The sequence below is a fragment of the Cajanus cajan genome, chromosome 6, assembly GCF_000230855.2.
Source record: "Cajanus cajan strain Asha chromosome 6, NIPB_CcT2T_4, whole genome shotgun sequence".
In the NCBI taxonomy this organism is placed as follows: Eukaryota; Viridiplantae; Streptophyta; class Magnoliopsida; order Fabales; family Fabaceae; genus Cajanus; species Cajanus cajan.
The window spans coordinates 46,330,251-46,448,099 of NC_138522.1; the positions used below are offsets into that span (position 1 = coordinate 46,330,251).

General features: G+C 30.4%; 7 protein-coding genes, 1 long non-coding RNA gene and 1 pseudogene across 11 annotated transcripts; 4 read left to right on the forward strand and 5 right to left on the reverse strand.

Annotated features, from left to right (window-relative positions):
* Positions 1–8,998: 8,998 nt before the first annotated feature.
* LOC109811452 (uncharacterized) lies at positions 8,999–16,258 on the reverse strand. Of its 2 annotated transcripts, XR_003805275.2 has the most exons (4): positions 16,134–16,258; positions 12,627–12,771; positions 11,669–11,813; positions 8,999–9,796 (listed from the first exon to the last, which is right to left on the reverse strand). It is a non-coding gene; the product is annotated as an uncharacterized LOC109811452 (long non-coding RNA). The 2 variants fall into 2 exon arrangements; XR_002240847.3 differs by lacking the exon at positions 11,669–11,813.
* Positions 16,259–16,405: 147 nt separating this feature from the next.
* Positions 16,406–18,686, forward strand: LOC109811451 (Mitochondrial glycoprotein family protein). The gene is given in 4 exon segments (XM_020375207.3): positions 16,406–16,600; positions 16,726–17,017; positions 17,020–17,056; positions 18,249–18,686. Coding segments are annotated over 4 exon segments (726 nt in total). The 3' UTR covers positions 18,451–18,686.
* Positions 18,687–34,939: 16,253 nt separating this feature from the next.
* Positions 34,940–50,742, forward strand: LOC109811438 (calcium-transporting ATPase 4, plasma membrane-type). Of its 3 annotated transcripts, XM_083077237.1 has the most exons (7): positions 34,940–35,316; positions 46,088–46,142; positions 46,242–48,187; positions 48,318–48,476; positions 48,756–48,927; positions 49,015–49,313; positions 49,484–50,742. In XM_083077237.1, exons 1-7 carry the CDS (start codon positions 35,143–35,145, stop codon positions 49,787–49,789), a joined length of 3,111 nt encoding a protein of 1,036 aa, XP_082933363.1. In that variant the 5' UTR covers positions 34,940–35,142; the 3' UTR covers positions 49,790–50,742. The 3 variants fall into 3 exon arrangements, with proteins under 3 accessions (XP_082933363.1, XP_082933364.1, XP_082933365.1); XM_083077238.1 differs by having other exon boundaries at positions 34,942–35,316; positions 46,088–48,187; XM_083077239.1 differs by lacking the exon at positions 46,088–46,142 and having other exon boundaries at positions 35,176–35,316.
* Positions 50,743–50,862: 120 nt separating this feature from the next.
* Positions 50,863–55,491, reverse strand: LOC109811429 (UDP-URONIC ACID TRANSPORTER 1). The gene is made up of 5 exons (XM_020375184.3): positions 55,081–55,491; positions 54,473–54,949; positions 53,541–53,644; positions 51,895–52,123; positions 50,863–51,177 (listed from the first exon to the last, which is right to left on the reverse strand). Exons 1-5 carry the CDS (start codon positions 55,159–55,161, stop codon positions 51,031–51,033), a joined length of 1,038 nt encoding a protein of 345 aa, XP_020230773.1. The 5' UTR covers positions 55,162–55,491; the 3' UTR covers positions 50,863–51,030.
* A 6,931-nt stretch (positions 55,492–62,422) lies between these two features.
* Positions 62,423–69,969, forward strand: LOC109811434 (uncharacterized). The gene is made up of 7 exons (XM_020375188.3): positions 62,423–62,664; positions 63,140–63,196; positions 63,826–63,891; positions 63,971–64,305; positions 66,221–66,418; positions 68,065–68,280; positions 68,400–69,969. The coding sequence occupies exons 2-7, from the start codon at positions 63,160–63,162 to the stop codon at positions 69,441–69,443; spliced, it is 1,896 nt and encodes a 631-aa protein (XP_020230777.1). The 5' UTR covers positions 62,423–62,664; positions 63,140–63,159; the 3' UTR covers positions 69,444–69,969.
* A 3,439-nt stretch (positions 69,970–73,408) lies between these two features.
* Positions 73,409–75,598, forward strand: LOC109811474 (uncharacterized; annotated as a pseudogene).
* A 2,184-nt stretch (positions 75,599–77,782) lies between these two features.
* On the reverse strand, positions 77,783–82,171 carry GPDHC1 (6-phosphogluconate dehydrogenase family protein). Its single transcript, XM_020375179.3, has 5 exons — positions 81,002–82,171; positions 79,859–80,080; positions 79,166–79,413; positions 78,323–78,462; positions 77,783–78,158 (listed from the first exon to the last, which is right to left on the reverse strand). Exons 1-5 carry the CDS (start codon positions 81,648–81,650, stop codon positions 78,035–78,037), a joined length of 1,383 nt encoding a protein of 460 aa, XP_020230768.1. The 5' UTR covers positions 81,651–82,171; the 3' UTR covers positions 77,783–78,034.
* Positions 82,172–94,818: 12,647 nt separating this feature from the next.
* Positions 94,819–97,749, reverse strand: LOC109811472 (putative disease resistance protein RGA1). The gene has a single exon (XM_020375232.3). It carries the CDS (start codon positions 97,626–97,628, stop codon positions 95,040–95,042), a length of 2,589 nt encoding a protein of 862 aa, XP_020230821.1. The 5' UTR covers positions 97,629–97,749; the 3' UTR covers positions 94,819–95,039.
* A 12,831-nt stretch (positions 97,750–110,580) lies between these two features.
* LOC109793972 (putative disease resistance protein RGA1) lies at positions 110,581–113,480 on the reverse strand. The gene has a single exon (XM_020353447.3). The coding sequence runs from the start codon at positions 113,356–113,358 to the stop codon at positions 110,716–110,718; it is 2,643 nt and encodes an 880-aa protein (XP_020209036.2). The 5' UTR covers positions 113,359–113,480; the 3' UTR covers positions 110,581–110,715.
* Between the last annotated feature and the right edge of the window lie 4,369 nt (positions 113,481–117,849).

Sequence of the window (117,849 nt, forward strand, 5' to 3'; positions counted from 1 at the left end):
AAATACCCACATGTAAACCACACAACATAACAACTCAACATGGCATTCAACAACCTTGAAAGGTAGACAACAATCTCAACTTACACCAGCAACCATGCCATTCAACAACAATCCACATAACATATGAATAACATCATAAATCAACACATAATATACATAACAACTCAACTATATGCATTGTCATGCAATCAATTACAAAGTTTTCTTACAACAAAAGTAAGCAGTCTAAGTGGCTTGATCCTACCAAACCAATGCGATCTTTTTACAATTACTAGATCAACAACCAATTGGGTTACCAATTCATAACAACATGATTTATCAAATTTTACTACTTAAACTAATAAATATAGTATTCTTGTCAAGGTAGGATGACTTGAGTGTGAGCCTACCATGTTATTAGCTTGCATAATTAAGCCTCTTACGTGATTAACTCACTGATTACCCTCCAAATACTACATTATTCCAACACTCAGTTAGAGATTTTGGCCTCTGACTGTGTACCTTACTCGATTGGTCACTTTATGTATGTATGTCTCGACCTTTCTCACATATGAATCAACATTGATCACTTATAATTAATATAGCTCAACCTGACCCTTATATTATGAACACTTATAGTCGATATGTCTCGACCTTGCCCACATACCGCATCAACTCAAGTTTGAAATGATATTCAATTATCCACTTCAAGAGTCAATTATTCAAGAAGAGTTTTCAATAATTAGTCTCGTAATGCATCACAATATAATACCCTCACAATGGGATATCCAAATTTCTAAAACACCATCTCCTTTAGTCATAAGTCAATCAACATAGCATGTTTTAATGCCTTAAGCATTCTCAACACCATCACCTTAATAGTTCAACAATTAATCACATATATACATTACCCCCTAATTAATGTATTATAGAACCAACAACATTCAACCATCGACAATTTAATCATCAATATACATTATTTCACATCAGTGCATAAAAAACTAACAACATATATTAACATACAACATGTAATAGATTCAACAAACCTATGCATATTCACCATTTTCTTAAGAAAACAACTCATTTTCATAAGGCAACCCACATCCAATACCATTCTCCATGTGCCTGATGTCATTAAGGCAAAGAGCCCTCGGGCTTTTCCATGCCTAATGTCACTCAATCTGCATTTGATGTGGATGAGACAGAAAACCCCTATTGGCATGACCAAACTCCACGCTTGACCTCATTTTAGGCAAATAACCTATACCTAACTCACATCTGACATCACTGAATTGGCGCCCGACATCGTTTAGGCAAGAGTCTCTATCTTGATCACGCTTAATGTCTCTCAACTAGGGTATGACTTCACCAAGTCAGAGATGTTTTTCTCTCATCGTTTCTAACACCATTCAATCTATGACCAATATGACCAAGTTAGAGACTTTTTCTCTCACTCACGCCCAACATTACCAACCTCACACCCAATGTTAACGTGGTAGAGAGCCTCTAATCCATGTCACACTCGATACCTTGAAGTTACACTCGGGGTGATGGTGAAATTTACGCTCAACAAATTCATGAATTGGCTTGAATTCACCTGAAACTAAAAAATTCCAAGCATACATTACAACAATTCATATATACTCATTATTAATAACTCATTTTACACCTAAAGAACAACATGCAACGTCAATTAGGATATAATCACCATATTTCACCTCTACATGCTCAACACACCAAAACTTAACAAGCAACAAAACCCACCTCAGATTCATTTATACAACCTTGACTTTAACGAAATCTAGGCACAATGACTCAACAAATCATCATGAATTATAATTCTAGCTTCCCTTACCTCAAGATCACTCTAGAAAAAAAAGGAAGAAAAAAGACAAGAAATCAACCTAGGTAACCTCACACCATGGTCTTTACAAATCAATTCTAGGTTCCAACACCTTGAATCCAAACACAACAAGTCAACCACATTGCAGGGAAGGATCTAATGCTCAAAGAGGTCAATAAGATGAAGAGAAATCTCACTAACTCTAGAGTGTTTCTCTCTAGACCATCTCTGAGATTTCTTAAGAAATTAACTTATAAAGCTCAAATTTTAAAAGAAACCTTATTTATATTTTCCTCACGGTCAAATGGACCTTTGTCCAAAGAAACCATTACTCTACTTAAAACTCCTCGGAAATTCCTAAATTCATAAAATTCCTCAACAATTAAACATCAAGATCACTACAACATAAAAATCAACCCAATTAACAATTATTAGTAAAAATATATAGTGTTACAAAACACTTTAGCCATAGTTGAGTGGCTAGTCTTTATGCCCTTATGGACATATCCAAAATTTTATTTTATTTTGAATGGACTTTGACTCATACGACCTTTTAGATTTTAAATAGTTACTCTTAATAGTTACTTTTGATTAGATTAGGAAATATGACAATTGGAGAGAGTGAAAACTTTTAGATTATTTTCTTCACTTCTACTTTCCGGTTTGTAGCTATACTTTTTTGGTTTTAATATTGTTTTCTGATTACCTGTGAGTAATTATCTTTAATTATAGGATTGGGGAAAATCCCGATGAGTTTTATTAGATTATGTTACCTTGTGTGATTCTTGTTTATTTTGATTTTTTTTTATTCTTATTGTTTTATCACTGTGTTAAATGAATTTGGCCTTCATTTGACATAATCATAGGGCTTTGAAAATGAACTGAAGGGTGAACCCATAACACCAAAACTATAAGAAAAAAAACATGTTTTAATTCACTACAGTAGAATTAATCTCAAGAGGGTAAAATAATCTAACAAATAGCCTAAATAGTTTAATTAAAAACAACTATCACAATAGTAGGGGCTAATTTGATTAGATATCGTTTTTTATTGAAAAGAAAAAAAATGATACATTAAATTAATTTGTTTTCAAAAGAAACTTGTGCAAGCACAGGATAAATGAAATTATTTTGTTGATGATTCGTAATGAGAAACTCGATTTTAAAGATATTTTAATTGATTGGATTTTGTTTGAATTGATTGCATATTCTTAATTTTAATTTCTCAAATTTATTCTCACCTCTAAGATTTCAATTACCAAATTTTAAATCATTTTTCTCCATTTTAATTTTTAGGAATGACCAATATCACAAAGTAAATAATATAGTTCCTATGAAGAAAATGATGATTTTATTACTTGACACTTGCAATTTTTGTGTATCAAAATTTTAGCATCGTTAGAGACTAACTATTGACTCGATGATTTTTTTTTAATAGAAATTAAACATTAAATTTTTCTTTATTTTTGTTTTTATCTCAATTATTTTTCTTTTCAAATTTCATGTATTTTTCTATCGTGTGAAATTCTTTTGTCTACACTCAAATCTCTATCTATAAAAACTAATTAAAAGAGATCCAGGCTAAATGAACCATTTAGAAAAGGTTAAAAACACATAAGCAAAAAGTTGTCACTTCTCAAAATTTTAAATTATGGATGGCTGAAGAAGATTTGAACAAACCCTTGAAAACTTATGCAACCTAAATCATTCATGGGTTGCCAGTTGGAGTTGTCCATATGACTGCAGGGATGTTGCCATTCGTCACCCATGCAACAAGAATTAATACATGCCACGTAGAGTTTTTTTTTTTTTTTTCTCCCGAATCTTGCCAAAAACAATTGGTGAGCTTTGGAGTGTTGTGTGTCACCCAAAGGGTGTTAATACAAGTTCAATCCAATGAATTGATTTCCATGACATCCTATGATCTTAACGGGTTAACTTTGGTTGCTTTTTTCAACTTTCTAACTCAAATAAACTAACTCCCACAATTTACTAATTCAAGAAGTTAAATTACATGCTGAGTTAATTTGTCCTATTAGGTTGACGCATTTTTTCCCCCTTAATTTTTAGCAGGTTACGATAATATTGTGAACTTAATTATTTTATTATTATCGAACAATTTATTTGTATTATTTTATAGAGTTAATATATTATGGTTGATAGAATTATTAGTGAACTTATAATAATGCTGGACATTTGTTGAATATATGTATTATGTGTTGGTTATTTCTTTAAAAATCACTACAACATAAATATTTTTTAGCAATATTTGAAAAATGTTACTCAATTATGTATAAATGTTATTAATTTATTTTAACAATATATTATCAAATATTGTACATAGTCCATGTTATTTGTATTATCCGTATCGTTATGCCGAGCTTGAGCTCGGCTTCTCACGCGCTGGGCGACCTCGGCCAAGACGAGGTACCACCCCCATCTTAGAGCATCAAACGTACCAGCGAAGGAGGCTCGCTGATATTACCCAGCGGATCATCTCTACAACAGATCTCTGGTAAGAACATTACTAGAGATTTTTAATAACATTTTTCAAATGTTATAACATTTTAATGATGTTGCCAATATTTTGTTAATTTTATAAAATGATAATTAATTTTAATTTATATATATTACTATCAATTATTATATTTTTATGTCTCTTGAACTCTTAGGAGTTCTTCGAGAAAAGATTAAAGACATTCTTAATTAGTTACTACTAATTATATATAAAATATCATATTTCATTTATCTTAAGTATAACTATATGGTTATATATACTCTTTATGAGTCATTAATCTATTTAATGTGAGATTTTAATTATGGGTAACAATTAGAGATAAGAGAAATATTTTTTTTTACTCAATATGAGACTTTGATTTTAGAAGTAATTATAGTAACATTTTTCAAAAAAAAATGTTGCAAAATAACATATGTGAAAATTTTTTACTCGATATGAGACTTTGATTTTGAAAAAAATTTTAAAAAAATAATATTATAATAAAAAACGTTACTTTATCTATAATAACATTTTTAAAAAATGTGTTGCAAAATAACCTATTTATTTAATATATAGTAACATTTTAACAAATGTAAAAAAGAAAATACTAAAGAATTAAAATCTAGTAGTGAATAGGAGTAGATGTGTCTTTCTTTTAAGAAAAATATTTTCATTTTGAAAAACATTTATATTTTTATGTGGAAGTTACTTTATAGATTTAGCTAGAACAAATTATCCCTATCAACAATATTTGAATATACCCAATATCTCTTTATGTAAGTATTTTAATGTTGAGTTTTGTGATGATCAAAAGTTATTTAAGGACTCTTCTTTAGAGTCATTAAATATGCCCTTATCTATAATATACAACACCATTGTGTATTAAGAATAAGGATTTGAATCTATTTTATAGGAATTTTGATACAAGATACAATTGAGTTCATAATAGATACAATGAGTAGAGGTTGATTTTTCATGATTCTTACTATTTTTGCTTTCACTTTATATGAATATATCATTTTTCGTTTTTAACATGTTTGGATCAAATATCAATAAAACTCCTAACGTATCAGAACCTCATAAAGTTTGTGACTTGCTTGTATTGATGTTCCGTCGTGGAGTTTTTCTTCCTTTTTCAATGAATGAACATTTAATTCTTGGTCTCAGTTAATCTAATAAAATTGAAATATTGAATGAAAAATCCTTTTCTACATTTTCTATGAATTACAGCGTGCATCTTGATGTTAAAAAAATGATTGAAAGTGTTGGATTTTGTTTTGGATTTGTGAGTTTCAATTATTACTAGATTTTAACTTTTTAACAATATTTTCTTGTTTACATTTATTAAAATGTTATTATATATTAAATAAATAAGTTATTTTACAATATTTTTTTTAAAAATATCATTATAGATAGAGTAATATTTTTTATTTCAATATTATTCTTTTTAATTATTTTCAAAATCAAAGTCTCATATCGAGTAAAAAAAATTTGCATAGGTTATTTTGCAATATTTTTTTTATAAAAATGTTATTACAATTGTTTTTAAAATCAAAGTCTTCTATCGAGTAAAAAAAAATATATTTCTCTTACTTCTAATTATTATCCATAATTAAAGACCCACATTAAATAGATTAATGACTCATAAAAAATATATATAACCATATAATTATACTTAAAAGATAAATAAAATTTTATATTTTATATATAATTAGTGGTAACTAATTAAGAATATCTTCCCCTAACAAATAATGAAGAATTCCTAAAAGTTTAAGAGGCATAAAAATATAATAATTGATAGTAATATATCTAAATTAAAATTAATTATTATTTTATAAAATTAACAAAATATTAGCAACATTATTAAAATATTATAAAAATACTACTTTGTTAATATTTGAAAAATATTATCTAATTATATAAAAATATTATTAAAAGTCTTTAATAACATCAACTATATATAATATTTTATAATATGTTGCTAAAACATATTAGTAATATTTATATATAATTAAATAACATTTTTTAAATATTATTAAAAGCTGTATTATTAATGAACACACCAATAGTTCCTTTATTATTAAATACGTTAAATAAATGCACATGGCTGTTGGTTGCATGACATGGTTTTACTCTTTGTATGCATTAGGGCATGGGTTCGTTTAAAATTATAAATTTCAATCTTCTTTTAATTTCTCATTTATATTTTCTCTAATTAATAGAGTCCCATCATTTAAAAGATCTCACACATATATGAAAAAACAATTTCACACTCAAAATTAGTTTTAAAATATATTTTTTAATCTTTTTCTAAGGACACCTGTTTGGTCAACAATAATATTGCAGTGCCTGCAATATATAGTCTGCTAAGATTTAAAAAAATATTAAATCATCAACAGTTCTGTAATTTATGGTCAGAATCGACTATATTTAATAATTTATTTTATTTGTTGGTGCAGGCGGAAAAATAGAAAAGACAATCTAAAATTCCATTTTATTAATTGATGTAAAAAGGAAAACAGAGAACTTGAAGTTTTTAAGTAATCAAATCTACCATTTTTACAACCCCAATATTAATTTATTATATTACAATTTTTTTTTTTTACTTTTTAATACCTTTACTATTAGGCCCACTTTAATTACGGTATAGTTTTATATTAGGAAACTTTAAACTATAGTTTGCGTAAAAAATTTAATAATCATATTTTTCGCTTATTTTTTTAAACACTTCTGACAACGTGAAAAGAAAATTAAAAAAAAAAAAAAGAAGAAGAAGAAGCGCGATATCATAAATAATATAATAGCAAGATAAAGATAGTAGGTATAAAATATTTTAAAAAATAATAAATATGGATACCATCGCTTTAAAAATTATAAGATTTAGAATTTCCCAAACAGTTTTTTTTATTAGTATTCTTTTCGTCACAAAAATCATCATATTAATTATTTTGTTTTTATTTCTTCTTATTGTTTAATTTCCCCATAATAGGCACCCATAGGAGAGTCAAAAAAGTATTTTCCATTATATTATTTATAGGATGGCTTCCATATTATGTGAAGAGCAGCCATAAGTCAAAGAAGTTAAGAAGGGCAATTCATTTTTGTTTTTATTTTAAGGCAGAATATGTCAAGAGTTTCAACTAACCCAATCAATGCTTACAAACCTTTCAAGTTTTAACCATTTTCGGCTTTTTCATGTTATTTGATGACATTTTTTTAAGAATAAATTCACCATTATCCACGCAAAATTGGCAAAAGAAGAAACCGGTAGCTAAAGCTATTATACAACCACAACAAACCAAGCCATATATGCTTTATCTTCTAAGACAACCTTTTGTTTCCAATAGTTTTTGTTTCGAGCATACATTCTACAACTCTTCAGTAGCATCAACAGCCATCTTCTAGTTCGGATATAGAACAAATCAGGAAACCAACAAGGGATCATGGAAGTGCTGGAACATTCCAATTTCAACATTTTGACAAAACAATGACGTTAGAACACATGCCCATGTTTAAACTTTGCATATCAATGAGAAGAGACAATCTTTTTAAGTTTATATATTACCATTCACCTTAAATTTGTTAAGGAGTTTGAGAAGGAAATATATAACATCACATGTTTTAGGTGTTTTAATTTTTTATATGATTAAATTGTTATTTTGTTGTTATTGTTAAGTTTTAAAATTCTCGGAGTCAAGAGATTCTTGATAATTAAGTAGTCTCCAGGTTAGTTTTGGTTAGAATTAATTAGGTCAACTATAGTAGGGATATATAAGATTTTTCTTAAGGCATGAACTTTAAGTTCATGTTTTAAGAAAAAATAAAGAAAAAGTCTCTGGAGCTAGAGAAATCCTTTCTTCTCCTCATTTTTGATTCATCCTAAACTCTTCCTATAGCTGATCAGAGTTGGTAGATTGGTGATTTAAAGCTTTTGAAACTGAGAATACCAAGTTAAAATCGTGCGTAGTTCACTTCTTCCTTCTTCTTTATCTCTTTTCAATTAGATATTCTCGAGGTAAGAGAAGTTTGTAATTAATAATTATTGTGTTGCAATTGTTGTTCTAGAGTTGGAATTCATTCATGTATGGTTGTTTTGATTGAATTAAGATGAATTAGTGGTTTGTTAATGAGTTTGTGATTTATTGGTGGTATGGAAGAAAATTTTGTGATTGTGGAATTGTGAAGGTTTCATGTTGTATGTTGTCTTGGAAATATGTTGTATTAGTTATGGATATGTGAAAAATATGATTGCATGTTGGCCATTTGCTGGGTTTCAAGTGGATTGAGCCAAAATGAGATTCTGCTAAGTGTGAAAATTCTCATCATATTAGTCATGTCTTCATAGCGCTAGATGTGGCTCCAGTTAGGAACTCACTATCCTAATCATGTCGAGTGTGGAATTGGTAGCGTCAGGTATGGCTCAATGAGGAGGTCTCTATCTTCGTCACACTGAACATGAAATGAGTGGTGTCAGACGTGAGAACTTGAGAAGTTCTTTGACTTAGTGACATTGAACATATCATGCCTAAATGCCTAAAGAATTCCTAGCACCACACCTCAACAATTCAATAATATTCAACAATTATAAGCATATATACATATTATCCGATATCAATATATATATATATATATATATATATATATATATATATATATATATATATAACTAATAACACTCATTAACATACAACATAAATAGATTCCTCTAACTTATTCATGTTCACCATTTCATCAATCAAACAACAAGAGTTTTCAAAGTAAATCGCATTCGATGCTACACACCCTACATCAAATGCCATCGAGGTAGAGGTCCTCTGCCTCATCCACGTTTGATACCATTCAACCTGCATCTAACGTGGATGAGGTAGAGAACCCTTGGATCCTTATGCCTAGTGTGATAAAGTCCACACTCGACCCTAAATCAGGCAAAGATGAGTCTCTCATCTCACATCTGATGTCACTCCATTGATGCCCAATGTCAGTTTAGACATAACTAATTCTCTCACCTCACGCCCAATTCCATTCAAATCATGCCTGACATAACCAAGTCGGAGGTTTTTCTTTCTCCTTAAGCCTGGAGCCATCAATCCTATGTCTGACGCAAGTAAGATAGAGACTTCCTAATTTGAGCTACGCCAATGCCTTGAAGGTATGTCTGGTGGGATAATGAGTTCTACACATAACAGTAGGGATGACAACAGAGCGGGTCGGATATGAGTTTCATGATACCCGTCCACGTCCCTGCGAGTCAAACCCATCCCCTGTAACGACCCGCCTAGCCATTACACAGCAAAACATCACCACATAGGAACAGAGTACGCATATAGAAGAATATATATATATACATAAGTCTAGCCTGTGGCTCAACAAGACAATATACAAAACTACAAAATAACTACATTAAGTAGCCATAAACAACAAAATCAACTCTAGTTGCCAACTGTAGTCTTGCTACTACTCTCCAGCCTATCCCTGCTCTGCTCCCATACACAGTATGATCATTGTAGTCCAACCCACATGGAAACAGACAAGGGTAAGCTAGTGAAAAGAATCAGCATATAAATGATTATAAACAGCTTCAACTTAACAACACATTATCAATTTTGACAAAGTTAACATACAACACATAACAGCATACATCTACATCTCAGCTTCACAACACACTGCACACATACAACTCATATCATTCAACAAAATCAACATCTAACAGCTTATGCATCGTCACGCAATTTTACTCGGAGATCTCCTACAACATGGGTGAGCAGTTTAAGTGGTTAGGTCCTACCGAACCGACAGCAAAGAACCTTTTTGGGTTGCTAGGTAAACAACAATTTGGATATCAATCACAACTTCACGATTTCTCAGACTTTGCCACTTAAACAAGGAAGTATGGTACTATGTCAAGATAGAACAGTTGGGTTTTAGGCCTACCACGATATTAGCTAGCTTAACTAAGCCACCTATAAAATTAGTCTACCGACTATCCTTCAAATACCACAACCTTCCGATACTCAGTTAGGAACTAAGTTCCCGACTTCGTACTTCACTCGATTGATCGCTTGTAATCAGTATAACTCGACCTAACCCCTATACCGTGGTCGCTTTGTACACGTGTGCATCGACATTGCCCACACACGGGACCAACTAAGTACTTAGAGGAGAACAAAACAATGACCACCCCAAAGGACAGCTTCCCAAGGAGGGTTTTCAACAAATTGGGCTCTAAGAGCACCACAGCTTCCTCAATCCACACAATGGGATGAGCATCTTCGAAAAACATCTCCTCTAGTCTTAGTAATCAACAACTCATCATTTCAGCTTAAACAACTCATACAACATACAACACAGCTCAGTTTAACAGCATTAACAACTCAAACAACATACAACACAACTCAACTTAACAACATTAACAGCTCAAACAACATACAACACAACTCAGCTTAACAACATTAACAGCTCAAACAACATACAACACAACTCAGCTATTCAAAACAACATATTCAACATTAATCAGCATAAACAACATTCAGCATTTTCATAGTTATAGAGAAAGACACATCCGCGCCCGACGCAATAGAATTTGCACCTGGCCTGGACCCAACCCGAGAGCTCTAAAGCTCTTACGCGCCTGACGCAATTCCAATTTCGCCCGGTGCAATAGAAGGCAAAGACTCCAAGGAGTCTCCCAAGCCTGACGTACCAAACTCACGCTCGACGCAAGTCAGGCAGAGACCTCACCAAGGTATCACGCCCGATGCGCTCATTCTGTGCCTATCGCCATAGAAGGCAGAGACCCCCATGGAGTCTCGACGCCCAGTGAGATCTAATCACGCCCAGTGAGATCTAATCACGCTCGGCGCCATACCAGTAACTCAACTCCTTGAGTCTCTATCTGATATCACGCCCAACGCGGTTCTCCCATGCCCGACGTGAGCCATCCAGGGACTTCCATTCTTAAGTTCGCCCGGCACAACCAATCTTGCGCCCGGCGTGCTTGAACAATGGAGTTCTCTGATGGATACACGCCCGGCGCCAAGAACTACGCCCGACACAATTTTAAATAGCAACCCTCATAACTTCAAAAATTTCACCCAAAACCTACAAAATCAGCCAGCTCAAACACATGCAATCCATCAAATGAACCACATTTTCAACATACAACTCAAAAATCAACTCTTTTTCAACATGCAACCATCAAACACATAGAAATCCCCATTTTTCATCATTTTCCCGAAAACTCTGAAAACGAGCAACTCTTCAAATTCGACCGTCAACCTTCTGAAATCAAGCCACATTTGAGTTCACACACTCATTTGCAACCAATCCACATAAAACCTAACTTCCCTTACCTCGGAGAAGAAGAATCCGAGCTCCCGGGGAAGAGAAAAGGAAGAAGAAGAAGAAGATTCGGCTCTCAACTAGTTCCGCACGTCCTTGAGTTTGCAAGAGATGGGGGAAGGGTTGATGGACCACCTTGGTGCTCACTACCTCAACCTTAGAGAAAAGAAATCAGAAACAAGGTTTTAGAGACTTTGAGAGAATATGGGAATGAAGGGAGAAAAGGAAAAAGAGAAAGAGAGTGTTTTGTGTTGCGGGTCTTACATCCCCGTTCCCGTACACGTACCTGTCGGGTATATGCTTTTCATCCCTATCCCCGTACCCGTACCCGTTAATTTTTTTATTTTTTGTAAAAAAAATGATATTTTTAAATTATTATTTTTATTATATTATAATTATAATTATGTTATTTTTCTATCTCATATTATAATAAATAATCACACATAAAAAAAATATTAAAATTCTTTAATATAATTAAATTGAAAGTGGGTATTAAATTAAAAATGGGAATGGGGACGGGTACGAGTACTGGTATGGGGCGGGTAAGTACATACCCATACCTGATTTAATATATCGAGTTTTACCCGTACCCGGTCAAACCGGGTATTCCCCGTCAAAGTCAAGACAGGTTCGGGTATTACTCGCAGGTACGAGTATATTTGTCATCCCTACATAACAAGCCACAAATTTTCTCTCATTTCACTTGAAAACCAAAAAATTGAAGCATGCAACAACACAATTCATACATACTCGTCATGAACAACTCATATCTATCCTCAAAATCCACATGCAACATATAACTTGATCACAACATCAAATTTTACCTCAAGAATAACAAAACACCATTATCACCTTATTTCTTAAAATCAGTCAATACAACCACCAAGATATGAAATTCAAGCACCCATCCAAGTGAAAATCAACATAGACCATACCCAAACAACAAGGGTTGAGACTAGCTTCCCTTACCTCATAGTTGAAGTGATCCAAGAAAGGAGAAGAAGAAAGGAGCGTCTTTAAGCTATCATCGAAGCTCGACACTAACACCAACTTGATTCTCAACTTCTAGCTTCGAATCAACTATCCAATGACAATCCTTATGTGCTTGAGGAACCTAGAAAGAAGAAGGAGAAAAATAAGCACTCCAGAACTTCTCTCTCTAGAATATCTCTAAAATTATCTGATAAATGAATTTATGAGGCTTAAGTCTCAAAAGAAAACTTATATACCCTTCCCTCATAGTCAAATTGGACCTATGTCCAAAGGAACTCTCTAAATGACCTAATCTTACGATAATAAACACCAAAAATACAATAACAAATAATTATTGATAAAATACAATAATTAGCAAAATGTTATAATGTTACAATACCAAAATTTTATTAACCCACATGAGACTATCCATATTTCTTGCTATTTTCTATTAGTGTTTTTAGACCATTGACATAAATAAATAATTAATTAATTATGAGTGCAAATGAACATCTTTTTACATTATAAATTTTTTATATATTTTTTATTATTAGTTAAAGTCATTAAAAAGTATACTTTTTTTTTTTTTTTTGTAAATCTCACTTTTTATTTAATATTTTCTCTCACAATTTTAAAATTTAGTAATTTTTAAAAACAATTAAAAATATATTTATACATAAAAAAATGTTCCTATCATTCTTGTTCATACCATTGCTCAAGATGAAGGGAATATGGACGTAGATTTTGGGCTGTGGAATTTGGTGATTCAATGTGTAGTGGTGTGACGACATGAGAGCAATGAGTGGATCTCTAATGTCAAGATTTGCATTCAAGAATATAATGACCATTCTTGCACAACACTTTAATAAAATAGACTTCTTGGTCTTTGTCAATCACAAAACAAATAATTTGGTATATAATAAAAATTAACAAGAACAAAAAGATAAATATATAAAAATTAACTATTTTAAACATTTTAAATTTAGATTTAATTATATTTTCAATCTTTTAAATTTGAATATATATATATATATATATATACATATTCTTTTAAATTTTAAATTTTTATTTTTAGCTCATATAATTTAAACAAAATATTATTTTAATTTCTTTAATTTATAATTTATCCTTTTAATATTTATAATTTAAAAATATTATTTTAGTTTTCCAAGATCACTAATATCAAAAGATATATAGAAGAGCTAAAATAATATTTTTTTTAAGATTTAAATATATTTTTAATCCTTTAAATTTAAAATTAGTCTTTTTAATCTCAATTATTTCAAAAAAAAATTATTTTAGTATTTATAGTCAAATTTTATTAGAAAATCTATCAAATACTATTATATAAAATTTAATTTTCTGTTAGTGAAAATATTACATTAAACTTGACAAGTATTATATAATTGTCTTAATATATTAGTTTCATATATATTATTAGTGATCTAAACTAAAAAATATTTTTAATTTAAACAATCAAAAATAAATTTATTTTAAATATGAGGATTAAAAATATATTTAAACTTTTTTAAATTAAAAGATAAATTTTATATTTAAGAGATTAAAATAGTAATTTTTAATATTCTAAAAATTAAAATACAAATTTTAAATTTAGAGAAAAAATTGTACACCCCATATCTAAAATACTAAAATCGTAATTAAATCTTAAATTTATAATGATTAAAGAAGACACTTAATAAGAAATAAAGATGTTCTAGTCTTTTCTGCCGGTGAAACTTAAGGACATTTTGAGAAACTATGGGTGTCTTATACTTCCTTTTTACTGAAATTGTTATTTTACTTTTAATTCGTTATTTTCAAATATTTATATAACAAACATTGAAAAAAAACTTTTTTTAAGGGTTTGTAATGTTTACTCTTTTTTTTTCATCTGTTTTTACTTTTAAACTTTCATTATATATATATATATATATATATATATATATATATATATATATATATATAGGGAGCATATCAAATGAGAAGAATTTATTATGAGAAGGTGAGAAGGTTAAAATATAACCCTTAGATTAATCAAGTGAGAGAAAATTTGAGATTCAATCAAGTGAGAGAAAATTAATCTAAGGGTTATATTTTAACCTTCTCACCTTCTCATTAATCTAAGAGCAACATAACTGTTCTACGAGTCTAGGCTCTTGGCCTTCAACTTTTATGGATCTTTTTGAATATAGGTATTTTAGACTTGATGGATCATCTACTATTCAGTGACGCAGAGACATGTGGTTGAGGAATGATTTGTTGCATAAGACCCTTGTGCATGCTTTTACTTCTATGATAATAGTTCTTTGGGTAGTTTCAATGCATGAAGTTTATCATTTAGTATTGTTACTCGCAGATTCTAAGAGTAAAGAAAGATTCTGTGTAACTGTGGTTAGTTGTTACTTCTATGATGTACAACAGCTCCGCAATTAATAAATCAAAATAGATGGGCTGGATTTTAGTCTGTAGGGACAAATGATAAAACATGGTTTTGGAGAATTGTGGGCTTGGGTATTAAGGGTTTTTTGTGTCAGAAATTTTCAAGAAAACATGTAAAGCTGATATTTATATATGGCATGTCGAAGAGTATTTCTCCCCTCCCTCACAATATTTTTTTATAAAACTCATCAATATTCCACAGGGCATTTCCAATTAAAGGATTAGGAAGTTCTAAATTCCCAAAATGAGTAATTTCTTAATTCTTTTAAGAAGCTCATCACTGTAAAGGAAAAATAGCTGTGAAAGGAAATTTAGTAGTTAAAGTGGGACATTTCAATGCTGGGATTTTGAGTCTCTTTGCACTCATAGTATTACAGATTTACAGTAAATCATTATTGACCTTTCTTTGTTGCTCTGCTTATAGCTATCTCATGGGAGTCATTGTTTCTGACAAACATAGAAACTAGAATACCTAGGTACATTTTTTTTTTGTCTTTGTTGAGTGAGTCCGATGTTTTGGAGGATATCTCATCCTTTACTGTGTGGTATCTTCCCTCTGTTCTTAGGAAATTTCTCCCCATTATAAAACAAGTCCTAAAACAAAGAAGATTCCAGCAATTCCCTTCTGCAAGAATCTAAAAGTTTAAGCAGTTAACGAAAACTGAAAGCTAAACTATGATGCATTCAACTAAACTTCATTACCGACCAACGAACCATAAGTTTTTAAATCACCATTAAGTAAGTGCTCTCTTCATCACCATTTTCTTCATTTATTTTTTCTTTTAATCCTACTAGTTTTATAAGCACGGATTCCACTACAATGCCTGCATCCCTAGGTCATTCATGAGTTGCAAGCAAATAAAACAAGCTCTAAACACAAGTTCCAAACAAAAAAAACACATAAAATTTCATATTACATTGAGGCAACAACAGTTAAACATGACAACAACAAAATACAACAGGCAACAATAAATCAACAACCTACAATTTAAATTTTATAATTTACAACATAAATAGCAGAATTATTAATTTAATTGGTAATTTATAATTGAATTAACCACTAACCCGTATGTGACGGTGGCGGAAGGGTGGAGCGGCGCGGCGGCGAATCGCGATGTGCGGACTCGAAGCTTCTTCGCTTCACTCTAGCGTCGTCCAAATTTATTTGTTTTCTAATTTTTTTTAAAACAAAACGGCGCCGTTTTTGGTTTTTAATAAAATCTCCGGTCCGGTCAGGGTTTAAAAACCGGTAACCGGCCGGTTCAGACCGGTTTACACAGGAGAAAAAAATCAAAAACATTTCAAACATCAATAGAGATAGGGAGACAGCGCCTCCGATGATCACAGTTGGTTTGGTTGGCAAAAGGATGAGTCTTAGGACTGAGTTGTTCGGAAAGGTTAGAGAGCTGAAGAAGCGTGTCACAAGTCTTCGACATTTCTGCCACTACCAACACAAACATCTTCAAGATCTCGAATTGCTCAAGTGCTTCAAATCCGAGATTCAATTTGAGCTTTCTTCTAATCACTTTCAGGTCCATTTCCTTCCGCAATTCACTTTTCATTTGCTAATTCTCGATACCTTCAATTGCCTTAGACATGATGACAGTTAAAAAAAAATGGGTCTTTTTGAGTTACACGTGCGTTTTCGTGGGTGCAGAATGCTCAAAGTGGTTCCTTAGGGGACTTTTTCGTGGACTCGGACTCACCCAATTCCAAAGATGTGGTTTTGCGGAGAAAATTCGATTCGGGCGAGGAAGTTGCAGTTTCTGCCATTCTGGGTCCTCCTAACTATGAGAAAGACCTTGTTTTCTCAAGAGATGCTTTTATGAAAGTATGTGTAAAGAAACCGGCATTGAGTTCTATCTTGCAATTTGACTGTGAAGTTCATGAAGAAACCGATAAGGGCTCTGATTTTGACATCTATAATGCTTATTATCTCAGATCACCTACTGTCTCAGCCCTTCCATTTACAGAGGGCCCTTATTCAGGTAAGCTGATTCACTGCCCCTCATTCCTTAAAATCTATGTTCTAGCATTTTTGGTTTTCTGGTTTGAGTGGAAGTTGATTTGTATTGTGTTTACGATGCTGTTGTTGATACATTTAGTGCTGGCTGGTCTGCTTCAATGAACAAAGATAGGATTGATGTTATTATAGATTATAGATGTATAACCTAATCCAAGTGCCTACACATTTTACTTGCTTGGCTTTGATCATTTGGAGTACTCAGAATAACCTCTCACTTCTTCCCTTTATTTGCAAGTCGAATCCCTTTGTAACATTTTTATAGTTCTTTTATGCTACTAGTGTTACTGTCATGTAATCACTGTACCCTTATTGTTGATAGTGTATTTGGAAATCCATTTGGTTGGCCTTAAAAGGAGGTTTTACACATTCCATTGCTCAAATGTGAAAACAATGAGTGTTAGATTGGCGTTGGTGTTACTGTTACATTACTCCTTTTAACCCACTCCAACGCACGAATGCAAAAGCAATGTGAGTGTTAGATTGATGTTACATTGAAAGCAAAGGATTTCTTAACAAGACCTCCCACAACTTCTGCCTAACTATCCTTATCTTTTTTATATACCATGGCTTCATAACCAAGAACTCTCCACCTAACTATCTATTTAAGCATCAATCCTTTATGGACCTTAAGTGTTGACATACTAGTTCCTATGGCTTTTATTTTTAGATGGCAATAGTCCTCTTGGATTAGATATTAGAAGCACATTTTTAACAGAATTTACTCAACTTGACTCTAGTTCTTGGCGTCTTGCTGGTAAACTAGAAACAACTAAGCAAGACATTCAATTGTTGTTTTTAATTGAAGCAGGATTATTTTACCTTTACCAAAAATGAAAAGATATAAATATTTTAAAGTCATTTATCTGTTACTCTATGCTTTTTGGTTACTCATCTGTTAGGCTTCTAGTTTGATAAAGTTAAGCCTGTTAGAATTTACACTATGTACTAAAATGAAAAACTTGTTCTTAGAAAGTTAGATGGGCTAGATCAGCTGACATGCATTTCCTCGTTACTTATGACTTCATCAAATCAACACCCATAAGCTGGTTTTTGTAGTATCATCATTTCAAATTGTGTAAACCAACCATTCATAAATTATTTGAGTCTTTGTAGTTTTTACTAATACTTGTTCATTGTCTATTCAACATGTGAAGAACATTGGATAATGAGTTGCAACATGCACTGAAGGAATACCTGGTAGCCAAGGGCATTGGGGTAAGCCTAACCAATTTCCTTCTCCGCTACCTACACAATAGAGAGCAAGAGCAGTACGTGAACTGGTTGAAGAAAGGTGAAGCAACATTTGCGGCAAAAGAAGGGTCATTGAGGCAATCTTCAGAGACACATTCTACTTAGGGTTGCAATATTGTCAATTTTTGCACTTGTCGTGGCTGAGGAAATTTTGGATCAATTTTAACTGACATTTTAGTCGATGTTTTTGAGAGTTCGGAAAATTAGGTTGTCAAATAATTAAACTGATTAGTACAGTGTAGAATTATGTTTCTTTTTGGTGTAAAAGTTGTACCTCAACTTTTAAAGAAGTTTGATAAGAGAATTTATATAAAAGTTAGGATAATAAGTTGATTTTAAAATTTGTCAACACTTCTTAAATATCCATCTTCGTTATTTTTCAACCGCTAAAAACAAGTTGTTATGACTCTTGCAAATAAATAAAGTTAAAAATATTCTTATCGAAGCTTTAAGTATTCTAATATTAAAAAGGTTAGAAATATTATAACCTTCTATAAGTTATAACAGTTTCAATTTTGTAACTTTTATAACTGTCCTTAATATTCTTGTAATTGTTCTTTGTTTTTGTCAGGAGATTCCGTTATCAAAGGTTTGTGATTTTAAAAAATATATTGGCCTCAACGAACTAAAAAAATTGAGTATTTACGCAACATACTTGTTGGGCTTAATTGGGCTTTAAGAGTGTGTAGGACTAATATCTTTTATAGCTCTTTTATTTATTATTATTCTGATCGTAAGTTTACTATCATCGTTAGGGTTACTGTATCTAAGATATTGTCTGCTTTTTTATAGCAATTTTATTTATTATTGTTCTAATCGTAAGTTTATTGTCATCGTTAGGGTCATCATATTTAAAGTATTGTCCGCTTTGGCAGTCATTGGGCCATCACACACACACACAACAATTCATCAACTTACAACTAATATTTTAGTGAAATCAAACGTCATACCACTCTACAATTCAACAATGATTCAAGCTGTAGTTTTTCTTACCTTTGAATCACCTAAAATCAAGATAGAAGAAGAAAATGAGATCCTCTATGGAACTCTGCACGATACTCTGAAGACTTTGATTTAAATCTCTCTAAGCTTGAATCTCTACAAAGCAGCTCAACTACTCCAAGAAAAATCCAAAAATACTTTCTAGTGGACTCATAGAAGAAAAAATAAATCCTAACTCAAGTTCTTCTCTTTAAACAACTAACCATAACAACAATCAAAATTTAATAAAATCAACAATAATTCACAAAATTCACAGTGTTATAATTTTACAATACTTTAATTATACTAAAATTATTTTAAAAATTTTAATAGAACTTCTTGATTATTATTTCTTTCTTGTTTATATTAAATATATAAAACATGTTAAAATTAGATAAAATATAATAAATTAAAAATTATAATTAATGATATATTTTAGGGTGAATTACATGAAAAAATAAAAATAAAGATAACAAGAAAATTTTATTTTTTAAAAGTGATGGGTAAAAAAATAAAGACATAGAACCCATTTATTTAGATTTAAAAAAAAAAATAATTCCAAATTTCTTTTCAATATATATATATATATATATATATATATATATATATATATATATATATATATATATATATATATATATTTTTACTTCTAATCAGAAAAAAACTACTTATACATCTTTAAAGTTTTAATAAATATTTATTTTACTAAAAATTCTTTTTTAGGAAAAAAAAATTAATCAAACGGGCTAAATATTATAAATAAGCTCTGACTAAATTTTAACCACCACATGGGCTATTTGACTTTTAGACGAATTAGATTTAATGTCCTCTGAGGCCCTGAGAACCCAAATTAGATCCTATCTTACCTCGGGTGTGCTTCTACCCTTCTCTGTGCAAATAGTAACTTTAGATATTTTAAACTCTGAAGATTGTCTTTTAAGTTTTACAGGTGTTTGATTGCGACAAAAATTTGAAAAAAAAAATTGAGAATAAAGTAGATTTTAGAAAATAAATTGGGAATAGAAAAGATTTTAGAATAATAAAAGATAGAGAAAAATGTTAATATTTTTTTCTGACTAGATAGTATTTTTAGGTGAAACATGAGACAATTTTTTCTGGAGTTAATATATATATATATATATATATATATATATATATATTAATTAGGTAGTAGGATGAAAAGAAATAAATATAAAAGAAAATAAATAAGTAAAAGAGCCGAGAAATAAAAAATAAAAATGCTCTTTAAAAATTAAAATTTAATTATATTTTATTTTAATCTATCAAATCAAAATATGTAATCAATTATAAAATGTTTTAACTGATTATGAAAAATAATAACGTGTTGAATCAAAACAACATTGAAGTCATTTGGTTGAGCATTAAAAATAAGTTCAATCAATCAAATTTGTTTTAAATCAATTAAATTTCATGTAGTTGTTTATTTAGCTATTTTGTAACACATATCATTATTTTTCTAATACATGTCTTTGAAAAAAAAAATATATATATATAAATAAGATGAAAGTTAAAAAGTAAAAACAGATGAAAAAAAAAAGAGTAAACATTACAGACCCTTAAAAAAGTTGTTTTCAATGTTTGTTATATAAATATTTAAAAATAATCAATTAAAAGTAAAATAACAATTTCAGTAAAAAGGAAGTATAAGACATCCATAATTTCTCAAAATGTCCTTAAGTTTCACCGACAGAAAAGACTGGAACATCTTTATTTTTTATTATGTGTCTTCTTTAATTATTATAAATTTAAAATTTAATTACGATTTTAGTATTTTAGATATGGGGTGTACAATTTTTTCTCTAAATTTAAAATACAAATTTTAATTTTTAGAATATTAAAAATTATTATTTTAATCTCTTAAAGATAAAATTTATCTTTTAATTTAAAAAAATTTAAATATATTTTTAATCCATTAAATTCAAGATAAATTTATTTTTGATTATTCAAATTTAAAAATATTATTTTAGTTTAGATCACTAATAACATATATGAAAATAATATATTAAGATAATTATATAATACTTGTCAAGTTTAATATCATATTTTCACTAACAGAAAAGTAAATTTTATATATAATATTTGATAGATTTTTTAATAAAATTTAAGTATTAAGATTAAGATAATTTTTTTTTAAAATAATTAAGACTAATTTTAAATTTGAAAGATTAAAAATAAATTTAAATCTTTAAAAAAAATATTATTTTAGCTCTTCTATATATCTTTTGATATTAGTGATCTTGAAAAACTAAAATAATATTTTTTAAATTATAAATATTAAAAAGATAAATTTTAAATTAAAGAAATTAAAATAATATTTTGTTTAAATTATATGAGCTAAAAATAAAAAATTAAAATTTAAAAGAATATATATATATATATATTCAAATTTAAAAAATTAAAAATATAATTAAATATAAATTTAAAATGTTTAAAATAGTTAAATTTTATATATTTATCTTTTTGTTCTTGTTAATTTTTATTATATACCAAATTATTTGTTTTGTGATTGATAAAGACCAAGAAGTCTATTTTATTAAAGTGTTGTGCAAGAATGGTCATTATATTCTTGAATGCAAATCTTGACATTAGAGATCCACTCATTGCTCTCATGTGGTCACACCACTATACATTGAATCACCAAATTCCACAGCCCAAAATCTACGTTCATATTCCCTTCCTCTTGAGCAATGGTATGAACAAGAATGATAGGAACATTTTTTTTATATATAAATATATTTTTAATTGTTTTTAAAAATTATTAAATTTTAAAATTGTGAGAGAAAATATTAAATAATATTAAATAAAAAGTGAGATTTACAAAAAAAAAAAAAAAAGAATATACTTTTTAATGACTTTAACTAATAATAAAAAATATTAAAAAAATTATAATGTAAAAAGATGTTCATTTGCACTCATAATTAATTAATTAATTATCTATGTCAATGGTCTAAAAGCACTAATAGAAAATAGCAAGAAATATGGATAGTCTCATGTGGGTCAATAAAATTTTGGTATTGTAACATTATAAGTTTTTGCTAATTATTGTATTTTATCAATAATTATGTGTTGTTGTATTTTTGTTGTTTATTGTCGTAAGATTAGGTCATTTAGAGAGTTTCTTTGGACATAGGTCCAATTTGACTGAGGGAAGGGTATATAAGTTTTCTTTTGAGACTTAAGCCTCATAAATTCATTTATCAGATAACTTTAGAGATATTCTAGAGAGAAAAGCTCTATAGTGCTTATTTTTCTCCTTCTTTCTAGGTTCTTCAAGTACATAAGGATTGTCATTGGATAGTTGATTCGAAGCTAGAAGTTGAGAATCAAGTTGGTGTTGGTGTAGAGCTTCGATGATAGCTTAAAGACGTTCCTTTCTTCTTCTCCTTTCTTGGATCACTTCAACTATGAGGTAAGGGAAGCTAGTCTCAACCCTTGTTGTTTGGGTATGGTCTATGTTGATTTTCACTTGGATGGGTGCTTGAATTTCATATCTTGGTGATTGTATTGACTGATTTTAAGAAATAAGGTGATAATGGTGTTTTGTTGTTCTTGAGGTAAAGTTTGATGTTGTGATCAAGTTGTATGTTGCATGTGGATTTTGAGGATAGATATAAGTTGTTCATGATGGGTATGTATGAATTGTGTTGTTGCATGCTTCAATTTTTTGGTTTTCAAGTGAAATGAGAGAAAATTTGTGGCCTGTTATGTGTAGAACTCATTATCCCACCAGGCATACCTTCAAGGCATTGGCGTAGCTCAAATTAGGAAGTCTCTATCTTACTTGCGTCAGACATAGGATTGATGGCTCCAAGCTTAAGGAGAAAGAAAAACCTCTGACTTGGTTATGTCAAGCATGATTTGAATGGAATTGGGCGTGAGGTGAGAAAATTAGTTATGTCTAAATTGACATTGGGTGCCAATGGAGTGACATCAGATGTGAGATGAAAGACTCGTCTTTGCCTGATTTGGGGTCGAGTGTTGATTTTGTCACACTAGACATAAGGGTCCAAGGGTTCTCTACCTCATCCACGTCGGATGCAGGTCGAATGGTGTTGAATGTGGACGAGGTAGAGGACCCCTACCTCGATGGCATTTGATGTAGGTGTGTAGCATCAAATGTGATTTACTTTGAAATCTCTTGTTGTTGATTGATGAAATGGTGAGCATGAATAAGTTAGAGGAATCTATTTATGTTGTATGTTAATGATTGTTATTAGTTATATATATATATATTTATATATATATTGATATGGGATAATATGTATATATGCTTATAATTGTTGAATATTATTGAATTGTTGAGGTGTGGTGCTAGGAATTCTTTAGGCATTTAGGCATGATATGTTCAAGCAAAGAACCTCTGCTTGAGTCACACCTGACATCACAATATTGTCATCCAATGTCATCTAGGTAGAGACTCTCTATTTTGATCATGTCTAACGCCACTCATCTTATGGTTCAATGTTACTAAGTCAGAGAACTTCTCGAGTTCTCACGTCCGACACCACTCATTTCATGTTTAGTGTGACGAAGATAGAGACCTCCTCATTGAGCCATACCTGACACTACCAATTCCACACTCGACATGATTAGGATAGAGAGTTCCTAACTGGAGCCACATCTAGCGCTATGAAGGCATGCCTAATATGATGAGAATTTTCATACTTAGCAGAATCTCATTTTGGCTCAATCTACTTGAAACCCAGCAAATGGACAACATGCAATCATATTTTTCACATATCCATAACTAATACAACACATTTCCAAGACAACATACAACATGAAACCTTCACAATTCCACAATCACTAAGTTTTCTTCCATACCACCAATAAACCACAAACTCATTTACAAACCACTAGTTCATCTTAATTCAATCAAAACAGAGCCATACATGAATGAATTCCAACTGTAGAACAACAATTACAACACAATAATTATCAATTACAAACTTCTCTTACCTCGAGAATATCTAATTGAAAAGAGATGAAGAAGAAGGAAGAAGTGAACTACGCACGGTTCTAATTTGGTATTCTCAGCTTCAAAAGCTTTAAATCACCAATCTACCAACTTTGATCAACTATAGGAAGAGTTTAGGATGAATAAAAAATGAGGAGAAGAAATGATTTCTCTGGCTCCAGGGACTTTTTCTTTATTTTTTCTTAAAACATGAACTTATAAGGTTCACGTCTTAAGAAAATTTTTATATATCCCTACTATAGTTGACCTAATTAATTCTAACCAAAACTAACCTGGAACCTACTTAATTATCAAGAATCTCTTGACTCCAAAAATTTTGAAACATAGCAATAACAACAAAATAAAAATTTAATCATATAAATAATTAAAACACCTAAAACATGTGATGTTATATATTTCCTTCTCAAACTCCTTAACAAATTTAAGGTGAATGGTAATATATAAACTTAAAAAGATTGTCTCTTCTCATTGATATGCAAAGTTTAAACATGGGCATGTGTTCTAACGTCATTGTTTTGTCAAAATGTTGAAATTGGAATGTTCCGGCACTTCCATGATCCCTTGTTGGTTTCCTGATTTGTTCTATATCCGAACTAGAAGATGGCTCTTGATGCTACTGAAGAGTTGTAGAATATATGCTCAAAACAAAAACTATTGAAAACAAAATGTTGTCTTAGAAGATAAAGCATATATGGCTTGGTTTGTTGTGGTTGTATAATAGCTTTAGCTACTAGTTTCTTCTTTTGCCAATTTTGCATGGATAATGGTGAATTTATTCTTAAAAAAATGTCATCAAATAACATGAAAAAAGCCGAAGATGGTAAAAACTTGAAAGGTTTGTAAGCATTGATTGGGTTAGTTCAAACTCTTGACATAGTCTGCCTTAAAATAAAAACAAAAATGAATTGCCCTTCTTGTTTGACTTATGGCTGCTCTTCACATAATATGGAAGCCTTCCTATAAATAATATAATGGAAAATACTTTTTTGACTCTCCTATGGGTGCCTATTACGGGGAAATTAAACAATAAGAAGAAATAAAAAACAAAATAATTAATATGATGATTTTTGTGACGTGTTTGGGAAATTCTAAATCTTATAATTTTTAAAGCGATGGTATCCATATTTATTATTTTTTAAAATATTTTATACCCACTATCTTTATCTTGCTATTATATTATTTATCATATCGCGCTTCTTCTTTTTTATTCTTTTTTTTTTAATTTTTTTTTCACGTTGTCAGAGGTGTTTAAAAAAATAAGCGAAAAATATGATTATTAAAATTTTTACCCAAACTATAGTTTAAGTTTCCTAATATAAAACTATACGTAATTAAAGTGGGCCTAATAGTAAAGGTATTAAAAAGTAAAAAAAATTGTAATATAATAAATTAATATTCGGGTTGCAAAAATCGTAGATTTGATTACTTCAAAACTTCAGGTTCTCTGTTTGCCTTTTTACATCAATTAATAAAATGGAATTTTAGATTGTCTTTTCTATTTTTCCGCCTGCACCAACAAATAAAATGAATTATTAAATATAGTCGATTCTGACCATAAATTACAGAATTGTTAATGATTTAATATTTTTTAAATCTTAGCAGACTATATATTGCAGGCACTGCAATATTATTGTTGACCAAACAGGTGTACTTAAAAAAAATTAAAAAAAATATATATTTTAAAAATAATTTTGAGTGTGAAATTGTTTTTTCATATATGTGTGAGATCTTTTAAATGACGGGACTCTCTATTAATTTGAAAAAATATAGATGAGAAATTAAAAGAAGATTGAAATTTATAATTTTAAACAAACCCATGCCCTAATGCATACAAAAGAGTAAAACCATGTCATGCAACCAACAGCCATATGCATTTATTTAACGCATTTAATAATAAAGGAATTATTGGCATGTTCATTAATAATACAGCATTTAGTAACATTTTTATATATAAATATTATTAATTTATTTTAGTAACATATTATAAAATATTGTATATAGTTTATGTTATTAAAGACTTTTAATAACATTTTTATATAATTAGGTAATATTTTTTAAATATTAGTAAAGTAGTATTTTTTATAATATTTTAATAATGTTGTTAATATTTTGTTAATTTTATAAAATAATAATTAATTTTAATTCATATATGTTACTATCAATTATTATATTTTTATGCCTCTTAAACTCCTAGGAATTCTTAATTATTTGTTAGGGGAAGACATTCTGAATTAGTTACTACTAATTATATATAAAATATCAAATTTCATTTATCTCTTAAGTATAACTATGTAGCTATAATCTATATATACTCTTTATGAGTCATTAATCTATTTAATGCGAGTCTTTAATTATAGGTAATAATTAGAGGTAAGAGAAATATATATTTTTTTTACTCGATAGGAGACTTTGATTTTAGAAACAATTGTAGTAACATTTTTTTAAAAAAATATTGCAAAATAACCTATACAATTTTTTTTTACTCGATATGAGACTTTGATTTTGAAAATAATTAGAAAGAATAATATTAAAATAAAAAATATTATACTATCTATAATGACATTTTTTAAAAAAGTGTTACAAAATAACCTATTTATTTAATATATAGTAACATTACTAAAAAATTAAAATCTATTAGTAATTGAGACTCACAAATCCAAAACAAAATCCAACACTTTCAATCATTTTTTTAACATCAAGATGCACGTTTTAATTCATAGAAAATGTAGAAAAGGATTTTTCATTCAATATTTCAATTTTATTAGATTAACTGAGACCAAGAATTAAATGTTCATTCATTGAAAAAGGAAGAAAAACTCCACGACGGAACATCAATACAAGCAAGTCACAAACTTTATGAGGTTTTGATACGTTAGGAGTTTTATTGATCCAAACATGTTAAAAACGAAAAATGATATATTCAGATAAAGTGAAAGCAAAAATAAGAATCATGAAAAATCAACCTCTACCCATTGTATCTATTATGAACTCAATTGTATCTTGTATCAAAATCCCTATAAAATAGATTCAAATCCTTATTCTTAATTCACAATGGTATTGTATATTATAGATAAGGGCATATTTAATGACTCTAAAAAAGAGCAACACAATCCTTAAATAACTTTTGATCATCACAAAACTCAACATTAAAATACTTACATAAAGAGATATTGGGTATATTCAAATATTGTTGATAGGGATAATTTGTTCTAGCTAAATCTATAAAGTAACTTCCACATAAAAATATAAATGTTTTTCAAAATGAAAATATTTTTCTTAAAAGAAAGACACATCTACTCCTATTCACTACTAGATTTTAATTCTTTAGTATTTTCTTTTTTATATTTGTTAAAATGTTACTATATATTAAATAAATATGTTATTTTACAACACTTTTTTAAAAAAAATGTCATTATAGATAGAGTAACGTTTTTTATTTTAATATTATTTTTTCTAATTTTTTTCAAAAGCAAAGTCTTATATCGAGTAAAAAAATTTCACATATATTATTTTGCAACATTTTTTTTGAAAAATATTACTATAATTGCTTCTAAAATCAAAGTCCCATATTGAGTAAAAAAATTATATTTCTCTTATCTCTAATTGTTATCCATAATTAAAGTCCCACATTAAATAGATTAATGACTCATAAAGAGTATATATAACCATATAGTTATACTTAAGATAAATGAAATATGATATTTTATATATAATTAGTGGTAACTAATTAAAAATGTCTTTAATCTTTTCTCGAAGAAGTCCTAAGAGTTTAAGAGACATAAAAATATAATAATTGATAGTAATATATCTAAATTAAAATTAATTATCATTTTATAAAATTAACAAAATATTGGCAACATCATTAAAATGTTATAAAAATACTACTTTGCTAATATTTGAAAAATGTTGCTTAATTATATAAAAATGTTATTAAAAATCTTTAGTAACATGAACTATATACAACATTTGATAATATATTGCTAAAACAAATTAATAACATTTATACATAATTGAGTAACATTTTTCAAATGTTGTTAAAAAATATTTATGTTGTAGTGATTTTTAAAGAAATAACCAACACATGAGACATATATTCAACAAATGTCCAGCATTATTATAAGTTCACTAATAATTCTATCAACCATAATATATTAACTCTATAAAATAATACAAATAAATTGTTCGATAATAATAAAATAATTAAGTTCACAATATTATCGTAACCTGCTAAAAGTTAAGGGGGAAAAAAATGCGTCAACCTAATAGGACAAATTAACTCAGCATGTAATTTAACTTCTTGAGTTAGTAAATTGTGGGAGGGAGTTAGTTTATTTGAGTTAGAAAGTTGAAAAAAGCAACCAAAGTTAACTCGTTAAGATGTCATGGAAATCAATTCATTGGATTGAACTTGTATTAACACCCTTTGGGTGACACACGACACGACAACACTCCAAAGCTCACCAATTTTTTGGCAAGATTCGGGAGATTAACCTGGCTGAGTGGCTAGTCTCTAAAGGATCTCTTTTAATTAGTTTTTATAGATAGAGATTTGAGTGTAGACAAAGGAATTTCACACGATAGAAAATTACATGAAGTTTGAAAAGAAAAACAATTGAGATAAAAACAAAAATAAAGATAAATTTAGTGTTTGATTCCTATTAAAAAAATAATAAGAATCATTGAGTCAAGAGTTAGTCTCTAACGACGCTAAAATTTTGATACACAAAAATTGCAAGCGTCAAGTAATAAAATCATCATTTTCTTCATAGAAACTATACTTTTTACTTTGTGATATTGCTCATTCCTAAAAATTAAAATGGACAAAAATGATTTAAAATTTGGTAATTGAAATCTTAGAGGTGAGAATAAATTTGAGAAATTAAAATTAAGAATATGCAATCAATTCAAACAAAATTCAATTAATTAAAATATCTTTAAGATCGAGTTTCTCATTACGAATGACCAACAAAATAATTTCATTTATCCCATGCTTGCACAAGTTTCTTTTTAAAACAAATTAATTTAATGTATCATTTTTTTTATTTTCAATAAAAAAAGGTATCTAATCAAATTAGTCCCTACTATTGTGATAGTTGTTTTTAATTAAATTATTTAGGCTATTTGTTAATTTATTTTACCCTTTTGAGATTAATTCTATTATAGTGAATTAAAACATGCTTTTTTCCCTATAGTTTTAGTGTTATGGTTCACCCTTCAGTTCATTTTCAAAGCCCTATGTCAAATGAAGGCCAAATTCATTTAACACAATGATAAAACAATAAGAATAAAAAAATCAAAATAAACAAGAATCACACGAGGTAACATAATCTAATAAAACTCAGGGATTTCCCCCAATCCTATAATTAAAGAGAATTACTCACAGGTAATCATAAAACAATATTAAAACCAAAAACGTATAGCTACAAACCATAAAGTAGAAGTGAAGAAAATAATCTAAGTTTTCACTCTCTCCAATTGTCATATTTCCTAATCTCATCAAAAGTCTCTAAAAAAACATTAAGAGAAACTATTTAAAACCTAAAAAGTCTTATGAGTCAAAGTGCATTCAAAATAAAATAAAATTTTGGATATGTCTACAACGGCATAAAGACTAGCCACTCAGCTATGGCTAAGGTGCTTTGTAACACTGTATATTTTTACTAATAATTGTTAATTGGGTTGATTTTTATGTTGTGGTGATCTTGAGATTTAATTGTTGATGAGCTCTATGAATTTAGGAATTCCCGAGGAGTTTTAGATGGAGTAAGGGTTTCTTTGGACAGAGGTCCATTTGACCTCGAGGAAAAGGTAAATAAGGTTTTTTTTTTAAATTTGAGTTTCATAAGTTAATTTCTTAAGAAATCTCAGAGATGGTCTAGAGAGAAACACTATAGAGTTAGTGAAATTTCTCTTCATCTTATTGACCTCTTTGAACATTAGATCCTTCCCTGCAATGTGGTTGACTTGCTGTGTTTGGATTTAAGGTGTTGGAACCTAGAATCGATTTGTAAAGTCCATGGTGCGAAGTTACCTAAGTTGATTTCTTGTCTTTTTTCTTCCTTTTTTTCCAGAGTGATCCTGAGGTAAGGGAAGCTAGAATTGTAATTCATGTTGATTTGTTGAGTCGTTGTGCCTAGATTTCGTTAAAGTCAAGGTTGTATAAATGAATCTGAGGTGAGTTTTGTTGCTTGTTAAGTTTTGGTGTGTTGAGCTTGTAGAGGTGAAATATGGTGATTATATCCTAATTGACGTTGCATGTTGTTCTTTGGGTGTAAAATGAGTTATTAATAATGAGTATATATGAATTGTTGTAATGTATGCTTGGAATTTTTTAATTTCAGGTGAATTCAAGTCAATTCACAAATTTGTTAAGTGTAAATTTCACCATCACCCCGGGTGTAACTTCAAGGTATCGGGTGTGACATGGGTTAGAGGCTCTCTACCACGTTGACATTGGGTGTGGGATTGGTAATGTTGGGCATGAGTGAGAGAAAAAGTCTCTAACTTGGTCATGTTGGACATAGATTGAATGGCGTTAGAAGTGATGAGAGAAAAACATCTCTGACTTGGTGAAGTCAGGCCCTAGTTGAGAGACGTTAAACGTGAGCAAGATAGAGACTCTTTGCCTAAACGATGTTGGGCGCCAATTCAGTGACTTCAGATGTGAGTCAGGTATAGGTTATTTGCCTAAAATGAGGTCGAGCGTGGAGTTTGGTCATGCCAATAGGGGTTTTCTGTCTCATCCACATCAAACGCAGGTTAAGTGACATTAGGCAAGGAAAAGCCCGAAGGCTCTTTGCCTTAATGACATCATGCACAAGGAGAATGGTATTGGATGTGGGTTGCCTTATGAAAGTGTGGTTTTCTTAAGAAAATGGTGAACATGCATAGGTTTGTTGAATCCATTACATGTTGTATGTTGGTATATGTTGTTAGTTTTTTTATGCGCTGATGTGAAATAATGTATATTGATGATTAAATTGTCGATGGTTGAATGTTGTTGGTTCTATAATACATTAATTTGGGGTAATGTATATATGTGATTAATTGTTGAACTATTGAGGTGATGGTGTTGAGAATGCTTAAGGCATTAAAACATGTTATGTTGGTTGACTTAGAACTAAAAGAGATGGTGTTTTAGAAATTTGGATATCCCATTGTGAGGGTATTATTGTGATGCTTTATGAGACCAGTTATTGAAGACTCTTTTTGAGTAATTGACTTTTGAAGTGGATAATTGAGTATCCTTTCAAACCTGAGTTGATGCGATATGTGGGCAAGGTCGAAACATATCGACTATAAGTGATCATAATATAAGGGTCAGGTCAAGCTATATTAATTATAAGTGATCAATGTTGATTCATATGTGAGAAAGGTCGAGACATACATACATAAAGTGACCAATCGAATAAGGTACACAGTTAGAGGCCAAAATCTCTAATTGAGTGTTGGAATAATGTAGTATTTAGAGGGTAATCAGTGAGTTAATCACGTAGGAGGCTTAATTATGCAAGCTATATCATGGTAAGCTCACACCCAAGTCATCCTACCCTGACAAGAATACTATATTTCTTAGTTTAAGTAGTAAAATTTGATAAATCATGTTGTTATGAATTGGCAACCAAATTGGTTGTTGATCTAGTAATTGTAAAAAGATCGCGTTGGTTTGATAGGATCAAGCCACTTAGACTGCTTACTTTTGTTGTAAGAAAACTTTGTAATTGAATGCATGACAATGCATATAGTCGAGGTGTTATGTATATTATGTGTTGATTTCTGATGTTGTTCATATGTTATGTGGATTGTTGTTGAATGGCATGGTTGCTAGTGTAAGTTGAGATTGTTGTCTACCTTTCAAGGTTGTTGAATGCCATGTTGAGTTGTTATGTTGTGTGGTTTACATGTGGGTATTTGGTAGTGTAGTTGTTTTTACTTCTATACTTTATATATGTGTATTATTTGAATACAAGTTTACCTTTATGTGTTTTCCTAGTGGTTGGACTGTGATGATTATATTTATATGGGAGTAGGACAAGGTTGACTAGAGACAGTGCTTTTCAGGCCATGTTTAGCAATGGATGTGGTGACCTTTTTAGGGTTACTTTGACATAATTGGTTTAGATGTGTTGTTTGACCAACAAGTTAAGATTTTTATTTTTAGCATTGGACTATTGTACATATTTATATACTTGGATAATGTTATGTTTTATTTTTGTTGTTAAAATTTTACATATATATATATATATATATATATATATATATATATCTTAGTTATTAGATGTTTTCCATTGCTAGTAGTTGAACTATTAAGTGTAAGGATCATGATGAATTGTTAAGTGCTTGGAATTTTTAGAAGTCAATGGCACCCACACCATTGTGACGCTCACTTTTAGAATGATTTAAAGTTGGCCTCACACTTATGCTATTATGAGAATCCTTCTCACTTTGTGTAGCCATCTTTTTCTTCTCAATTTCATCAAAAAGTCTTCACATATTGGTTTCAAAATAGCCTCCAAAGATCTGCATGTCACTCTTAAGATATCTAAGTCTTCAAATTCTTAGTCTTCTGATCAAAACCACATGTAGAAAAGTTATCTTAGCCACAAAAAACACATAAAAGTATAATAAAATCCAACAAGTAGAAAAACAAAAAAAAAATATTAATCTAATCCTAAATCAATAATAAATTAATATAAATTAAGTGTAAAATACATGCAAAATATGCTATGAAATAAATTTCATTAGATATGAAAAAGAGTTTATTAGACTTACGAGGGCACAAACCTAAAAACTTAAAAAAAAAAATTCTTATTTAGTAAATCCTTTTTACTTTTCTAAAGCCCTTTTCAATTATAAAATTCCATTCAAAACAACCCAATATTTTTCCAAAGCCTTTTAATTGATTAAACCTCTTATATTTTATTTTACTAAAATTGAAACTTTATATGGTATTAGTTGTTTGATGTCTTGTAGGAACAATGATTACTACAGTTTTCATTTCTTGAGATTTTATAAATCAAATGAAATTCAGAAGTGTTTCTAAAAATATTACAAACCAATAAAAATGAGTTGAATTTTTATGCATTATCCATGTATAATATTTTGTGTAATTAACCAGACAAAAAAAATCTAAAACATGTTTTATAAAATAATTATTATAAAATTAATAAATTTATTACCTATGACAATATATCCTTAGATAACAATTTAATGTTTTTATATTGTTAATATATTTTACTTAATTTTTTAATATATTTAAAATTCAATATTTTGATCACAAAAGTATAAAAATTTAATTTAGTTACAACGATGATGTATAAATATTTTGCAATAATATTATCGATTAATTTTATTATATATAATTTATAATAAATTATTAATTATATATAACAAAATTATCTCGATATTTATGTGGTGTTTGACGTGATAAAGTAATAACAAATGAAGAGAAGAAAATGTAATGAAGTTATATAATTTAAATTGTTTGATATAGTGCAAACCGAAAAGAGGAAGAAAGTACGATAAAAATTAAATAGAGTTCATCTATTTTTCTCTAGAATTCGAGAGGAATTGCATGGAAATTTCTTAATTAATTATGAGACAATTCCTCTTTCTCCTAATCAAATCAAATTAGTTGTTCTCCAACCACTATGATTAGGTGGGGAGGGATTGGAGTACTTAGTAACATGGAGACCTGGACTCAAATTTTATTGTGATGATCTTTGTAATCTTTCTTATCTTTACAAAAAAAAAATAGTTGTTCTCCACCGGTCTTATAATAATTAGAGTTCTCCATATATTTTGCATCTTTAATAATTATATAGAAATATAATAATAAAATATTGTGTATAGTTATTTTAGTAAAAAAGAATTTTTTTTATTATTTGAGGGATATAATGATCTACCCAAAATTAAACTGCTATATATTTATTCTTTTTATAATAGGTATAAATAATAATAATAAATATAAAAATAAAAAATAAAAAATAAAATATTTATTATTTTAAAACTAAATTATCTTCAAAATATATTATTTTTGTTTTCTCTAGTAAAAATTTTTTGACTAAAAAATCTTTATTTATTTATTTTTACTTTTTTATTTATTTTCTATAGAGTTTTTTTATTATTTATTTTCTTTGCATTTATTGAACACACTCTTATAAATTTCACTTCCTTGTTCTCTTAATAAAATTCAATTACCTTATTTATTAAGATATAAAAATGAACTAACTTAGGTAGTATGACTAAAATTTTCTTAATTGATGACATGATAAACTAATACTAATATGTGATCTAAAATTTGAAGTATTTTAATAATAGATAAAGGAAATAATTATTTCTGTAACGATTTTTCATCTCCATAATTATGGATGATTATAATCTTAAATTTTAAGAAAAATAAATAAATATTTTTAATAATAATTATTAATCGATCCTAAATAAATGTTTACACTATTATATATTTTATTTTTAAAAAAATATTTAGAGCTACATATAGCGTCTCTTTCTCTTATAAATTAAAAGTGATATTAATTTGTATTTGTGGTGATGGTAAAAAGTAAAACTTTGGTGTAGCAGGCGGTCTCCTTCTATCTATATAAACCAAATGGTGCATAGCAAATTCTCCGTACCATGGTGTTGTCAAGGCCACATCCTTCTTAATAAAAAACTCCCTTCCCTTCCCTTTTTATGTATGTATTGGGCCACTGCACCACCTTCTCAAACCCCGCGCCACGTCACTCCTCGCTTCCCTCGCTGGCCTCTCCAACACTCTCACAAACCAACACCTCTCTTCCTCTCTCCTCTTCTCTCTGAATATGGAGAGTCGCCTCCTCAAGGATTTCGAGCTCCACCACAAGAATCCCTCCCTCGAAGCTCTCCGCCGATGGCGTTCCGCCGTCGCGCTCGTCAAGAACCGCCGCCGCCGCTTCCGCATGGTCGCCGATCTTGACAAGCGCTCCGAAGCCGAGCAGATTAAGCAGGGAATCAAGGTACTTTTCCACTTTCCTCTGCCTCCTCTCTTTATTAGCTCTCTCTCTGTTTCAATGTTTATCGCTATGTATCCTTAACCACCATACCGATACAATCTTAGAAAAGCTGCTATGATATATATGTGAACATAAATAAAATCAAATTAAGCGAGAGAGGTTGAGGAAACTTCGATTACTTCCGAGTATTTGTTTATTTCTTGCTTCCATGAGAAAATTCATATGCGCGGTTGCACATGCTATTGGAGTTCTGATTGCTGACAGATATGGAAAAGTAATGGAGGAAGAATATTAAATTCATGTCCACATGTGGAAGTGGAATCGTATACGGAGATCAAACAAAGATAAGAAATGAAAAATTATGCTCCAGCGCCTGTGTGCGATAAAAAATATTTTACCTCATTTCTCTCTCTCTCTCTTTTTTTTAATTATAAAATTTAAATAACTTGTTCATTTTTTTTTTAAAATTTAGATCGTGTCTTAAATTTTTTAGTTCTCTCCAAAATTCTATTATGAAAATAGCGATATACTTAATACATGTTTTTAAAATTTTTGTATTCTAACAAAAAAAATGAGACTATTTATATTCCAAGACAAATTTAATGGATTTTACTTACTTTTGAACTCAAAGAATATGTTTAATAAAAATAATTTTGTAAAAAAAATTAATACTTGAAACATATTATATTGCATGTTTTAAAGAGGACTAAACTATTTTGTAAATTTGGAGAAGAGGTAGTAATTATTATTAAGATGTTTGATGTCATAAAAAAAAATGTTTAATATGTAGCATTTTGTACAGGGAATTTGAGTTGTTTTTACATTTTTTATTTTATTTTATAGATTTGACCTATTTGTCTCTGATAATTTTGTTTGGTAAGAAAGAAACTTGGGAGAAAATAAAAAGAGAAAAAGTTGAACAGAGAGAAAAGAAGTTAAATGTTGATAGAAACAAAAGACTGAAAAGAGACGAGAAACAGATAAAGTAATGAGATTCACGTAAAATAATTTATCTTCAAAATAAGCAGAAATGGATGAAAAGAAGAGATGTGAATTATTTTTATATATTATTCTTTTATTTTATTGCTATATATATATTTATATAAGGATAGTATGAACTTTTTATTTATGTACATATTACATTTTCTTATTTTTTTATTTATATATTTTTAAACAAAACACTCATTTATTTTCTTTCACTTGTTTTTAATTCTTTCTGTCCAACAAACTGTACCGAATGAGAGTCTTTTGTATATTATTTCTCATAATTTTTAAATATTTGTTTTTTTTTTTACTTTTCTTTTTGTCATGAAACTAGATTTTTGTTTTGTTTAATTTTATATGTCGATTCGATTTAGTGTGAAATGACCTGCCAATGGAGATTGTGATTGTGCACAGGCAAAAAGTTTTCGCCTTTTACAAAATGGTTTGGATCGTGTGTCAGAACATGGAAAAGTTAAACCAAAGGAGACTAAATTATTAGCAAAAAGGACACTTTTGCATTAATATAAAATATTAGTCACTAAATTTATGAAATTGTTTTTTTTTATTAAATGCTGTGGGCATTGCACGATAAGTCTTTTTGTTTTATGTTGATTAGTAGAATTTGATAGAATTACTATGGGACTCAAGACTGTCTTTGGCAACTCAAATGACAAATTTAGTAATACATTTTAATTATGTTCTTTTAAATATGTTTTTATTATTGATAATTCTATTAAAAATTGTAAAAAAGTTAATTATATTTTATACTTTAAGATATATATATATATATATATATATATTAATTTTATTATTTTTTTAATAATTTTAACTAATAATTAAGTGTATCTTAAGATGTATTTTTCACTGTATTACTTTTTCATATTTTGGAACGTTCTTTAATGACACTAAATAAAATAGAACAGTTTATTGTCTGTATTATATGTTTATAGTTCTCAAGCCAGTCAACCATTATTGTGAAATTTAGTAAGATTGTTTGATTGAAAAAAAAACATAAGAGGATGAGAAATTAAAAGATGATAGACTCCACATTCTTATTTATTTATTTCTCTCGCATTTCTCTTATATATATCTTATTTATCTAATATTTCTTATATGTTTTTCTTCAAATAAATAATTAAATTTATTTTATTTTTTAATCTATTTTTACTCACTTTTTTTTATATTTATTTTTTACTTTATTTCTCATTTATTTATTTCCTCTCTATCAAACACACACTAAAGAAAAAGAAACAAATGTAAAAGTTTATTTATGATATTATCATGTAACATTTTAATGTCAAAATTCATTGTCTTTTGGGGTTTTTCTTTTTTTAAAAAAGAATAATTTGGATGAACATAATTTTGACAAGTTCTTTTTTATTAATAAAGTGTGTTATAGTTGATAGGTAATTTTGTTTCTTAAATATATAGAGATTTGATTTTAATTTGTGTGTATAAAAAGTGCTTATTAAAAAAGTCATTTTCTTAAATTTTAGTACTTAAAAAATTAGTTCTTATCTTTTGACTAAAGCATATCTTAGTTTATAAATAAATAAATAAATAATTAAAGTATTTAGAAATAAAAAAAAAATGTTTTCTTTAAGAAGAGAAAAAATCATTTAAGTTTATTAGAAGAGTTTTTATTTCTTTATTTTAAAATCATGTTTGTCTCTACTTTTATTTATCTTCAATATCTTAAAGATGAAAGAAAAATAAGTGTACTTTTTTGGAATTTAAATAGAAAAGAGTGAAAATGAAAGGAGTGAAAAATATTAAGTAGAAAGTGAGATGATTTTTAGATTGTTTGGTAAAAGAAAAAAAAATAAAAAAAAAAAAATTTTTATTTTATTTTAATTCATGCGGCACTTGTTTCTCTCCAAATTTGAAGAATCACTATTTAATTTTAATATAAGATGAATGTTATTCCTTTACTCCTAGCCCCGTTTCATGGATCTCTTAGTCCTATTTTTCTTCATTGGAGAATCCTTCCTCTCCATTTCGGTCAAAACAACAATGCATCAAAGAAAACAAAATGTGTTTTATTAAGAAAAATTTAAGTTTCGTCAATCCTATATCATTAAAAATGGTCACTCACCATTTATTCACGTATCAAGCTAAATAGTGTTGGATGTGAAGGGGTGTATTGAGAAAAATTTAAGTTCCATATCGACTAGAGATAAGACAATTAAATAATATATAAATGGAGAACAATCCTTACCTTACAAGTCGATTTTGTAGGGTTGAGTTAGACTCAAATTTACTATTCTAAGATGATATTAGAGCTATCAAGATCTACTCTAAATGAGGTTACCCAGCATTGATACATGCACCCTGGGCGTGAGGGGATGTATTAAGAAAAACCCAAGGCCCGTCAATCTTAGATCATTAAAAAAGGTCAATAGTGCCGGGTGTGAGAGGGTGTATTGAAAAAAATTCAAGTCTCACATCGACTAAAGATAAAACAATTAAAGAGTAGTAATCCTTACCTTACAAATTGATTTTATATGATTGAATTAAACTCAAATCTACTATTCCAACATCTTTTACTTTCATTTCTCCCTTAATCTTCTTCACTCATACGCGTTGCGTTGGAATTGAATAATATGTGTATATGTTTCGAAAAATCTTCCTATTCATCTTTAAAATCGGTCAATCACTTTCATGTGTTAATAATTCAGATAAAATGTTTTTTTAATTTTAACATTTTGAAAGTTTAAACCTTTACTTGTGTTTAGATGAAGAATTTTATAGATTCAATGAATTTTAAATTTTTTATATTTGAATTACTTTGATTTCGATTTCTATTATTTTTAAAATATTTTGTTTGGATTTATCAATTTAAATTTATTAAATTTTAAATTATTAGGTTAAATATGATAATTTGATTCTACTATAATAAAATTAATTTTAAAAGATATTTATATGTTGAGATTTTTAAATTAAAATTTATAAAAATAAATATTAATTAATTTTTAAATATCTAATAATTTTAAAAATTAATATTAATTTTAAAAATATTTTTAAATATTTAATAATTAAAAATATGAAGAAATAAGAGATAAGATAAAATATTTAAGTGAAATAAGAAGAAAAAAAATATAAAAAATTTCAAATTCTTATTTTTTTTTAATTTAAAAATTTACTATTTTAAATTTTTTTATAAATATTTAAATTTTAAATTCTTTATAAATTATTCTATTTAAAATTTTCATCTAAATACACTATTAAAGAATTTTGCGACCATTAAAGAATCATTTCTCTTACCTAAATATTAATACCCCTGAAGGCTGAAGTAGACTAATAATACCGTGTTTAATTTTCAATTTAGATCTTTAAAATATTGTGGGTATAAAGTTATGAAAGAACTTTTTATCCCAATTATAATTGAAGACCTTAATAAAAAATCAAACAAGCACTGAATGAGAGAAATGGGATGGTATGAGACAGCACTGTTTTGTGCTATCTTTTCATTCTTTTGTCATGAATAATGATGTTTGTTGTCACTTGTCCAGATAAGACTTCTGACTCACAATAATATAAAAAAAAAAACTTGGTGCCGATACTTTACTTTGGATGGACGGCAAATAATGTTAACTTTCACGTTGAGCCGAGCCAATTATCATGCGGGATTTGAAATTTTCACTTGCTTCTATTTATTTATTTTCTAAATATTAGGAGTGCCATTAGTCTAAGGATTACAATTTGATAATAAAAATATTCTTAAAAATAAGATAAATTAAACACACGTTAGTTGAATATTGACAAGTTTTTAGATTTAGAAGAGTCACACGCAAAACAATTTCTAAAGTAATGCTTAAAAATAAAAAAATATTCTGTCGTGTCTCCCATCAATGCCTCACGTTTGTCAATCGATACTGAGACCTACAGCAATGTCCGTTACCTGTGAGTTTTACACCTTTTTATTTCTTTGTAAAAACACTGCAAAAATGAATAATATACATGATTTTAAACCTTGATAAGGTGATTGATAATCAATTGTTGTTTGTTTTTTATACGCGGAATTGTTTTAAGTTTTAAAAATAATCATTTTTTTTTTCTTCATAAATCAAACATTTCTGTTTTCATTTTATTTTACTCCTCAATTTTCATCCATCTATTACTCATACATTTTTTCTATCCTACCAAAGTTGTAAGATTTCTTTTGTTTCGGCCAATTCTGTCACACGTATTTTATATGATTTTGTAAGTGTTGCCCACTTTTCACCATGTTGACACTAATGAGCTTATTTTTTGTTTTGAAGTTTTGATACAATTTAACTTTTATCTTTGTACATTTAGGATAAAACCTCATTTCACTCCTTCAACCCAAACATTCACTACGATTATAATTCCTTTTCTAAACCCTCTTTGATTTTACTTAGTATACTATTTTTGGTTGTTTTCTAATAATAAACTAAATATTTTAATTAATTTACTATTTTTTTTTTATATTTTAATAATATATGATCGTTTAGTTCACATAATTTATTCATATATTCCTTCAAATATTCAATATTGACGTTTTATGGAATATCCAAAACCTAAGATATAACTTTACGAACAAAAGTTATTACTTGACCTAATTTTTTTTATCAGAAAATAAAAAATTATAATGTTAAAATATTGATTATTACAATTTAAAAGTATAAATACAAGTGAAGGAAAAATATAAATTATTTTAATTCTCCTTATATATATATAGGTATTTTTTTTCTTCATATTATACTTGTTACATTTATTTTAACATTTGATAAAATATTATATCTTTAAGAGAAAAATAATGAGTATACAATTATTTTTTTGAGAAAACTAAAATTATATTTTCTAAAAGGGTATTTTTATTTTTAAAAATAGAATTTCTATAAAATATTTATAAATATATCTTTTTCATTTCATTTTACATTTTAAAAATGGTTTAATAGCCTCCTTTATTAAATACTTCTACTTTAGGAAGGTAGCTTGTCAAATTTAAACTTCCAGTTCATAGTTTGTCAATTTTTTAGTTGTTCAACTTTTAATTAATTTATCAACTGGTTTTTCAAACGCTAAATGTGAAGTTGTACATTTTATCTCTCTCTCGCTCTCTCTGTTTCACTTATCTAGCTTTGCGGTCCCATATGCCTATCAATAATGTAAGTCTCTGTCCTTATAATGAGATTAACATCGAAATAGACTTTTGAACAAGGTCAAATCGAACTTAAAAAAAAGGCCTAAACTTTATGCCTTACATTTCCGAAACAATTTATGAATATTTTCATTGAAAATGTATCAAGAATTTCTATTTATTATGAGGAATGAGATGTATAAATAATTTATAATGATATATGAATTATTAAACATAAAGGATAAACAAATACATAAATATCCAAATTTTTAAATTTTGATAATTTCTACGTGATTTTATTTTTTACTAGATTATATCGTATTTATAGTAATCTAATCAAGTTGTTTTTTGTGTATTCCGTGTATTGACTTTTAACAACATCCAAGCTTGGATTTTTTTTTATACCATAGTCGTATTTATAGATTTGTATTATATAATTGTATTTTATACTAAATTATAACTTCTATTATCTTGTATTTAGTTCTTAATTCTTAATACGATTTTATCAACGCTTTCCTTAACTCAATAAGGGTTACAAATGTTTTAGCCATAGATAGTAAAATTGTTTGAAATATTTAATATGTAATTTGCATCGAAGGGATCTTGTAGACCACTTCTAGACTAATTGAGCTATAAAAACTTGAAATTTCAAGGTATCTTGGAGGTATTTTCTATGTATATAATTGACCTCCACCACACAAACAAGTTGTTTTAGTTTTTAAGTTTATTTCTCCTTGTGATACCGCAACCACCGAAACTCGAAACTTCCTTGAAATTTCCATAGCAAAAGCATAAATGCGAACGTAGCTGACAAAGACATTTATACTAATAATAGATTTGATACATATCAACAGCAATTAGACAATGAATAGGAAGACAGTTGGTATGTGTTGTCTACAAACCTTTGAAAGTAGCACTCGTGTCCTGTATCAGTGTGATGGTATGTTTGGTTTAATGACAAGAGTAAAAGAAGAAAAAAAAGTGAAAAATGATATAATTTTGTATATTATTTGCTAACAAAAAAAATTGAAAGGAAATATTTGTTTTTTTGGTTTGATTATGTAATGAATTAAAAAAGTATATACTTATTTAGTTTTGCTTTGTAATATCTATAATTATAATTATATAAATTTTCTAAAAAAAAAATCTTACACAAGGCAGGATTCAAACCCTGACTTGCTTAAGCGTGGATCAACTCCTACCGTTGAACCACACAGTTATTAGGAAATTAACATGAATCATTTTAATTAAAAAAATTTAAAGTAGAGAAACAAAAAATGGCCTCATAAAATGCCTTGAACAGTTGAACTGCACGAGAAAGTAACTACCCTTGACTTGTCCTTTGTTGTTGATTTGAAAATGACTTCAAACGCGGCTTTTACGCGTCCAGTTGAATGTTGGATCTGATCAAACTTCAAAAGACACAGCAGCATTTGGAATGGAAGCAGCCGTTGAATTGGCTTGTAAATTGGTGCCGAAAGTTCTGTTGCCGTATTGATGTCAACAATAGCGGATGTTGGAGGAAAGTAAATATTTACTGTAAAAGGGTTTCACACTACAGGAAAACGAGGGTTTAACCGGAATCCTAATCCTTGCCATTGATCAACAGTTAGCGAAGAATTTAATTAATCATTTCTTGATCTTAATAATTTATGGTAACAATCAACCCTACACAAATATCAAGCGATCAAAGTAAAATAGATAAAACATAAAAAGTCTAATAAAGAAAATTTTGTTTAATTTGATCAAATCACAGACCGATCGATAATGAAAATTGCATAGTCCCAGAAAATGACGCCAAAAACTTAATGTGATAAATGTTTTTTTTTTTGTAAGATTATGTTTTTTTGTTACCAAATTTTATTGAGTCAATAAGATAAAAAAAAAAAAAAAAAACTTCATTTGATTGTAAAAGATTAACGAAGGTTAAGATAAAAAGATAACCTCTAGGTTAACATTGAAGAATATATATAGAAAGAAGTTTTTGGGATTGAGATTCACTCAATGATGATTAATGGATTAACTTTTATTGTTTGCTTTGGTTGATTTCAATTTTGAATGTGTCCTGTACAAGTCTCCTATGGACTAATCATTTTAATACTGATCACCTCTAGGCCGATCACCTCTAAGTCAACCACCACCAAAACTGATCAATTTTGGACTAACCTCTCCAAGTCGAACCAACCTCCCTAGATGATCATTCCAAGCCCAACCACTTTTGGACCATTCTCTCCAAACCAATCACATCCAAGCCAAACATTGCAAGCCGATCATCTTCAGATTGACCACTTTCGTGCTAATGTCCTCAAGCTGATCACCTTTAGGCCAACTGACCCATCTTGGTGGGAGTCTGATTGACTGCTTCCCAAGTTAAGGAAGAGTAATTTAAAATGCCATGATTTTAGAGATTGTGCGTGTTTGCGAAAAGTGCTCAATATCAATCATAAATATCGATATTTGTAGGACTATTAATGGTAATAAGTATACAATATCATTTATGGGATCATAACACTAAAAAAGTGACTTGTGCTGGAGATACAACTATGGCATATATAGGAGCTTCTAGACCTTAGATAGGATAGTTGACATTTAATAAATATTTTGGGTTTGGATAGTAGTTAGAGTTCTCTGGTGGTTGTCTTCCATACCGAAACAAAATGTGAATTAACCAATGGTAATCTTTGTTGCCTCTTGAGAATAAAAATGTATCTAATTGAATTGACCCTACCTTCGTGGTAGTTACATTCGATAAAAACCCATTACGCTTTTTCTTAATTCATTGTTTTCTTGAATAATTAAACTTACATTTGTTGTTTAAAACCTAAGTCTTTTCCTCATGGTTCAAACGAATAGGCTTAACTCTCAGTTATTCCCCAAGTGTATAAGATTATATAAAAGGCAGTCAAATGCTTTGCATAATTAAGTTTAATATGAAAAGAATCAAAAAGAGGAAAACAAATTTCGTATTTAGAAGTAAAGATCACAAATCCATTTAAAACATCAAAGGGTTATTCCCAATCATAAAAGCAAAAGAAAGAACTCAATCATAATCAAAGAAAAACTACACAGATGAATCAAGATAATTCAAACTAGTAAGTAGATAAAACAACAATCTTTTGTATATGTGGCATCCAACTAATAGTAGAAGTTCGAACAATGCAAATGTTACAAATGGTATTTCTCTGATGATTGACTTTACCTACTTTGATGATCGACATCACCTACAGTGTTTGCATCCATGTAGCCTTGGAATTTTAATTCTCCTTTACCAAACCACAAAATACTTCTTTGTTGTGCTTTGTATCAAAATCCACTTGCCTGTTTCCCAATGAGATTTACTTAGATGAGAAATGCTAACAACGCATTCTTTTAAACATATTCTCTCTAATCGGTTGAAATTTATTGAAAAACACAAAATTTAGTGGGTCTTACACCTTATTTATTAATTCTCTCTTGATTTTTGTAGTTTTTAATAAATTATGATCGATGAGAGTAAGTGTGTTAGAGAATGGCTAATAATCCTCTACCTAGATTTGATATATATTTGTTAACATTTCCCATTGCATGGACAATATCTGGCCTCGTACAAACTATCATGTGCATCAAATTTTCAACGGCTAAAGCCTACGAAGCCTTAGCCATGAATTTTATTTCTTCCTTGGTTTGAGGGGATTGGTCCTTGGATAGGTAAAAATGATTGTCCGTAAGTGTGTTGACTAGCTTGTTAACACTATGTTAAATCTTTTCAAAACACAGTTGATGTAGTCTACCTAAAATCATTGCAAAATGTCTCTTTGCATTCCAAGGATCTTCTTTGCTGGAATCAAGCCCTTTATTTCAAATTCTTTTTGATAATTGCTACTTCAAGCTTCTAATTGTGTCCATATATAAACAAGATACTAGCATATCATCAAGTTTCTAATTGTGTCCATATCTAAACAAGATACTTGCATATCATCGATTTAAAGTAGCAAAATGGTATAACTGAACATAAAGAAGCAATAAAGATCTACATTGCATTTCTAGAATCCTTCTTGTGCATGAAGCCATCAAACGTCTTGTATTAGTGTCTTGGAACTTGTTTTAGACCATACAAATTCTTCTTCAATTTGCATCCCATACTTTCCTTCCTTTCTCTAAGAAAACTTCAGGTTGGTGCATGTATATCTCCTAATTTGAAGAAATGCAGTTTTCACATCCAATTGCTCAAGATAGAGTTTTTTTATTGAATTTGAAAACAATACTTACCATAGTCCTGTTGGTATTGAGCTTCAAATCTGAAGCAAAAAATTTAGTGTAACGACCCCTTCCTTTTGCTAGAATCCTTTGACAACCAATTGAGTTCTGTATCTCTTGAAGCCACCATGTTCTACCTTTATTTGAAACACCCATTTGTTGTGAAGTGCCTTCTTTCCCATGAGTAACTCAGCTAGTTCTCATGTTTAGTTGGAGTATTTCTTCTTTCATGGCAAGCTCCCACTAATATATTTTGTTCTTAAATTTTAACTGAGGTTTCTAGAAAGAATTCTCCTTAACAGTTTAAAAGTTTCATTATAGCATTGGTTTCATGTGACTAGATACGGGACAATTTTTTCTTATAAATGAGGATATTGCTACCTTTCATTGTGCATATTGTCAATTTGTCGTTTCCAGTTTTACTATACTACCTTCGGCTTATTCTGTCAGGAAAAAATTCGAATTGCTCTCTATGTTCAAAAGGCAGCATTACAATTTATTGATGGTATGGTGCTCCGATTTCAAACAAAGTTCTTATCATTTCTTTATAACCAAACACTTTCTCTTCTTTTATTTTCTAAGCTAATCTGGTTTTATTTTGCAGCTGGTAATCGAGTTGAATACAAAGTATCAAGTGAGGCAAGAGATGCTGGTTTTGGTATTCATCCAGATGAGATTGCTGCTATTGTTCGCGGCCATGATAATAAGACGTTAGATGATTTTGGTGGAGTTGAAGCCATTGTAAGGAAACTGTCAGTTTCTGTGGATGGAGGTGTCAGCGAAGAGAGCATAAATATCAGACAACAGATTTATGGATTCAATCGTTATACCGAAAAACCTTCTAGATCGTTCCTGATGTTTGTGTGGGATGCACTTCAGGACTTAACTCTGATCATTCTCATGGTTTGTGCTGTGGTTTCTATAGGTATAGGGATTGCCACTGAAGGATGGCCAAAGGGAACGTATGATGGTGTGGGAATCATACTCAGTGTATTCTTGGTAGTCATAGTTACAGCTGTCAGTGATTATAAGCAATCCCTGCAGTTCAGGGATTTGGACAAAGAGAAGAAAAAGATATTTGTTCAGGTCACTAGGGATGGGAAAAGACAGAAGATCTCAATTTATGATATAGTAGTTGGTGATGTTGTTCATTTGTCAACTGGGGATCAAGTTCCAGCTGATGGGCTTTTTTTATCAGGGTACTTTCTGCTTATTGATGAATCAAGTTTGTCAGGTGAGAGCGAACCTGTAAATGTAGATGAAGAAAAACCTTTTCTTCTTTCAGGAACCAAAGTGCAGGATGGTCAGGGGAAGATGTTAGTTACAACTGTTGGCATGAGGACTGAATGGGGAAAATTGATGGAGACTCTAAACGAGGGAGGAGAGGATGAGACTCCATTGCAGGTTAAATTAAATGGAGTTGCTACTATTATTGGTAAAATTGGTTTGACATTTGCCATTCTGACATTTGTGGTGTTGACAATAAGGTTTCTGGTTGAAAAAGCACTTCGTGGTGAGTTTGCCAGTTGGTCTTCGGATGATGCAATGAAGCTACTGGACTTCTTTGCTATTGCTGTAACCATAATTGTTGTCGCTGTTCCTGAAGGATTACCTCTGGCTGTCACACTCAGTCTTGCTTTTGCAATGAAAAAATTAATGAATGACAAGGCACTTGTAAGGCATCTTTCTGCATGCGAGACAATGGGTTCAGCTAGTTGCATTTGCACAGACAAGACAGGGACATTGACCACTAATAAAATGGTGGTTAATAAAATATGGATATGCGAAAACGTCATCCAGATTGAAGGTAATGAGAGTGCAGACAAACTGAAAACATGTACATCTGAAGGAGTTCTAAACATCCTTTTACAGGCTACATTTCAAAATACTTCTGCTGAAGTAGTTAAAGGTAAAGATGGAAAGGACACAATATTGGGAACCCCAACAGAATCAGCACTGTTGGAATTTGGCTGCCTTTTGGGCGATGATTTTGATGCTTATTCCAAGCGTAGAGAGTATAAGATACTCAAAGTTGAGCCATTCAATTCAGTCCGAAAGAAAATGTCTGTGCTTGTGGGTCTTCCTGATGGAGGGATCCGAGCTTTCTGCAAAGGTGCATCAGAAATAATATTAAAAATGTGTGACAAAATTATTGATTGCAATGGGGAAGTTGTTGATCTTCCCCAAGACCGGGCAAATAATGTCTCCGATGTTATAAATGGCTTTGCCTCTGAAGCTTTGAGAACTCTCTGTTTGGCCTTCAGAGACATAAATGAAACCCATGAGGAAACCAACATTCCAGATGGTGGCTATACTCTAATAGCCTTAGTAGGAATCAAGGATCCAGTACGCCCTGGGGTTAAGGAAGCTGTTCAAACTTGTATAGCTGCTGGAATAACTGTCCGAATGGTTACTGGTGATAACATAATTACAGCTAGAGCTATAGCTAAAGAATGTGGTTTACTTACCGAGGGTGGTGTAGCCATAGAAGGTCCAGATTTTCGTGATTTGTCTCCCGAGCAAATGAATCAAGTCATACCAAAAATTCAGGTTTTGATCTCATCGCAAATTCTGTCACTTTAGTTCTCAAGGACAGGGAAAGGGGATTGTATAGGTGTTTTGTATCCTCTCTCGAGAGTCGAGATGCTTGACTTTTCTTTTGTACTTGATATGGTTTCAGGTGATGGCACGATCCTTACCGCTTGACAAGCACAAGTTAGTAACGAATTTGAGGAATATGTTTGGTGAGGTTGTTGCTGTTACTGGAGATGGAACTAATGATGCTCCTGCTCTGTGTGAGGCTGACATTGGACTTGCAATGGGCATAGCGGGAACTGAGGTTTGTATCTCTTATTTGCAATGGTAATTCTGGCAGTTAAGTGCAGTCCTAGTTTTGTTAATTGTCCTGCATTGTTTAAGATACAAGGTTATCTTCTATTCTAGTTACATCATTTATTTACCGATTCTTTAATTTTTTTTCTTTGTTATCTTGTCTATCTTCCTCCCCTAGACTTGTACCATAGGTGGAGGTATCTTTTCTCTTTTTATGTTAACGACTCTTAGCTGCCATGGATATCTAATAACATTTTTTGTCCTTGAAAATTAATACCATTTACAGGTTGCCAAAGAAAATGCTGATGTAATTATAATGGATGATAACTTCACGACTATTGTCAATGTTGTCAAATGGGGACGTGCAGTATATATAAACATTCAAAAATTTGTGCAGTTTCAATTGACAGTTAATGTTGTTGCTCTGGTTATCAACTTCGTTTCTGCATGCATCACTGGTTTGTTGGTTAATAGAATTTGTTTTCCTTTTTAAATTCTGTTGAATTTGTTTCAAGGAACAATGGTAATAGTCTTCCTTCTTTCAGGATCTGCTCCACTCACAGCTGTTCAGTTGCTTTGGGTCAACTTGATCATGGACACTCTTGGTGCATTGGCCCTGGCTACTGAACCTCCTAACGATGGACTTTTGAAAAGACCCCCAGTTGCAAGGGGAGCAAACTTTATCACCAAACCAATGTGGAGGAATATCATTGGTCAAAGTATATATCAATTAATTATCCTTGCGATTCTAAATTTTGACGGGAAGAGGCTACTTGGAATTAGTGGTTCAGATGCAACAAAAGTGCTTAACACTTTGATATTCAACTCCTTTGTATTTTGCCAGGTACACTCTGCATGCATAATGTCCTAAATGTTGGTTATACTTAATAGACTACAAACATGATAAATTCTGAGGATGGATGCTAAAATAAAAGTTCAAACCTGTAAAAAAATGGTATAGTAAATTGTTTTCCATTTATTTAGCTTGTTTTCCCTTTGTCTCTATTTTCCCAGGTGTTTAATGAGATAAACAGTAGAGATATTGAAAAGATAAACATATTCAGAGGCATGTTTGACAGCTGGATATTTTTGTTGATAATTTTCGCCACCGTGGCATTCCAAGTGGTGATAGTTGAATTCCTTGGAACGTTAGCCAGCACTGTGCCTCTAAACTGGCAATTCTGGTTACTAAGTTTGTTAATCGGAGCAGTTAGCATGCCCATAGCTGCTATCCTCAAGTGCATCCCAGTAGAAAGAGATACTAGTAAGCAGCACCATGATGGTTATGAGGCACTGCCATCTGGTCCCGAGCTGGCATAAAATATTATAAGACTATGGTTTCGTTCTACTTTTCTTTGTTTTTGGGTCATGAACATTTATTTTCTTCTGTTTTTGTTTATTTTGGGGAACTAACATTACCAAAAACAACTGGATGAACATTGACAAGAATGCCTTACCAAGCTACATTTTTACACTAGGGCACTTCCTGGGTTGCTTTGCTGATTTCTCCTCCTATTGTGCTTTTAATTCTGTCATTAGTTACGGCTTTGGAAAGACTTGATACCATACGGAATTCCCAGGCATGACAAAACATACATGGGTGTTGGGAAAGAAATGATTGAAGGCAACACCATGAATGGGACTCTGGATAATTTTTCATGGAAGCACTTCTAGGAGAGAAAAATAAGAAGAAAAAATGAAATAAGTTTTTTTTGTAAGTTAAAGTTAACTTATATATTAACTATTTTTTATGGAGAAGTTTATGATGATTTTTCTTCTTATTTTTCTTTCTTTAAAGTGCTCCTGAAAAAGTTTATCCAATTATGTCAGATCCAGATGTTTAAGGAGCATTTTCATTTGAGAACAATTCCAAAATTTTGCAACTCTTAGTTGACATAAATGTTCTTGGAATTCATTTAAGAATCTTGTTGTGCAAAACTCCTAGAAACATTCGTGCGCCCTTGCTTTACCAGCATGACAAGGATGCTCATGCTATCTGATACCAAACAAGCAGATTTGGAGCCCCTCATATTATGCATCCCTGCATTTGAGCAAAGTTTGGACCGTTTGGCTTGCATCGAAGAGATCCCAGCACGTGCTACAACAAACTAGGTAGTCCTCGAAATTTATAGTTGACTAGTGCATTTTTGTAATGTATGATATACTTTTTTTCATGTTCATTATTAAATATGGTGTTATTGGTATAAAGGCAGATTGTGCCTACCTTTAGAATTTTACTTCAGAATATATATTAATTTGTAATATTGATATATTGAATATCGAACTCAACATGATCTTTAATTATATAGTTTTGAAATAATTGCTTCTGATGCGTTCCTAAGCACAATTTCTTGTGCTTCAACTCATCGCATAAACAAAATTGGCACGCTTACTGAGGACAAAATGTACGAGTGATGAATAAATATTTATGTGGTAGATACAACAGAATAACATAAAATCACTTCCCTCTACTCCTAGTCACGTTACAAAGAATCTTGTTCATATAAATAAACTACAATAAAATACACGAATAAGACAATCGGTGAATGTTAAGAGACTGTTCATCTAAACCTCCTTTTTGTTTCTCCATATGCAGCAACTCCCATTACAGTAATTGTATAGCCACCCATGCCAACAACAGTGACAGGATTTCTGAATAATAGTATTGAGATTACAACAGCTACCGCACCTTTCGCATTGCCTAATACCTGGTTAAATTTTAGAGGGAATTCAGTGTATGAGTTGCATGAAATAACAAAACAAGTTTGCAATAAGATAACCTTGACATGAATGGTTAATGTGATTTTGGGTCTGGTTCCCCAAGAAGTAACTTGCACAATCAAATAATTAAAAGGATTTGAGGGAATCTTGATCATGTCATCAGTAGAACGGTTCAGTAAAGTTCTTCAAAAGGAAACAAATAAAAGAGAAACAATGTATTTGGAGAAACTAAAAGAAGTTTCATCTACTGATCAATGTTTAAACATTTATGTGTTAGCATCAAGTGTTTTTTTGGCTCCTTCAAGAAACACTAGCATACAAACGTGTGCATTGCACAAAACTACAAAACTATTGCAGAAGAAAATTAGAATGAATAGAAGTTTCTATAAAACATTAAGCATAAAGTACTGTAAAATAATCAAAGAAAACATGTGCACAAAGATTTTATCAAAACATCCTATAGAGAGGAATGTGTCGGGCCTGTCGGCTAATCGTGACTAATGCAATTTGTTAATCTTCCAGAGTCCAAACATTTCTTTTCAAAGTTTAAGCATCTAATATCCTTGTGTAAAATATAGTTAGAAGTCTTTTTCAATTTTTCATTCATTGTTCTAATGATTAAAAGAACCTTAGTCTTAGTTCTTCTCTTATTAGCTCTTAGCCAAATATTTTTCATAATTTATAGCAGTGAAAAAGAGGCAAACCTGGAGTGTCAGAGCACTAGTATGTTTAGTCACCAGGAAGTTTGTTAAGTTTGCTGCATATGCTGTAATTGAGTTGAGCAAAAGAAGTAGCCCCATGGATTTATTGTCCTTTGCAAGCGTCAATGTGACATCTACGACATTTGGCTCCATGATTAGTGCTGCAGGCAACAAAACTAGGACCGCGATTGGAGACATATACAGGAGCAAATTCATTGAATTCAACTTCTCCCTGTTAAGTTGAAGTGGATGCAACACTATAAGCATTTTGTAACAGCTAAAAAAGGCTTATGCAATTTTGGTTTACCAAGAAATTATGGGGAGTAGGAACCTCAAGAATCCTGGTCATTGTCATGCTAATACTGATAATTTGGAGGAACATAAAAATTTCCAGTACTAATTGCAGAAGAAAATGAAAAATGTATCTTAAGTTGTGTTTTTTAATTCGAATAAAATAATTTAGCCAGAGTTTGAAAAGAGAAACAGGTAGTCTGATGTATGCGACCTAGTCACCCTGTTGTACTTGAATAAGTAAATACATAAGAATGTATGTTTACAATAAAGTTAGGGACTAATCCTTACATAATATAGAATCAATTCATTTGGACAACTCGTGAGAAATGTTATGAATCATGATATAGGTTTAAGGACTCTTGGGAAGTAGCAGTTTCACTATAGTGAAAGGCAAGAGCAGAAGTGCACTATGTCTAAGATTACAAATGAGAGTTTTAGTCACACCATAAGTTCTTTCACAACTACTCCTTTTGTATTTCAATGCAAATAGTATAGGAACTTTCATTGGTTAAGTAACTAAACCACCGAAAAGTAACATGATGTTAGCCCAAAACTTTTAGCAAAAATTAATTATTTGTTGGGTTGGAAAAGAGTGTCTTTTTCTAGCAAATGATTTTTGGTGAAAGAAGTGAATTCATAAAAGTTTTCCTTTTTCTCGCATACCATGAATGAGATTGAAGGAACGGGTTAGCTACTATCAAATGTTAAACTTGAGTAAGCAATATCAGCGACACAACTTTCAATTGGACAGTAATAAACCAACAATACCAATAAAGGGCTAAAGAATAAATTTGGCCATTAAAGCAATATCATATCATTCTAAAACATATGTTTTTGAATCCACAATTCACAATGACTTGATATCTTCAGCAAATATGATTTAGGTACCTAGGCACTCCACAACCTTGGCTACTTATCCATTACAGCAGACCTCTTGAAAAGTTCATTAGTTGCAAATACCTTGATTGAAGTATGTTTTTACCTATGACAACATTGATATCACTTTCCTGCTTTTTATTCAAAAAAGATATACTATTGGATGTTTTATGAGTCATCATGATATCATATCTTTCACACACAGTACAGTTAAACAACTTCCTGAAATATCCTTAAATGATTTTTTTCCTAAGAAAAGTAAGTTAAGACAGCCTTAATGCTCCTATTAATATATATAAAAAATTCCTGAAATATCCTGATTTTTTTCCTATTAATGAACAGGTTTTGGTTAGAAATACATAAGGTGAGGGGAACCATATTAGATTGCAGATTTCAGTAATCTTAGATAATTTTTTTAGCTGGATAGCCCTTGAAGTTAGATTAATAGAGAAATCCTAGAAAGTGTAAAATATCTTTACCCTTCAGAAGAAAGTAAAATGCTCTGAAGGACAGACTTGAAAGCTCTAGCGGCAGTGGCACTTAGGCACATAATGAATCCAAATAAGTGAAACCCTGGCTCGCCCTGCAATCACCAAGAAAATCTTGTAGCTCTACAGAACCAAAATGAGTAAACAGAAAGGAAATATGCACCACGCAGGTCCAAAGAAACTACTATTTCTAGTCAGTCATATAACAAATTAACAAATTATATCGTAGTGTGCAATACACAGAATGCCACAAAAGTTGATAATTAGATAACTATTAAGAGCCTAATTCTTGACAAGCCTTGGGGGAGGTATCATAATCATATATATATAGCATGATTAGATGAAATAAAATGACAAGTTACGTAACTTCAACGCTAGTTGATTTAAAAACAGCCAAAAATCTGGCTATCTGATATCAGCTAATAAATTAGAACTGTACAGATCCAAAAAAGAAGACGACAACAGAGAATAATGTCAAGAAGCATCATTCTCTTGAAAATTTTCCACATCTATTTCGTGTTGGAAAGAAAAAAGTGGGTTAAAAATTAAAAAACCTCTAACTGTTGCGGTTTTACAGTTCTTGAAAAGTTGAGATCTCATTAACCTCCAAGCAGGTTGCACTTCATCAAAGTCAAAATCCCTCGTAGTTTTCAAACAATCACAGATCAACTAAATCTCACAAACAACCACCACCTCATCTGTCCAACATCACTCCAGATCTGGAGTAACCATGATGCAGCATTGACATGTTAATCAAAACACTACGTGCCTCTACAGTCACACAAACACCCTTCACAGGTTACACATCAATATGAATGAATCAAGCCTAACACACACAAACACATCCATGACAATTCACAACATTCAAAATAAATCAATTGAAAGACAAGTTCTACGATTATAGGGAACAAAACAAAACATACCCCACTTGCAATGACAACCCCAGCAACAACAGGAACAAGGGCAGCATAGGTAACCCAAGCCTCTCTCTTAAGGGTGGCCAAATAGGCAAAGACAGCAGTGAAGAAAGGAGTGGTTGCCCCAACTGCTTGGTTGAATGACACAGCTAGGTACCTGAGGGAGACGTTGCCACCCACCACAGAGGCACAGAACACAAGGCTCAAAGTTGCAATCTTCATGAACTGAGACCTTGATTTTATCATCTGCTGAGGCACCACCTTGAAGAACACGATGGACACATAGCTGAGAACAGCACAGGCTGACATGTGGCACATTGTGAGGAAGATGGGGAACTTGAACCCATAGTTTGAAAGCAGATACTTGTTCAGAAGAATCACACCAATGTTTGATGAGTACCAAAGTGTAACCAGAAAACATATGAACAGATTCTCCTTGCTGTTGATGGACATGGTCTTTCCACTCTTGCCTCCACCCCCACCCTGGATTTCCATTTTTCACATCAGCCTCTAATCATTACACTCCCAAAATTAAAAATAAAATTAAAATTAAAAAATGTTTTTTCCCCCCCAACCTTTTTCTGTTTGTTTTATGCTTTGTTATATGCACTTACCCCACTTTCTTTCACTGTGGCCTTGGCTTCACTTTCAAAGGATGCTTTGGATCTCATGCCGTAAGAACCATGTGTGCTCATTGAAACTTTTTGTTGGTACGTTGGAGATGGGGCACACCCTGCTTTTGTTTGGGGACTATCTATATGTATACACAATGGGGTCTTAAATTTTTAATTGTTCTCTGTCATGGCATTCAGCATTGGTGATGGTGATGAACGTTGGTTGAAAGCTTGTGGAATGGATTTGAGTCAGGTTTTGTCGATGCTATTGCTAATCAAGTAGTACCGATTTAGAGGAAGGAATATTTATAGAAAGTTTTCTGTTGACATTTTCAAGGTAGCATCCATAAATGTTATGCTTCAAGGACTAACACCATTCTCTCTTAACCGATCATTGTGCTCACAATTTACTAACCGATCATCCAAAACCTTTTGAAATAAACACATTTTGTCTTTTTTTTTTATAATAAAATGATGTGTTAAAAAATATATCATCACTTTATCATAAATGATCATATGTATATAATCAAAAGGTTTCATATCAACGAACTGTGATATGATTACTGATTAGTAAATAATTTTAATTTTTTAAAATATTTAGTTAGATTAGTCATCAACTTTCGTATAGAAATATTGTAATTTACAAAAATAAATAAAGTTTCTGCCCAGTTGATTAACATTGCCTATTTTTATACTGATTGTCTTAAAAAAAATTATAAAAGAAAAACTTTTAATTGATTAATAATATAAAAACTTTTACAAATTGTTTTTGGTATACAAGTGTAGGAATTCTTTCACTCTCGGGCTAGATGGGGATGTTATTGTGAAGATTTTTTTTGGGTAATAGAATTGAATTCCAAATCATTTAAAACATAAAGCAAGTTAGTATCATTTTGAGAGAACCTATTTTTGATTGAAATTGAAAAGGGGTGTCCCACACATCATATCCGTGGTCCTTCCACCACCCAAAATTTTCCCTTAATGTTAGGATTGGAGTAAACTAATCCTGATTTTTGGGGTGTTTTTGTTTGTTGTGGGGCTAATAATGAGAGATTTAATAATTAGGCTAAATAAAAGGGTGAAATAATAAAGACTAAAGTTTATGGGAAATGAGATCCGTTTCGATGCAAATGATAAAAGCGGTGCAAGACGACACGTTGGAAACAAAACGACAAAGATCTGAACACTTGTCGTATAACCTCATCTTTCTTTGATTTGTGTTTCAAACGCCAACTCTTCCAAGCCAACTTTGATTTCTCACCACCGACACTCATGCTACGAGATTGGATCAACAAAGACCCTTTTTATTTTTCATATAAGAATTTTTTGTACCAAATATACATACAATATCTTTTAAAACAAGGTATAACTCCTATAAAGATAAATAAGAGACAAAATGATTCATATAAAAACAAATGACAAAAGATTATTTAAAAGGTTTGTTCGTATAATGGCATAGATATATGTTATTTTATATTGTTTATTTTAAATAATATTTTGTTGTTTCTTTTTATATGAATCATTTCGTCTCTTATTTATTTATTTTACAACTATGTAATTTTCTTTTAAGTGAAACTAAATGTATGTATTTTTTCTTCATTTTTTAGTTTTATTTTGGAACTATTCATGAGTAATTGCTCATAAAATAAAAATTATTTTCCCTTTTTGTAAGGTAATTACAAATTTAAAGAGATGTATTTGATTGAGATTTTATAAAATTATTTTAGTAAAAAAAATTGTAATTTTTTTAAAGATTTTGAAAGAATGCAATGACGTTTAATTATTATTTTTTAAATATAATAACTTTTAAGAAGTTTTTTTAAAAATAACTTTTATAATCAATATTTTGTATTGATTTATATAATAAGAATATATAAGATTTTAAGGAATTTGTAATATTTCAAAATACAGTATAAATTTTTAAAAAGCGATACAAGTAATAAAAAATAATATAATTGATAAGGTTTGAATAAAGAAAAATCAAATTAATACAATTTTTTAATCTTTAATAAATAATTGATTCTATTTTCATAGTAACATTCTTTTACATATAATATTCTTTTCTTATTCATGCTATTAAATTTAAATAATATGTTCAAATTTATAATATTTGTTAACTAATAAAAATTGTTAAATTTGACCAAATCTAATGGGTTGATCTAAATTTGTTTGTCTGCTAGGTCAAGCCAAATTTAATAATTGATAATATTTAATAATTTAATAATAATTTAAAAAAATTTAATATTAAAAATAAATATTAAGAGAGAGATAGGAGAGAGTGAAAGAAATAATAAAGGCAAGAGAGAAGCCTTTAGAGAGAGAAAAAAAAATTGAAGGAAAAAAGTCTTACAAAATTAAAAAAGATTGAGATTGTTGAATGAGTGAATTATATGTAAATTTTACTAAAAAATCTTACAAAATTCATCATTCAAAATAATTTATTAATTTTTTTTAATATTAACAGACTTTTTTAAAGTAAAAACACTTAATTAAATACTACTAAATTCCGATATATTTCTAAAAAATTTTAATTGTTTTAATTGAATATCACTAAATTCTAATATATTTTTTTAAAACAATTAGATTATCTTAATTGACTACCATATAAATTTTTTATATTAATTTTTTTTATTGAATGTCACTACTTTTTTTATAATTAAAAATATTTTAAAATTCTTTAAAATCTTAATCCAATATATTTATCAAAAAGTGTGAAAATCTTAGGTACATTAGCTTGTATTTTTATTTTCTGTTTTTATTTTTTAACTACAAAACTTTCATCTTATTTTCAAATTGTTTCTTGTATTTGTACCAGAGATATCATAACATTTTTTTTTTGTTTTAGTTTGATACGTTAGTAGGTCATGATAATTTTACGAATTTTTAATTACATTTCTAAAGTATACAAATTTTTAATTGAGTCATTCATTTTCTATAATATCTGTAAATGAGTTATTAAAATCGCCACAATTGCTATTTTCTAACAATTTAAGTTGACGTAAACTGTTTTCAGTAAATCAGTTATAAAATAGTAGAAAATCAAGGACTCAATTAATTTATGTCTACATAATTTTAAGTAAGATAGAATTACTTTCATAATTAAGCCCTTAAATTTTGACAATTTTGTAATCAAGTCAATTAATTTAAATATATATATTCTTTTATTAACTTATTACAATTTCACACACAACTCTTCTATAAGCATTAGTGCAAGCAAGATTAAGACCATGTGAATTGACTAGTAAATAGTAATTTTGCATTGATGTTAGTTGTGTAACCACAAGATCCCGAGACCACCAAAACTTGAAAGACCCAAATATAGTGTATGATCCAATGTGAAAAAATGTGGGCCTGTTTCAAGTTCAATAAATATTGTATCCATTAATTTGGATATAAAACGGATGTGGGCCAGCTGAGGTTGGACCAACTACCTAGACCTATAAAGTTGTTCCAATGTTATTCTAGCTAAGACCTCAATGGGAGATTTCACATTAATTTTGTTAGTGGCTTATCCTAGTAGTTTCAAATATACTACTTCTATTTAATGTATATTTCCTACCACATTATTTCTCAACTTTTCTTTTCCTATTCCTTCAAATTCATCCCCTATCCAAACAAAACAATAATAAATTATGGAAGTATTATTAATAACATTAAAGAGCTATTTAGTACACAAAAAATTTTAATTTCTCAAAAATCTAACATTAAGAATGTTAATTTTTTGCATTTAATTTATTATTTAAAAAATAAAATTTCTAAGAAACATTGTTTCTCAATAATGATTTTTGCATAGATTTTTACAAAAATAATTTCAAGGTGAAAAACTAAATTTCTTGAGGTAATTTTTTGTTGTTATTGTTATGATAATATTATTTTTATTTGTTTATTTAATATAGTAAAAATAATTGATTCCTTAGTAACATTTATACATATTCTCATAAATATTTATTACTAATCAAATAATATATTTTCCTCATTTTTAAGAATCATGATTTTTATGAAAAAAATCATCATATACTAAATATCCTCTAAATTTCATTAATATTAAAAATATGGAATCTTAATATAAACAATAAACAAGTAAAATTAAAGAGATCAAAATAATGCTTATGATCAATAAACCACAGGGATAAAAATATAATTGAGTGAAAAATTATAACGATAAATTAGATGTAAAACTAAGAACAGATAATTATTATGCTGATAACAAATTAATTCCAAGATAAAAAAATCTTAATAAAATATTATTTAAAACTTAAATTAACAATAAATAAAGAATAATTGTTATATATATATATATATTTTTTGTATTTAACCTTGAGTATCTAAACCTTAAGCAACCGTTTAATTGACCTAATGCCCTACACAACCTTGCATCATTCAAAGTTCAAACCACATGATGATAATAATGTATTCCACAACTTGTTGTAATTTCTCATCTCTTCAATGGTATGTTTCTATAAAAATGGAACGTGGTTAACTTTAATAGTAGAGTCAAAACAAAAATTGGAATTGGAAATTACCCGAATTGCAAGGAATGGAAAAATGGGTAACAGGATGGAATTGCCAAATTCAAGATAGGGTTCGAAATTGGAAGTGCATGTGTGTTGCAGTCGCAGAGAATCACCAAAAGAAGAGAAGAGGTGCATGTGACAAATTACAGAGTGCAGAGTGGTTGGGGTTCCTTGTCTTGTGGTTTAGTTTTTCAGAGTGACAACATTAAACATGTCTCGTACTTAAAATGATAGGGGAATCAAGACAAAGGATAATGGTGGGTGGGAACAACATTGGAAGATGAAATCATGAAAGGGAAAGTAAAATATCAGAAACTCCACAAATTTTAACTTATCTCTACTTTCTGCTGTTCTATTGTGTATCTTTAAATACTTTATGTGTTTTTGTTTTTTTCAGAAAAATTAATTACCATCACTGTGATAATGATATCTACTGTTCATTACTACTGTGTACTGTCTTTTGTTTTTTTCTATGGAAAATTCATTCCAGTTCACCACTATCTAAATACTAGAAAATAGTGAAAATTAAAAATTATGAGCATAATTATTGGAATATCTTAATTTCATGGTTCTTTAAAAGATTTTCAAAACAATTATTCCATTGCTCAAAGAAAACTGTATCAATTTCTTGTTTTACAACTATAAATTTTGTATATATTGCTCTTCCGATTATGAATATAACTAAAAATAATAATTCACGCTAATTGAAAAGTTTACATTACTTAATTTTGTCAATTTCATATAATTATTTTTCTAAATTATTTGTTCTTAGATTTATATATCAATAATAAAAAGAAACTTTGAAAATACAATTTTAACTAAATGAAAGATTATCTTGGAGGTAATAATATTAAATAGAGTGAAATTAATTAAGATTTGTTTATGTTTGAGACCAATAATCATGAAATTTGTATTTGCTTATGTTTAGAATAGGAGGGAGAATTTGTTTGGATTAATTTTTTTTTTGAAAGCATCTTTATGAAATAATAAATAAATAAATTTTTTAAGGAGGCATTTGGCACACTAACAATGTTAGTTTTTTTTTTTATTTTTTTATTTTGCGTTTGATTAATTAAAAATAAAATATCATCTTATCTTTATTTACTTGTTTAATGTAACAAAAAAAATTTGATTTCAATATAATATTTATAAATATTTTTAAAAATATTTATGATCAATTGAATCAATTTTAATAATTTATAAGAATCATGATTTCAACTATTTATAATTCCTAAATATTAGTTTTTTTCAAATAAAAAAAAAGTAATATAATTTTCAGGATTTATGATTTTCATAACTCATGATTATCATGTAAGAAAAAATTTTGTATACTAAACGTCTTCTAAAAGCATTAAAATTAATAACCAAAGATATTTATTCTATTCAATCATTTTTAAAAGACCTAAATTCAAAATTTATTTTTGTCCTTTTTATAAGAACTATTTTTTTAAATAATTTTATAAAAACTAATTTAAAATGTCCTTTTACAATTACTTTTTTATTTTTACAAGAAACACTTTTTAAAATCATGAATTCAATAAACTAAGTGTTTGATTAATGTTAGAATAGTTTTGAAAAAAGTACTACTACCTTATGTTCTTATTACAAGACTCAAATTTTAAATTGATTTGGTATTTTTCATAAGCCTTAATTTTTTATTTTAAAATATATTCTTATTAAATATATTTTTTGAGCTCAACAATTAAATAAAATTTATTGAATTCATCTATCTTAAAATATAAATAATTTTATTTTTATTTTTGTTTTTGGAATAAAATTTTTAGAAACTTAAATTAAGTGTATGATTAATTTAAAGGTTGTTTTGTAAAGAAATAAAATTTTAAGATATATTTATTTTTTTAATCCACAAAACTAATTTTTCTTAATCTTGATAAAAAACTTATTTTAATTTTATGATAAAAAACTAGAGTTCGTAATATACATTTATAATGCTATAATAAAATTAACCAATTTTTTATTCCCCATAAATTATGCAATTGAATCTTGAAGAATTTGTTTTCATTCATAAAAGAAAATGAAGAAATACAATAACTATTATAGGACTCCTCCTCACTCAACTATAAGAAATATTAATTAGTTCATGTACTTATTAATTAATAAATTTAATTAATATTATTTAATTTTATTAATCTTAAAAAAATTCTTTCCTAATTACCCTTCCAAATTATATTAAAAATAAAAAATAGTCATTAAAAAAATTTCAAATGACCAAAGAGCATTTTAGAGATGTTAACCTTAAATATAATAAAATTAATTAAATTTATTTATATTTAGATAAAATATGTATAAGATTTTTTTTTATATTTAAGTCCGAAGAGAATATAATGTAAAATATTGTGTTAGAATGCAATTTTTTTTGTAATAATATATTTATAGAAATTAAAAAGAGTTAATACAACAATAAATCGAGACAAAAAAATATTTAAAAAATGAAAATAAAATGAAGTAATAATTAATACTTTCCTAACATGTTAAAATAATAAACAACTTAAAATAGAAAATGTTCCATAGTTGGCATAGACAACGACATGATGGAGCAATTCTTCGAGTATCGGTCACGAGTAAAGCTCTATCCTTCCATAAATTCTTACAAATCTTCTCGACATTTTACGAAATAAAAGTACTACTACAAAATAAAAATAAATAAATGCATGTGTCACGAATTTTAAGAATATTAAATAGTTTCTTAATTTAATAAATAATAAAGGATGAACAGAAAAGTAGAGTAAACGTGTGGGTCCCATTGCGCCACCGATTGGCGTGGGCCGATAAAAATAGCACCTGAAAACAATCGACGGCCCATAACGAGCCCAGTCAAATGGGGCCCCACGTGGGCCCGGGCCCACATGGGTGAACGGAATTTACCACAGTGCCCTCGCGCTCGCCGCTTTCATTTTCACTTGCAGCCTTTTCGCTGCACAGAGAGAGAGACACACTCTCTTCTTCGCTTTCTTCTTTCTCTCTGGCTGCGAGGCTCTGAATTTCGCAACATCGCGAAACCCTAGGCACTCGCTCGCTCGCGTTTCGCGCGCCCATTTTTCATTTCAAGGTGAAGTCAAAACGCGCTTCCTCGTTTCGTTTTGGTTTTGCCCCTTTTTGGCATGCTTGTTTCTCTCAGCGCTTCATTTATGACTCTCCCTTAATTAATGGCTACGGTTGATGCGATTGCGAGTGAGAAAGTGTTTGTTTGTGATTGATGTGACCGTCATTCTTAATGCTTCCGTTTCATTAATTGTTAATTAATGCTATGAGGTTGGTGCGCACTAATTCCACCTTTTTAATCCCCTTTCTTCCTTCCTTTCTCTCTTCTCTTCTCTTCTCTTCTCACCTCCGTCGTTTCACACGCAATGCCCTGTCGTTTCGTCCCTCATTCGCACCCAACAACTTGTTCTTCTTCATCTTCATCTTCATCTTCATGTTCGTTCGTTTCAATTTCTTTGCTTGCATGTTATATTCGGAAGAGTCGCCTTTCATGGTTTCACTTTGCCACGCCATTTAAAAAAAAAAAATTATTTTCGTTTCAGGATATAGTTACTTGCAGTTCATGGCTTGGGATCTGTGGAGTTCGTCGTATGGGCAAGGTTTCTCCATTTCCACTGTACTAGTATTTGTCTTCTCGTTAATAATTTATACTTGTATCTGTGTGTGAAGTAATTTGTTAATCGTTTAGTCATTAGTGGGTTGCTTCGAATTCTTTTTTTATTTTTATCGCCACTTCTCCAAAAAGTTGAGATGAATAACTTAAAGTCGACTTGTGAAAAATGTTTAATTTATGTTCTGTGATGAGGGATCAAAGTACTCCTCGAGGATTTCAATAAATCTGTATAATTATTAAATTTTAGTAATCATGCACAGCAAATATAATATGTAAATCAGACATTTGTAGTTATCTAATCTTATTGACATTCACTTATATTTTTTAAAAGAAGTACATTATAATGTATTTATTTAATGAAACATTAAATGATTTCAAAATTTTATGAAAATTTGTAGACTTGATTTCTCAATTAAAAAGTTTTAATTCACTGGTTGAATTAATACAATTTAATATATATAAGAGAGTTATTGAAGAAAGTAATTTCACCCAGACTTATTTTTTGAGTATCTTGATTTTTTTTCTTATTATTTTCTTTTCTCTTAATTATAAAGAAGTTTAACCAAACAAGATATATTGAATTTGACATGGAATTTATTTATGTACTTGTCTCAGTTGCGAGTGGTAGTTATTACTCGTCACAGCATCCTGAATGTGACTTCTACTTTGGATGTGGCCGCGGTAATTATTGTTTCACTCTCTCACTCGCGCTGCATTTGTGTTATCCGTATGTTTTTACCCTGTCTTGTTAAATTTGTAGATGTGATAGAGGAGGATGCCTTGAACGAGGAATCCTGTGTTCAGGTTTTGAGAATTTTGATCACCAAAGCGGATACTGAGATTGAGGAACTTGAAAAGGATCTCTTGTTGCTTCAGAATGAATTGGCCTGCACTGAGCATGAAAAATGGCCTGATTTATGCTGTGGTGCTCTCACTGAGAGAATCAACCGGCTTGATGTGGCGGTTAGCACTTTGAAGAATGATCGTGCTGATGATGCAGAGATGCAGCAGCTACTGCAAAGTGAACCTGCTGAGACACTTCATGAAATAGTGAAGGCTTTACAGAGAGATTACTGTCGGGATGTACTTGTCCAGGTTTGGCTTTTGAAATCCCTTTTGAAATATATTTTTTGTTTCTGAAGATTGAAAAGAGGCTGCTACATTTACCCGTTTTACCATGCTAACTTTGTATTTGCCAGCCACTTTAGGCATTTTTGTCTTTGATATTATCCCTGCTAAACGATATGTTATCTATGATTCCTTGTTTCTTTTAATAGCTGAAAGCTTTATTGTGACTAGCAATTTAGTGCACGGAACTAGAAGGGATATTACTTATAAATAATAGGCTTAATGCACTGTAATCCTTATGGAATCTATATCTAGGTTGTTGTTCATCAGAGGAATTCAGTGCCAGAGTAATTTAGTCTCTATGATCAAGGTTTTCAAAATTGAGAGTTTACGTAAATTTGTTGAGGCCCCATATAATTGAATCGTAAACTCGTAAGAATTTACTTAATTTGAAAAACATATTAAAATACTTATAAATAACATAAAATAGCAAATCACAATAATAAGGAAACAATGTTTAATACCAAATCATGCACAATTTCATACAAGACAATAGTTCTTAAAATGACAACAAATAAAAAACTGGAAAAAAAAATCTGGGATTAAAAACTATTCAACTCGATCGAATAAAACCCTAAACCACATATATAACTCCCTGATTGGAAAAAAAACTACAAGACACAATATCTGGAACAGGACACAATGTCTGGATTGAATAAAAAAAGTTGGACATGAAGAAGAGAGAAAAATAAAGGGGAAAGAACCTTCACGAGGATCCGGGAACACGACTGCATGACAGGAACAACCTGAAACAGGGGTTGCTGATTGGAGAACAGAGATGCTTGCTAACAAACCAGCAACAAGCAAGCCACAAAGGACACGACCCTGACGCCGACCAGCAATGAGCAAGCCCCCAAATGAGCAGACGCTACCCCATTGAACAAATCGGTGACGCAACCCCAACGAACAAATAGCCATGAGCAAGCCATGACGAACAAAACCAGAGATGCAAGTTTTGAGTTCAGCAGTTGAGACTTGAGATTGTGAGAAACAGCTGAGCTGAATTGTGGGAAGAAAAGAAAACCTAATTTGAAACGGGGGTTATTGGTGTTGTTTTGGGGCTTTTCTAAGTGACTCATGTAGACACGCCCAATGATGGCAACCTTGCAATTTTGTCTGAGTTTGGGCGAGTTCTCTCGAGTCTGCACAAGTTTACTTGAAAATGATTTTGCATGCGAATTGAATAGGTTGGGGTGTACAGACTTGTAAAATCGGTAGTTTTTACAAGTTAAAACTCGTTTTTGACAACCATGCCTATGATAATTCAATAGGCCGAGAAGTTTAGTCTCTGTATATAATATTTGGTGTTTAATTGGTCTATTAGAGTCTAATAAAAAACACAAGCTTCAAAATAGTTATTAAAGTAGAGGAAATTTTGAAGTCTATGTGCCTTGTATCATCTAAGCAAATCCACTTCTTAACTTCTTTTAGGAGCTGTAAGTGAAGGTTGAAGAAAGATTAAAAAAAGTTGACTCTTTGGAAGCATGAGACACTGACATATATTCCTTAATTACTATAATTCAAATATTTATGCAGGGGGAAGTAACTTTTATGCTACTATTGATTATAGTTTATACTACTGCACTATAAAATAGTTTATGAATTGTACATCTATATTTTTATTTATTTATTTTTTTTAATTTAAGGGTTAACCTATGGACTTTCTCTGTTCTGCAAGTGCTAGATAATGACAAGTTGACAATAGTATATATTAAGCTATCCCTTGCTTTCCATTTAGCACATATATTTACTCCTATCTCCTTGGTTGCTCGAGTATCTTATGATGGTAGTATTAGTTAGATGTACAGTATTTAACTGTTGAAACTTGGTTTTGAATGTAATTAGTATGTTTTTCTTCCCCTACCTTTTCAATTTGAAGCAGTATCTAGATATGGATATCTCAAGTCCGATTGTGAATGTTACTGAACATGCACTAGACAAAGATTCTAGCACCATTGATTCTAATGTAATCATTAAGGAGGAAGAAAAAGAACTCCATGGAACCTCAGAAAGCTCTGAAAGCTTGGAACTTCTTTTGGAGCTTCATGAAAAGAGATCAGATAATCCTGAAAAGATTGAGGTAGAGAAAGCCCTGTTACTGTATTTTTTTATTTTAAAAAAGCACTTATTTTCTATTCCTGCATGTCTTAATGTACTACAAATTATAATGCTTGGGGTGAGCACATTTTTCAAAATAGTTTATTGCTACATCAATGTTTCTTTCCAAATTTTGTTAGCCTCTGGAATCTGTAATATTAAGACTCATTTAAAACTCATGCAGTCATGCTTACTTTATCTGTTTGTGTGATGATTGCTTGGCATGACTACTTGCTGCATATGCAATTGCTTTAAATCGTACAAGTTCAACATAAGTGTGCAGTAATTTTCTGTCTCTCTAGCCCATATAAAGCCATGATTCAGGCAATGGATATTATATTTGAAAACACAGCGGAGATTTGCCACTAGCTATTGTATTTAAGATTGAGGGTTGGCTATATCCAATTGACGATTTGGGAACAAGCCATTTACAAATAAGCCCACAATAGTGTGTTTGTTTTTACATTTGAAATGCTCAAACTCCAGTTTGACTCAAAGCAACAAGAACAAGCTTCTCCATTGAGGTGTCTTGAAAGTTGTGATGAGTACATACCAAATACAAAGTTAGATATGCACATGGGTCTGTGCTTGCCCAAATCTCCTACAGTCCTACCTGTTATTATTATTGTCAGTTTCAAGTCAATCGTCCTTAACTGATTTTTGGCCAATGTTGACCCTTGAGATTATTAATGACAGCAGACTTCAAACAAAATCAAACTTCCACCCCCAAATTTCCTGACCTTGTAACTGGGCCACCCACAGAAGAGAGAATATTGGTAGTCTTAATTCAGATGGATTTCGAGGAAGAAAGTAAAAAACAAGTCATATTTTTTTTAGATGCACCATGTTGTGCCTGTCAATTATACGGTACCAAATATCAGGATCAATTACCCATTTAAGTAATGTTTGGCCCAGTTTCTTTTTTGTTATTATTTTCTTAAATCTTCTCTTTAAAAGGTGAAGCTAGGCCAAACACATTTAGAGAAAAACTCTTGAAAACTCGAGGACTTTGATTTTTTATAAGAAAAAAAAGGGGATAAGTATCTCTAATAAATAGTTAACTGAAGTAGCTTCTAAATGTACGTTGCACACTTTAGCCTCCTCCTTCCTCTCATCTTATACTAATCAACATGGGACAAAGAAATAAAGTTTAGTTTTATAGGAGCTTTTAAGCTATAACTGTCGAACAGTTTTTTATTTTTAAAGCTCTTATATTGAGCTTGAACTTTGAATTAAAATTTAAGAAAGGATTCACATACTAGTTCCTGACAGAGCGAACCTTTGTTTGGCATTGAGACCTAAGTAAAAAGAGAGTTAGTCCCCGTAAAATTGAGCTTCCAATAACAATCTGTATTGTTTTATTTTACAGTTTTTTTTTCGTGGGTGTGTGAAGGTCTGACCTTGGCAACCATATATATATATATATATATATATGCATGATAAAAATTTGAAGCCAAGCCCAAGGGCGATATCTTTAGTAGGGAGGACTGGTTCATATCTACCTCGATTTCAATTATATTTCAGCCTTAATGTTGTACATAATAATGCCTCGAATCCCCGAATCCCCGGTGAAAATTGTCTCAGCCAACGGACCTGCTTAAAATCCTGATTAGATTCTTTTCTTTCAAGGAATTACCTGAAAAATCTCTTGCGAGAAGTCCCAATTTGGGGGATATCATCTGTGCAACTGATCACTCTGATGGGATGAAATTATCAGAAACATCTGATAATAAAGTTATTGGAAATGAAGAAGCCGGAAGAAGCCAACACATTAATACAGATAGAGGTCAAATCTTTGATTTGTTTTCCGCCAATGACAATGGAAATATTCCAAGTGAAGTCAAGGTGCAAGAAGATCTGTTGTTTCTCTTTTAATCAATTTAAACTTCTTGGATGTAGCAGTCACTATTTTACTTCAATTTTAAAAAGGTTTTTAGTGCATTATTTTTTCTTTAATTGTGCAGAAAGAAAATGAATTTGTCAAAGAAAAAGATGTTAGCTCAGGTGATTTTAGACCTGCAATTGGCGTCAAGGGGAGGAAAAAGTGTCTTCATTCCAGATTAGGTTCTTCACAGCAACGAAAAAGTGGAAAATCAGATCTAGACAAAGAGCTACGTGATATTGCCCCAAAAACTGCACGAAGAGCTTGCAGGAAAGAATCCAAGGTTTCTCCAGATGAAGATTCAAACTCTCTGAATTTACCTCTACAAGTTGTTTATCCTCAAATAAATGCTGACACCGAATTTTGCTCCTTTAAAGGAAGTAATGGTAATAATTCTGGACAAGTTGAAAACTCGACCGTCATTCATGCTGAAAATTCTGCATTGATTTCACTGCTAGGGATGCAAACCAAGAGTGCCCTGTATACTGGGTTACAGCTGATAGATGAAGAAAAACAAGCGCAAGACCTTAAATCCCAAATTGCTGCTAACCTCAGCAAGTCCAATATGAGTTTCCATTCAAAACTAAAAGCTCAGGAAAAGCAGAAACTGGAACTAGAGGCATTTTCTTCCAGAGAATCACATGACAGTTATACAGAAGTTATTCCAAGTACATCCATAATTGTATCAACTAAGAGGCAGCGAAAACGTAAACCCTGTACTGATGTTGCCATTTTAAATAAGTCCATGAACCGGAAGATTAATACTAGAAGGGCAGTACAACCTGACAAGGATGAAATTGAAGGTCGTGCTATTGTTTTATATGATAGCAAATTTTCTGAACTACAAAAGAAAAGAAAAGTTTCGAAGTTGCCGATCACTGTGGACATACAAAATTCAACCCATAACTTGGACATGGGAAGCCAGGTAGATCTTCACTCTAGCAAGTCACATTCCTTGGTGGATTCTCATAATGAGACCTCATCATTGCTGCCTAATACTAACTTGAAGAGCATGACATTGACTGATTTGAGGGCCCTGGCAAAAAAATACAATGTGACTAAGTACTATAAGCTTCGAAAAGAAGCTTTGGTCGGTCAATTATTTCAGCGACTCAGTAGATGCTGAACTTAATGGTGGTAACCCATTTCTGCCATGCTATTTTTGGGTTGGTTATCCTGGAATTTGGTATAGGATTCTGACGTAGTTATGAATGAGAGATACACAGGCAAACAAAAATGGATTTTGTGACAGGATATTGTACAGCCTATAGATAGAATTTTGTAAATGAAAGGAAGTATAGATTTCCTTCCTTGCAAGTGCAACTGGTTAGTCATTGTGACCTCATAGGAGACTACGAACTTTGCTGAGATTGATCAATCAATTTGTTAAATATGAAGCGCGGGTTACAACATTAACAAATTTGGTGGCGTTTTTGTGTGAATATTCAGTTTTATGCTGTCGTTCTCTCCAATTTACCCCTTTTTTAAGGGTATTAGTATTGCATGTTATAACATGTTTCAAGGTCTTCTGCATTATTGTTCAATAATCTGCACACCTATATTTATTTACTATTATTTAATGTCATTTATTTGTTTTAATATTGTAAGAACTTAGAATCAATAAATAATATTTGTAATTTTTATATTTGCCATTTTTTTTTCCATTTATTCAAATATTGTTTTCCTTCTCTTGAATTCATTAGGAAAATTAATAAATTTTCACAACTGATTTTTTTTAATAACTATTTTTAAAATTTTAAATATAAGTCATAATAGAATTCTTTAAAATTACTTTAACTTCTTATATCTCAATAAAATAATGTAGAATTATACGGTACTCGTACATGCATGGTAAAATTGTTTTTTTTTTAGTAGGAACATTTGCTAATCATTTACGTTCTCATTAGATTAGATTAAACTATTCAATCATAGTTCATCGAGTTTAGAAATATTACAATTAAACTATGCACCAATAAATGTTAATTGAACGTTTGCTTTTTATATGCTAGAATTCATATAAAATAAAAGACTCCAAATTATTAAGATAGTTGCTCAACATTTTTTTATTGATTCAAAAACATTAGCACACCATTATACCAGGAGGAAATTTTGGTTAAGTTTCAAAATTTTTATCTTTAGCAATTGACCTTTTGTATCCTTGCCAAACTCATAGTGATAGGTATGTGAATGCAGTGAATACAGATTTCATTATCCTCTCTTTGTTTTTGTATCTTATATCTATTCATGTTTTCATACTTCACATATATAAAATTTGTATTCTCATTTTCATCTCTATCAAGTATCAAATATACTCATTCATTCCATACCTATCCAAAAATTAATTAAATATTTTTATAAAATATAAAAAAAATTAAAATTTCAACATAGAGTAATTATAAAATTACATTAATTAAATTTCATTTGACATAAATTTAAAATAGAATAAGAATTACATAAATGTCAAGTAAATTCTTAAAAAATTAAAATAGGTTTATATAAATTGAAAATGGATACGAGTACAGGTATGAAATAAGTAGCTATATACTCGTCCTCACATATGATTTAATAAATCATGTATTACTCATACCTGATCAAGCTAGATATTTCTCGCAGAAGTCGGGATGGATTTGAATATTACTCATATATAAATTCATTTTTTATCCTTACATACTAGCTTATACTAATTTGTTGCGTCATTTTTTTTAATTTTTATATTTATAATTGTTGTTCTACTCATTAATTATAAACATCTATTTTTTTGGTAGATTATAAACATCCGTTTAAACTTGTTAACACATTCATTTTGTACATGTTCATAGGCATTTTATACAAATAGGAGAATATAGAAAGTATTATTAATATCTTTATTATAAACCGGTCTGTACTTTGAAAATAAACTGATTTATTCTTTGAATCAAAATCTGAGTTATCTTTAAAGGCCACATATCCTCAAAACATGAAACATAAATATCACGAAGATTATCTACAAAATTTTCAGAATCAGACAAAACACTACCATTTTCAGGTTACTCTACTATCCTACATATTCACTAAAATGGATAAAAATTATTGTAACAAATCAAACAAATTTATGAAGATGATTTTTTTTTTATTGAAGATGAAAAATATTTCACATATTAATTGTTATATCTTAAAAATAAATTACAAATGTCGAACAATAAACCAGTTATAGTGTCAATTACTAAAGAAGAAAATTTTGATTGTTTTTTACAATATTATTTAATCACACGCTTTGGTAAATTTATTGACTTTTATTATATATATTTTAATGACCACACTTAAAATAATTTTTATTGATTAATCATTATAAAATCTTTACTTTATAGTACATGAAAATTAATTGCATTTGTTATTTAATATATTTTTTTAAACTTTTTTGTAGTTATATTATATATACTATTTAGATATTATGATAAGGTAGGTCTCTTACTGATATAAGAAAATAGTATATGCACTAATAATATATAAGATTTTTACATTATCATCTCATCAAAAATTATAGTGTATGAGAAATTTGTTGATTTTGATAAAAAAAATTACATTAAAAATTGTATAAAAGATGATTTTTAATTGGTCAATGGTAGAACAAGTACCTAATAACTTTTTCTCTTCATCTTTTTATTTATTTATTTATTTATTATCTTTTAATTGTTTAATTATTCGGATATTCACACACATCAACTTGTCACCAAAACACATTAATAACTTCTACTTATGTCCTAATTCATCTAATCTAAGAGTTAGACTTGCTTCAAATTTTTGTCTTTACCTTTAGTCTTATTTAACTAGAAGCGAAAAAAAGGAGTTTTATAATAAGTTAAAAGGTGACAATGAGGGTGAAGGAAAAAGGCATTTAAGGATAAAAGAAAATACTTTAAAATTTTAAATTAAATGGAATGATAATGAGTATTGAAAATGTGACGATCGCTTGAGTAATTAAAAAAAGAAATGAAAAGATATTGACACAACCAACAAGAGGCACACATGTGTAAAAATGATACACAAAATAACCCTTCAAATGCTTGAAAATAAATTTTGATTTCTTAGCTCATAAGTTGACATTTCTATTGTGTAATACTTACTTGAGAGCAACTGTTTTGGAGGTTTTATCCAACTTTAAAACTCATAAGTCAATATTATTGTTTTTAAATAATTTCAACTTGGGATCAATTTTTCTGGATATGCCATCTTGATCTAAACAAGAATAAAAAAAAAACTTATGTTATAACTATCTTTACAACAACAAATTGACCTATTCACATGATTTGTGGTTAGTCTATTGTTAGCTAAAACAAACTCCATATAAATTAGACCAAGGAAAATACTAAAAGATATATTGCAAAACTAAGACACTTGTCACTTGAAGAATTTATTGTTTACTAAGACATTTCATGTGGCAAAAAAAAGGTAACAAACTTTTTAACAAAAAGCTATCTACGAAGAGAGATATCCTGCAAAAAGGCACAAAACTATTTCTCAATTTTACAAACACTTAAAGTTAATATTGATTTAAATCGAAGTCTTTGTCAATGTCACTACTAGATTTTCTCAAAGTTCATGATCGCTATAAGGAGAGAGGCAAACTCAGATAATAGGAGGACTATATATATAAAGGATAAAGTTCATCTAACACATAATTTGTATGACTTCACATTCCAATTATCATTTTTCACATCTCAAACTTGAAAAAAGTTAATAATTATAGTTACCGAATGTGATTTTTCATAACAAGAGTTTCAAAACATGTTATTAGTAATAGTTTCATATAAAATACTCATAATATTGTGTCTTTTCAAAATTATTAAAGAACATATAATAAGATATATTTATTAACAAAGTAAATAACTTTGTCCCTTAAATATGTGGTCAAGAATCGATTTTTGATAGATATATAGAAAAAATATTTATTGGAAGAGACTAACTCTTTAAATAGATCTTAATACTTTTAAAAGATTAATTTTTAATTTTTAATTTTTAATTAAGAGATATCTTAATTTATTAAAAAAATAATAATTAAAAATATATTTACATGAAAACTAAATTAAATATATTTTTTAAGACTCAAAATTACAAATGTCATTTCGCATACCAACAAGGTTTGTTTTCTCAAACTTTGCATATCGACAAGTTTAAGTAGTGACGTGCCTAAATCCGTGTACTTTAGACTAAGACTAGAAACATGTTGAAAGTTGAAACCTCTTGAACAATATCAATAAAAATGAGGCAAACAAGAAAAAGAATCAATAGTGATAAAAAGAGGAAAAATTTACTAGCGCAAAAAAACTGTCAAATTTTTATATAATGTTGGTAGGCTTGACACATTATCAAAAGTTAATAATTAGTTTTTAATTCTCAAAAATGTCTTAATACATATTAAAAAATTATGTTATATACATTACAAAATTTAAAAGGTGCAAAATGTCAAGGGGCAAGGCAAGGCTCAAGCTATTAAGAATCACTGTGAAGCTATTCCACGTCAGTGGTAAAAAATTCTTACTTATTTTATATGACTTGTGGAATGGAAACCATATTAAATGAATTTAACTGAGAAATCTAATACAAGTAGATGTTATAAGAAGTAAAATTCTAGCGATTAAACGTAGTTAGACAATTACTTTCATAATGAGTATGATATCGTCTCACATTTTAGAAGTATCCTCATTTAGTAAATATTGGAAAAAAAAAACTGTGAAAATATTAGGAAGTTTATTATTCTTGAAATTTGAAGCAAATGGGTGGAAATATGTGAGAGATACCGGGAGTTAGAAGTGTTTTGTATTGTTTTCAAGGGATTATAAATTTGTTAGTGTTGAGGTAATTTCACTTTGGAGAGCACTAAGATTCCTTGCATCACCAAAAATTAGCACACCGGAAGAAGTTGCCAAACAATATTTTTTCAGCTTTGGCACTATTTATTCATTTAAAATACATGATTTAGTACATGATCTTGTTTTATTTATGGCAAAAGATGAGTGTCTACATATAAATTTTCACATTCAAAATATTCCTGGCAATATTCGACATCTATCATTTGCTGAAAATAATTTGCTTGACAATTTATTCACCACTAAATCAGTAGCTATGAGAATCATACTATTTCCAAATGGTGGGGCAGGAGCCAACGATGAAGGTTCCCTAAATACTTGTGTGTCAAACACCAATTACTTGCAATTTTAGGATTTAAGTGATTTAACATGCGAGACTTTGCCTCATATCATAGATAAGTTGAAACATTTGAGATATTTTAATATTATGAATAGTCCCAATATTAAGAGAGTCCTCTATTCTATTTGCAAGGTCCAACATTTGCAAGTGTTGAAACTCTATGGATGCACAAAGCTAGAAGTATTACCTAAAGGATTAAGAAAATTGATCGGTCTCCCACAATTAGGATTAATCAAAAAGCAATCTATTTTTCCCAACAACGAGATTGTCAACTTGAGCTCACTTGCACTTTTGTCTATTCAATCAAGCCAAAATCTATAGTCTATCTTTGGAGGGGTGAAACTCCCTGCTCTTAAAACATCGGGTGTTGGTTACTGTCCATGTCTAAAGTCTTTGCCACTGGACATGAACAATTTTCCTGAATTAGAAAGTTTGGCTGTCAAATGCTGTGATAATTTGGACTTGGAATTGTGGAACGACCACCATGAAGAGCAAAGCCCCAATTTGATGCTAAAACTTATTGAATTTTGGGATTTATAATAGCTGGTTGCCTTGCCTCAATGACTTCAAGAAATTGCCAACTCTTTACGGTGCTTGTCTATTTTCAATTGTGACAATCAAGAAATGTTTTTGGGGTGGTTGTCAACTCTGACTAATCTGAAAACACTTGTTATAGAAGATTATCCAAAGCTTTTATCTCTCCCAAATAGCATCCATCACCTCACCACACTTGAAATTTTGATAATTAAAGGTTGTCCTGAATTATGTAGAAAATGTCAGCCACATGTTGGAGAGTTATGGCCCAACATATTCCATATCAAACATGTTTTCACAGGAGAACCAGAAGAACTAGAGGAACAGTAAGAAGAATTACAGGAAGAGCAAGACAAAGAGGAATGCTTCAATGAATTAGACAAGCGTTGACGCCCTTGTTTTATTTATTTATTCTTTTCGAGGGGGCGTTATTTTTATTTTGATAAATAGAATCTAATTTGATAAATTCAGGGGTGTTTTCTTGTTCTTGATGGTTGTCTTAATAATGTGTTTAGAACTCATGGGTTCACATCAAATTTTACCTGGATCATTTGTTTGGTGCAGGCCTCTTTGATTATATCTCTTTTATCTTTCACTTTTTTTTTCGTAAAAATAAATGAGTTTCTAGAAAGGCATTTATATTTAGAATTTCCATGATAGTTGTGTAATACTGCAATATTTGTTTACTTTTGAAATTTTAACCACACGGGTGTTTTTTCTTTCATTTATACTGATATATGCACAACTTCACCTTTTTTCATTTATATTGATATTCAAATGGTATCTTATCGTATATTTAATAAACTAGACTTGGAATAGCACTAGGTTTTTACACCCTTTTTTCAAAATGAGTTTGAACTACAATTCTTTAGGTTTAAATACTTCCGGGTCTTATAATTTTAAAATATGATTCTCTCACACACGTTCCTACTCCTCACTATAAAAGATAAAGTATGGAGTTATAACAATTGATTAAAAACCTTAGTATTGAGATTTTGATAAGATATATATAACAAACTTAGTTAAATTACTCATTCCATTTTTTTCATAGTCGTTTAAGGTTTTGCACGGGACTTAAGGAAATCATTGATATTTTAGTTTTCAAAAATATTTATTACTTACTTTCCTATTTTACCTTTTTTTTTTTTTGCATTTTTGAGACTGTTGAATTGCAATCTACTTCATTAATTATTAATGCATTAATTACACGTGAATTATAACCTACTGTGTTTAATTATATCTGTCCATGAATTAATGGTTATATTGTTTTTTTTATAGTATTTTGTTGGGAACATATTACTCTTATAAATGCACATTAACTTTATATGGGTAGTTAGAGAAAAAATAGGTAGACATTAAAAATAAATACACACATTGTGCAGTAAACATGTATTAATTATCAAGGGTAAAAATGGAGAAAATAAATTAATAGGTCATTGATTTTAGTAAAATGACAATGAAAAAAAAAACAACAAATTTTGACAAAACGACTATGAAAAAAAAACGGAAGGAGATAGTGTATGGTTTTTACCGCTACTTGGGTAGTTGTGAAGTCTTAAATAATAGCAGAGTGGTGGGACATAATTACTGTTGCAGACAAGTTTGTAACTTAAGAAGGTAGTGGTGAAGACTGGAATTAGACTCCTTGATCCTTGTCCAATTGCAGTCATCAAGGTTACTACTCCCTTCATTTTTTTTCATAGTCGTTTTGTCAGAGTTTGTTATTTTTTTTCATTGTTATATTACTAAAATCAATGAGTTATTAATTTTTTTCTTCCATTTTTACCCTTGATAATTAATACATGTTTCCTGAACAATGTGTGTATTTATTTTTAATGTCTACCTAATTTTTCTCTAACTACTCATATAAAGTTAATGTGCATTTATAAGAGCAATATGTTCCTAACAAAATACTATAAAAAAACAAAAAAAGGGACAACTATTTAATAGAGTAGTTCAACAGTCTAAAAAATGCAAAAAAAAATAAAGGGTAAAATTGGAAAGTAAGTAATAAATATTTTTGAAAACTAAAATATCAATGATTTTCTTAAATCCCGTGCAAAACCTTAAACGACTATTAAAAAAAAACGGAGAGAGTATCACAGATTTGTAGTTAGATACTATTATATTTGGAAGTACAATTTCAATAAACTTATCTCCCAAACAGTGCTTTGTGAGAGAGACTGAACTTTTATGTTGAATACTCTATTCATCAATGATAAGGGTTTAGGGTTTAATCCACTTGTTTGGGGGTTTGAAATGGATGGAAAGGGAGAACTCAAGGATAATCTATTTCCGCTTTATTCTACTCAAATACACAATTTTTGCTCTCCCAAATTGTGGTGGAATTGGAGGAAATAAACTTTGTTCACAAGTAAGCGTTACATTACATTCTCGACCTTTTAACTTCCATCCAAAATAATTTAGTTCCATACCTTTCCCTCATTAATCTTCCAAACAAGAAAGGTAGCTTTGTTTGATTCCTTCCACTCCCTTTGCATTCCCCTCCACACTTATCCCATTCCACTCCAATACTCCATTAATGAAAAAAAAAATCCAAATACATTGTTTCTCCCATTTTGTCCACAATGTTGTAGTGTACATCAAGCATTAGTGACTTCTCAGCTAAGTTTGCTTTATAAAGATAGACTCCTGTTGGGCTAGGCCACTGCAGTTTTTTTTGGAGTTATGAGTCCAATTACTTAGGTTGTATTTGAGAATCAATTGAGTTGAAATCAATTAGGGTTAAAGAAAAAAAACTACACTCACAAACTTTTCCCTTTTATACATTGGAGCACGTGTTTTCTCGTTAAACATGATTTTAAACTGATATTTAAACATACACTTAGTGAAGTACATTTTGACATATATACATACAATAATGTATTACAAAATCCATCACAAAACAATACATTCATGCTCATTAAAGTATTCCCTTTGACAGAGGCTTCCTATATTTGGTTTCATCCACATTGGTTTTTGCCAAAGAGAAAATAATCAGGATTGTCCAAGAAGTGAAGGCTTGTAGAAAACATGGCTTTGTGCAATCTCAATTCGTTCGCGAGGATCATTCAGATTTTCATCCCTCAAAGCTTTTAGAATAGCTTGTGATGACTGTTCCCTGAGAAATCCAGCATACACCAGAAGCATGGCAAACTTATTTAGTGCATTGGCAAAATGTATAGATATTTGCAAATGTAGTACTTGGAGTTGAAAGTGTTCAAAGATAACAATGTTAAAGGTAAAGAAAACAGACAACCAAGGTTCCAGTCAATTATTGATTACCTGGATATCAAAATTTTGTATAGTGTCTTCAAGATAGGGCAGAGCTCTACAGGAGCAACAGGCTTGTTTGCTTCAGGATGCAATACATTCAGGCTAGATTGGCTCAGAAGTTCAAAGAATGCCTCCACTGCTGACACACCCTACAAATAAATGGCAGGGATAGCATTTTTGTTCAGTTATAGGAATTTTGATTGAAAGCGAAAAACTGACTCTAAAGAGCAATACACAAGGATGATTTCTCTTTTTTGTGTGAATGATATTAATTCCACATTTGGTGTGTCAAGGGCACCTATTAGGGCCAAATAATAAGAGAAGTGAAAAATGTGGCTTATGCCAAGTAAATTTCTAACATCATATACATCAACTCATCTAAGATGCCTTGTACTACATAGAGCTTTGAAAAATCAGCATATCAAAATTGCCAGAAAGGATGGTACATACCATCATCGTATTTTCTCCATACAAGCTAAAAACAAACAAAACTCCTAAGTCCTACCAAACTATGAATACAAGTACAGATGATGAAGTTCAGCAGCCCCTGCCAATGATGAGAGTTATTTTTATAAAGTTATTAATGATGAGATATTGTCCGTTTTGAGTCTAAGTCCTCACGGTTTTGTTTTTGGTCATCACCCAAAAAGCCTCTCAATCATTAAAGTATGTTTGTGTTATATAAGTTGTTATTTCTTGTTTTATTTTATCGATGTAAGACTTGTTTGTATCTCAACAGAAACATCACTATTTTTTTAATGTATGCACATATTTTAAAGATGCAATTATCACACCTCAAGAACATAGCACGAGTTTGAAAGAAATTGGATCAGGAAAAATTACAAAATATACCTGAATCATTCCTTTGCCACTAATGCTGTCTCCCATATCTGGTCTTAATTGACCCTTAGCTAACATCTGGCCATACCAAGCGTTACGTCCTTTTAACAAGGTCACATAAGTGTCGGCCAGTAATGGCCCTGCAAGTTTCTCAGGTTCTTCAGCCAATAAGTGAGTGATGAATATCATTTCTGACGTGCAGTGTGCAAAGTATACAGATTTGCTTGTAGCACTTTCGTTGGTAAGAGCTGCTACCATTCCTGACAGCATTAACATGAAAAACAGGTTATATAGATTTTAAATCAGGAAGAAAGTGTAAGACATGGGAATGCCTCTTATAAAAATAGAGGTATGTCGAACCCCTTTCTTTTCCAAGTTAATGTGAAAGACACATATATGCCTTATTGCCTTAAGTCAACTTATAATAATCTGCATCATGAATCATGATGAAATCTTTATCTATGTACCTTGATATGTACCATAAGTAAAAGGAAAAATTGTACGGTTATTGATTACCGATGCTTCCTTTTGCATTTTCTTTAAGTTGTGAAATCTTCACGAGATAAAATGCTAAAGTATGGTTTCCTAGTATGTGTAAATAGGGAGTGAACCAAAGAGTGAAATAGACAACATTACACAAGTCAAAACATGTTACTTCAAGTTTGACATTAAATTTAAAGCGATAACAACTGATTAGAAGCTTACCAGCTCCAATTGCATAGACATTTTTCAGGCCACCCATGACCTCATGGGTGATGAGGTCACTGTTATCCCAGACAATGAAGTGTGGTTGTCTTAAAAATTTCGCCAGAGGTTTCCTCCATTTCTCAGCTCCACATATTCTTGCATTGGCATACTCCTTGTTGTAGATTTCTGAGGCAATATTTGGACCCCCAAGATAGAGTATGTTCTCCATAGGCACTCCAGCTGTCATGTTTACATTGCAAAGAGTAGAGAATGAGGGTAGGACTAAGATATTATTCCACAGTAAGAAGGCTATGACCTATGATAAGTTGATAAAATCAGATGATATAAATCAAAAAGTAATCAATAGAAAACAAAGATGTTAAGTACTAACTTTAGCATGAAAACCCGTTGCTTGGCATCAAATTCTAGGTTAACAAATAGCTGTAACTTAGCCAGACAATTATCACAATTGATTTGTAATATGCTTCGGTATGAAAATGAACAAGATAGATTTTTGTAAATTGAATGTGTTAAGAGAGGATATGAAGGTTGAGTCAAAGAGTACTAACATTTCAAACGTATTCAGTAAACATGGAAGATTGACTCTAGCAATACTGAGTACTGACTAAAAGATTGAAGTTCATCATGAAGTATGCATTAGAACACATATCTGGTAAATGTTTTCATATCAGAAGTACAAAAAAATAAGACATCAATGAGATCCTGACACATAAAGGTGTTGTTCAATGTTGTTTACAATTTTCCTTTCACTCATGTTCAGCTTGATAAGAAAGACTCGTCCCATCCTTTACATTACTCCCAAACATACTAACTACAGAAATTGCCAGTACTGGCAGTACATCATTGACTTTATTTACTAAAACATAGACGATTCTTAGCATCATTAATCAATTATAACAATGATTGATTATACCTATAATAGATTATTAAAATAAATTATTTTTCACAACTAATCTAAACGCCCACTAAATTAAAGGGGGCAACAAGGAGACGAGAAGAAAATGGAATCATCACACTTGTTTGCTTATTCTATCCTAGCAAAGGCATGAGAAAGATATTTACTTCTGTTCATTAGAAAGAAGTCCCAAATGCATGGAGAAAAGGTAACATGTAAATAGAGATGAAAAAATTAAAACTTACTTGCTTGGTTAATCATCTTTGTGGGAGTTATAATATGAGGAACAGGCTCCAATGCAGCCTCTATACCCTTTGACAAAGAGATAATTATAGGCACTGTGATCCTCTCCTTCCAATACTTACTTATCTCTTCAAAGATCTCACGTGTTTCAGTTGAAGGCAAACCATTAACCACAATATCAGCATCCCAAACAGCTTCTTGCAGGTTTGTGACCACCTTCAGTGGACAAAGTGGGGTATCAATCATGTTCAAGCAAAAGCCATCCTTGAGAATCTCATCAGCATAGAGGGTTCTATCACCAAGCCTTGCCTCAACATACTTCAGATAAGCACAACGCCTGATCAACCTCCTCAACACATCCTCCCTTGAGTTGATGACTTCAAAGAGATGTTCTGCAGTGCCTCTATCCACTGCCCTTCCTGCTCTTCTCCATATCCTTATTTGTATCTTGTCCCTGAATTGGCCATAGGAGTCTTGTAACAAGGCTGCAAAAACACTGCCCCAAGCACCAGCTCCTACACTCACAATTCTCAAAGGGTCACCATCAGCCTTCCCAATAAGCCTCCTCAAACCATCAAGCTTCTCTTCCACCCCATTACAATTCTGGACACCAACACTTCCATTTGAGTATGCATTATGAACCACTCCCATGATGCTTCCCACAACGCTCTAAATGGTTAACAAAGTCTGGAAAGTACCAACAAGACCTGAATAATGAACTAACTTTAATAGACGTGTCTTTAAACTAAACTGAGACTCCTATATAACCTGTTTCAATCTTATGCTTCTTCTCTTACTTTCCCACTACCCAACTAACAAATATTTTTTCCTTTTACCAGAAGAACAAGATTGCCTATTTGACTTTACAAAATATGCAGCAATGGGAAATCAAATCTTTTTGGTGGAAGTTGCTTGACCAAAGCTCAACATTAATTTTGGTCTGTGCACAATTTCTGTGCAAAAATATAGCCTGTCCCTCTCTAAATTAATTGAAACATGCAATGCATGAACCGTCATATATATATATATAGAAACAAATGTACACATAAAAGGACCCTTTTATTTTTCACGTGCCGATACAAAGAAAAGATAAGGGGGACGGATAGGGAAAAAATCAAAACCAAAACCGAAGCCAAACACAAACAGAACTTTGTTTTCTCCGTCTCTTGTTAGTTGATCTACCCAACTACAAGACGCGACTAGTGCCAATAAAAAAACCAAACTTTGGAGCTGTGGATAACAACAAATTATGGTCCTTCAATGTTGGGGTTTATTTACTTTAACTCATCCAACTCATGATCCCACTCTATGCATAATTCATAGCTTTCTAGTGGTAACAGCCTACATTATTGAAGGGAAAGTTAAATACTTAAACTAAACAATAAATAAAAAATAAAATTTATAACTAAAAGTATTAGCGTCATAATATATATATGGAGGGTAATAACGACATCAGTATAACTTTTACTAAATTTTATACAGCTCAATAATTTTATATTAAATGTGAATTTTGTAAATTCAATCGTTATATTAAAAGTTTTTTATCCTTAGATTATATATACAAAATTTTATATTAATCCAAGATGATTTGAGTGGTGTAATATTTAGTAAAAGTTACATTGGTGTTATTATAACCCTTCTCATATTATTGAGATATTCCTTGATCCTTTGATAGTTTCTAATATCCCCTGATATTCTCTATGAATATTCTCTACTGTTATTGTGATTGATTTGATTACCACAATTATAATATTTGTTATAATAGTAACAATCTGACAGATTCTATTTAGGAATAGCTGTTGTGTAATTAGCATATATATTTGACCTGGGTTAGTAATAAAGGAAAAGAATTACATCGCAAATTCTTCTTTACATATATATATATATATATATATATATATATATATATATATTTGAATTAATGAAATGAAATATCAAATAATTTTCAATTTTTTTAAAATTTAGTAGACTTAATTTATACATTAAAAACTTTAAATTCAATAGTTAGATTGTTGAAATTTAATGTAGAACATGAGTTATTGAATGAGGTAAGTCTAGATATATTTACTTATGAAATAAATGAATTGTTTCTTATATATATATATATATAAAGAGAGAGAAGATGGATCAAATAACTTGAAGAGTAACTCTTGTATAAATACTTCACTCAATAATTTATGATGTATGTTAAATTTTAATAATTTAACTATTAAATTAAAAGTTTTTAATGTATAAATCAAATTTATAATTAGATCATTGAAATTTAACATACACAATGAGTTATTGAGTGAAATAGCTTAAATAAGAGTTACTCTTCAAGTCATTTGAACCCTCCTTATATATATATATATATATATATATATATATATATTTTACTATTCAAGATATGATTGGACATTAATTATATAAACATCATTCTTGTAAAAATTTGAATCATATTATATTATGTTGGGTAAACTGATCTTTATTATACCAATAAGTCATTGGTATAGGAACAATTGGTTAGAAGAAAAGAATCACTAAATGTTATTGATCAAATTTTATGATAAAAGTTAATTATAAATAAAATTAGTAAATATTTTATATTAATAATATGATTATAAAAAATAAAAACTTATCCTTTGACAGGGGTGGCATCAATATGAATGTATTGGCATTAAAAGTATTTGGGTATGGGCAACTTCCCCAACGGTGATTAATATTGTATGACTTTGGCCACATTTTCATGTCACGTTCTCTCCTCTCAATATGGGCAGATATTATTATTCATACGTATATACTTTGTCCTTTTTTGTGGTTGACGGACCCATATTTAATGTCTTGCCTCTTATGTTTCTGCCAACCTGGGCTTGTCTTATTTGAAATATATTAATGCTAGTCTGTTTGATACATGCAATTAGATTCAGGTACCATTCACAAAGTTATTATTGTACTCGTTTGATGACTTTTATTTTTCGCTTTTGGAAGACTATGCTAGTTGGATTTAGGTGATCCAATTAATTGATTTTACAATAATTTAGCTGTAGTTAATGTTCACGTGATTCATGAGTAATATTTCTCTTGATGTATTAAATCTCAAATGGAAGATTAAAGTTCATTTATTGTGCATAAATTTAATATAAATATATTTTAAAAAAAACAAATAAAACAATAAATCACATATAATCTCAAATGTGTGGTTGAGCGGTAGGGGTTGATCCACGTTTAAGCAAGGTTAGGAATTTGAATCTTGCCTTGTGTATGCAGCCGCGTTAAATCTTGAGACCAGCTATCCCACTCTTTGAGGTGCCCCCAACCTAACGAGGAGATACTCCAGGGACGAACAAAAAAAAAAATCACATATAAAAAAATTGATTTAAAGCACATGAGATACTTAATTTTTCTATGTATTGTACCAAATTAATTATGAGAAACCTAATTATATTTTAGCTAATAACTTGGTAAAGACTAAGCTATAATTACTTAGTGATTTTTATTCTAAAATAAAATAATTAGTGTATGGTAATTTTAACTTATAATCATTTATAATGTAGATAATTGATTATAAGTTTTATCGTAAACTTAGTAGTTTTAGCTAACTTAGACTATACTAACTTGATAATTTTTAACTCATTGACTTTTAATTCGTAATTTTTAATTCTTGTTCTTACCGATATCAACTCGTCTCCTGTTGTAAGATATTCCCTTCCAATATCCGATCTTCTTCACGATGTCCGATCTTCTCCTTGGATTCCTCGGATGTACCTGCAAAAGGACTCCAACGATCAAGTTAGTTGCCTGTCCAAAATGTCATGTATCGTTTATATTATTATCTGTGGTAGTTTTCTGAGTAACCGTGTAACGGTCGTGTAGTTATTTTTCGAAGGTTATTTACGGTTGAGTCTTGTCTGATGTCATTGATATGCTGAGGTGTTCACCCGACCTCCCTTGTCCAATATTACACCTCAACATCTCGTGTATTTACTTTAGTTTGACTTCGGTCAAATTATCTAATGAACTCGGCTGAGCTCGGCCTTAAGTCAGGTTGGTACAATTCTTATTTTGTAATATTAGGTATAAGGACCTTAGGTTTTTTTTAATTATTTTTATATATTTTTTTTTTATACATTAAGACTTATTATTAGTCTAATGTTAAGCCTCTATATTGGTGCCTATGGTACCTATCATGGTGCCTATGGGGAAGGCTAATTTGTTGTAGTTTATTAAAGTTTTGTTTGTTTAAAAAAAATTGAAAGAAAAGCAAGTAGAAGGAAAGAAAGCGAAAGAAAAGAGAAAGACTAGAAAAATAAGATAATTTTGTAGTTTGGTAAAAGAGAAAATAGAAAGAAATAAAAAGTAACTTTATTTTCCCTTCTTTGATTGGATAAAAATGAATCAAAAGAAAAAAAAGAGTATATTTACTGAAAGACATAAATACCCTTTAATAAAATTATTTTCAAACAAAGTTAAAATAATAAATTAAAAACTATTATTTCCAAAATATCATATAAGCAAACTTAGCAATAGAAAATTAAAAAAAATAAATTATTTGTAAAAAAAATTAAATTAACTAAAAATTATCTAATTTAACACTTATAAAAAGATATTATACAATTTAATTGCTGAAATTTATAAAATAAAAGATTTTAAAAAATATGGCAAGAACTTGAACACGTGACTTAAAAAATGTTTAACTCCAATTGCCATATAATTATTTTTATACTATTTTATTGCATTTATTATAATTAGAAGGTAAAAGAAAAAAAGAAGAGCAACTAAAAGAAAAAGACATATAGATGATGATGGTACTTGGCAACTGGGGGCAAAAAGGTAAATGAGACGCAGAGTGATGGGTAATGGCAAAGGACATTTAAGTCTTTTTATAATCATAAATTAGGTCTTCCCACACTTTTCCTTCATAATCGGACGGAAAGTATTTTTCAGATGGGGCCCACATAAACTTAAGACTAAAAATCTATTTTAGTCCCTTATAATAATTATTTGTTTTAATTTAGTCCTATTTTTATTTTTGTTCTCAATTTGGTCCTTAATAAATTAATTGGTTGCAATGTCAGACTTTCATTCAAATTATTTAGACGGAGTTAACTGTTGGTCACGTGGATGCCACGTGAAAGTTACGTAGATGCTACCTGGAAGCTACATACATGTCACCTGGATGTCAAATTTTGTCATGCATCTAGAACCAGAATGACTCGTTCTGAAACTGGAACAGTCTGTTCCGGTTGCACTCATGGTGTGTAAATTTTGCATCTGGAATGACCCGTTCCAGATGCATTATTTAACACCAACGCATGCAGTAGAACGGGCTGTTCTGAGACCAGAATAGGCCGTTCTGAGACCAGAATAGGCTGTTCTGAGACCAAAACGGGCTGTTCTGGCTTCCAAAATGGGCCGTTCTAGATTTAGAACGGGTCGTTCCAGAATGCCAACCAACATAGTGCCCCAATGTGGTTCAAAAATCGAATAAGCCATCTATTAAATTAATTTTTTTTGAAATTACAAGGACTAAAAACAACAATTTTAAATTTGAGGGACCAAAAATAGATTTATCCTAAATTTGAGGGACTAAAAATATATTTAAGCCTTGTAAAAATTTATATCACATATTAAAAACATATTTATATGATAAATAAATTAAACTTAATTTTTATAAGATTTAACATATTTATTTATATGTTTTTATTAGTGTTAAATTATTATTAAGTAGGTTTTTAAGATTGTTATGTAACCAAACATTTTAAAAAATGTCTATGACATATAAATATATAATATTTATAACATGTATTTTTTAACAAAAATTAGGTTTACATCTGTTAAATTATAATATACCATAATCTGACCTAGTTTATTTTCATCCTTAATCATAATTGTAGATATAAAAACTTGTAAAAAATAACTATAATATATATTTATACTTTAAAAATTATATATATAATTTTTAATATTACAAATATATGAATAAGTATTGTCATCACGATTTTAAATTTAAGGATATAATCATGAACTGTATGTGTGATATTCTAGAACTAGAACGACCCGTTGTGAAACCAAAACGGTCCGTTTTGGTTTCACTCCTGGTGTGTTAATTTTGCACCCAAAACGGCCTATTCCGGATGCAAAATTAACGCACTAAGAGTGAAACCAGAACGGGTCATTCCAGTTTCAGAACAGGCCGTTCTGGTTCCAGATGCATGACAAAAATTTGACATCCACGTAGCATCTACATAGCTTCCATGTGACATCCACGTGACTAACAGTTAACTCCGTCTAAATAATTTGGACGGAAGTCCGACATTGCAACCAATTAATTTATTAGGGACCAAATTGAGACAAAAAATAAAAGTGAGACTAAATTGAAACAAACAATTATTATAAGGGACCAAAATAGGTTTTTAGCCTAAACTTAATTATAATTCCCATTAAAAACAACCTAAATCATATTTAGGTTCAAATCATCAACTAAACCAAATTTAGGTTCACCCAATTCCGATTCGACCAAACCAAATTCAGATTCGAATCATCAAATTAAACCATTGGTAGACATGAAACACTTATAAATATTAAATATTAATTATTATTAATCTTTACAAATGGAGTTTTTTATTCAAATAATATTATTTTAAATTTTTTTTACCCAAATAGCAACTGTGCAAATTTATTTCCCCAACTAGCACCATTTACTATTTACGTTTAGAACAGGCCGTTCTGATTTTAGAACGTACTGTTTCAGTTTAAAAAATAACACATGACGAATGAATCAGAACGCGCCGTTTCGGATTCAAAATTAGCACATAAAAAGTGGAACCATAACGGGCCGTTCTGAATCTAGAAATGTGGTATGATTGCGACAAGTTCCAGAAAATTCATATCCCTTGCTCGCATGACCCGTTGAGAGATTTACAGTAAGGCTAAATGTAATGTGGTATGATTGCAGCAAGTTCCAGAAAGTTCATATCCCTTGCTCGCATGACCCGTTGGGAGATTTATAGTAAGGCTAAATGTAATGTGGTGTGATTGCGACAAGTTTTAGAAAGTTCATATCCCTTGCTCACATGACCAGCTGGAAGATTTACAGTAAGGCTAAATATAATGTGGTGTGCTTGCAACAAAGTCCAACAGGATTAAAATAGAGATAGATATTAGAGAACAACATAATCAGTTTCCGCCATCATTGATCTTTATTGTTGTATTGAATTTTAATAAATTTATTTTGTTATATTTATAGTATTAATATTCAATAAATTTAATTATTTGATGTTAGTTTCTGAGTTTTGCTATTTGATAAGTGAAAATCAAACAAAAAAATTTTATTTATAGGGCATAATGCCGTTCCAGATTTAGAACAACCTGTTCTGGTTTCACTTTTTATGTGCTAATTTTGAATCCAGAATGGCCTGTTCTGATTCATTTGTCATGTGTTATTTTTTAAACTGGAACGACCCATTCTGAAATCCGAACGACCCGTTCTAAACGTGGACAGTAAATTGTGTTAGTTGGGAAAATAAATTTGCACAGTTGCTAGTTAAGTAAATTTTTTTCAAATAGTATTATTTGAGTAAAAAATTCTTATAAATGAGACAAACTTATAAATATTATATAAGGGATTCACAACTTAAACTTTAAGACATTAATAATTATTTTTTTTCTTTTACTAATATCATGCTTTATATGTTCTCTTTGTCTATTTTTCATTTGTATTGTTCTTCTAATTATATTTTTTTTAACAAACTTCTTGCTTCAAATGTGAGTCCAACACATTATTACGTAAACTTTGATAAAAGACAAACCCAATGTTGAGTTGCTCCAAATTTTTATTTAAATTTAATTTTAGGACAATGTTGTCACAAAAACTATTATTTTTCTAAACATTATAATGTTGGCTTCTATGGTTGTAAAAGATAACATGTGAATCATAAAACACAATTTATTTCGATTTAATAGTTTTTTTCTAATATAATTATTATTTTTAACTTATGAATAATATTTATACAAATTTTCATGATGATTATTAGTGATACATAAAATTGACATTAACATTTATGTTTAATTTATCTTTTATATAAATAATTTTTATTATATTTTCAAATTATTTTAATGAACACATAATTAACATATTTATATGATTATAAATATTTTATATAAATTTAATACTTGCATTTTATATATTTTTTCAATAAATTTTAACTTTCAAAATCCCTTGTCCTCTAGTTATCTCTTTCTAACTTTGTCTTTAATATAATAGAAATGGAAGGTATGAAACAAAGTTTTTGTTATTTTTTTTTATTAAATGAAATTTAAATTAGGATAAGTCACGACCTTTCATTTTATTTGAAAGATTAATGAAAAAATAAATGGAACTAAATCATTTTGCATGGAATTTAAATTATAAAGGTATACAATATAATATGATAAAGTTTTATTTTCTCTAATTCTACCTCAATTTAGGTGATCATAAATTTGTGTATTTGAATAGAACAAAGGGGAAATAGATTACCCTCAAGTTCTTTCCCTTCCCATCTTATCTTATCTTAATATATATAAATTGAAGAAGTTCTCTAACTTCTTTTTTCGTTCAAACTAAAGCTAAACAATCCTCATTTTATAATTTATTATCTTATTGAGTGCATGTTATTAATTGAAATTGAAATTTGAAATATGCACTTAACTTATGTTCATTAACATTTTGTGCATACATCAATGTTCTCAATATGCATTTAACACACACCCATATTCATATTATGTATCTATCCATATTCTCAATGAAACACAATAACAAAAAAATGAGAAGGCCAAATATAGGTTGCATATTCAACTCCCAAACTTCATGGATCTTCACTTTTTTTCTCTTTCTAATCAAACTATATATATTTCCTAACTATGATCAAACCAAAGTTACCTTCATATAACCTCTCTTCATTTTCACTGAAACTACCTTTATTTCTTTAGATTTTCATGTTTATTTCATCATATATTATTTGAGTGCACATTTATGTTAAAAAAAATGAAAATATGGGATGTAATTGATTTCAACTGTCATAAGTCGTCATAGCTTAAAAATGCAAACGTCAATGGAAGGTGATTACTTATTTATGGGTGAGATCATAAGTGACATAAGATAAAGAAGATAACAAGTGGTGAAAAGCACAAGAGTGGTCATAAGACAAAGGTCCAGTTTGACCTTAAGGGAGAGGAGTATATAAGGTTTCTTTTAAGAATTGAGCTTCATAAGTTCATTCTTAAGAAATTTTAGAGAGATAAACTAGAGAGAGAAGCTTTGAAAATTGTGATCATTTTTCTTTTCTTTCTAGACTTCCCAGGAGAGTAGTAGATCTTCGTTTGATGCATGAGGGTTGATAAGAGGCTTTTGGCTGAAGATTATCCTTGTAAAGACGTGGTGCGGGGTTTCTTAGAGTTCAAAAGCTCACAACTAGTTCTTCCTTTTTTCCTCTAGGGAAGCTAAGAATGACTTGATGATGCTTTGGTTGAGTTGCATGTTGTTGGTTTTCATAAAAAATGTTGTGGTGTTGTTGAAGTTCTCGAATAGTATGATGAAGGGAGTGGGTTTTGGGTGCTTTGAGCTTAAGGTTTGTAATTTTGATGATTTGATTTCTTTTTTTGTTGCATGTTGACATTTTTGTGTGGAATAAGTTTTATTGAGGTATATGAATGATATGTGGTGTTGCATGTTGAAGAATCCTAGATTTAAGGTGGCATTGAGCAAATTCATGAGTATTCTATGCGCAAAAATCATCGTTGCACTGACCGCACCTTGTAGGCATTGGGCGTGGCTTCAACCAGGGGGCCTCTATCTTGCTCATGCTAGGTGCAAAATTGGTGGTGCCGAACATGAGGAGAGAGAATCGTCTCGGGTTGGATTAAGGCCAAGTGTGAGACTTTGTCAGGCTAGGCGTGAGGGCCCAAGGGTCTTTACCTAATTCATGTTGGGCATGAGTTTTGTGGCATCGAACGTGGGCGAGGCAATGAACACCCTGCCTCAATAGCATTAATGTAGGTTAGAAAGCGTCAGGCACGAATTGTCTTGTAAAAATGTGTTGTCTGAATGATTAAAATGGTGAACATGAATATTTCATGTAAATTTATTGCATGTTATATGTTGATTGGCTATGCATGTTCTATGTATATTAACCTGAGATGATATATATAGATGATTGTATGGTTGACATGGTTGAGATGCATTAGCATGCTGTAAATTGATGAATGTTGTTAGATATATATCCATTGACCCAGGGTAATGCATATAGATGATTGTTGAGGCATTGATGCTAAGAGTGCTTTAGGCATTTAGGCATGTTGTGTTGATGCATTATTTGAGGAGTGATGCTTACAATGTTATAGACATTTAGGCATGTTGATTGACTTAAGATTAGAGGAAAGGTTGATTTCGAAAGTTAAATATCTCATTATGTGGATATTTATATGATGCTCTATAAGTTCAATTGTTGAAAAACCTTCCTTTAGTAGGTGTTAACTCTTGGAGTGGATTGGTGAGTCTCCTTTAAATTCTTAGTTGATGTTGGAGTAAGGTACGAAGTTGAGGACTACAACCCTTAATTTCTTATGGGAGAGATGTGTGGTGTTGCGAGGATAGTTAACAAGTTAATCCCATAAGAAACTTGGTTAATGCATGTCAATATCGTGGTAGGCTTAAATCCAAGCTATACTATGTCTAACAATGGTATTGAACTTTCCTAATTTTAGTGATGATATTCAAGAAATCATGTGGTAGGAATTGGTATCCCAATTCAGTTTTCGATCTATCAAGTTGGTATGGTGTGAAAATGATTAGTTGATTCGTTAGGGTTAAGCCACTTAGACTGCTTATGTGTTGTAGGAGATCTTTATAAGGGAATGTGTAACAAAACATTAATTGAGGTGTTTGCATATGATGTGGTGTGATTTCATGTGCTTCATATGCTTGTTTATTTCATAATTGAATGACATTGGTGTAGTAAAATATGATCTTGTCATATGTTGTTGAATTGCTTACTCTTGTAGGGCATTGAATGCAATGTTTGGGTTTGCTTTGTTGAATTTGAGGTTGTAAACTATTTAGTCATTTTATTGAGTTTTTGTGGATTGTGTGATTTGAGATCACATTTGAGGTTATCAAAATATTAGGTTACTGTTGTAATTGTTGCTACTTTTATAATTTGTTTTTTTGTGTATAACATTGGTTGTTATGGGTAGTGAAATGAAGATGAGAATGTTACGATAATATATTGGGAATGTAATTGAAGGGGTGAAATTGAGATTTAAAATAGTTTTTGTGGGAAGGGTTGTTTGTTATGTTGCCTATGCATAATGAGTTGTATTTGTTGTCGACCCTTTACTATTGGGGATAGCAAGGAGAGTTCAAGGGAAAGATTCTTAAGCAAGGTTTCATGCTTCATCAATGATGGATTGCATGTATAGAGCAAAAGATAGATGTGATAGTAATGATTTGAGAACTACTTTGATTGATAAGCATGGAAACCTACAATTGCAACCTAAGCCCATCTTTTTGTTATAGTGTTTCTCTTCCTTGAGTTTGTATTATGTTTACATAGTATTTCTTTTTAAATAATATTTCAACTACCAACTTTTGTTCCTCATGAATAACATTTTGTTCAAAATAGTCATGAGTTATTAAAAGACCAAAATCAAGAAGGCAAAATTTAAGGAATTTGAAGAGTCTCAAAATTTCAAATGTTTTTCTGAGTTGAATCTATTTCTTTAGCTTAACGGATCCACTTCTCACTAAAAAAAAAAAATCAAATTTATGCTATATATGTTGGTCTTAAATTTTATTTTTATCCATTATAACTTATTGTCGAGTTAAAAATTAATTTATGTATTTAAAAATAAATTTATATTAATTAATATATTCATATTCTCGTGCACTGTAGAATTTATGAACTAATTGTCAACATAAGAACATATTTAGATAAATTTTTCTAGAAATATTTTAGACGAAAGATAATAGGAAAAAAATGAAATAAGTTTTTTCTTAAGTTAAAATTAACTTATGAATAAACTAATTTGTAAAAATTCTTTCATAATTTTTCAAAAAATTATAAATTAAGTTGTGTTTATGCATAAGTTAGTTTTAGTTTATACAAAAACTTATTTAACTTATTCTTCTTATTTTTTAAAAAAAAATATTTTTAGAGAAATTTATCCAAATAAACAAATTTATATTATATATAGATTGTTATAAGCAAGAGGATCGTTCCCCTTTCCCTTATTACTTGTGTTGCAACATTAATTGATAAATCAAGTATCCAACATAGAAGCTCAGTCTCTCCCACATAAAACACCGTTTCTCATCAGACGAGTCTATTGAACTTGTACTATCCAATATAATAGTATCTAACTACAAATCTATGATAGTAACCTTGATGACACAAATGGGAGTTAGGAGTTGGAACACCTCATCACTTCCAAGCAATTGAACAAGAAAAACCACTACCTTAAGTTAAAAACTTGTTTGCAACAAAATTAATTTGTAATTATGCCTCACCACTCTTCTATCAATTATTTAATTATTTAAGACGTAATAATTCCTCAAGTATAGGTAAAAATATTAATAATACACTCCTAAACACACTCTCTTAAATATATTTCTTTTAATTGATTAAAAATTGTTAAAAAAAATATAAAATTTGATAAGGCTTACATCTTATTTAATCTCTCTTTCTCTTCTAATTTTATAGTTTTTAATTAATTCTAATTAATGAAAATGAATGTGTGAAAAAATGTGTTAGAGAGTATATTTATAGCACACTTCTTAATCTCAACAGCAAGTGGAAGAGAGGAAGTGATACTCTACGGTGAAAGGTGCACATTCAAAGATTAAATATAGAGATATAGCCGTTATATTGGAAAATCAATATAGTTTAATTACTTAATAGTTTGTTATCTGTATCTTATCACAATCTCAATACTACGTTTTTTTAATCAATTGTTATAACTCCATGCTTAATGTTTTAAAGTGACGAGTTGGGATGTGCAAAAGAGAATCGCTTTTAAAATTACAAGGCCTACGAACTATTTAAACCTAAACAATTATATGTTCAAAAGTGCGGAAAAAACATAAACGCTATCTTCATCATGAGTCCAATTTATTGAATATATGATAAAATCACCATCTAGATTCTAACATAAAAAAATCTCAATATCAATATAAATGAAAAACGTGAAATTACGCATATCAATATAAATGAAAGGAAAAAAAGCCACCGCAATTAAAATTTTTAAAAATAAACAATATTACACAACTATCTCAAAAGTTCTAAATTGAAATATTTTACTTAGAAACACATATCAAAACCAAATTGATATCGACTCGATTCAAAAATTGAGTCAGTACTTGAACGAATAAATCATTAGTTAATTCATATGAATCATATATTATTAAATATATCTTTTATATTAACAATATAGTATAAAAACTATTTTTGTTATATGATGTCAACAAAGCATCGCTATTGTCAAGATATTTCATTCCCTCAAAAACCCAAAGGATATGGGTTTGACATTTGCCTAATGCCAAGTATCCAATTTTTTTGTCACACAAAATATGTGTTAAGGTTTGTTATATTTGTCCGACATGGGTTTTAATCAGTTGAATTGAATTTTTAACCAATTTAAGTAGTTAACATCAACTTAATTACATATATGATCTGATGCTTAAATCAAATTAGTGTAAGTTTCAGCTCCTGATCACACCATTCCAACTATTGGACCTAGTCGAGTTTGATAATACTTTCTAAAATCTCAAATTTATTTTCACGAAAGAAAAAAGAAATATAATTCTAAATACACCAAACAAAAATCCAAGTACAATTTGATGTGAACTTAATAATATACTCACGAAAAGTTCAAAACAAATTAAGAAAACCATCAAGAACAATAGTCTACATAATAGAAAACACCCCCATTATAAGAAATAAGTAAAACAAGGCTTCAATTCATCTCTATTTCATTAAAACATTCCTCTTCGTCTTACTCTTCCTTTTCTTCTTTCTCTCCATTTATTTCTTATGGTTCTTCAATGAAAACTTTTTTAATATGTGATAATTTGAACCAAAACTCTCCAACATAGGGCTGATATTTTCTACTTAATTCACGGCAACCTTCAATCTTCAAAAATTCAAGTGTGGTGAGGTGATGAATGTTATCTGGGAGAGATAGAAGTTTTGGACAACCCATTATACTGAGTGTTTTCAAATTAGTTAGAGTTGACAACCACTCTGGAAGCATTTCAAGATTGTTGCAGTTTGAAATAGATAATAACTGTAATGAGTTGATAGTTTCTTGAAGCCATTGAGGCAAGACCACCAGTTGTGGTAAATCCACAAATTGAACATATCTTAACTTCAAATTGCTGTTTTGTTCTTCATGGTTGTCCTTCCAAGGATCCAAGTCCAAATTACCACAATCTTTGATTAACAAAGTTTCTAAATTAGGAATTTTTTCAACATTTAGTGGCAAAGACTTTAGACTTGGACAATCACAAAGAGCTAATGTTTTAAGAGCAGGGAATTTCACACCTCCAAAGATAGACTCCACATTTTGGCTTGAATTAATAGTCAAATATGTAAGCATGCTCAAGTTGGCAATCTCATTGTCGGGAAGAATAGATTGCTTTGTGGTTATCTCCAAAACTAGCAGATTGATCAATTTTCTTAATCCTTTGGGCAATGCTTCCAGCTCCGTGCATCCACTAAGGTCCAAAGCTTGTAAATGTTGGAGCTTGCAAATAGAGTTGGGGAGACTTTTAATATTGTGATTATTCGCAATGCTGAAATATCTCAAGTGTTTTAACTTGCCAATGGAACGAGGCAAAGTTTTGCATGTGGAACAACTTAAATCTAAAACTCGCAAGCATTTGAACTTTGACAAACAAATATTTAGCATAGCCTCAATGTTGGCTCCTATTGCACCATTTGGAAACAATATGCTTCTCACAACCACTGATTTTGTGGTGAGTAAATTATCAACTAAATTGTACTCAGCAAAAGATAGATGTCGAACATTGTCAGGAATATTTTGATTGGGAGAATTTATAAATAGACACTCATCCTTTGCAATAAATAGAGCAAGATCATGCACCAAATCATGTATTTTAAATAAAAAAAGAGTGCCAAGGTCATAAAAATCTTGAAGAAAAGATTTTGACAACAATTCATACAAATATTGATTGGCAACATCTTCCGGTGTCCTATTCTTGTTCTGTGAAGCAAGGAGGCCAAGTGCTGACCAAAGCCCAGTTAACCCCATATTAGAAAATTGATAATCCTTTGGGTAAAGGGAAAACAATGCAAAGCATTGCCTCAAATAGGAAGGCATGAGATCATAACTTAATTTAAGTGCAGGTAAAATGTCACCTTTTTTCTGTGGAATATTCCAAATTTCACTATCTCTCACATTTTCCCACTCATTTGTCCCAACTTTCGAAAATAGTGAACTCCCTAATGTTCTCACAGCCAATGGAACCCCTTTACATCTTTTCACAATTTCTCTCCCAATATTTACTAAATGAGTATGTTTTTCCTCTTCTCCTTCTTTAAATGCCCATTTGACAAATAAAGATAATGAATCTTCTGGGGAAAGACCTTCTAAAATGTGAGCGGGAACAGTTCCCATCATGAAAGCAATTGTTTGACTTCGTGTAGTCACTAAAATTTTACTTCCTGCTGCACCTACTTGTATGAAATTTCTCAATTCAATCCATTTAACACGGTCATCGTTCCATACATCATCTAAGACAAGTAAAAATCTTTGACCGACAAGTTTGTTTATCAGTTGACTTTGCAGTTGCTCCAGATCCAACATATTTAAATTTTGTTGGAGAGGAGGAGCATCAGGAGAAACAAAATCAACAGCAGAATTGATGATTTTGATAATTAGTTGCTTAATATCAAAGTCATCAGAAACACACACCCACATTTTCAATGAGAAATAATCAATTGTTCTCTCATCATTGAACACAATCTTTGCAAGTGTTGTCTTTCCCAAGCCTCCCATCCCCATGATGGGGATAACAGATAGACTTTTATCATCATCATTAGAATTCTCCTGCATTAAAAGCTTTATAATCTTTTCTTTATCTTGTTCTCTTCCTATAACATCTGAATTAACCACACGAGAGTGTGTCAATTCTCTCGTATGCACAACACGTGTGTCAACATGAATTATTTGAAGGCCAAACTTATGCCTATCAGCTGCAACCTTGTCAAGCCTCTTGCTGATATCTTTAATTTTGTGAGCCATCCTATAACGAAAAACAAGTGGATTAGAGCTTGAGAAGAAGTGACCTACCTTGTCTTTGGTGGTACCATGAGTTTTGACCACTTGCTTTCGTAGTGTTTGGCACTCAAATTCATCCAACACATCTTCAGCATCGTAGAAGACACGTTTGATCTGCTTCAGCCATTCTTGCAATTCATGATTCTGCTCCTGCTTTTGGTCAGCATCTAACAGCACAGCCTTCACTATTGAGAGAGTTCCGTTAAACTCTTTGAGTTCATCATATACACCCAGCACCTGAGAAGCTTCTTCGTAAGCCCGAGAAGCAAGCTTTACCATGAGTGACTCTGCGATGCTGAAGAGAAATGATTCCGCCATAGTTGTTGTCAGAAACTCACCACAGATCGGAATGCAAAACACTTGTTGCTAAGTCAACTTTTGTTCCCACTGATCACTTAATTAACCATATGCACTTGCTTTTCATATATAGTGAATTCCATAATAATAAATGTCACATTCTACCAACCTCTGTTATTTATAATATTGAATTACTAAATAGGTTTCTTTCGTTTGACATCATGGCTGGCATCCTGCACCTTCTAGAGATTTAAAACAAAAATTGAAAAAATAAATAAATAAAGAGAAACATTGTTAACAATTTTTAGTCAACTACCTTTGGGAAGGGTTCAAGATTGCCGGCTATAGTTAATTATAACTTTTTAATGATAATTAGAGTACGATATGCAGAGTAATTCAATACGATTTGATTTGATTTAATATTGTAGTTCTTATCATCAATCAATTATATAAAATATGTTTTTGTTTCTATCCCCTAGGCCACATGGTATATGTTATAATTTTTTTTTCTTTTTTCGCTTAAAATATTTTTATTTTTCAACAACCCATGAACCAGCAACATCCAAGAGCCAAAACAATTCTTTAATTAATCGTACAGTACTGGCTTGCATAGTGGATTAATAATTAATGTACCACGCAACCGAGTTATAAGTTTATAATGCTGAAATACTAATATTTTTCTTCCACTTGACAACATGGTTGAAATTTTTGAAAATGATTAAATATTTTAATATTTTTTTTATTTAATTTAGATAATTATTAAATATATTTTATACTTCAAAATCTTGTTTTAAATCACAAATATGCATTTAAAGTTAATTTTAATTTAGGATGAAATTGCTTAATCTTAGGTATTTTTAATAATTTCTTTGTTAGGATGTAACACATGGAGAAAGGAAATTAGAAACTACAAATTATAAAATAACAAAAAAAACCCAAGATCATTCCAAGATCAACCAGATGCACTATGAGCGAATCTTTTTAAAAGAATTCACTTTAATCAATCAACTACTCGCTTTGAGCTAGTTTATACAGAGGCTACTCCTAGATGCACATAATAGCTTGCTTAAGCGATTGAGTTACTCGCTTTAAGCAAGCCAGAGTTCACTTAGAACAACTACAACGAGAGCTTTAAGCGAAACAAGTCAAATGCTACCCTTGGAAGCACATAATAGCTCACTTAAGCAAATGAGTCGCTCGCTCTGCGCGAGCTAGATTTCACTTAAAACAACTACGACAGAAGCTCTGAACGAGGCAAGCTAGAGACAACCCTTTACTAGAACTTCATCCATAGAAAATATTATCATCACACTTGTTTCATTCATAGCATAATAAATAATAACATATAACATTACAATACATTATGCAATGGACATAGACTACATTTTATCATGTATGTAACGTCAATAAAAATATCACATTTGTGCATTACTACTAGTAATACAAGTGGAGTAGCTTATGAGTACATGTCAAGTCACACTCTTACTAGGAGAACATACTACCAGGATCTACTTGAGATAGCTAAGTTGCTCAAGATATGGGCAAGAGTGAGACTTCCCAATATATGTTATCTCTAAGGTTGGTCGCCAAGCTTTTACACAAGTGATCTTTCCTGATGGTGTATTCTATAGTATACCCCAAAAACACATTTTATGTAAATGATGCATATTAAACAAATTCAATGCATTACATTCCCATGAAATCATAGTTTCACATTTTACATCTTTCTCATATCACATTACTCATCATTTTAGGTTCATATATTCATATATAGATATCATTTCACATTCACAACAACATCACAATATACGAGTTATACATGGAAATCAACAAAAGAACAATAAAAGGTTCTTAGGTAGGACAGTGCCAAGCAGCACATGCATTGCGTCTAACATGAGTCAACTAGAGATCCACATTGTTCTCTATCTAGGTTGCACGCAACGTGATTGTGTGTTTGCACCTAATGAGAACACCATCGAGAACCCTCTAGGGTGTCCATACATGATGTGAGTCATCTCACACCCCTTGGAGCTTTTGTGTCCAACGAAGGTCATCCCACGCTCGACGTTGGAGACTTCAAGAACAATATTTGCTCTCTGCTTCGACGATGTCTAATGCACCCCAAGTGGCACTTAACATCGTATTAAAAACAACATGCATAGCAGAAAAACTTAGAATTACGAGTCACATGTCAATTCACAAAAGACACAATTCAATCGATAAGAATGCTCTATAACATACCATTGACACTCCATATTTACTCAATTTACATATATAAACCAATATCTTCACACAACTATTACAACAAGTTCCCAAAGGATTTTCCATAAAAACTCATAAGAATCTCAAATCATACAATACAAGATAAATCATGTAATTAATCTTACATTAAAGTAATTCATGTCATGAAAATTGAGTAAGAAGAACAAGAGACAAAATAGTCGCATTTGGAGAAAATCCCTAATGTAGCATACAACAGAGATAGGATTGAAGGCCAATATCAATACCCAACATATAATCTCACACCTTTAATAAGGTTTCTCACTTACCCTTACTTAAATAAACACTAAAAGACAAATATAACACTAATTTCCCCTTCCTCTAATTTTTTTGGACTTTAAAGCACAAATGCGTACATGAAAATAAAATGAAAACTGATCAAAGGAAAGATAATAATCTTTAAAACTTAACCTCTCTTTAGTCTTATAGTTAAAACATACTCAACCAAAGTTACTAATTCTTTTCCTCTCAATTGATTTTTTTTTTGGTGTTGTTTCCTCTCAATTGATTAATTAAATAAAACATCACCTTGTATATATTAAATTGGAATAAATCTATGTGATGTGAAGCCTCCGTTAGTTGTACGCTCGCTCTAATTTACTTTCACTTAATTTCTTTTCTCTCATGCCTTCGTGAGTTACACGCTCTTGACATGCAAAAGTTGCTACTCCTTTTTGTTGAACCATGATTTACTCTTTCCGTTGTTATTTTCATCTCAATTTATTTGTAACTTCTCTGAAATATATCTTCTCCACTAAATCTCATCATTTATCTCTTCTCATATTTTATTTATGTATTCACCATAACAAACATTTAATGATGATATTCTTGGATCAGCACTGCCCTTCGTAGAAAACCCTTCTTACTTAAGTCATTGATGACAAATCCAACAAAGTCAAATTATGTCCAGACCTTGTCCAAGTCAACATCAAATTCGATAACTTATCCGTACCTTTGCTCTCATGCTCTCTCCCTTGTTTTCTCCTCTTTTTATATCTTATATCCTGAGAAAGTTGATGTTTTTCAATATCATGTTTCCTAAATATAGAATTTTGTCAATTGGATTTCTCTTTACTACTGAAATCGTATTCAATTGGGTCATACATATGCATATACAATTTGGTTGGGAGTAATTTGACCGCAATGGAATTGTTTTATTGTCTATCATCTTCACTTTAACTGGACCATGTCCTAGAGATACGATACTTGCTTTGATCAATGATCAATGGTTTTTTTTTTTTTTTTTTAGTGAGAGATACTTCATGATTGAAGTGTTGTTTCCATGCCAAATAATGCATTGAGAATTTGAGAAATTTGCGGCTTCTTTTGTTATATTTATATAATTATTTCTCTATTTTATTATTATTATTATAGATTAATATTAATTAATAAATATGTTAATATTAATTATATTGCACATTATTATTATTATTATTATTATTAATTTATGGGTAATACATATTGAGTTTTTGATGAATGCTCTGTGATGGGTTGGACTTTTAGTAGCCTGTTGAGAGGTCTCTGGTCTTTACTAGTAAGGATATAGAACTGGTATCCTATTAGTCAGTTCACATAGCAAAAAACATTTCTGTCTTCTGCCTTTTCACCTTCTACCAGGAAGAGAGTAGTCTTCTCTCACATTGTTCAAGATCAATAAGAATGGATCCCTAATTGATTCCGGGTACGCAATTCTTTCTAAACTTTGCTCGAACATACTATAATATTTTATCTTATATTATTCATTATTTGAGTAATCACTATGAATTTCTTTCAATTGGTATCAGAGCCATTAAGATACAAATTATGGTTGTTCTAGGTTATAGAATCAATATCTTATGTATGAATTATTCACAAATTGTATATAAAAAAAATAGAAATTTTTATTGTAGGATATTTATCCTAATGTGTAAATACTGTATAGGTATTGCAAATGTCATTTATCAGGTTCAATTTTGATTTCGAATAATAGAATTTTTTTTTCTTCTTCGTTCGAAAAATGACAACTCAGATTATATTCATCAATTGAACAAATTGTCAAAGAGGTTTTCTTTCTACATGTATTTCAAACCTTAGCCTGCTTGTTTCTCAAGAAAAGATGGGAAACATGCTCAATATCATTTGATTGAATAATTGACCCAGCTCCTTGTTGTTTGAAGAAACCTTCCACTTCCATTGGTATTTCTTCACGAAAAGCAAACATGAGATAATAAATCTAGTCTCTCACTAAGATTTCGAATAGCTGTCCCGAATTCAAGTTGATTATGTTTCGCCTCTTTCTCGGAGAAAGACGGTCCAAAAATTCCCAATCATGTGCAATTTTTTTTCTGAGCTTGTTTTATTCAGTGAGCAATTTATATTTTTTTCTTCTCATTTTTTGATGATTATTCATTGCAATTGATTGGGGACTTTTATTTATCTGTGGATGTTGAATAAATTTGCACATTTTGAGAAAGAATTGATTAAAAAAATCTGACAAATTTTTCGTCTCTTTTTGTCGTGGATATCTTCAAAACCCCAATTTCTTAGATTTGAAATTATTTTCTTTGAATCGATTATTCCCAAAATTGATAGGGGGTTTTGGATTGCCGTGAAGGTTGTCATTGCCTGTAATGGTGGTTTTGCGCCGAATTTTTGTTATGTTCGACCCGTTTTCTATTTTCCGAGTGAGAGAGAAGATGAACAATAACGCGCGTGCCTATCCACTCATAGAGCCAGGCACGTGAGACCCCTATTTTGATCAAAAAAATTTATATTTATTTTTTAAATTTAAATAATAAATTTTATGATATTGGGTATATTTTTTACCTATAACTATTTTTTTTTAATTATTCAAAGAATAAAACTTAATTTGAACTTAATTTTAAATATTGTACTCTTGGGATTTGGGTCTGAAATTTTTTTTTTATATATGTTTCTTGTTATCTTAGTGACATGTTAGTGTGTTATACTCTCCTTGGTAGTATATATATACTTGAGTTAAAAAAAATGACCCTTATTTATATTAATAGTTGTTTGTTTGGTACTTATTTCACATGATATTCATGCATAATATAATTTTATTATATTTTGTTAAGCATGATTAATATAATTTTATATGATTGTGAGCTCACCTATCGTGGGTACAATTATATAAAATTTGTGTGAATGAAATAATTTAATTATTTCTCTAATTAATTTTATATTACATTAATGATAATTATGCCTTATCAGTATTTTGTTGTTAATGTATTTTGGTATTATGATTCAATTTTTTTTCTTAATTTTATCTTATGTCAATTATTTGTCAAGTACCCTATCGGTATTCGATTTTTTTTTGCATAAGTTGTGCATTGTATTTTGTATTTCTTATTTATTATGGTTCGGGACCCTTAGGCGGGATCATAATGAATGAGAATTTTTTATATTATAGGCATGTTTGATTGTGTATTCAGAAATATTTAATTTTTTATTGCATAATAATTATGTATATTAAATGTTTCTTTGTTGTTTGGATACCAGCTTCTTTGCCTATGCAATTGACTTCGGTAAAAATATTGAATGGGGCAAATTTTGAGGACCAGAATGAATCTCTGGACTTATATCTGACAATTACTAATATGGACTTTTTTTTAAGAGAGAAAGAGCCTCCAGCTCTTACTCTTAAGTCCACTATTGTCTAGAGAATGATGGAGATGGTAAGGAGGAGTGAAGAATGTTCTTCTCCTTAGCTCTCCTTATGCACGGATCTTCTTCAAGGAGATGGAAACCACAAAGATGAACACTAGATGGAGGAAGAATCTCAGATATAGAAGAGGCTTAAGCCTTGGATGGAAGCATCCAAGCTTAAGGTGCAAGGGAAAGCTCACTTCAAAGAGGAGGAAAACCTAGTAGGGTTCCTAAGGTGAAACTTTCTCTCATGGTGACTCTTGAACGAAATTTGGCTGAATAAGCTCTCAAATTTCATTATTCTCAAAAGTGAATACAAAGAGTGGAAGAATCACTTAAGTAGGGTTCCAAGTGTGCAACTTTGGGCGCCTAAATCCAAGGCTACATGTGGCGCCCAAAATTTGAATTCAAACTTGAAATTTGAATTCAAATTTTGGCTCCCATGTGCTAGTCCGAAAATTTAGGTGCCTAGATGCATTTAGGTTTGATTTGAGAGTTATTTAGGGTTAATTTGAGTGGCACATGTTCAGCCACCCATGGTGCTAAACATGTGACTCAAATGTAACTTAAATGACTTCCAAATTAAACCTAGTTTAACCTATTTTGCCTATTTAAGTAATTCTTGTATATTCCTAATCTAATGACCTAAATACAATGTTCAAACAAATACAATGGAAAGGAAAAATTACAAGAATGAAAATGAGCCCAATATTGGGTACCAAAAGCCCAAAGGCCCATGAAGCCCAAAACTAGGCCCAACAAGCCTAAAACCTAAAATGCTACTCTATGTGGTCCAAAATACAAGACCAAAATATATGATACCTATACTAACATGATGTATACAAAACATATGAAAATAGCTATAACAAAATATGGCCCATGAAAAGTTCAACTTGGGCCTTCCCAGGCCCATCAGGCCCATTGGGCCCTGACTGGCCCAAACCTTCATGTCTAGCCAACTCCTCTTGGCTCCTTCAATATGTCACCTCTTGCCTTCCTAGGCATGTTTCCATCACTTCTCATGAGAAATGGGAACACTCAAATAGGGTGTGTCTGATGGTGATGAAATACACCATGGAGAAGTCTATTCGACAGAGCATTCAAAAAAAAATGATAGGGCTAAGGATTTTTTTTCGGGTCAGTTGGGTGAGAAATTTAAGACCTTTGACAAAGCTCAAAAGGGTCAATATTTGTCTCTTGTTGAGAAGACCAATTATGATAACATTTGAAATTCGATCAGGTGTTCACTTCTTTTTGACTTCAAGGAAAATGCCTCATATTAGTTCATTTAATTGAAGACTAGTGGGATTCATTTCATCATTCTTGTCTTTTATATTGATGATATTCTTCTTGCTAGTAGTAGTGTTAAACTTTTGACTGAGACAAAATTTATGTTAAATAGCCACTTTTATATGAAGGACCTTGGTGATGCCTCTATTGTTATAGGCATTCAGATTTTCCATGATAGGTCACGTGACATTCTTGGATTGTCTCAAAGAGGGTATATTGATAAAGTCCTCAAATAGTTTAACATGCAATTTTTTTCCCCACGTGCTGCACCTGTTCAAAAAAAAAAAAAAGGTGACAAACTCTCTAAATCTCAATGTCCTCAAAATGGTAATGATAGAGTTGAAATGGAAAAGGTGCCATATGCTTCCGCTGATACTAGTTTGATGTATGCTCAAGTTTGTACTCGTCCCGATATTGCTTTTTCTGTTAAAGCTTTAGGGAGATACTTGAGCGACCCAGGTTTGGGTCATTGGAAAGTTGTTAAAAAGGTCTTTAGATATTTGCAGGGAACCAAGGATCATATGTTGACCTATAAGAAGTCTGATTAATTTCAAGTCATTAGTTATTCTGATTTTGATTTTGTTGGTTGCCCTGACGACCAAAAATCTACTTTCGATTTTGTTTTTATGATGGCAAGAGGAGTTATTTCTTGGAAGAGTGTTAAACAAACTCTTACAGCTTTTTCTACCATTGAGACAGAGTATGTCACTTGTTATAATGCTACTTGTCAAGCTGTGTGGCTTAAAAATTTGACTTCTAACTTTCATATTGTTGAAAGTATTTCTAGGCCACTTGTGATATATTGCGACAATACTACTGTTGTGCATTTCTTTGAAAACAACAAAAGTTCTACTCATTCAAAGAATTTTGATATAAAATTTATGTTTGTTAGAGAGACAATTTTGGATTTTCATACTCAAATTGAGCATATTGATACAAAAAAATGTTAGCAGGCCCACTGACTAAAGGCTTAGCTATTTGAGTTTTCAAAAAATCATATGTAACTCATATGAGTGTGGTTAAGTTTTTTGATGTATTGGGTTAGTGGGAGTCTGAAAATAACATTTTTTATTATTATGGTTTTCATGAGATGTAAGTTTATCAATGATGTCATTTTCATTACATCTCTTTTAGCATATAAAATTGCTTGGACCATTTTTGGGATCACATATGTTATTATGTTTTTATTATCCATTATTTATGATATATAAGCATAAGGTATGTATCCCTATCAGAAACTATCTTTGTGGTTATGTTTATATTTCTTATATTGTTAATTGATATATGTGCTTGTGTTGTAATTGATATATTTAATTTATTGATTAATGTTATCCAAGTGGGAGAATGTTATATTTATATAATTATTCTCTATTTTATTATTATTATTATGGATTAACATTAATGAATAAATTATATTTATATGTTAATATTAATTATATTTCACATGATTATTATTATTATTATTAATCTTTGGGTAATATATATTGGGCTTTTGATGAATGGTCTGTGATAGGTTGGACTATTCAGTAGTCCGTTGAGAGGTCCCTAGTCTTTACTAGTAAGGATATAGAACTGGTATCCCATTAGTCAGTTCACATAACGAAAAAATTTTTTGTCTTTTGCCTTTTCACCTCCTACTAGGAAGAGAACAGTCTTCTCTCACATTGTTCAAGATCAATAAGAATAGATCCCTAATTGATTCCGGGTACGCAATTCTTTCTCAACTTTGCTCGAACATACTATAATATTGTATCTTATATTATTCATTATTTGAGTAATCACTATGAATTTCTTTCATCTTTCACTTAAAGTTTATCTCAGCAATATTGCTTCCCTCACATCAAGCTACGAGCTTCCTTCATTCACTATCTAAACAAAACGGAAACCTCTTTGTTCCTATATATATTTTCTCCCAAACTTCTTGCATATTCAACTCCCAAACTTCTTGCATCTGCACCTTTTTTTTATCTTTCCAGTCAAACTATATATATTTCCTAGTTATGAACAAACCAAAGTTACCTTCGTATAACCTCTCTGCATTTTCACTGAAACTACCTCTATTACTTTAGATTTTCATGTTTATTTTATCGTATATTATTTGAATGCACATTTACGTTAAAAAATGAAAATATGGGATGTAATTGATTTCAACTGTCATAAGTTGTCATCGCTTAAAACTCCAAAGGTCAATGGAAGATGATTACTTATTATTTATGGGTGAGATCATAGGTGGAATAGGATAAAAAAGATAACAAGTGGTGAAAAGCACAAGAGTGGGAGAGTTTATCTAGACAAAGGTCCAGTTTAACCTTGAGGAGGAGTATATAAGGTTTCTTTTAAGAATTGAGCTTCATAAGTTCATTCTTAAGAAATCTTAAAGAGATAAAATAGAGAGAAACTTTGGTAATTATATCCTTCTTCTTTTCTTTCTAAACTTCCCAAGAGAGTATTAGATCTCCGTTTGATGCATGAGTGTTGATAAAAGGCTCTTCACTAAAGATCATCCTTGTAGAGGCGTGGTGTGGGGTTTCTTAGAGTTCGAAAGCTCATAACTCGTTCTTGATTTTTTCCTCTAGGGAAGCTAAGAATGACTTGATGACACTTTGGTTGAGTTGCATGTTGTTGGTTTTATAAAAAAATGTGGTGTTGTTGTTAAAGTTCTCGGATGGTATGATGAAAAAGGTGGGTTTTGGGTGCTTTGAACTTCAGGCTTAGATTTTTTATGATTTAATTTCTTTTTTTTTTGTTGCATGTTGAAATGTTTGTGTGGAATAAGTTGTTATTGAGGTATGTGAATGATATATGGTGTTGCATGTTGAATAATCCTAGATTTAAGGTGGCATTGAGAAAATTCGTGAGTATTCTATGCACAGAAATCACTGTTGCACTAATCACACCTTGTAGGCGTTGGGCGTGGCTTCAACTAGGGGGCCTCTATCTTGTTCATGATGGGTGCAAAATTGATAGTGTCGAACATGAGGAGAGAGAATCATCTCGAGTTGGATTAAGGCCAAGTGTGGGACTTTGCCATGCTAGGGGTGAGGGCCTAAAGGTCTTTATCTAATTCACGTCGAGCATGGGTTTTGTGGCATCGAACGTGGGTGAGGCAACGAGTGCCTTGCCTCAATAGCATTGATGTAGGTTGGATAGCATCAGGTACAAGTTGTCTTGTAAAAATGTGTTGTTTGTATGATTAAAATGGTGAACATGAATATTTTAGGTGAATTTATTGCATGCTATATGTTGATTAGTTATGCATGTTCTATATATATCAATATGGGATGATATATATAGATGATTGTATGGTTGACATGGTTGAGATGCATTAGCATGTTGTAAATTGATGAATGTTGTTAGATATCCATTGACCTGGGGTAATGCATATAGATGATTATTGATGCATTGATGTTGAGAGTGCTTTAGGCATTTAGGCATGTGTTGATGCACTATTGAGGAGTGATGTTTAGAATGTTATACACATTTAAGCATGTTATTTGATTTAAGATTAGAGGAGAAGTTGATTTCAAAAGTTAAATATCTCATTATGTGGATATTTATATGACGCTCTATAAGTCCAATTGTTGAAAAACCTTCCTTGAGTAGGTGTTAACTCTTGGAGTGGATTGGTAAGTCTTAGTTAAATCCTTAGTTGATGTTAGAGTAAGGTATTAAGTCGATGACTACAACCCTTAATTGCTTATTGGAGAGATGTGTGGTGTCGCGAGAATGATAACAAGTTAATCCCATAAGAAAATTGGCTAATGCATGTCAATATCATGGTAGGCCTACACCCAAGCTATATTAGGCCTAACAATGGTATTAAACTTTCCTAATTTAAGTGATGATATTTAAGAAATCACGTGGTAGGAATTGATATCCCAATTCAAATTTCGATCGATCAAGTGTGCATGGTGTGAAAATGATTAGTTGGTTCGATAGGGTTAAATCTGTTAGACTGCCCATGTGTTGTAAGAGATATTTGCAAGTGAATGTGTAATGACACATTAATTGAGGTGCATGCATATGCTGGGGTGTGATTTCATGTGCTTCATATGCTTGTTTATTTCATAATTGAATGACATTGGTGTAGTGAAATATGATCTTGTCATATGTTGTTGAATTGCTTATTCTTGTAGGGCATTGAATGCCATGTTTGGGTTTGCTTTGATGAATTTGAGGTTATAAACTGTTTAATCAGTTTATTGAGTTTTTGTGGATTGTGTGATTTAAGATCACATTTGAGGTTATCAAAATACTAGGTTACTGTTGTGATTATTGCTACTTTTATAATTTGGTTTTTTGTGTACAATATTGGTTGTTATGGGTAGTGAAACGAATATAAGGATGTTAGGATAATATATTGGGAATGTAGTTGAAGGGGTGAAAAACATTGAGATTTGAAATAATTTTGTAGGAAGGGTTTTTTGTTATGTTGCCTATGCATAATGAGTTGTATTTGTTGTTGGCCCTTTACCATTGAGGATAGCAAGAAGAGTTCAAGGGAAAGATTCTTAAGCAAGGTTTCATGCTTCATCAATGATGGATGGCATGTATAAGGAAAAAGATAGATGTGATAGTAATGATTTGAAAACTAATTTGATTGATAAGCATGGGAACCTACATTTGTAACTTAAGCCCATCTTTTTTGTTATAGTGTTTCTCTTCCTTGAGTTTGTATTATGTTTACATAGTATTTCTTTTTAAATAATATTTCAACTACCAACTTTTATTCCTCATGAATAACATTTTGTTCAAAATAGTGATGAGTTATTAAAAGAGAAAAATCAAGAAGGCAAAATTTAAGGATTTGAAGAGTCTCAAAATTTTAAGTATTCTTCCGAGTTGACTCTATTTCTTTAGCTTAATGGATCCACTTCTCACTAAAAAATATCAAATTTATACTATATATGTTGGTCTTAAATTTGATTTTTATCCATTATAACTTATTGTCAAATTAAAAATTAATTTATATATTTAAAAATAAATTATATTAATTAATATATTCATATTTTCGTGCACCACAGAGTTTATGAAATAATTGTTAACATAAGAACATATTTAAAAAAAGGAGTCTAGTTTCAGTTTTCACTGCTACCTTAAGTTAAAAACTTGTCTGCAACATAATTAATTTGTAATTATGCCTCACCACTCTTCTATTAGTTATTTAATTATTTAAGACGTAATAATTACTCAAGTATAGGTAAAAATCATACATATCATCTTTTTAAGAAATATTAATATATAATACACTCTTAAACACACTCTTTTAAACATATTTATTTTAATTAGTTAAAATTTGTTAAAATTTGTTAAAAAATGTATATATTTAATAAGTATTACACCCTATTTAATCTCTCTTTCTTTTCTAATTTTATAACTTTTAATAAATTTTAATTAATGAAAATAAATGTGTTAAAAAAATGTGTTAGAGAATATATTTATAGCACTCTTCTAATTTCGGTAATCTCAACAGCAAGTGGAAGAGAGGAAGTGATACTCTACGGTGAAAGGTGCACATTCAAAGATTAAATATAGAGATATAGCCGTTATATTTGAAAATCATATAGTTTAATTACTTCATAGTTTGTTATTTGTATCTAATCACAATCTCAATACTAAGTTTTTTTAATCAATTGTTATAACTCCATGCTTTATGTTTTAAAGTGACGAGTTGGGATGTGCGAAAGAGAATCGCTTTTAAAATTACAAGGCCTACGAACTATTTAAACTTAAAGAATTATATGTTCAAAAGTGCGGAAAAACATAAACGCTATCATGAGTCCAATTTATTGAATATATGAATAAATCACCATCTAAATTCTACCATCGAGAACAATAGTCTACATAATAGAAAACACCACCACGATAAGAAGAAATAATTAAAACAAAGGCTTCAATTCATCTCTATTTCATCAAAACATTCCTCTTCATCATACTCTTCCTTTTCTTCTGGTTCGTCAATTTCAACTTTTTTGATATGTGATAATTTGGACCAAAACTCTCCAACATGGGGCTGATATTTTCTACTTAATTCACAGCAACCTTCAATCTTCAAAAATTCAAGTGTGGTGAGGTGATGAATGTTATCTGGGAGAGATAGAAGTTTTGGACAAGCTATTATACTCAGTGCTTTCAAATTAGTTAGAGTTGACAACCACTCTGGAAGCATTTCGAGATTATTGCAATTAAAAATAGATAAAAACTGTAATGAGTTGACAGTTTCTTGAAGCCATTGAGGTAAGACCACCAGTTGTGGTAAATCCACAAATTGAACATATCTTAACTTCAAATTGGTGTTTTGTTCTTCATGGTTGTCCTTCCAAGGATCCAAGTCCAAATTACCACAATTTTTCATTATCAAAGTTTCTAATTTAGGAATCTTTTCAACATTTAGTGGCAAAGACTTTAGACTTGGACAGTCACAAAGAGCTAATGTTTTAAGAGCAGGGAATTTCACACCTCCAAAGATAGACTCCACATTTTGGCATGAATTAATAGTCAAATATGTAAGCATGCTCAAGTTGGCAATCTCATTGTCGGGAAGAATAGATTGCTTTGTGGTTATCTCCAAAACTAGCAGATTGATCAATTTTCTTAATCCTTTGGGCAATGCTTCCAGCTCCGTGCATCCACTAAGGTCCAAAGCTTGTAAATGTTGGAGCTTGCAAATAGAGTTGGGGAGACTCTTGATATTGATATTATTTGCAATGCTGAAATATCTCAAGTGTTTTAACTTGCTAATGGAACGAGGCAAAGTTTTGCATGTCGAATGACTTAAATCCAAAAGTCGCAAGTATTTGAACTTTGACAAACAAATATTTAGCATAGCCTCAACGTTGGCTCCGGCTGTAGCATTTGGAAAAAATATGCATCTCACAACCACTGATTTTGTGGTGTTTAAATTATCAACTAAATTGTTGTCAGCTAAAGATAGATGTCGAACATTGTCAGGAATATTTTGATTGGAAGAATTTATAAATAGATACTCATCCTTTGCAACAAATAGAGCAAGATCATGCACCAAATCATGTATTTTAAATAAAAAAATAGTGCCAAGGTCAAAAAAATCTTGAAGAAATGATTTTGACAATAATTCATATAAATATTGATTGGCAACATCTTCCGATGTCATATTCTTGTTCTGTGAAGCAAGGAGGCCAAGTGCCGACCAAAGCGTAGCTAACTCCTCACTAGAAAATTGATAATCCTTTGGGAAAAGGGAAAACAATGCAAAGCATTGCCTCAAATAGGAAGGCATGAGATCATAACTTAATTTAAGAGCAGGTAAAATGTCACTTTCTTTCTGTGGAATAGTCCAAATTTCACTGTCTCTCACATTTTCCCACTCATTTGTCCCAACTTTTGTAAATAGTGAACTCCCCAATGTTCTCACAGCCAATGGAACCCCTCTGCATCTTTTCACAATTTCTCTCCCAATATTTACTAAATGAGTATGTTTTTCCTCTTCTCCTTCTTTAAATGCCCATTTGACAAATAAAGATAAGGAATCTTCTAGGGAAAGACCTTCTAAAATGTGAGAGGGAACAGTTTCCACCATGGAAGCAATTGTTTGACTACGTGTAGTCACTAAAATTTTACTTCCTGCTGCACCTACTTGTATTAAATTTCTCAACTCAATCCATTTAACACGGTCTTCATTCCACACGTCATCTAAGACAAGTAGGAATTTTTGACCGACAAGTAGGTTTGTCAATTGACTTCGCAGTTGCTCCGGATCCAACATATTTAAATTTTGTTGGAGAGGTGGAGCATCAGGAGAAACAAAATCAACAGCAGAATTGATGATTTTGATAATTAGTTGCTTAATATCAAAGTCATCAGAAACACACACCCACATTTTCAATGAGAAATACTCATCTGTTCTCTTATCATTGAACACAAACTTTGCAAGTGTAGTCTTTCCCAAGCCTCCCATCCCCACGATGGGGATAACAGATAAACTTTTATCATCATCATTAGAATTCTCCTGCATTAAAAGCTTTATAATCTTTTCTTTATCTTGTTCTCTTCCTATAACATCTGAATTAACCACACCAGAGTGTGTCAATTCTCTCCTATGCACAACACGTGTGTCAACATGAATTATTTGAAGGCCAAACTTATGCATATCAGCTGCAACCTTGTCAAGCCTCTTGCTGATATCTTTAATTTTGTGAGCCATCCTATAACGAAAAACAAGTGGATTAGAGCTTGAGAAGAAGTGACCTACCTTGTCTTTGGTGGTACCATGAGTTTTGACCACTTGCTTTCGTAGTGTTTGGCACTCAAATTCATCCAACACATCTTCAGCATCGTAGAAGACACGTTTGATCTGCTTCAGCCATTCTTGCAATTCATGATTCTGCTCCTGCTTTTGGTCAGCATCTAACAGCACAGCCTTCACTATTGAGAGAGTTCCGTTAAACTCTTTGAGTTCATCATATACACCCAGCACCTGAGAAGCTTCTTCGTAAGCCCGAGAAGCAAGCTTTACCATGAGTGACTCTGCGATGCTGAAGAGAAATGATTCCGCCATAGTTGTTGTCAGAAACTCACCACAGATCGGAATGCAAAACACTTGTTGCTAAGTCAACTTTTGTTCCCACTGATCACTTAATTAACCATATGCACTTGCTTTTCATATATAGTGAATTCCATAATAATAAATGTCACATTCTACCAACCTTTGTTATTTATAATATTTAATTACTAAATAGTTTTCTTTCGTTTGACATCATGGCTGGCATCCTGCACCTTCTAGAGATTTAAAACAAAAATTGAAAAAATAAATAAATAAAGAGAAACATTGTTAACAATTTTTAGTCAACTACCTTTGGGAAGGGTTCAAGATTGCCGGCTATAGTTAATTATAACTTTTTAATGATAATTAGAGTACGATATGCAGAGTAATTCAATACGATTTGATTTGATTTAATATTGTAGTTCTTATCATCAATCAATTATATAAAATATGTTTTTGTTTCTATCCCCTAGGCCACATGGTATATGTTATAATTTTTTTTTCTTTTTTCGCTTAAAATATTTTTATTTTTCAACAACCCATGAACCAGCAACATCCAAGAGCCAAAACAATTCTTTAATTAATCGTACAGTACTGGCTTGCATAGTGGATTAATAATTAATGTACCACGCAACCGAGTTATAAGTTTATAATGCTGAAATACTAATATTTTTCTTCCACTTGACAACATGGTCGTTTATTTTTCAAAACCCATGAACCAACAACATCCAAAAATCAAAACGATTCTTTAATTAATCGTTAAGAACTGGCTTGCATAGCGGATTAATAATTAATGTACCACGCGCAACCGAGTTATTAATTTATAATGTTGAAACACTAATATTTTTCTTCCACTTGACAACATGGTTGAAAATTTAAAAAATGGTTAAATATGTCAATAATTTTTTTTATTTAATTTAGATAATTATTAAATATATTTTAACTTCAAAATCTTGTTTTAGATCGTAAATATGCATTTAAAGTTAATTTTAATTTTTAGGATCAAATTACTTGACCTGAGGTAATTTTAATAGTTTCTTAAGATGTAAGACATGTAGAAAGGAAATTAAAAGCTACAAATTATAAATAAATAAAAAAGAAATCAACCCAAGATCGTTCTACGATCAACTGGATGCACTATGAGCGAATCTTTTTTAAACAATTCGCTTTAAGCAATCAACTACTCACTTTGAGCAAGTCTATATAGAGATTATTCCTAGCACATGATAGCTTGCTTAAGCGAATGAGTTACTCGCTCTGAGCAAACCAGAATTCACTTAGAACAACTACAACGAGAGCTTTAAGTGAAGCAAGTCACAGGTTACCCTTGGAAGCACATATTAGCTCACTTAAACAAATGAGTCGCTCGCTCTGAACGAGCTAGATTTCACTTAAAGCAATTACAACAGAAGCTCTAAATGAGGCAAGCCAGAGACAACCCTTTACTAGAACTTCATCCATAGAAAATATTATCATCACACTTGTTTCATTCATAGCATAATAAATAATAACATATAACATTACAATACATTATGCAATGGACATAGACTACATTCTATCATGTATGTAGCATCAATAAAAATATCACATTTGTGGATTACTACTAGTAATACAAGTGGAGTAGCCTATGAGTACATGTCAAGTCACACTCTTACTAGGAGAACATACTACCAGGGTCTACTTGAGAAAGCTAAGTTGCTCAAGATATGGGCAAGAGTGAGACTTCCCAATATATGTTATCTCTAAGGTTGGTTCCCAAACTTTTACACAAGGGATCTTTCTTGATGGTGTATTCTATAGTATACCCCAAAAACAATTTTATGTAAATGATGCATATCAAACAAATTCAATGCATTACATCCCCATGACATCATAGTTTCACATTTCACATCTTTCTCATATCACATTACTCATCATTTTAGGTTCATATATTCATATATAGATATCATTTCACATTCACAGCAGCATCATAATATACGAGTTATACATGGAAATCAACAAAAGAACAATAAAAGGTTCCTAGGTAGGACAACGCCAAGCAGCACATGCATTGCGTCTAACATGAGTCAACTAGAGATCCACATTGTTCTCTATCTAGGTTGCACCCAACGTGATTGATTTTGCACCTAATGAGAACACCATCGAGAACCCTCTAAGGTGTCCATAGATGATGTGAGTCATCTCACACCCCTTGGAGCTTTTGTGTCCAACGAAGGTCATCTCATGCTCGACGTGAGAGACTTCAAGAACAATATTTGTTCTCTGTTTGACGATGTATAATGCACCCCAAGTGGCACCTAACATCGTATTAAAAACAACATGCATAGCAGAAAAACTTAGAATTATGAGTCACACGTCAATTCACAAAAGACACAATTCAATCGATAAGAATGCTCTATATAACATACCATTAACACTCCATATTTCTCAATTTACATATATAAACCAATATCTCCACACAACTATTACAACAAGTTCCCAAAGGATTTTCCATGAAAACTCATAAGAATCTCAAATTATACAATTACAAGATAAAACATGTAACTAATCTTACATTAAAGTAATTCATGTCATAAAAATTGTGTAAGAAGAACAAGCAACAAAATAGTCGCATTTGGAGAAAATCCCTAATGTAGCATACAACAGAGATAAGATTGAAGACCAATATCAATACCCAACATATAATCTCACACCTTTAATAAGATTTCTCACTCCCCTTATCTAAATAAACACTAGAAGACCAAGATAACACTAGTTTCCCTTTCCTCTAATTTCTTTGGACTTTAAAGCACAAATGCGTACATGAAAATAAAATGAAAACTGACCAAAGGAAAGATAATGTTATTTAAAACTTAACCTCTCTTTAATCTTATAGTTAAAACATACTCAACCAAAGTTACTAATTTTCTTCCTCTCAATTGATTAATTAAATAAAACATCATCTTGTATATATTAAATTGGAATAAATCTATGTGATGTGAAGCCTCCGTGAGTTGTACGCTCGCTCTAATTTACTTTCACTTAAACTCTTTTCTCTCATGCCTTCGTGAGTTACACGCTCTTTACATGCAAAAGTTGCTACTCCTTTTTGTTGAACCATGATTTACTCTTTTCGTTGTTATTTTCATCTCAATTTATTTGTAACTTCTCTGAAATATATCTTCTCCACTAAATCTAATCATTTATCTCTTCTCGTATTTTATTTATGTATTCACCATAACAAACATTTAACGATGATATTTTTGGATCAGCACTGGCCTTCGTAGAAAACCCTTCTTACTTAAGTCATTGATGACAAATCCAACAAAGTCAAATTATGTCCGGACCTTGTCCAAGTCAACATCAAATTCAATAAATTATCGGTACCTTTGCTCTCATGCTCTCTCCCTTGTTTTCTCCTCTTTTTATATCTTATATCCTGAGAAAGTTGATGTTTTAACTGGACCTTGTCCTTCTCGCAGAGATATGATACTTGCTTTGATCAATGGTTTTTTTTTTTTTTTTTTTTGTGTAGTGAGAGATAGTTCATGATTGAAGTGTTCTTTCCATGCCAAATAATGCATTGAGAATTTGAGAAATTTGCGGCTTCTTTCACTTAAAGTTTATCTCAGCAAGGTTGCTTCCTTCATTCACTATCTAAACAAAACAGAAACCTCTTTGTTCCTAGGGAGCCTAGGATCATCATTCTTGAAGGTTTGATATTGATATATGATATATCTGGAATTCGGACAATAATTTCGGGGTGTAGTTGAAGTTATACTAAGTTACTACAAAAAAAAATATAACACTAAAAAGGTAACCGTGTTAAACTATACATATTTTATCGCTCACATTTTTCTTGAAAAAAAATTTGTTTTAGATTCACTGTGGTTTATTACTTAGAAATGGTTGTCTCCTAAATTTTGACAAATATTCAACTTTTACATATGATTATAAAATATTTTAACTTGTAAATTAAAATTTTGTAAAATATTAGTTTAGAAATAGTTTCTATAATTAATATGATTTTGACAAATAAATGTTAATTTTTTATGTATAATTTCAATAAATATTAATTATTTAAAATTAATATAATACTTATAATTGTTTTTAAATATCTCCAATATCCTCAAATTATATCATATAAAATATTAATTTACAAATAATTCATATAGTTATTATTCTTTTGACAAATGTTTGATTCTACATATAATTTCAACAGATATTTATAAATATTTATTTTTATAATTTAATGTAGTATTTTTAAAGAATTTAGTGTTCATATGTTTTCGGTATAAAAAGTTTAATAAATTAGAAATCACAATTTTTAAGATTTTTAAGATATTTATTATAAAAGTCAATAAATTTACTGTAATTAAATGACAGTATAAAATTGTTTCAATATAAATATATCACCATTAAACCCATTTTTAAATAATTATAACACTTTATAATTATACCATATCTATTATTCATAAATCCACACAAAGCAAATGTCAAAATCTAATTTTAATAATAGTATAGACT

Excerpts from the sequence above, each read along its gene's own strand:
- LOC109811434 (XM_020375188.3), top strand. The coding sequence starts at position 63,160 with ATGGCTTGGGATCTGTGGAGTTCGTCGTATGGGCAAG. Across the intron at positions 63,197-63,825 it reads GAGTTCGTCGTATGGGCAAG|TTGCGAGTGGTAGTTATTAC; the intron begins GTTTCTCCATTT and ends TACTTGTCTCAG. Across the intron at positions 63,892-63,970 it reads CTACTTTGGATGTGGCCGCG|ATGTGATAGAGGAGGATGCC; the intron begins GTAATTATTGTT and ends TTAAATTTGTAG.
- LOC109793972 (XM_020353447.3), bottom strand. The coding sequence starts at position 113,358 with ATGGCGGAATCATTTCTCTTCAGCATCGCAGAGTCACTCATGGTAAAG.
- GPDHC1 (XM_020375179.3), bottom strand. The coding sequence starts at position 81,650 with ATGGGAGTGGTTCATAATGCATACTCAAATGGAAGTGTTGGTGTCCAG. Across the intron at positions 80,081-81,001 it reads AAAGATGATTAACCAAGCAA|CTGGAGTGCCTATGGAGAAC; the intron begins GTAAGTTTTAAT and ends TAAACATGACAG. Across the intron at positions 78,159-78,322 it reads TACAAAATTTTGATATCCAG|GGAACAGTCATCACAAGCTA; the intron begins GTAATCAATAAT and ends TGGATTTCTCAG.
- LOC109811438 (XM_083077238.1), top strand. The coding sequence starts at position 35,143 with ATGGAGAGTCGCCTCCTCAAGGATTTCGAGCTCCACCACAAGAATCCC. Across the intron at positions 35,317-46,087 it reads AGATTAAGCAGGGAATCAAG|GAAAAAATTCGAATTGCTCT; the intron begins GTACTTTTCCAC and ends TTATTCTGTCAG. Across the intron at positions 49,314-49,483 it reads ACTCCTTTGTATTTTGCCAG|GTGTTTAATGAGATAAACAG; the intron begins GTACACTCTGCA and ends CTATTTTCCCAG.
- LOC109811429 (XM_020375184.3), bottom strand. The coding sequence starts at position 55,161 with ATGAGCACACATGGTTCTTACGGCATGAGATCCAAAGCATCCTTTGAA. Across the intron at positions 53,645-54,472 it reads GGGTTGTCATTGCAAGTGGG|GGCGAGCCAGGGTTTCACTT; the intron begins GTATGTTTTGTT and ends TGGTGATTGCAG. Across the intron at positions 51,178-51,894 it reads CTAGTGCTCTGACACTCCAG|GTATTAGGCAATGCGAAAGG; the intron begins GTTTGCCTCTTT and ends AAATTTAACCAG.
- LOC109811472 (XM_020375232.3), bottom strand. The coding sequence starts at position 97,628 with ATGGCGGAATCATTTCTCTTCAGCATCGCAGAGTCACTCATGGTAAAG.